Source organism: Antennarius striatus, chromosome 7 (genome assembly GCF_040054535.1).
Source record: "Antennarius striatus isolate MH-2024 chromosome 7, ASM4005453v1, whole genome shotgun sequence".
NCBI classification, from domain to species: domain Eukaryota; kingdom Metazoa; phylum Chordata; class Actinopteri; order Lophiiformes; family Antennariidae; genus Antennarius; species Antennarius striatus.
Window position 1 is genome coordinate 13,932,044 of NC_090782.1, and position 142,012 is coordinate 14,074,055.

General features: G+C 41.0%; 10 protein-coding genes and 1 long non-coding RNA gene across 21 annotated transcripts in view; 5 read left to right on the forward strand and 6 right to left on the reverse strand.

The window, feature by feature from the left end:
• The first annotated feature begins 10,740 nt into the window (after positions 1–10,740).
• On the forward strand, positions 10,741–74,554 carry LOC137599224 (pre-B-cell leukemia transcription factor 1). Of its 2 annotated transcripts, XM_068320024.1 has the most exons (9): positions 10,741–11,391; positions 12,296–12,369; positions 56,579–56,823; positions 58,689–58,879; positions 61,549–61,684; positions 65,524–65,683; positions 67,274–67,386; positions 69,379–69,468; positions 71,706–74,554. In XM_068320024.1, exons 1-9 carry the CDS (start codon positions 11,204–11,206, stop codon positions 71,796–71,798), a joined length of 1,290 nt encoding a protein of 429 aa, XP_068176125.1. In that variant the 5' UTR covers positions 10,741–11,203; the 3' UTR covers positions 71,799–74,554. The 2 variants fall into 2 exon arrangements, with proteins under 2 accessions (XP_068176125.1, XP_068176124.1); XM_068320023.1 differs by lacking the exon at positions 67,274–67,386.
• Positions 74,555–81,407: 6,853 nt separating this feature from the next.
• On the reverse strand, positions 81,408–85,672 carry med8 (mediator complex subunit 8). Of its 2 annotated transcripts, none has more exons than XM_068319421.1 (7): positions 85,598–85,672; positions 85,184–85,305; positions 84,753–84,897; positions 84,529–84,669; positions 84,328–84,415; positions 83,396–83,635; positions 81,408–81,897 (listed from the first exon to the last, which is right to left on the reverse strand). In XM_068319421.1, the coding sequence occupies exons 1-7, from the start codon at positions 85,601–85,603 to the stop codon at positions 81,827–81,829; spliced, it is 813 nt and encodes a 270-aa protein (XP_068175522.1). In that variant the 5' UTR covers positions 85,604–85,672; the 3' UTR covers positions 81,408–81,826. The 2 variants fall into 2 exon arrangements, with proteins under 2 accessions (XP_068175522.1, XP_068175521.1); XM_068319420.1 differs by having other exon boundaries at positions 83,375–83,635.
• Positions 85,673–88,094: 2,422 nt separating this feature from the next.
• Positions 88,095–90,703, reverse strand: LOC137599120 (uncharacterized). The gene is made up of 3 exons (XR_011036751.1): positions 89,723–90,703; positions 88,961–89,112; positions 88,095–88,618 (listed from the first exon to the last, which is right to left on the reverse strand). It is a non-coding gene; the product is annotated as an uncharacterized lncRNA (long non-coding RNA).
• A 751-nt stretch (positions 90,704–91,454) lies between these two features.
• aldh9a1a.1 (aldehyde dehydrogenase 9 family, member A1a, tandem duplicate 1) lies at positions 91,455–96,359 on the reverse strand. Its single transcript, XM_068319828.1, has 12 exons — positions 96,215–96,359; positions 95,907–96,065; positions 95,464–95,609; positions 95,051–95,180; positions 94,824–94,958; positions 94,523–94,719; positions 93,727–93,867; positions 93,447–93,635; positions 93,270–93,357; positions 93,028–93,169; positions 92,639–92,751; positions 91,455–91,943 (listed from the first exon to the last, which is right to left on the reverse strand). The coding sequence occupies exons 2-12, from the start codon at positions 96,046–96,048 to the stop codon at positions 91,849–91,851; spliced, it is 1,518 nt and encodes a 505-aa protein (XP_068175929.1). The 5' UTR covers positions 96,049–96,065; positions 96,215–96,359; the 3' UTR covers positions 91,455–91,848.
• A 1,204-nt stretch (positions 96,360–97,563) lies between these two features.
• tmco1 (transmembrane and coiled-coil domains 1) lies at positions 97,564–102,882 on the reverse strand. The gene is made up of 7 exons (XM_068319695.1): positions 102,699–102,882; positions 102,070–102,147; positions 101,930–101,989; positions 101,759–101,805; positions 101,471–101,538; positions 100,142–100,286; positions 97,564–97,980 (listed from the first exon to the last, which is right to left on the reverse strand). The coding sequence occupies exons 1-7, from the start codon at positions 102,766–102,768 to the stop codon at positions 97,882–97,884; spliced, it is 567 nt and encodes a 188-aa protein (XP_068175796.1). The 5' UTR covers positions 102,769–102,882; the 3' UTR covers positions 97,564–97,881.
• A 1,060-nt stretch (positions 102,883–103,942) lies between these two features.
• uck2a (uridine-cytidine kinase 2a) lies at positions 103,943–111,969 on the forward strand. Of its 3 annotated transcripts, none has more exons than XM_068319764.1 (7): positions 103,943–104,077; positions 106,091–106,250; positions 106,411–106,507; positions 108,988–109,130; positions 109,822–109,919; positions 110,018–110,066; positions 110,656–111,969. In XM_068319764.1, the coding sequence occupies exons 1-7, from the start codon at positions 103,973–103,975 to the stop codon at positions 110,790–110,792; spliced, it is 789 nt and encodes a 262-aa protein (XP_068175865.1). In that variant the 5' UTR covers positions 103,943–103,972; the 3' UTR covers positions 110,793–111,969. The 3 variants fall into 3 exon arrangements, with proteins under 3 accessions (XP_068175865.1, XP_068175866.1, XP_068175864.1); XM_068319765.1 differs by having other exon boundaries at positions 110,636–110,792; XM_068319763.1 differs by having other exon boundaries at positions 110,018–110,771.
• Positions 111,970–112,125: 156 nt separating this feature from the next.
• Positions 112,126–113,875, reverse strand: aatf (apoptosis antagonizing transcription factor). Its single transcript, XM_068319663.1, has one exon. It carries the CDS (start codon positions 113,819–113,821, stop codon positions 112,280–112,282), a length of 1,542 nt encoding a protein of 513 aa, XP_068175764.1. The 5' UTR covers positions 113,822–113,875; the 3' UTR covers positions 112,126–112,279.
• Positions 113,876–114,335: 460 nt separating this feature from the next.
• Positions 114,336–116,608, forward strand: magoh (mago homolog, exon junction complex subunit). Its single transcript, XM_068319877.1, has 5 exons — positions 114,336–114,520; positions 114,824–114,882; positions 115,221–115,331; positions 116,245–116,327; positions 116,403–116,608. Exons 1-5 carry the CDS (start codon positions 114,430–114,432, stop codon positions 116,500–116,502), a joined length of 444 nt encoding a protein of 147 aa, XP_068175978.1. The 5' UTR covers positions 114,336–114,429; the 3' UTR covers positions 116,503–116,608.
• An 88-nt stretch (positions 116,609–116,696) lies between these two features.
• cpt2 (carnitine palmitoyltransferase 2) lies at positions 116,697–120,874 on the reverse strand. 2 transcript variants are annotated; one of them, XM_068319631.1, is made up of 5 exons: positions 120,754–120,874; positions 120,037–120,117; positions 119,821–119,927; positions 118,440–119,741; positions 116,697–117,598 (listed from the first exon to the last, which is right to left on the reverse strand). In XM_068319631.1, the coding sequence occupies exons 4-5, from the start codon at positions 119,725–119,727 to the stop codon at positions 117,270–117,272; spliced, it is 1,617 nt and encodes a 538-aa protein (XP_068175732.1). In that variant the 5' UTR covers positions 119,728–119,741; positions 119,821–119,927; positions 120,037–120,117; positions 120,754–120,874; the 3' UTR covers positions 116,697–117,269. The 2 variants fall into 2 exon arrangements, with proteins under 2 accessions (XP_068175732.1, XP_068175731.1); XM_068319630.1 differs by having other exon boundaries at positions 120,406–120,847.
• Positions 120,875–125,106: 4,232 nt separating this feature from the next.
• scp2b (sterol carrier protein 2b) lies at positions 125,107–133,179 on the forward strand. 3 transcript variants are annotated; one of them, XM_068320293.1, is made up of 6 exons: positions 125,108–125,444; positions 126,310–126,471; positions 127,922–128,056; positions 129,655–129,784; positions 129,893–129,972; positions 132,553–133,179. In XM_068320293.1, the coding sequence occupies exons 3-6, from the start codon at positions 128,021–128,023 to the stop codon at positions 132,646–132,648; spliced, it is 342 nt and encodes a 113-aa protein (XP_068176394.1). In that variant the 5' UTR covers positions 125,108–125,444; positions 126,310–126,471; positions 127,922–128,020; the 3' UTR covers positions 132,649–133,179. The 3 variants fall into 3 exon arrangements, with proteins under 3 accessions (XP_068176393.1, XP_068176394.1, XP_068176392.1); XM_068320292.1 differs by lacking the exons at positions 126,310–126,471; positions 132,553–133,179 and adding an exon at positions 130,103–130,312 and having other exon boundaries at positions 125,107–125,444; positions 127,922–128,012; XM_068320291.1 differs by lacking the exon at positions 126,310–126,471 and having other exon boundaries at positions 125,109–125,444; positions 127,922–128,012.
• An 8,620-nt stretch (positions 133,180–141,799) lies between these two features.
• The window catches only part of podn (podocan), a 26,458-nt gene continuing 26,245 nt past the window's right edge, over positions 141,800–142,012 (forward strand). For all 4 annotated transcript variants that reach the window (XR_011036705.1, XM_068318937.1, XM_068318936.1 and 1 more), the window contains exon 1: positions 141,800–141,910. The gene's annotated coding sequence lies outside the window, so the exon portion shown is untranslated. The remainder of the gene's footprint in view (positions 141,911–142,012) is intronic.

The window sequence follows — 142,012 nt, forward strand, 5'->3', positions numbered from 1 at the left end:
TCATGCTCGACAAGCTTGCTGTAAAGTTATTTTTGCCATGTTGACGTGTCTCCATATGGCTGTACAGGTGTGAGGGGAGAACATGTGAGGAATCTATCACTACTGTACCTCAGTGGTGCTAGTTATTTTTGTTTGTCCCATCCTGTTTGGGGGGGGGGGGTCGCAGGGAGACCAGAAAATATGTGAGTGGAGGATCAATGGAAGAAATGTGCATGTGCTTGAAAAACGACAAACCACAAAACAAAACAAAAAAAACACACATACATATAATAAAATCTCTCACACACACACATGGAAACATCACAAACACACAGGATAAGCCCAAGTGGATTTGGTGCAAGCTGTTTTCACAGGCAGCAACCCACCCCCACCCCCTATTCCCCCCATCCCAGCCCTGTTCAGCAAAGCTGTCACAGCGGCAGCACTCATAATGAAGGGTAAAATATTTTATTCAGATTTATTAATTTGAAAATGAAGCATGCCTGTCGACAGAGGGACAGTTCTTCTCAATCTGTCAGCGCGGAGCCACTCGGCGCTGACACCAGGATTCATTTGTCTTGTCGGCTTTGACAGTCGGATTCTCCCAGTGCTCTACGGAGAGGGATCGCCCAGGGATTTTTTGAGCTGGATAAAACACATTCCGACAAGGAACAGCCTCTTTATTGATGCAAATTAGGCCGGAAAAATTCCAGCAACAGCTACTTGGCTCCAGAGCCCTGGTTTCTATTCTCTGTATTTTTTTTTTTTTTGAGTGGGGGGTGGGGGGTGTTAATAAAAGCAGCCTGAGAGTGTCGTGAGAATAGGGCCTGCAGGAGGACCTGTCACACTGCAGCTGTGACACACACATGGGACCTAGACCAAATTTTGGAGCCTCCTGCACTTTAAGGAGTCCTCTCCAGGTATAATACCTCACATTATAACAATGAGAATTTCTAACATTAGAACTTCACTTTTTAAAAAAAATATTTGACAACTAGAAGATTAAAATCCAAATTATGGCTCCACGTTTTTCATTCATTCACAGCATCAGTTGTGTTTAAGCTTTGTATTAAAAGCATCTGCACTCTGTCCTCTGCCCTCCTTTTAACTCTTCTTTGAATTCAGATTTATGTTTGTCTTTCTCTGCTGAGTCTATTTAGACCAGAGGCCAGGAGACTCACAAACTTTTGCTTGCCTGGATGAGTGCATGCGAGTTGTTTTTTTTATTTTGCCGAGAGTCCTTTGACATTTATCTCTCTTCACCTGCTCCGTGATGCTAATTCCTTGTGACAGCGTGTTTTCTCTCTCTCTCTTCCCTCTCTTTCTAGCCATCCTTTCTCACCCTTTCTTCCTCATCATTTTCACCTCCTGTCTTCTCCTTTCATTCTCCTCAAAGCTTGTCTTTTCTCTCCTCCAGACCTCGCTGCAGCTTCAGATACTGTATGTGCATCCTAACCCCAGCAACTCCTGATGCAGCACAGAGTGAATTGAACTCTGTGTGCAGTAGGATTCTTAAAAAGGAAACACTGCCAGTCAAATATGGCTGACAGGCGCAGCATGGGATGGGATAGTGAAGATGAAGATGCGTATGATGTGATTGCTTCCTTATAATGTTTAAAATCAGATGACCTCTCCAATCCATAAATTACTTAAATGGATGAGCTAGGAAAGGAGCGCGTGGAGACGCTGAAGCTCTGTCGTAGTGCTCAGATTAGTTAATTACTCAAGCAGACAGGAAGCACCACTTACTCAGAGTCCTCCCACTGTCAATACACAGCAACAGAGAAGGGCTCCTCTCCAGCCTTCTGCAGAGTGGGTTTGCTCTGGCTGGAAGATAGATGTAGCCCGTATGGAGCCAACACACACTGAAGCTCTTTCTGAGAGTCTCCATTGCGACTTGTGCTGCAGCAGACATCAGAGTGAAATGTCAGGGAGAGAGGTGGCCGTTTCAATTTGTTCCTACCCTGTGTATTGACCAGCTCTTATGGGAAAAGTCACCTTAATTGCAAAGGCTTCAATACTTGACCTCACCATCAGTTCATTAACCCAGCAATAAAAGGAGCCCTCATTCTGCCAGAACTGCCCCCCAACTGCCCATTTGAAAACCATCTCACTTCCAGAACCCCATTTTCCCCCAGAGTAAACGCTTGTGCTCGCCACCCACTTCATCAATTGCCTTCATAATTTTAAAAGCCTTTTTTATGTTGTTGTTTTTCTCTCATATAGTAAATGGAGCCATAATTTAATATTTTAATGCATGTTAATGTGTTGTTTAACCTTCTAGCAACAATCAGGCGTCTCTAAAAGGTTAACCTTGAACGTGAGCCAGTGCAGACAGCAGCACAATAACGCGTCAATCTTTGAAAAACATCTCTGTCTAATGGATTAGTGGTTGATTGCACAGCCCCATCTCGAGGTAGATGCCGTATATATTGGATAGGCATTAAAACGAGCATTTCTCAATTTTCTCGCTGCAGGCCCTCAGGGTCAATGGATCGCTGGGGCAAAAAAACGCTGAGTCAACACTTGCCTCTTAATTTATCTTGGGGTTTGATTATAGCTTCATTTAACTCTCAAGCAGCCCAACAGCACAAATATTAAGCAGGTTTGGTGTAAAAGACAGGATTCTTTGAAGAGATCTTTGCCATTTTTAGTAGTATTGTAGCTATGGTTATAGTCTAATGGAATGGGAAAACATGACAGACTGACAAGAGGCAAACAAGGCTGTAAGAAATGTGATAGGTACTTAAAAAAAGGAGATGAGTAATAAAAAGATCATGATGGGTACTACTGATGTATGATGGGTAACTGGACCGTCAGTACTGCATGTGAAAGCTTGATGTCCACATCAAATGTTTCCCATTTAAGGGTTTGTCAGAACACAGTTAGACACAACCTAACTGGGTTGATTCCACCTCCATTCAAAACCTGGGCTGAATCTGAATGTTTATATAGTCGGTCTGATTGTGTTTGGTGTTGGCAGATCAAGTCTTACGCCTTCTAATCTGCTCATCAAAGTCAGATCCGCCTTCATTTTCATCAAACATGTTTGATATTGAGGAATTAAAATCTGGACTTTCTAAGCTAGATCATTCTTAAATCTTAAAATTGAGGGAAAAAAAACTTATATAACCTGTTGTGGTTTATGTGATGGACTATTTGCTGTTGAGTGACATCTTAGCAACCCTTTTAAGTGCCTGATGATTGTTTCCAGAATGCTAAACCATCCCTTCAGCAGCCCAGAGCTAACCGTCCATCACTCACAATGCATTGCTTACATACAAAAAAATAAGGTCTGCAGTAATGTCAGCTCCGGGTGGTTTGTGAATGCAGATTTTTACAAGTCAAGTTGTGCAAGTTGGCTAACATGGATGTATTAAAAATACTAACCGGCGTACGAGTCCAGTGTCCACGGGGATGGAGAACAGCTCACAGCTCTTCTCATGAATAAATCCTTACCTGAAGCTAATGACTAACATTCATCTGCTGGCTAAACAAACAAAACATGTAAACAAGACAGGTTGGGAGTTGCTTATTCATCTTCTTTCTTCCCATCGCCAAACCTCTACGAGTCTCTGCACACATGGCAGACACCATCTCACCTCTCTTTAGCCAGAACCACGTCAGATAAATTACACTGTTCTGACCAGTACACCAGTACAGCCACCCCAAAATTTACACCAGTGTCTGCTGTATCCCGATGAAGTAGCAAACGACTAGATGCTCACATTTAAAACAAACACCACAAAATTAGGATTGCCAACGACAGCATAAAGGACTAGCATCACACCCTGAGTTTCGCTTGCCTCACACCCTAAGCCAGCTGGGATAGGCTCCAGCTCACCGTGACCTGCGACAGCGGATAAAGCGGTTCAGAAGATGGATGGATGGAACCAAAGCATAATCATGCCGGGGATGCAGCTCAGTGCCAGAGAGCATGCTTCACAGATATACCGCCCCGGGTTCAACTCATCTGAAGTCATACTGGGCACAAGTCAGTGTCAACTGGTCCCAAATCAGCATGAATACAGAGGATTGCAGCAGTAAGGGCATCCAGCATAATTAAAAAAAAACAAACAACCACAACAAATATGAACATTCATTTAAAATGGAAAAAGGATGACACTCTGTGGAAACTCCTGATGGGACAAACCAAATGGAAGTTTATCAACTGAAGAGTAATCACCAAATAGTAATCTCTTAGACTAGTGACTGAATGAATATGAACTATTAATCACATAATGTTGCTCAACCACTTAGCTTCTTATGGATTAATATCTTAATTTCTCTATATTAAACAGTTGAAGAACAGTGTTTTATAACACAGTAACTGTTAGCTAAAATAACTGTGTTTGTCACTAAACTAGTTTATCTGTCTCTGTCTTTACCCTTGTTATGTGAGATGCATGTGAGATGCCTGCGATACACTGCTGTGACAGTGGTTGAGCAATAGGCCTGTCTTGTTCTGGGCCCCTGCTGAAGCACTGTTCCTTTTGTTCTGTGATGTATTGATCCATTCAGACCTCCTCCAGAATGTACTCCACTGGTGCTCACTCTGCTCAAACGAGCCTATGCCACGGATGGCAGTGTAGTCTTCGCTCACACACAGCAGCTAAAGAGAACCTCCACACAGCCCAGCCTTCAGCAACTCCATTTTCTGCTCAGCTGCGATGAGTCTGTGAGTCGATCGAACCGTCGCATTTTATTTCCTAGCAAAGAATTAATGACGCTGCAGGGTTAAGAGTCACCTCTTGCTTCCCTTTTAATCAGTCCATGTTGTCCATCTAGCAGTATTACATGAATGAAAACAGAGCAGATGTGGAGCTCTTATGCTTTTATATCCCAGTCCAACCATATTATATTCAAACAAAGAGTTGTGTGTATGTATCTGCTCCATTAGTGCTGCCTCCACAGCACAGGATGAAAGGGGGGATTTATCTTCACAACCTCATCACATGGTGTGACCCAGCGCCCGGTGCAGAGAAGTCTGTCTCTGAGGTGCCATGGAAACCAGCCCACCTCTGGCTACTAGTCCTTATCCTCTCTTAAAGACGTCCTCTGTGCTGTTTCTGTGGAGAGTCAGTTTTAAACAGATTCTGTTCTGCAGGGTTTCACCTCTCCTAATGTGCCACAGAACTAACATTTCACATAAAATGTAATGTAGTGGGAATATCTGTGGACTTTTAACCAACTTTCCATCATTGTAATGTGGGTAGTATGTGCAAATTAACCATGTTCAAAATGTAACAAGGCAGTGCTGATCAAAAGTGTAAAAGGATTGTGTAGCTTCACTGCTTATTTGTCACCTGAAATATCAGGAATATGTGTTTATGGACTTTAGAGAACAGGAAGTCAATGCCATGTTATTTGTGAAAGCATAGGCTTGACTAACTGTAAAACAAATGCCGCGTTGATGAATAAGAACCCGGAATCATTCAACTGCAGTATGTTCACCTGAATTGCTTTGGATTGTGGGAGCAGGAAGGAGTAAACCCTGACAGAACCCAGACAAATAGGAGAACGCCGTTGGTGTGAGGCGACGCTGCCGGCCGTTCTGCTCCACTTATCATGCTTTTAACTGAATGAATCACATAATTGATTTATTTTTCTCTACTTTAGTGACCTATCTAATAATCAGACATTGATTTGTCTGTTTTTGTCTGTACTTCCAGGAAAGTTCAGGGAAGACTGACGTGACCCTTTGTCCCACACCGGGCTGTGGTATCCACCACTGCTGTAAAGAGTCTGCCTTTGTTACCTTTAATACTGCAGCCACACTTCCTAATATATCACTTATCATCTCTGCTGCAAAGCAAAGCATGTTACAGCATTTCCTGTTTTATCACTAGTGAGCAGCTGATCACACACCAACCTGGCAACACTGCAAACTCTGTGATTTGTTTTCCTTCCAATGTAGCCTGAAAATATCAGCTTATTTTGAGATTGTTAAATGCCCTACTAACCCTAACTTAGCAGATGTTGGGGAGTCGTGCGGATGTTGGTGTAACAGAGACCCCCCTCAGGTATTCTCATTATTCAACCACTGAGCAGATGGCACAGGAACTTACCACACTTACCATTATCCATCATACATATTCTGCTCCCAATTTACATAACCAGTGCGTCGTAGGAGCTCCTACGGGGAGACTACCTTGCTCCAGGATGGTACTGCAGCTCCACCTGAGGCTTGGGAAGACAGTTTAACATGTCACCGCCGCTACAACTCAAACTCCAATATGCTAATAGCTGTTCTGAAGAATTCTAATGGGTGTATATTTTGAATTGTGGAGGAAGGAAAAGCTGCAGCATGTTGATTTTTAAACAGGTTGATTCCAATCTAGAGATGTTTTGCTGTGAAACATCCCTAATAAGATTGTTCAGTAGTGGCCTTTATTGTGGCCTGCAGGGCTGAAATCAAGTCTGTCAGAATTTCAGGACTGATGCATTCACATGAGCTCACATTTGAAAAATATACTGCAAAATAGATGAGCCATTCAATCTCAGAGCAGGAAAACCATTTTGTCATTCAGAGACCCTGAAAACCCATTTTCTCCACTTTTTCTCAATCAGCTTCTTGCCATGACAAGTTCCTCGGCAGCTTGAAGTGCTATCTGCTCTACTTCCCTCACTGGATGTCACCAACTCTGTGCAGCTATAGGGTTTTAATGCGATTGTCATGATGTGGGGCTGTCCCTGTCTTCCATTGTGTTTGAAATGAAATGCTAAAAGAACATGAGTATGATAAGAGTGATCTTCTTCATAAATCCATGACTGTTAAGACAAAATCTCCATTTAATACAATGAAATACTTCCCAGGCACTTGTAAGGCAAATTAAACAACAGTAAAGACATCTGTTTGACCCAAACAGGAATAACAAATAAATCATTAAACAGTTATTCTCACAGATGGACAGGCCTGTACAATTTTTTATTCATTACACTGCTTACAGTCACAACCTATTGAGGTAATTTCTCGTATACTGGAATATTGATGAAATTGCAGACAAATTCTGAAGAGACATAATGCATTCTGGGATGTGCAAGCAGTCAGCTCAAGGTATACACTCAGACACACCTTCCAATGTGGTTTACTCGTGGCATTTCTCACATACTCAAATTCCACCTATGCAGCTGAAGTCAGACTTACTCAGTCTGGTATTGTCGATGGTAGGGTGAGTGTTAAACCAGCGCTCTGGTCCACGTAAAGTACCTGGCAAGGCAACATGGGACCAGTGACACCTGGACAGAAAATGTAAACCAGTTATTCTCATTTTATCTTCTCTTATATTACATCATATTTCATATTTGTTTTCTATAATACGTGATGCATTTCCTTCTGTCTTTGCCTTCAATGTCAAAACAGGACATTTTGCTGTTTTATATATCTCAGTACTCTATATCTATCCAAAATCAACCGTACAATTCCCAACCACTATTACAGTAGAAGAAGAAGAAAGAAGAAACAACCTTTAATGATCCCTTTGGGGAAATTATTACAGTAAGTTAGTATGTGATTCTGAGCATGGTCCATAAGTATTCAACTACTTCTAAGTTAGAGATGCTTGTTCTTCTCTTAAATGTTTAAAGATCTGTTGCAGACCTTAGGTGATAAGGAACGCTGTGGACCAGCGGTTTGCACCATTTGCACTGAAAAACAATTGAAGCAATACACATTTGAGCCAATGCCTCAATTCCTCCTCAGGTTTACAGCCAGGTACTTGCTAAGAAATTCAACAAAGCATTGAAGAACACATGAATGATGAAAACTGCCTGTATTCAATTATTTATATTTTTAGTAATGTTTTCATGAAGAAGAACATGTGGTAAAACATGTTTGTTAGGTTTGAATGATGAACAGCAAATGTTGAAGCATTTAACACTGAAGGTAAACAGACCCTGTGTGGTAAGATTGACAGGCACAAGTTATATGTTCAAAAAATACAGTAATCCCTCGAGCATTTTCCTTATGTTTTAATGCATTTTCTTCAAATATGATTATATATATATATATATATATATATATATATATATATATATATATATATATATATATATATATATATATATATATATATATATATATATATATAATTGAAGGCAAAGGCAAAGACAGAAGGATTATATATATATATATATATATATATTGTATATAGACACACACACACACACACACACACACACACACACACACACACACACACACACAAACACACACACACACACACACATTTTTATTTAAGGAAAATTAATGAACAAATAATCAACTTTTAACATAAATATTATCATGATTTCTGGTTATGTTGGGCCAGCAGAGAAGGCCTTGCTGGCCTTGACTGCCCACCACTGAAAAATATCTCCTTCTCCTTTCAGCTTTTTCCTTCAAGAGTCCCTGCAGCGAATCAGGTGCCTCCATCTAACCCTGTCTTCTGCATCCTCTTCTCTCACACCAACTACCTTCATGTCCTCTTTCACTACATCCATAAACCTCCTCTTTGGTCTTCCTCTAGGCCTCCTGCCTGGCAGTTCAAAACTCAACATCCTTCCACCAATATATTCACTATCTCTCCTCTGGACATGTCCAAACCATCTCAGTCTGGCCTCTCTGACTTTATCTCCAAAATCTCTAACATGTGCTGTTCCTCTGTACTCATTCCTGATCCTATCCTTCCTGGTCACTCCCAGAGAGAACCTCAGCATCTTCATCTCTGCTACCTCCAGCTCTGTCTCCTGTCTTTCCCTCAGTGACACTGTCTCTAGACCAAACAGCATCGCTGGTCTCACCACAGTTTTGTACACCTTTCCTTTCATTTTAGCTGAAACTCTTCTATCACACATCACACCTGACACTTTCCTCCACCCGTTCCATCCTGCCTGTACACGCTTCTTCACCTCTTTTCCACACTCTCCATTGCTCTGGACTGTTGACCCTAAGTACTTAAAATCCTCCACCTTCTTGATCTCTTCTCCCTCTAACCTCACTCTTCCACTTGGGTCCCTCTTATTCACACACATGTACTCTGTCTTACTGCAGCTAACCTTCATTCCTCTCCTTTCCAGGACAAACCTCCACCTCTCTAGCTTCTCCTCCAACTGTTCCCTGCTCTCACTGCAGATCACAATGTCATCTGCAAACATCATAGTCCATGGTCTAACCTCATCTGTCAGCCTATCCATCACCATAGCGAACAAGAAGGGGCTCAGAGCTGATCCCTGATGCAGTCCCACCTCCACCTTGAACTCCTCTGTCACACCTACAGCACACCTCACCACTGTCTTACAGTCCTCATACATGTCCTGCACCGCTCTAACATACTTCTCTGCCACTCCAGAGAAGTATGGAGTGGCAACCCGGAAACTAGTTAATTCAACTTACGTCGTTTTAAGACTTACGTTGCATCTCCTGGAACCAGTTGACGTAAGCTGTTCCCTACTCTCAGTCTTATACTCCTGGTGTTCCTCTTCTCTCTCTTCTTACGAACACACTTTCCTCCTCTCCTTCTTTGACCAACAGTAGTCCAATTTCCACCGGCGCCCTGTACGTGAACAGCACCAATGACGGTCGTTGTTACCCCGGGCCTTGACCGATCCGGTATGGAAGTCATAGATTTGATTCGCATGTTTGATTTGGCAAAAGTTTTACACAACTCTCCGTATTTATCTGGGCTCTGGGCTACATCCTTTTTAGACTTACGTTGCATCTCCTGGAACCAGTTGATCTAAGCTGTTTACCTGTATTAAGTTTGTTTTTCTGGATTTCTGATCAGAACACATGTTTAGATAAACATTGATTACAAAGGGTGTTTTTAATGATAAATTGATAAGGTAATGGTTAGCAGAAGCCTTTACATCTCATTTAACTCTGGCTTGATTTTCATATTAAAGCGCAGTTCCACTCAACATACACATACACTACCTAATACAATATCAAACATGTATACATCTAGGCTGATGATTTTCACAGCACTCCTCATCCTTAAGCTTTTTTCCAACAAGCATTTTAGCAACCCTCTTCCCTCCTCCTCTTTCCTATGAATGGCTGTCAGTGGTGGGGGGAGCAACCACAGAGGCAGCGGTGGGCCTAAAGGGCACTTTTCAGCCTGGCCAGACACACTTGGGCCTTGCTGCTTGGCTGCTCAACATGGGTCACCGCCTTACATTAGGAGGACCCTGCCAAAGTCATCCAAGTGGAGCCCTGCAACCTACCTGGAAATGACTGAACAAAGTAGATGTTCCTCTGCATACAGCAGCAAAGCAGCATGTCCGACTGGAAGGCTCTGTTACACCAAAATAACATGTATCAGTCAATGAGCCATAAATTTCCAAACACATCATCTGTCTGGTCATTATCTTTACTAAAACAGCCTGTAGTTCGGGATTATTTTTATTAGTACTCTCTTGGCACTGCGTGGAGATGGAATGGTCTCCCGTGGAGCCAGTGGGGCTCCTGCTGAGGTCAGACGGAGCGTCTAAAGCAGACCTCATGTGTCAGCCTCTATTATTTATTTGGAGTCCAGGCTCTATTCATCACCGTGTTGCCACTCCGTGCCGTCTCCCTGCTCGTCAGAGACAGCCTCATCTCCCAGCGTCTCTTCTGCAATCCCACCTTTACAGTCCAATGATCGACGTTTCACGAGAGGCACCTCAAGGTGGGGCTAAATGGTTTTATATTCCCCATCATGTCGCGTAGGCGGAGTCTTAACTCTCACGCTTCTCGCTATGCTGCCGCCTGCCCAGCCTGTACTGTACATGACAAAAGCAAAAGGATGCAGGGAGTGAAATAAATTCACACTTCTTGATTCTCGTTGTCACTTTTTTTTTGGTGATTTGGAAGGAAGGAGAGGTTTTTGATCATTGCGCAACATTATAAGGAAAGGTGTCCTAGTTCATGTTAGTAGTACCCAGCAGTGTCTCTTTTTACGCACAGCCTTCTCCCGCAGTTCAGATCAGATTTCACATTCAGCTCCGACCAGCTGAGAGAGACAGCCAGAGAGCAGGAGGACTCCTATCTCCGCTTTCTCCCCCGATAGGCTTTCCCTCTTTACGCGCCGTGTGCCACAAACCTCCTCCCCCCCCCCACTGCGAGGAAAGACGCGGAGCAAATATTAGAGCACCACCAGGATTTTTTTTTTTTCCTCCCTTGCTTTTTTTTTTTTCTTTTATGTATTTTTGCAGGATTTCATCAGCGAGAGCGCCTCACAGATTTAGATAAGAGACAGAACGAGAGATGGACGAGCAGCCGAGGTTGATGCACTCTCACACGGGGGTAGGCATGGCAGGGCACCCCGGCCTGCCGCAACATATGCAGGAAGGCACCGGAGGAACGGACGGCGACGGAAGAAAACAAGACATTGGAGACATTTTACAGCAAATTATGACCATCACGGATCAGAGTCTGGACGAAGCTCAAGCCAGGTAAATGTGCTCCGATTACAGCGGGAGGAGGAGGAGGCGGCAAAACTAGGCAGAGAAATTAAAAAGACGCGTAAAATGATAAAAGATACATAAAATATGATTAAGAATACAGTCCGTGTAAGAAGGTTTAGGTGTTCACTTAAAGGCATCACACTGACGGACAAAAATAGTGGAAAACAACAATGGCATGTCTGTGAATTACCAGCCTGCTCCCTGAGAAATAACTCGACAACTGCGCGCCTTAAGGAGAAAATAAAAGTGTATGAATGTGGTGTTTATTACTGTGACCTGCCAACGTGTCTCCCACTGACAGGCATTTTAAAGCACTTCACACTTTAATGTAGTCTAGTTATGGACACGAAGCCACACCTAAACAGCAAATGGTACATTTAATAAATAGAATTAAATAAAAAACGGTTCAGGCGCCAGTTTGTTTACAACGTGACGGGCGAATGGAACTTTATCACCGCGGATGCACAATTCAGGATTACATCCATCCGACATTATACACATTAAATCCACTGAAGGTGCTCAGAAAAGAAATGAATATATGACTTAATAATAACAGAACAATAGATGGAGCTGGAGTGAAAATTACTCCTCGTTTGATAAAAGGAAAGGATGTAGAAATGGTGCTGAGCACATGTGGACAATATTTTATTAATCCATTAAAATAGCTGTACTTATAATTATATATTGTTTTGTGTGTGCATATATATATATATATATATATATATATATATATATATATATATATATATATATATATATTAGTTTCTTGAACATGTATGTAAAACTGCAAATAAAATTGATAATAAGGAGCTTGTCTGCTCAATAATTCGAAGCAGAACATGCCATAGATGTAATTTCTGATGGTTTGCTTATGAAACCACTTCTGTTTCAGGAAACACGCTCTGAACTGTCACAGAATGAAGCCGGCTCTTTTCAATGTCTTGTGTGAAATCAAAGAAAAGACAGGTATGTTCACATTTATTCCAACCTTATAGGGAACCTAACGGTGCACGTCTGTCTCCACACTGCCTCACTAGAAATACTCAAACTCTTGTGAGTCTCCCTTTTTCATTAATGAAGCAAACAGGCGACCAAAGAGGCCCCGCTTTGCTATTTTATCACCTAGGGATAATTTGCACTCCACTCTCTGAATCACACCCTGATGCCGGATTTTCAGTCACAACACCATTCACCAAACAAATTTCACTGACATGTCAGACATGTGTTTCCTCCTGTAGAAGATTTCAACCGTTCTACAATGGGAACCTTGGACAATTACTTTGAGCAGTACTTATCAATTATTGTGTCAAAATATGAATGAGGTTTTTTGATGCTATTGTGGAATAATAGAGAGTGTTGAGCAAAATTGTCAGAAGCATGTTGATGTCTCCCCTTGTGAGTTAACTGTCAAGTGTGGTGAATACGTCTCTTTCTATTCTGTAGTGTGTCTCTCTATTAGAGCAGTTGTGAGGGAGCATGTCAGCTGAATAATTGCTAGGAGAGAAATAAGCTAACACGGGAGGCGTAAGTCATGTTTCCAAATCATTTTCCTCGTGACATTTTTGAAATTGGCACAGATGGAATTCGGCACACTTTCACACTGATAGCGTGCATCTCATCTTTTTTTTTTTTTTTTCCTCGTGTGCTGGAGGACTCACACTCAACGCTGTGGAGACACACATGGTAGTTTTGCTGTGAGAGGCAGCACTTTTTGTGTGTCACATTCATTAGTGTGTGAAATGAAATGGATTAGATGGAAGATGGACCATAGTTGCACTTGCTCGTATTTGACCTCAGTAGCGACGTGGAGTCTCCTGGTGGCTCTCGTGGATGATTTCGGTGAAGTTCAACCAAGCCGCCTTCCTCCAAGAGCGGGCAGTTCATCTTGAATCGGCCGCGGTCCCAGGAGAGCAGGGGGCCCATTTGAAGCTCGGCTTTTCTGTTGTCTTGGTAGGTTTTTGGAGAAGGGGGGGGGGGGGGTATGACACAGTTATGCATATCTTTGCACTCCCTGGCGCTTCTCGGAGTTCATCCAAAGTTCGGCTCTGTAGAGAGTACAAAGCAACATGGACCTCTTCCTGTCTGCACAGCCGTTCTCCTGTCCTTCAGCTGCAGACCTGTAAATATGAGCTGCAGCTCTGACATCAGTTTGTGGTTTTACTGGCTGTTTAAGTTAACAGCTATAAATGGAGTTTAAGATTTAAGTTATCTGTCACTTTAACACTGATTGGTTCGATTACATATCAGTTTAAATTTACAACAAACAAACATGGTGGATTAAATAAGCCTATTTACGTAATGAGCATCTCCATCCTCACCTTCGTTCCTCTGCAGTTCTGGCTTAAATAGAATGATGGCTTTTCTTTTTTTTTTCATCAAGTTTTTTGAAAAAGTTTGTTTTGTTTTCACTTTGGGAAAAAAGAAGAAGTTGCGATTATGTTTCACCTCCTCCGACACAAAAAATGAGCCTGATATCCAACTGTTAATGTTTTACTGGTTGGTGTTCAATTTCATTGGTGAAAGCATCCAGATTGTAATCTCATCAGGATTAAGATTGGGACAAAACCAGTTTTGAAGTGAACATTAATATTAATGGTCTCGTCTAAAAGAGGTGGAACTCATCTTGTTGTTTACTCTGATACTGTAGGTATGCTTTTAAATGAATTAAAAGTCTGTTAAATTGGGAGATGAGTTTTTTGACTCATTTGTTTGTATTTATAAATTTTCTTAATTTATGGTAATTGATTGTGAGTATTTCTTAATTTCTCTGAATTTCCACCACGTGACGTGAAATGTTTGAAAGTGAAAATGAAAGAAATATGGTTTTAATTTATTAATTTTTACAGATTATAGGTGCTAGATGTGTTGTTTTCATTTTTTGTTGCTGTTGTTCTTTGTTACCTTGGAAACAAAGTCAAAGCTACTTTCTGCCTCGTCCTGTTGATCCAGCGGTCCGTCTGTCTCGGCTGTTCGGCTCTAGCTGCAGTCGAGTCGATTAGCCGACTCGTATCCCAGTGAATCCACAGAGCCGCTGCTGCTGGTGTTGTTTTTCCATCGCTGGCTGTCCCCAGAGCAGCTGACAGCACCTGCAGGACACAATGCCAGTGTTGATCTAGCGCCTGAACTTGTGACCTGCTCTGTGTATTTTTACTGGGATGAAGTGAAGGCCAGCAGAAATATTGTGCAGGGTAAACAGGCACAATAGTTCAGCAACACCCGGGAGGAAAAGAGAAGGAAGGAACACTTCATTTAAACCAGCGCCTTGTTTTTTATTCTATTTCCGACAGACATCACTTTTGTCTTTTTACAGCTCAATTCCAGGAATATTCAGGTTGTTTTTACTTCAAAGAAAGACAGTTTTTCTTACAAAATGCATGATTCTCTCTCTTTCTTTCTGTGTGTGTGTGTGTGTGTGTGTGTGTGTGTGTGTGTGTGTGTGTGTGTGTGTGTGTGTGTGTGTGTGTGTGTGTGTGTGTGTGTGTGTGTGTGTGTGTGTGTAGCGATGCATACCTAAGGAGAGATGGAGCATGAAATATATAAAGCATATTAATAATACCACTCAATATGTCCAGGATGTGATGCAAAGGTAAGAACAGCGGGTTTTGTCTGTGTTAGCGTTCTTCCTAGCAACGGTGGTGAAAGTCTCTGTGAGACGCTCTCACAGAGACTTTCCAAATATATATCCAAACAGACTCGCCGCTATTGGCTCAGGAAACCTCAGGCTTCCATGAACTGGACTGAAGCTAACAGGCTGGTCAAGATTTCAGGCTTTTCATTTTCTTTATGTGATCCATCCATCCATGAAAAAAAAGGTGATATTTGAAAGGTGGGCTGTTTTCTCTATATGTCTGGGCTTTTTTTTTTTCTTTTTTTATGATTGATGAAAAGCTCTCTTTAGATAAGCAAATGGTTGACAAACTGATTTGGAAAATGAGCCGCCCTGACCTCTGTAAACACTTCACCAACATCATAAATCTCTAGCAGTGTCAAACAAAACCACTCCTTGACTGAGCTGCTCAGTAAATGTGCTGCTCTGACTTGCTGTGTAATTTTTTTCTCCTCAACCTCAACAAAAGGCCAGCTTTCTTGTGGCCTGTGTTTGTATAGTGTTAGGTTTCAAGCCTATGGGATCCTCCATTTATAAAAATGACTAGCCGAGTGATGTAATGTTATTTTTTGAAGGGTGAAAATGTGGTGTTTTACAGAGGCAGCCGAGTAGTGTTTGACAAGATTAAATGAGCCAGAGGTCTGATTATGGAAGGTGCATGGATGCTTACATTACATTGACTTGTCAGCCCATTCATATACTTGCTTTCTGCCTGTTTGTACTGAAGTCAGCCGCATGTCACTGTGATGGTGATCAGGTAGAATCAGATCAGATGTAATGCAATCTGGTGAAGTGCTGAAACAATTAGGATGTCACAATTAGAAAATGAATTGTATACGTGATTAATGGCTGAATTCAAACATTCTGGCTCCTCTGCTGAACTGCTTTTGTATTTGATGTCGTTCCAAACTGTTAGTTTGACTAAACGCTGTAACTCATTTTAATTATCGACTAATCAAATCATTTTTTGATGCATAAAACCTTAAAAGTCAGTGCGTGTGTTATCCCACAGTCAGCAGTGACAGATTGATAGAAGAAAGTCTCACATGACCAACTCATTTTTCTTTTTTAAACAACTTAATTTTCCGTCCAAAATAATATTTTTTTAATAAACTGTCTCTGTTGTTTCTACATTCTATGGACCAAGCAAATATTTAAATGCAGAATTTACCAACAGCTATATTGCTGCAACCGCTGTTGGTAAACAGCGATATTTACCAACGGTAATATTGCCAAAAAAAGCACAAAAGGAGGGCTGCAGCTATAATTTCCATTAACCACAGATTCATTGTTGATTAATTGATTGATTGTTTCTCTATACTGCATTACTGATCCAGCTGATCCAGATTGTTCCTATAGTGAGACAATCCAGAGCTAAAGGCCTTCATTTTAGATTTTCACGTTAGCTATCTTGAAAATAGTGTCACCGTTAAAAAATGCAGCCCACGGTGAGTGTTTTTGGTTTATTTCCCAGGTTGTGTGGAGTCGGAGTGTGCGTTGGTTTCTCTGAATGTAAATCCTGGTTGTAATTGAGCGTCACGGGGCTGCGTCTCCCCTCTCGTGTCCGTCCCTCGGTGGACACAGAGACGACTCTGATACGTGCAGCTTTTGTCTCCCTCCTTGATGCTGATACAGCAGCGTTGGGGATGGGGGGTGGGGGGCAGCCTCCCCACTACAGCTGTTTCCACCAGCCCTCTGCTTAATCCTGCATCGAGTAGGAGGAAGAGCTGGGGTCTAGTTCAGCTCAGAGGATGACGACCAGTGGAGAGAAGTGTTTTTGATTAAATAGCACGAGGCCCGTTTGGATGAATTTAATGGCGAATGGTGATCTCAGTATCTTCTGTGATTGACAGCATTGTAAATGGTGAGTTAATGCCATTACAGTACAGAACAATGTGGTTACATTATACATTATGCAAATTGTCAGTCGCCTAATTGATACATGTTAATCATATTAAGGAGCCTAATTATAGGAGTCTTACTGCAGTGCCTTTGGTAATTAAACCTGACTTCACATGTAAAAGGAAAGTGATCTATTTTTTTCCACATCGTCAGTCTAAAAACACGAGAACCGGCACGTTATGATTTTTACATTTCAAACTGAAATAATTTCCTGAACTAATGAATGTTTTTGGGTTTTTTTTTTCCTCCTTACTGAAGGCCATTGGGATGCAGTTTGTAGAAAAAAATTGCGTTGAGCCATGAGCCGCTCTGCCAGTGTGGAGATTACAGAATGAAGGCGAGATCCAAGCAGACTTGTAAAAGAGCAGCGGCCTCCATCTTTTACCTGAATGTCGACTCCTGTGCTCAACACGCTGCTTAAATATCACTCCCCTGCCATTCACCTTGTTCGAGGCGGTCTCTGCAATCTCACTCCCAGCAGGTTTGGGTCTGCCTTCTTTTACACCAGCTCCTTAATATGTTAGGAATTTAATCAAGTCTACAAATTTGTTATGCACGTTAAATTGAACATGCAATGGCACATTTGAATGTGGTTGCCATACCAACCCCCCAGGAGTTCACTTTCCATAATGTAGTGTTTGGAATCTCATTTCCTCCACTTTTCCCTGCTGCTACTTGCAGACGCCACCTCCAGGCTTCCTCTGTACGCTCACTATGAACTGACACAGCTTTCAAACACTGGAGGGAGAGAGAAAGAAAGGAGGGAAAGAGAGAGAGGCCTCTCTCCACGTAGTGGAAATGACACAAATTAATATACACTACTTAAACCAGACCAAGATTAATGGTTCCCTTTCGCTGCAGCTTAGTCCCACTGTCAGTTGCCGGGTGCTCGTTGGACAAAATCAACACTAATCAACATTTATTCCACTTTTGCCCTGGGCTCTCAGGAGTCTGGCAGGACTACGTGCTGCCCCCCCCCACCCCCACCCCACCCCCACCCCCTTCCTCGGAGCAATACACCCCTCCCTTCGTCCGTCTCGCTACGCTTTTCACCTCTCATCCAACTCCTCCATACATCACCCTCCTCACACCGCTCGGCTCCTCAGAGGAGAGTGCGCCCCCTCCTATCAGGCCACATTAGAGTCATGATAGATTTTCTCTTTTCATTTGCATCTGATATTTAACACAGCAAAGCAGTTGCTCTGTCACTTTACAGTAGAAGTGTGTTTGCATGTGTGTTTGTGTGTGTGTGTGTGTGTGTGTGTGTGTGTGTGTGTGTGTGTGTGTGTGTGTGTGTGGACAGGTTTTAGTTCACGTGTGGTTTTGAAGCAGCCGTAATCTTATCTGCACTCAGTCCCCACTGAATTATGAGAAACACGATACGCGTTCGCTGTTCTCTCCTGGAGTGAGTGTCAGGTTGTGTATTTATACAACACTTCATTTTCTGGAAAGGAGGATTTTAAAATATCCACTGCTGGGAAACTCTTGCTATAAGTTATCACGCAAGCGCGCACCGTGGATCGTAAATATTGCTTTGATTACTGTGACTGGCAGCAGTGGCATCCACAGATCTGCTGACTCCTCTCCACCGGCGGGCCTCCTCACAGAGAAACATTAAGCATCCAGCGAAGCCTCATTATTGGCTGAGCTAATGTGGGCTGCAATTCCACTGCTGCTACTCGTCTCTTTGTCATTCCATCGGCTGCAATAAAAACATCCTCACAGGGGTGATTATGAAGAAATATGCCTAATATTAAAGTGTGTCTGTATCCGGACTGTAAATGTACAGTAAATGTAGTTTACAATATTCTTATGGAAAAGTACAACTGCATTACTGTGAATATGTTAGAAAATATCAGAGTTTCCATTCTAATTATTACAAGGACTTGGGTGTGTGTGTTATGTACTATGGTGGATTCCCACAGCAGACACTAAATTGCTTTTTTAATCTTAGCTTTTAATATACAATTTTGTTGCTGGTTTACAAGGTTTAATTAATTCAAATGGAGACAATGAGTAGGTTGAATGTTTCAAAATAAAAATGCACATTTTCTGTTGGCTCACTATTATTATTTTACACACAGTTACTTGTTAGTTGTGAGATCTGCTAAAGGAAAAAAAAGTTCATTTCCCATCATTTTTATTATTTGAATTAGAGCGATGTGATATATCATTTCAGCACCAACACACTGTGTTCACATGGGAGGTTCTTTTACACTACTGCTCGACTGGAAAACTCTTTATCTTTGTAGCCTGTTTGCGCGTGTAGATTAAAGATATATTTAAAGAGTTTTTCCCATGTTGCCAGAATCATGTGAGAATCATGACTGATATTGATAGTTGTTTTACATCACAACATTTTTTTCTGTTTTGATGAATAATGAATACATTTAAATTCGATCAAAAACGATCATTAGTTGTCGTATACATCCCTTCTTTTCTGATAATTATAATAAGTATAATTTAGCATTGCTTGTTTTTCATTCATATGACTGTTGTCCGTCTGTTAAGGTAGCTGGTTGATCCTGGTCTATTTCTAGCATGCGTTGGGTGGGAGCCAGGAAAACACCCTGAACTAGAGACTGGTCCATCACAGCAGCTCAGATTTTATGTATGTTCAGTAATCTGAGTTGGAATCCCTCCTGCAACACTCTTGGATTTAGAGATTGCTTTTTTTTCCCTTGTGAAAATGAAATTGTGCAAACAGCTGATGCCTCATCTCCTACTTTGCCAAGATATGCAGCACAGTGTTGTCCATCTTGTAGCGCGACGCGGCCAGCGGCATTGTCACGGCACCAACTGGCCTCATTGAAGTGACAACGAGTGCTTTGTCAGCTTTGTGTCTCAGGTGCCAACCTGCGCTTCCCAAAATAAACTGTCATGCAATGTGGCAGGACAGAAAAATGTAGGCCCATGTTGGGGCCCCGCACCCCCCCTGAAAGGAAACAAATGTTACATAGCAGAAATGCACTGTAGTGTTGGAAGTGTTCCCAGCTCTAACACCAGCAACATGGTGGGGCACTTAAAGCATGGCATGTGTTCACCTGCGGCATCAGCAGGGGTCACAGCAGCGACGCTCACGGATGTAAAAGTTAGCAGTTCTGCACCGACGCAGCCTTTTTTTTTTTTTTTTTTTCAAGTGATTTTGTTTCACTGTGTTCAAGTTTGACAGGTCTTTGTTATTTGCAGACATCCTCCTCCAGAAATAGCTTATGCTTAATGTAGTTAGCTCCTCTTCCTGTTTTATGAATGGTCTGTCATTTTCTCTCAGCGATGGAACATTACACCAGTAGAGCAAACGGAGGATGTGCGCTTGGTTGAAGTCACTTTCAGGCTGATGTCAGGACGTTGGAAGGGGTGAGCATGTATAAAGTCACATGTAGATATTCCTTGGTGACCTTCAGACTGTAACACACCGGCCATAGCTGTTGGATTTGGCACTGAGCGTGCGATTCCTGTTAGATCTTAGCATGGCCTGTGCTCTCTATAGCTGCCATGACATTTTTATGACTAGTGGAGTGAAGTAAAGGTGGGAGTCACAAAGGCTTGAAATGGAAGTTCAGTCATCACCTCTGTAATGAGGAACCAGAAGCTAATCATGCAGACAAAGGGAAGGTTTCTGTGTCCTGACAGCGAGGGAGGTATAATGATGTTTCACCAGGCGCAGACTGTAGAGCTCCACAGGTTGTGATCTGAGCAGAGAATCCCAGGCCATTACTACTTTTAAAGGGTTACTGCTACATCCACGCAGGAATAACAACGGCTGTTCAAACTGTATGCTGCTGCTGTGCTGTGAATAATAGTAAAATGTAATCTAGCATCATTTCATTTTTTTGAGACACATCCAATCACGTGGATGAAAAACCAAGGAATTGCTTTTCTTTAATTCACCTGTAGCCATAAATTCAAACCAATGATGGTGCTCAGTGCAACGCCCACCTCTGCCAGGACCAAACAAAATCAGGAAATCAAAATAGACAAACTCTTGTGAACACATATTTAAATCTGTTGGATCTATTAAATTTACTTTGAATCTGCAGCACATTCTACACACAGATAATTCACATCCGCATTCAGACCAAAGACAAAAAAAACCTCCACTTGTGTCTATTTGCTCATATTTGTCATTTTAAACTTTGGATTTGTAAATTGTTACGTTTAAAGATATACAGTACCGTGAAGCAGTAATTTAGTATCTGCTACCTGCGTTAGCTGTTGATCAGTCTCAGATAGTAAATTGAAGCTGAAGCTAATACTGAAATTAGGGAAAAAAGAGGAACTGTTAGGATTATAGTTTTCCAATTTTGTTAATGCCATTTCGTCACTGGGAAAAATTGTTCACCAGCTTCTAGAGTCAGAGGGATCAGACATTTCAACTCTAACATTATGTCCATTTAGTGAAGGAGCTGCATCAGACGGTTACTAATAATATCAAATAATTATTTGTTGTTCCTGAAGCCAGAGCCGCTCTGTCATCACTGCTGATAGATTTGCACTCCTCCGTTCTCCGCTGTAAGAGATTGTGTTGATAAGTTAATATTCCGACAACAGAGATGAGATAAAGAGGTTTTAGGAGTTTGGAGGATAGCATAACCTTGATAAAACGCTCATCTCAGTGACATTGATTTTCACCATCCATCTTCATCTGATATGAAGTATGCAAATGGTGGCATCGACTGGGAGTGGAGTACAGTGCTGTTAAATGGGCCATTTCCAATGTTCTTTGTACTATGCTGACTTCCAAAAAATTTGCTGTCAGCCGGCTGGGTGCATGCTGAAGTCTTTCTGGAGACATTTATCTACCTTTATCTTATATTCTCCATTCTTTCTACCCACTCTTCCCTGGGTTTTTTTTCCCTTCCTTTCCCTTCTCCTTGCATGCCATACAAATTAGGTATCTACTGACAGTGTCAGAATGGCTACTCATTAAATATTAACAGCTTGTAGAGAATTTTACATTGCTACATTTCTCTTCATTTTTAACCATGTCAGCACAGCCCGTGGAACATTTATTAATGTGAGTTCAGGAAAGCTATTACCCTACCAGCTTATTTTATCATGTTTTAGATGATATCCATCAACCCTCTTTCCACAGGCACAGCATCTATTCTACCTGAATATCCTTCCTTTGCTGATGGAAGCTCGACAACAATCCAGTGTGTTTATTTGCACATTCTGGGAACCTGATCTCAGTATGCGGAATCCTGGATGTTACAAGGTGTTTATTGCCTTATTAAGCTGGTAATCTCTTTATGAGAAAGATAAGAGCAAATACTTTGTGTTAAACAACATATGGATGGCTGTAAAAATTCTTGCATGGAAGGTAAAACCTGAGCTGACGGAGGATTTGCTGTGAGGGAATTGGTTTCCCTGAATATAGATTAGAATCTATATATCTGAGATAAATATATTTTTTCCTCATTTCTCTTAAAAATGGCGGATTTTGCTTTTTAAATTTTTTTTTTTTTATCTCAATGATTCGCTGCTGCTCTCCAAACGCTTTCAGCTCAGTGGGTGGGGATGGCCTCTATCGTTCTGTTGCATGGCCCCTATAAGGATGGAGCTGTCAATCATCCGTAGGCATCCTGGGTCCTCAGAGGCGGCATCAGTTCTGAATGAGAGACTGGAACAATGACTTTTGTTGTCACACGTGTTTCTGTGGGCCATTTTGTGGACAGTGGTGTCCCCCTTTAATTAAATTCATTCTTTCATTGTGATAGAAGGCACACAGATGGTTGTCCAAAATAATTGAACAATGGAATCTCATGCAGAGGGAGGTCATTTAAACCCTGTCATTTGGGTTCATAGGGTTCATTTTCAGGTTGGTTCAATTTTGGTCTTCTTTAGTTTTCCCTTCACCACAAAGACTGATGGGTAGTCAGACAGCTTGGGCAAGGATGTCTGTTATTTTATTCAAGCCACTTCCTCCTAAGGCAAACCTGAACGTATACAAATGCAAAACATCACTAGTAATTTAGGATCACAAGAAATTATTGATACAATTATTATTCATTTGGTGGAAACTGCATTGATTCTCCAAATAAAAAAATTTACATACAAAATAATCATGAACCTTGATAATTTTGTGTTTCAACCTCAAACACCAAAATAACTCCATTCGTTCATTTCCACGACGATGAGATGATCTTTATTGCCTCCTCTGCAGCCGCTCATTGGTTCTGCTGGACCCTATCCCAGCTGCCTGCGATTGAAAGGCTGGTTACACTCCAGATGAGACGGCAGCTCAACGCAGGGACACATAAAAGACATACAGTAAAGTTCACACCGACGGACAATTGTGGTGTGACCATTTCATGCTAAGCTGCATGTTTCTGAAATTGGGAGGAATCTGAAGAACTCATAAAGAACCCACACAGACACGGGGAGAACAGGCAGACTGCACACAGAAAGAAATCAAAACCAAAGTAACTACAGACAGAATATCAGGATGTATGGAATCCTGTGTGTTGTGATTTGTTTCGTAGGGCCACCTTCTTTATAACGCTTAGTTGGTAAAAGTTGGTAGATCGTTGGAGGTTAATAGCATGATAAATTAATTTTAATGTGTTACTTTACTTTTATGTGTTTCTGACAGTTAAACCAAAACGTAATAGTCGTAGTGTCCACTTGACATTGTGGTATTTTACAGTCATAGTTTTATTGTCATGATTTTTTAAAAAAAAGTAACTGTAGGAACATTGTCGTGAAATATTTACCATCATATGCATAAAAAGTGAAAATGTTCTTGTCTTTTGATAGTGGAACAGTGGAATCTGCTTTTGCACTGATCACAACCCTTGACTCAATCACTACTTTCTATGCAGTTCAGGAAATTTGTGTGTATCACTAAACAAATAAATTAATAATTTTGCAGCATTTTTAAGTCAGACAAATCACTGATTTAATCCACCGGTTAAAAAGCTTTTTGAAAATCAACGGTATTATTTATTTTATTTTATTTTTTATTCATCATTACTTAGGAAAACAAATCTTGCATTTAAGCTGGGGTTTTTTTTGGGTATAAGGAATTATGAAATTGAAGTAGCGTGAACATGAATCTCACAATGAGTGACAAGTAAACAAGTAAATATATCTACCTAAAGATTTTATGAGGTGTAGGTGTGACATATTCCCTCTGTGGTTGCTTTGTTGCTGTTAAAAATAAATGGAGGAGAATTGGTTGATGAGGTGTATCCTCCTCTGTTATCATATGTAGCTGGGGCTTACTCTCCTCTCTGCTAATGATGACGTGTGGCACAGGTAGCTGTCAGCAAGCATGATTAATTAAAAGGGAAACTAGGCCAATTTGTCATATTGTTCTACTGTGGTCAGAGGCGAGCAGAGCCGCCGATACCTCCATGCTGTATCCAGACATGTATACCGCGTCGGCCTCTTATTTGTGAGACGACTGACCAGCTCAGGGGGAGTTTTTTATCTGTCTCAACACAAGCCTGATAACAATTAGGGGGCGTCTGCTTTGGGATGGGCCTCAAAAAGTAGAAGTGTGCCAAGATGGGGGAGCATAGCAGCACAGAACACTCTTGTGTGGAGTTTGAAGTCTTCAGAGAGGCGTGGAGCCTTTTTGCCATGGATGTAAAACTGAATCTGCGTTTGATTTTCTGTGTTTTTGTTTTTGGAGGTCCATCCATGCAACAGTAATTAGGATGGTTGAGAATCCGGTGGCTCCCAGCGCTGCTTTAAGTGCACACAGACTGATGCTTCTCAGCTGCCAGCTGTGGGTTTCACTGCAGGCCCAGCGAAGGCAGCTGAAGTCTTGTTTGTGTTGGACTACGGTGTTGCTCCCAGCATGCATTCTGGCCCCTGTCAGGGCCCCTGTCATTCGCGTCCCGGGCCCATCCCCGACAGCCAGACCAGACTCCCACGTCACAATGGCGGGCTCTTCTTGGGAGAGACAGGTGTCAGCAACCCGTCGTCCCTCCTCCTCCTCCTCCTCCTCATCCAGGCAGATGTCTGCTGCAACAGAGCCACATACTTCTAGCTGAGCAACATGGAGGGAAGGGTCATATTTGCCATCCGTCCACAGTCGCCATGTCGCCAGAGACCGGAGCTCCACCAGCGTGCCGGACACGGAGCATCCACCAGAGGAGACGCTCCCAGTCTAGGAGCAGGACAGACGGGGCTGCATCCTGACGGACTGACGCCCTGACTGACAGCTTCATTGTGTCCTTTGAGGAACGGCGATGAAAGACTCCAGAGAGGAGGCCTTACAAACACGGACCGTACTCAGTCATGCTTGTGAAGAATTACTTGTTCCTTTGTAAGCATTGTTGTTTCTTTGTGTGGTTCTTTTAGCTGACAACAGTCTTTCACTAATTGTACAAAAGGAGCCACAGTGGAATCTGCCATATTATATTTTGACTATGAAGCTTCAGCCTTGAGAGTTCCAGGAATTTCATGAGGAATTCTTGTTAGCTTGTTAGCTCCTTTTCCTGTTTGTTTCCACTAAAAATTGTCTAGATGTTATTTTGGATGAAAGTGAGCCAAACCGCAGTTTGAAAAACCATTTAAACACAATGACAGTACCAGAACATATCAGTGTTGTTTACTAAGCACTGGTAATAAGAGTCGAAGCTATAGATAAGATGCATTTCCTAAAGTCCCTTCACAGTCAGTCTCCCATAACCCCACCCACCCACCCACCCCCACGCGTGCACACACACACACACACACACACACACACAAACACACAAAAGGAATGTTTTCCTCTTATCTCTTATAATATTCAAATTATTTTAGTGTGAGTTTAACTGTTTGTTTTTTTTAATTGTGCATTTGGAAATTTCTTCTCACATATGTAATAGAATTAAATAGTGACCAAAAAAAGTGTTTGAAAGCGCTCAGCGTGAACGTGTCAATATAGAAATCATGACCTGGTTGTTCAAAATAATCCAGTCTTTGTTTCACATTGGATTTTTTTTTTTTAATATAAGATCCTCGTCATGAATTCACAGAATTCCGTCTGAATTCTTTGTCTATATGATATGAAGGCTCATATTTTGGACAGGATGGGTTTAATTTAAGGTTGTCCTCCTCCTACATTCATTCCTCAGATTATATCAAATAATGAGATGTTAGTTCTATTATTAAAGAATTCAAGTGTTTGTTGTCTTATTATATTAGAGAAGCTGCCACCATCTGTAGTAAATCTGTAGTAATTTATATCAGCCGTCTACTCAATTTTCAATTAATGTCAATTTTCATTGACATGAACATGATTGATTATTGATCCTGCCAATCAGTGGGTTGTCCAAATTGTTGGGAGCATGAATTTTTCCGAATTTTTCTTTTAAACTTTCTATACCCATTATAATATATCAAGTGATTCCTTTTACTTTTCTTTTCTCCTTCTTATTTTTTCATTTCCATGGTTACAAGCTAGGTTGGGGTCATTCTGGGATGGTATTTATCTCAGATCATGGTTTGTGGTGCCTAACTCAAAAACTGATGAATATCTTTTCACCAAATTCATTGCAAACACCTTTCACCTACCTGTTTTCAGAATTCTAGACTTTTTTTTAAATACTTTTTTATTAATTACAATTTTTTTTTTCCCAGATATGCAACAAGAACTGCCAACAGGAACAACTTTCGACCTGTCTATCATTAGTGAAGTGCACCCATAGTGGGACTATTCAATGCTTGTTTTTTATGTTTGTGACTAAACTAGTTTCATCCTCTCTATGAGAAGACAGTAACAAAGAGTGAAATAGATTTTTTGATGTAAATTGTCTATATTCTGCTGCTGTTCTACCTGCCACAGCATGACATTTTATATTTAAAAGCATTACATCAAACGGTCAAAGCCAAACAACTAATCTGCATCTCGTTCTGTGGCTAGCATCGCTGTTTTTTTCTCTGTGTTATTTTTGTAGTCATATACATTGATCTGTGGTGAAGCCAGACAAAGATTGCTGTGTACTTAATGTCTTTCAGCAGCCACATTAGGGGTGCAGTTTGTATGGGGGAGGTCGTGTGGGGGTGGGATGCTGTGACATTAATAATTTAATTGCAGTCGTGTATCTGAATACTACAGGAGTGCAAGTGATGGATATTTTAAATGATATGAGGAGTGAAGCCGGGGAAGATCAATGCAGGCATACACACATACACATACACACACACACACACACACACACACACATACTGTCAATGTGAATCTAAGGGCCTGCTGTAGATGATTGTGCGCCACACTAATATTGTTTTGGTCCATAAAGCGTCTGGTCTGATCTTCTGGGCTGAAGGTCTCTGGCCCAAATGACTCTGTCCCCTTTGCTGGTGCTGTCAGAACTGACAGTCCTCATGTTTATTTCATTTGGCGTCTGGGCTGTCTCGTTTCCCTATCCTCCAATGTCATTAACGCTCCTAGCCAGGACCCTGCAGTGGTGCGCCTAATGAATTCCTCTGCGGCTCCTCACTCCCCACCTAGTTACCCCAGCTCAAGGTGTCAAATTATAACAGCCTGGGAAAAGAGGAATCTGCTCTTGTTTGTATGTTTATTTCATTGCCTGTGAGCCTCTGTGTTTCATTACTGAAACTGTTCAGTGCAGGAATTTGTTTAAAGCGATTTTAAAAGTGTTACTTTTGCCCCTGATCATTAAGAACAAACAAACAATTTGAACCCTTAGCCTCTGAATTAGAAAATAATACAATGCCAAGCAAAAACGCCTCTCTGGTGTAGGCGGGAGTTTGATCCTGGACTACAAGAGCTGTTTTGATGTCGATGCACTGTTTTTAACACTGCCTTTGGTTCATGAGTAACACGTGTGACTTGATGAAGATTTGTTGCTTTTAACATTTGGGATCTCCTGGATAAATTGGGGGAATGATATTAACAGCAGCAAAGATGCCTGGGTGACTGCTAATTGTGATTATTTAGTTGTCAGTGTGATCAGCGTAACGAGGCCAGACGTGTTATTGCTGGGAGGCTGCTGTGGGAAAGCTGATTTCTCACATTCACCCCCAAATGAATGGAGCTGTTATGTTGAACATTTACAATCTGGGAGGTGCGTATCCTTGTATTAAAACATGTGTGGTGCTTTTTTGAGGGGGTCACACCAGTGTTAAGCGAGACCGTGTCCACCCGTTCCCCCCAGTGGAGACCCTTCAGAGGGGAGCTGCTGTTGCTGTTGATGCCTGACTGTCAGAGGAGCAGGCCTCCCTGTGTGGCTCTCTCTCTCTCTCTCTCTCTCTCTCTCTCTCTCTCTCTCTCTCTCTCTCTCTCTCTCTCTCTCTCTCTCTCTCTCACCGACAACACTGGAAGATGGAAAATGGTGTCAATCAATTCATCAGAGCAACACGGGTGGCTGTGCGGAGAGGAGAGCTGGGGGCGTGGTAATGGCAGTGTGCAGAGAAGGCGCAGTACATGATTATGGCTCCCTGCTGCATCTACTTCCCCTTCACCGCCGTAGCTGAGGCTGCAGTGCCGTAATGGACTGACTGTACAACGGTTGGGCCACGGCTAAAGGAGGTTCTTGCCGAGTTCACTTAGTACGGTTTCAGTCAGCTGTTGTGTTGGAGCGTCTGAAGGGCCTCCTTCCCAACATCTCCTCTCTTCACAGTCGCTGCCAGGTTGAAGACCACCATGGCAAAGCCATCGCTAGTTAGACTCAAAGAATTTGCCGTGTTAATTAAAGATGTATAAATATGCTTGAATGGGACACATCTTCACATTAGGAGAGATTTGCGGAATCTGCGCTGTAATATATTTTAATTAAGCATTAATTAAAAAATAATGGGGATTTTATTTTGCCTGGCAGACTGGGTTTGGACATGATTCTGGCATCTGCTGTGAGCTCATCAGCGGAATATTGAGCACCTCGGCTGCTCGTCGGCGGCACGGGGAGATTCTCAAGGTCTCAAAAAACAAAAGCGTGCCCTCTCGTCTTTAGAAAACAAACAAACAAACAAAAACAACAACAAAAAAAACCCAGACATCTACTGTGGGAGGGAGTGGCCAAAGTGTTGGCTTAATTAAATTTCTTTCCACCCCCCCTTCATCCTCACCCTCACCCATCCTCTTCTCTCTTTTTCAGCTGGCAGAGCAGCAGAGTGGCTCTGAGACACGGAACACTAGTTGTGCTGGCAATTATGTTAATGGGATGCTATTAGGCCATGATTCCGTATGAGCGATCGGGGAGAAGAAGAGCCCCGGCGGCAGAAAATGATAACGGAGCGTGCGCCTCGTTGATACCGCTCCAGCAGGATCATTTGCATAATGAACCCTCCCCACTAACGAGGGGTGTGGCCTCGACACCGAGCCACTTAGAAAGCTCAGGAGTCGCAGCGTGAGACGAGACGACACTGAAAGCACAATGTGACAAAATGATTCATGGACTTCACTAGTCGTTGTGAAAGCCATTTTGGCACGAATGTAACTGTGGCGTGCACATTCCCCAGTTGGTTCCTTTACAAACTCAGTTTACGGCTTCTGCTCGGTGACTTCTGCAAAGAGACATGACTATGCAATTTCTCCTATCTTGAAAATTGAATGAGGAAATCTTCATTTTGCTGACTTTTTTTCGTCCCATTTCGGTCACAAGTCTTGGATCTCTGTGGGTTTGGCAAACAGAACATTTTTGTTATTTCTGGCTGCCACATTGAAAACTCTTTTCCGGCTTCCATAAATAGTTGCCAAATCAAATATTCATTATTGTTCTGTTCATTTTTTAAATTCATCCTTTCTGTTCCGAGTCAACCTTTTGCATTCTGTGTGCAGCAACAAGCACACAGACATACACCCGTCCTGACACAGTGTAAACTTGTGGGCTGTATGATTCACCGAGCATTAAGAAGGAAACTACCTTGAGGCACCGAAGCCCTGTGGATTCCCTTAGCAGCTAAAATAAAATAAGCTGAGCAGGGAATGCTTCACTTCATTCACTCAGTTTCTACATTTCCTGTGTTTTTTTTCCCCCACCTTATTTATGCAGCAGAGGTGATGCTGTGGTGCTATTGATCCAGTCCTAACAATTTATTATTAATTTGGTTGCAGTGTCTTTATTTATGCATTGCTCCCCTCTCTTGATGTATTATTTGTGTCCACGCAGCATGTGTATGTTCCTAAGCCTGACGCCTTTAGATGAAGCCTCAGGATTTGATCAGAATGATCTTGAGGCCCATGGGAAGACATTAAACACCCAGAATGTCCCCAGGGCTGCTCTCTCCTCCTTCGTATCTCAACCTTTCATTCTCCCTTAATGAGAACTCCTCCTAATTATTTCAGTGGCTGGAGCGTGGGGACACAGCCGGAGTTAGATCTCCTGTGCTCGGACGTGACTGCTATGCTGATGAAGGCAGGGGATCAATAATTTAGGCTCTATCCTTAATGGCGGGTTGAGAAAGTGAAACAGAGTCAGAGATTACATTTTAAAGGCAGAGCCCGAGCTTCAGCCAGGCTGTCCGAGTTAACTAGGAGATGCAAGTACGTGCTCGCTGTAAACAGCTGACACATTTATGTTTACTGGAATTCTTATCGCTCTTCCTCTAAAGCTAAGTCTGTGGCTAAGTGCTTGTTTGCTTAGCTTTGTATATCCTGCATTCAATTATTGCAGTCTGCACAGTCACTCTGAAAATGTCTAGCTGGCCAAATGATTTGCATTTGAAGTACATGGGGATATAATTGATTTAGAGGCATGAATATTGATAGTATCTTATCAGCTTGGTGCCCATCCCTCAAACCGCTCTGCAGAGAATAATGGTCCTCTGAGCATTTTTCTGGTCATCTTGCTTTAGCGGATGCACACATAATCTTTAAGTGTACAGGGCCTTGGCTCCATGAAGCCCTTCCATCTCCCTCTGGGGAGGCATCCATGCATCTTTTAAGGACACTTCACATCAAGGCAGCCCAAGCGCAGTACCCTGCAGTCTCTTCCTCAATTATTGAAGCTTGGATTTTTGATGTTGCGCTTTAACTTAGGAAGAGGAGAGAAGAGGAGAGAAGGCAGCCACATGCAGAGGACAGTAGCCGAGCCAAGCCTCACATCTCGCTCCTGAAGGAAGAGAGAAACAGTGACAGTTTTGCAAGGCAATTTATTAGAGGTTCTTTTTTATTTTTCTAAAGGAAACTTGGAGGAGAACTGAAGCGTTCATATGGATTTCATAATGCAGACATTCCCTTTTCAAACAGGTTGCGGGTTGCATTACAGTTTTCCAGCACTGCGTACACTGCCACCAGAAAAAAAAGGGCTGCATCCAATTATAGCGCAGGACACATTTGCTCACAGTGTTTGCTTTGATTGATGTGTGGGGCCTGTGGTCAGAGTGCTAACCCAGTCCAAATGGCTCTGATTAAAATTTCCTGAGCGTCAGACGTGCTGGTTGCCATAGAAGTCTCATCATCACTTGTATTGTAAGAAAATGTTAGATCTTGGCTCAGCGCACAGACTCCAACTTGTCCTGGATCTGATGTTGTTGTTTATTTTTTCATTTAAGAGCCAAAGAAATCATGCAACTGTTCCATATAAACTCAACCCGTTGTCTCTGCAAATTTCTGCTGCCTTTAACTCTGATTAAATATTGATATCCATGTAAACACTCGTGCCATATTGAGTACTTTATTCAAAGTCACAGTCTCCCTCCGCCGCGTTGAATGACTGCTGCTGCTTGAGAAATAGGCCCATTGTTTCTGGGCTCACTGTTGATTTATGGTGACAAAATAAAGTGTTCTGACACCGAGATGAAATTAAGGCCCAAACGATTTCCAGCAAAGGTGTCGGCGAATTTGAATAAATCCTTCTGTGAGTTAACACGTGTGTAATCGGTTTGTGACACACAATGGAGCTGTCGCAGTTATTTTATATTGTCCTCCAAAGACATAAATATTTTCTGAAAAGATTAGCAGAACCTAATTGATAACTGATTTATACAGCATCTACAATCAATCAACTCCCTCTATAGCACAGTTTGCTACATGACAGACCGTTACGTCTTTGACTGTGATTTGCACAAGTGTGGGCCAAAGTGTCTCCACATTCCTGTCAGTAGCGATTTGGAGGATTTATGCATTCATTTGTGTAACACTCAAAGCTAAATATGCATGTGTTTAATTCTTTGATATAATACAAGAAATAAAACATTGAATTTTGACCTGTGGTTTTCTTGTTTGTCTATCAGAGTCATTGCGATGAACTGAGTCAGACAAGACGTCTTTTAGTTTGGGTGAAAGGTGGATCAGATTTGTAGAAATGTGTTGTTACACAACAATCCTTTATTGCCAGAAAACATTTGTAACTTCAATTTAACAGATGTACTGTAAGTATTTATGGGTAAAAGAACCCAATATGCAACATTGTTCCTCATGCCTACAATTTATGAAGAACTATTTTTCACAACAACCAAATCATTCATGTCATCACATTGCGTCCTTTCCCTTTAATTTTTTTTTAACAAGCATTAAACAGAGTTAAACAGATGTGCGTTTTCACATATGAGAAACATAATCATGCTTTTAGAACCACTTCATTAATGTAAACTTGTCTACCTTTTATTTTTTTATATATCATCAGTCAACCTCACGTGTCCTCACATGTAAAAAATTGACCGATTCCAGCTCTTAGATAAAATGTTGGTGCAAGAAGTATGGACCTCTTTAACATTAGCCTAACAGTGAGGAAAAACTTCAAATGAGAAGCACTGAGAGGAAGTTTTCAAGTATACGATGAGGAAAAGAGTAATTCCAGTTGTGTTCATTTGGTCACTTTTGATCACTAAGATCAGTGAAACTTGCAATCTTGACTTTATTTGATGGAGCTGACAGTGAATTGGCTGCAAGCAGCGATGAACTGTATGGTAGTAGTTAAAAAAAAAAAAGGAAAACTAGCCATTGGAAATGACAAGTGAAGTATAATGTTAATACGTGGAGGTTATAAACCACCGGGGCTGAGTGGTTCTACTTATATTCAGGTAGTCCTCAACATACAAACACGATTCCGAGAGGTTGTTCGTAAGATGAATTGAGGAGAAGAAGAAGAAGACTCTTCAATGAACTCTCTACCAGTTTTTTAAGCGTATCCAACATGGTGTTAACGATCCATTGTATGGTACTGTAGCAGTGACATGCCGTGAGGTTCACGGCGTTGAGGCACTGACGTTAAAGTCAGTTCTACGAACCAGACAGAGTGGGATTAAAAACTGGTTAAATTCATTATGAATGTACCACTCAGTTCTCACAGGGCAGTTTATTTCCTGATCTGAAGTTTGAAGCGGATATTTAAGCCCGACATTTGTCTTCTTTTGCTAAATAATAAAAGAAGTCCTAAATGATTTTTTTAATGTCAGGCTGCTATTTTACTGGCAAACATGACACATACAACTCGTACAACTGATCTGATTTAACGTTGGTGCGTAAAGACTGTGAACCTCACAGCACGTCACTGTACCATAGCATGTAGCATGTGACTTATCTCTAGAGCAAAGGAAGAGGAGGAGGAGTTATTGTTGGACAGAATCAGAGTTGTAATCAGAGAAATGGTCACCACTACCACTATCTTCACTAGCCTTTGCATTATCATCCATGATTAACAATAAAGTGTCCAACGTACGAAGCTTGACGCTCTAAGATGCTCACAGAGACAACAACATACAACAACAAGAGGGGGAGATGATTGTTGGAGATGTGTGAACCCACTGGTGCTGTGCGGTGAGGGTTGTGGCAGAAAGCGGAACTGCAGGACAATAGGCGCATATGGTGACGTACATTTGTTTGTATCTCCAAATGTTCGTAAGTCAAATGTTTGTAAGTCGAAAGTCCGTACGCTGAGGACTACCTGTATTTAGCTTCCTTAGCCAATTCTCCACCTTTCCACAATATCTTGTGTAAATACAGAAAAAACTTCCTTGATCAATCACTCACCTGTACCCAGCCGTTCTATTAAATTATGTAGAAATCAGATTAGCATAATCTTCAACGAAAGAAACTTAGTGATGAAGGAGCATTTGCGTAAATGCACAATATTTACAAATTCCATCCTGTGGAGAAGTGGTTATCATTTGTGTCTGTATTTATTTGAGACTTTCCTATGCTCCACCATCATGCTAACCGAGAGACAGTGTGAAGATTTTGTGAGTTGCAGCCTTGGATTACCTTGAGGCACAGGAGCCCACCACTACCTGCATCTTTCAACCAACACCGCAATAATTGCCAAAGACTGAGCTAATGCAACTGCAAGTAGAAACATTTTCCCCCTCTCTCCTGTTTTTTTCTTTGTGTCATTTCTCTGAATTATAGATCTGCTGCACGTAGAGTATCTTTTTTTGCTTGATATCTCAGGGTCAACTAAACGGCTGTGTGAAGCATAATGGAGTTTTTACAGTGAGGCTGCACTAGTGCATGCAGAATACCCTGAGCTGTGTGTGAAATGCCATGCTCTTGGGAAAGAGAGGAAGCTATCCATATATAAGAAATGAATGAGGTAATGTGCTGGGAAGTAATGGGTTTATGCAACATACTGGAACAGAGAAGCTCATTAGGAGACTGGAGCCCTAACCCCAGCGCTGCTTGCCTTCACTCCCTTTGTCAAAGCAGACTAGTGGAAGACAGGGAAAGCAGTGCTGGTGTGTGGGTGTGTGTGGGTTTGGGGATGGTTTAAATACTTGAAGTCTTTGCTCAGAAGTGCAGGTGAGTTACTTTATGTATCAAATGGCTTGTTTCCAAAATGCACACCAACCATGTCGCTTCTACTGGCAAAGAAGCACAATCAATAAGAAAGCACTCAGTATTAATACAACATAAGTGACCTATACTTCATGTTTAATGTGCAGACAAGTCAAAGGCATTAGAGATTTACATCTGAAACTTAAAAATGAGGGCTTATGAGGGCTCAGGATTGAGCCTCAATAAGTGACCAAAGTCTTATCAAGTTTTCCCTAATCTTAAATTAATTTGGTGATAAATTTATCAATCCCTCAATCCCTCATACCAGAACCAGCAGGGTTCTGGTATGAGGGATTGACTACTGCAGTTTTTCAGGGTAGGTACTGACATCAATTATAAATAATCAGGGAGATCCATACTTACAAGATCTGATTGGAACAAATCCGCACTAGAATAGAATTAGAATAAGCAGTTAAGCAACTATAAACAACAACCCATTTTGATTTTTTATATTTCTTTGTGCATTTCAAATTTCTGCTGCTTTAAACACAATAACAGTGGTTACTATAGTACGACTATAGTACTTTTTGTAGGACCATAGTAGTTTTAGATACATTAAGCAAAAAGAAAACGGATAACTAGAAAATTGTGTATCCGGAGTATAAAATGGTTAAATTTAGAAATTTAATGATGATATTCTTTCTCAACCATTGGTTCATTCAAAAATGTTTGTCCAATCATATTCAAGTTGTAATAGTGGACAGTATACGTCACCATTTCCTCCAAACACAATGTCGTTGTATTTAGGATGGTCAATGATTCTCCTTTCATAAAAGTGTCATTCATTCCATGACTGAGCTCGTAATCATATCCCCATTCAAAATAACCATTTTTAACCATAATCATTTTAATCTATTCCAATCTTGAAAAAAAACAACTCCTAAATTATGAGGAAAAACGTTTTTTTTCCAACCAGTAGACATGCAGTTCTTTCTTGTGCATTATTAATTTTATATACATTATATATATATGTATGTATATATATATATATGTGTGTGTGTGTATATATATATATATATACACTGTGTATATACATATTTATATATATATATATATATACACACAGTATATACATATATACATACACACACATACACACAGACAGACAGACAGACAGACAAGCAGATAGATAGATAGATAGATAGATAGATAGATAGATAGATAGATAGATAGATAGATAGATAGATAGATAGATAGATAGATAGATAGATAGATAGATAGATAGATAGATAGATAGATAGATAGATAGATACTGTAGAAACCTCGAACAAAAATATGGACAGAACAATGACTTGTATCTCTAAAAACAGCTTGTATCTCGTGGTACTACTGTCATTGGTATTACCACAGCTGCAACCTTAATTACTGTTGTGCACAATACTCCTTGGTGACCTCATATACTATATGTTGTATGGAAAAATATATTTTCCAGCAGCACCTAATATCACTTTATAGATTTATACTGCACTGTTAAAAAGCATGAAGTATTGGAACCAATGTCGACATTTGCAGTAGAAGTTATTCTCAACTGTGAGTCCTGTTTATTCCTCGTCTTTTAGAGATGTTCTCTTGTTTCTGATGATGTTTTTGTCATCCAGTGATTGTTGTGTCTTGTTGGTCGCTGCACACACGGACAGACAATCCGAGGATGGGCTTTGTGCCATCTACAGTGTTATCACACATCAGTGGACAGCACATCGGCTGGCTGAAGTGTGCTGTTTGCTCCTCTCAGTGATGGTGTCAGCATTATAGTCCAGTGAATAACATGCTTCGATCATGTTCGGTTTGTATGATTGAGACATAGTTGGGGGTTTGTCTCTCTCCACAGTGGCAGGATTGGCTTGGCAGGCAGACAGGCAGGCATCACCAGGTTTCTGGCCCGTGCAGAGGCTGAGTTTCCGGTCTATTTCCAGCGCTGCGTGCTCATTCTAGGTGACTGAGATGACTGTGTGTCATTAAAGGCCCGTCCTCTGCCTCTACTCGAGTGTGAAATGCTGCGCCTCAGAGATGCTGGTCCGCTTTTGTTTGTTCAACCAGTTGGTTGCAACCCAAAGAAATCCTGAGGTGAAGGTTAAGATGGATTTTAGAGGTCGAGAACACACTAAAGAATACTATATTTAGTTTTTTCCTTTTCTCAAACCAGCAACAGACTCAAGAGTAAATACTTCTAATAATCATAACTGGCTTTTGATTAATTGTGACTGCTTGAAAGCTAACATTGTAATAGTATAGCTTTCTCATTTACTGTCAGAAAAGACAAACAAGCCTACTGGGACACATCACCATAACAATAAAGTTAGCCAATTATCCCCTTGCTGACAGTTTCCAAAGCATTTATAGTTGATTCAAAGATATAAAACTTTATTGGATAAAAAGATAAGGGACAGAGCCCAGTATGGTTTTCCTGGCTCTGGTTTATACTATCTATATTATGAGTCCTTCATGACATTTAAAACTTTATTGGACAGGACTTAAAAATCTGTGGGCAGTATATAAAATGAGGAATTTATTGGATTTTGTGCCCTTTTGTATATGATGTGTGTGAAATATTGTATAGAGATACAGATGAGCTCAGCCTGAGAGTTTTAATGCTGTTGTTAATGATGTACAGTAAAGAGCTGGGAACATATGTTCAAATAAAATGATAATGATATGTCAATATTTAGCATAACAGATGTGACGTGGAATTTTATAATGCCAATAATTCCCTGCTGACCCTGTAACACTGTAGCAGCAGAATCATTAGCAGAATTAACCGTAAAATGTTTTGAATTTTACTCTGGGATCCCAGTTTCAGATGTGCAGAATTTGATTTTTATTTCCAGGGTCATCTTCTGATAATGCACCGAGATGAGGTGTACATTTCCTTCACTGAGAGTGATCCTTTCTGGACGTGGTTCGGGGAAGGCTATAAAAGCCTTATGCTAAGTCTGAGACTTCTTTTTTTTTTTGTTCCCGAGGCAGGTGCACATCCTCAGCCACGAGAGCAGAATTTAAAAGGAGCCAGGGAGGTAGGCTCTGCGGGGAAACCAAAGTAGGGAGTCAATAAGGCTTGAATCTTTTATGAAGGCAGAGGTATTCAGATCACAGCTCTGCCGACAGAGAGAGCAGCCTGCTGCTTATACGAGGAGACAGAGAGTAGTTGAGGGTCTAAATCTCTCCCTGATTTACCTCACTTCTCATGGCTGCTTGTTACAGTCAGTGCCTCACAGAGGAAGAGGAGGATGTTGTGAAGGAACAGTCTAGTTTTCTCACACTGTGATGGAACACAGAAACGGAGCTACAAACAGTACTAAGTCTATTTTTTACTGTGTTCTAGATATTGGATGTGAGCAAATAATCCTCTAATCAATTAAAAGTTGTTGAGACCATTAGTTAGCATCAGAAACACTGGTAAGACAGACAAGCAGAAATAGCTTGTAACCACAATGCTAGGCGAAATGGTATTGTTGCTACATGATCAATAGTTTGGAGAGTAAAATGATCCGTGTTAGTCTGTGAATTTGAGCCATAGCATTTAAATTTAAATGTGTTTCATAAAAATACTTTACTAATATGAACAACATTGTTTTCCTTCTTTAAGGCAAGTTGATTGGTAACTGTTTTATTTAGGAGCGTCCGTTAATATACGTCAAACTGATGATTCTGGTTTATTTCAGTGACGGCTGTGCTATGATTGTGTTCTCCACTGGTTATAAGAACCTGGGACATCACGGTATAATCTTTAACGTCTTTCAACAGATCATCACATTTTCCCCAACTCCCGATTTTCACATAGTTTATTTTATCCAACCAGCAGCCTCAAAAGAATTTCAGTTGAGCTTTCCTTGGCAAACCCTTTTAAGTGAGCAGCCTAAAAAGGGATTGTTTCATATTCATCCTGATTCATTTTCCATTCATCAATTTATTTATTAGGCTAATCTTAGCTGTTCAGAATAGCATTGTTCTCACAAAAGGAATTGTTCTGATTTGGGAATACAGCTGTAATTACATCATGGCTGATTGAGTAAAAAGTGTTCAGACAATCGCACAGGATATTAACAAGGCAACATGTCGCTCAGGTCATTTTAATGGCTTAACCTTAAGATGAACTAGGAGAAGTACACCCTGAACATCAGGAGTCACCCTTCATTGTAAAGAACTACTGCCACAGCTATGTTAAATGCAGCCGGTTAATTAGTATTACTGATAGAAATGATGCCAAATCTATAAAAAATAATATCCATTATCGTTTAAGAGCAGTAGAATTAAATTATAACTCCTAAAGAGAGCACTTAACATCCTTTCCCATAAATTTGACGAAAGGCTCCATTACTTCCTGCTTTGTCACAGCCTTTATGTGGAAATCTGCACCAATCAATAATTTTATATTAACACAGGATCAAATGACAGTGTGTAATGTGTTCACTGACTGCGGCAGCGCCATAGAGCGTTTTAGCGTCTTTCAGTTCAATGTTTTGCTTTAATGCCATACAACTTAACTGTCTTAATTCATTTTTAATTCCAATTCTATTGTCCTTCCTGGAGCATGTTGAACATTTAGCAGCCAAAGAAGCCTCTTTATCAGGAGACCAATAATAGTTTTTGTTGTTCTCTCCATAGTAGGCTGTTTGCTGTCTGTGTGCACAAATAAGGAACAAGCATGCACATGGTAGGGCCGTGTCATCATTGTTTTCAGCCAGAGTATTGTTTTGTCCTTGTAAATGACACAGATAGGGGAGCATGTTCTTGGGGAGATAGACGACCAAAGCTCAACAAAAGCAGGCAGACCATGGAAGTTCTTGTTTTGTACAGGTGTTGATTGGGCGCCACTCAGTAAAGCACATCTTCCTGGGACGGGCTGTGTGAACGGAACTCCAAAGGTGGGTTAGGATATACGGGAAGTGAAATTCTAACAAAACACATGGATAATGAAAACACACCCACAGCACAACTCTGTGGACTGAAGGAACACATGCAGAGAAAGGCTGGATTCAAATCCACAGCTTGATGATAGTACAGATGTACCTCCAGATAACCACGTATTGGCGGATGAAAACAACATCAGTTGAGACTGGCTCTTATTCTCATCGTGTGTTCTTATGACTTTTGGATTTCTTTTCATATTTTATCATTGTTTACATAATATACACAATTATACACAGGTAACTCAGTCATAGATTAAACTGGTATCTCAAGGTGCTACTGCACTCTGAATGTGTGGTTGTTCCACTGCCCTCAAGTGGTCAAAGCATCAGAAATGCTTTAGAGAGACTCCCAGCTTCATTAACTGGACCAGACATAAAGTATTCGTCTGCTTAATCTGTGAGCGTGAAAATAAATGTTTTCAACTCTACACAATTCCTGCTGACAGACGTGCTTTGTCCTTCATCTTCTCCGCCTGCTGTCCTCACTCCTCTCAGACATACACTGAGTGTATTTGAGTGTGTGCTGAAAGACGGAGCAGAGCGAGAGTGGCTCCTGTTTACAAAGACTGTGTCCAGGGATGTTTCAGTTTTTTATTGATTATGGGGACAGAGTGCATCAGAGATCTGATGTTTTGTCCGGCTCTGGCTGAAGAATAGTTGTGTTGAGGAGTAGAAATAACCCATCATTATCTCATTGAATTAATGCACACTTACTGCTGCCAGGATCTAATTAAGCATGCTGATGAAATTTACAAAGAGACCAAATGACATCGGATCAAAAGGGAAAATACTCATTTGAGTGGAAAAAAAAAAGCGTCCAGTGGGGCTTTAATACCTTCTTGGAGATCTAGTGTTGACGGCGCCCTGCTCGTTCGTGCTATCGCCTGAGCGCACAGAAAACAGCAGACGCACCGTTGCAGAAAGGTCGAGGTTGGTCTTTGTGAATGTTGGCCAGCCACACCGTGGCTGGGACATGTCCACAATAACAAAGCTTTTTTATGTCCTTTTTCTCACACATTGATGCTCCGTTGGCTCTCATTGCAATTAAAACCAAGTGTCCATCAGAGGCTATCTCTGCTTTGTGTGGCCCATATGTTTGGGTGCTGATAGAGCGTGGATTACTCTGTTTGGGACACAGATAACAGGCTGTTTATAACCTTGGCAGAGTCTGGGGCCTAATCTGGCAGGAGCATATTTCCCCTTGCTCCCCGATAAAGGCCTGTTAGCAGCTTTATCACACGGGCAGATAGAAGTCGAGCCAGAGCGAGACGAGCACAGCACTGAGTCCAATCTGGCACCACACACGGTTCTGCTGCTTTATTTTTAGAAGCCTTGTCACACCTCCAAATACAAAACACACACACACGCACACACACACACACACACACACACACACATACACACCAATTTTCACAAACACAAGCCTCACTCCTCCTACTGAGAAAGGGCAATTAATTTCTACATCTGCCTTCTTGGGCAACACAAGGAGCAGCAAATAAATGAAAAGAACATTGTCATCATTTATCATAGAGCATTTGGAGTATTATGTCCATACATTAGAGAGGAAACGAGAGCGGCGAGATGGAAGCCATTCAGTCTGTGTTTGGATGTAGGTTGTTCTATTCAGTGTAGAGTAAAGAGGTAATTATCCTGTGCTGGAAAACACAGTGTACCCACTCTCCTCCTGTGTTTGATGAGACATTCCTTTTGTGTGATCTACAGTATGGATGTGCATTTTAGTTAAAATAAAAGGAATGTTTGAAGCTGTTTTCCTCCCCATACTGTACCTCTGAGTCGTTCTGGGATATGTGCGAGTATACCCTGCTATTTTCTGTATCCCCATCTTGATGGCTCTGCGTGGGAACAATTAGAGAGAGCGCTCCTTTCACAGCCGGAGAAAATTGTCGTCCTCTGTAAATTGCTTTTGCCGCAGCTTAAAGAAGATCTCTCGTTACCCTCTCATTCAGTCTTTCTCGTGGCCCACGCTCCCCCTCTTTCAAGAAAATTGCTTTCTTGCAATCAACAGATTGCTTGCTGCACTTAGGGGTAAATACAGGTAGACTGCTGCATTAGCATAACATTATTCAGACAAGTGTCAACCTCTAGGCGGGTAGTGCTGCATCTAAGCTCAGTGTGAGGTGAAATGAAGTGCTACAGAGTTGGAGGAGCCACCAATGAGATTTTCAGAGAGGACCTAGAATAAGAAAAAGTAAGAAACAGATGATGTACATTTCTGCTCTTAAAGAAAAAAAAACAGGCATGGAGGAATTCAAGCGTGGCAATGTGACAGCGTGTACCGCTTCAAGGTGACTTCACGTGGACACTTTGCTTCCTTCCGGGCTGCTGGAGGAGTTAGATTATGGACTCTCTGGAGGTATGCAGCATGTAGGTCAGTCCAGTCTCATCATCCAGCTGCAAAACATGCAGGAGAGGCTATATGGAAAACAGCTCTATTGGTGCAGAGGTGACACATGGTGTGGTGACACCAGGCTGCAAACAGCGTTTGACGTTGGATTGGTCCCGCTACAGAAAAATGTTGGTACTATTTCGCTTGTGTTACTTAGTTCAAATTAATTTAACCTCACAAGCATGACTCTAATTAAGTTTCCTCAATGAAGCTTAGCAACACTCCCACTCCTCTGCATCTGCCTTGATACCCTATATGCTCTGGCATGGGTGGTGGAGACACCACCGTTCACCGCTGCAGACTATAGACTCCACCCGTTGGTCTCTTCTCTCTTGATTGACAACAGGGGTTCCCTCTGACCTACATTTGCATGTGCTCCTTGACCCACATAGGACCCAAGTAATGAGCCAGTATGGTTTTCATCCTGGGTACAGGGGGGTGTTAAGCAACGCTGCGTTCCCCGGGGGGCTTTGTGTCTCAAGCCATAGACCACCCAGATCCTTCTAGGTCATGTGATTATTTTTCACTGTGATTACCAATCAGCAACCTGTGTTAATATGCTGGATCACGGACCAAAGGCCAAATCATCAGGCAGATTTCAATCTCACTTGTCAGGCATGATGTCATCAATTCTCCTGAAGCATCATCCCAGATATGGTGATAAAGGCTAGGTCCATTCAGGTCCCCAGCCATGTGCAGCGACCATTTGTGTTTCCTTCCAAACACCAGGAACAGCAGCTTGTACACAAACAGAGAAAGATCCCCCAGGGATCCTGCTGTGGATTCCATGAGCGAGCGTGAAAGCCATTCGGTACTCTAAAAGACACGCAGCTTCTGTCGATGCAGCGGCGATCACAGTGAAACTTGTCTAATAAACACAGCCGTCACACTGGAAATATGTGCAGCTTCTTGATAAAGATGCTTTGTCAGAAAAGAAAAAGGAGATGTTCTCTGACACATTAAAGTGTATTCAGAGAACAAATCGCCCTTTTCTGTTGCGTTACAATGCTGTCAGATCGTATATGAGCTTTAACGATGGTTCACAGCGTTGTACTTGTTCCTGTAACATTCTTATTGAATACATCACACTCCTGGATATACACTCATCATGTACAGATGCTGTGAGGAGATTGAATTTTGCTCCGGCAGAAATATAAATTTAGATACACAGGAACAACTGTGGAACTTACTTCCTGGTTTCATTTCCTGTCTCTTCACTGTGGGATTTTCTCTTATCAGCAGCTCTGATATTATGTGAATAATCTCATTTTCCTGCAGCAGTCATAATGAAAAATTCCCATATTCCCGATTTGGATGAACGTCCTTGACACTGTAAGTGTTACACTTGTATAAGATAGGGAACATCCCTCGTGAATGAGACATATTCACCCGGAAATTGCCTTTCTTTTTATTCATTTTACTCTGGTTTTATTCCACCTCATTTCAGAAGGTATTATTCCCATCTACACTGAACAATCAGAAAAGGAACCTGTTCTAGTGCCCGCATTAGATGGCTTTTCATTTTCCTTAGGCCTGCAATCATAGTGACATAATGTTTGGTCGAGTCTCTGCAGGGCTCTTCTCTGTGTCCATCGCTGTGGATTCATCCTCTGCAGCTTCTCCGGTCCTGATATGCAGAATACCAAATCTTATTATTTCTCCAGCTAAATAACACTTCTCCCAGAGGCGTTGTGTGATGTTTTAATGAGATCCACGATTCCCGATGCTCATCGCTGTCTTCTCCTCTGCATTTCCTTAAACTGCCAAGTAAGAGCCCCATTAATAATTCAGCTCATTAAAGTGTGTAATTAATCTGGAGCTGTGTAACAGGGAGAGTCTTTGGCGCAGGGAGTAAAATCTCCAGGGGGGCACAAGAGAAACATTGGACTAAGAGAAACAGCACACCCGCTGTGATGGAACCAGTTCCCCGGCACACAACCAATCCTCCTGCATCATTTATCTGGCAGGAAAAAGCTACAGAGAGGCGCCGCCACTGCCGCTACACACAGACATCTTCAGGCTCCTCAACCAATCAACAATGGAGGGCTGTGTATGTGTGTGTGTGTGTGTGTGTGTGTGTGTGTGTGTGTGTGTGTGTGTGTGTGTGTGTGTGTGTGTGTGTGTGTGTGTGTGTGTGTGTGTGTGTGTGTGTGCGTGTGTGCGTGTGTGCGTGTGTGTGCGCGTCCTTGTGAACATGGGGAATCTGCTCCGGTGTCTGTTTACTGTAGATGTTGAAGGTCGGTTTCTGTGTTTATTGGAAGGCTGCTTTGGATTAATGCTCATTCAAATGTAGGTGACCAGGAATCACTCACTCGTTCACAGACCCAGTCTCGTAATTATGGTCGAGCAACATTTCCATTGCCATTTTCTTCAGGAAAATGAGCCGTGCACACATACAAAGAGAATATAGACATGGATTTGTGTATTACAGCACATTGAATAATAATAATAAACTGAGTTTATTCCTTACGACCAACTGCTTTGCTTTTTTTCTCAGCTCATCTCTGCAGAAATCTGTTGGGTTCCACACATGATCAGTTCAAAGTGATCACATTTACCCAACGGCAAGGAATCACTGACTGTCTTATATGAGACGTGTATATGAGTTTCACACTCAGTGATCCATGACCGGCAGTGACCTCTGAGGCTGGAAAATGAAGCCAACAAGGAAGCATCAGAAACTGCCCCTCTTCAAATGTGCTATTGCACTGACAAACAAGATGAGTTTTTCAGCCAAGGATGCCCCAAACCCCAATAGAAATTCAAAATAATGAGAATTATAGTTAAATAATCAGTTAAGTTAGCAGAATAAGTGAGTTTAATGTTGGACGCGCAGAATGACCATCAGTCGTCACCTCTCATGTCAACACCAAAGACATCTGCGTTGTTGAAGGAGATGATTATCTAGAAACACTATATAATGATAATAACATGGAAGCTCTGAAGTCATTCAGCACTTGCTGAAAATTGACTAAGGGGTTGTTGTGTAGAATTATTTCCATCACTACTTCATATACAGAAGTCCCTCAGATGTACATCTGTATTTTTATCTATAGATATTTATCACATTTGTGTTTGCATCTGTATCCGAACACATATTGATTTGTTTGAGAGCTGGATGATGAATTGGGGAGGACAAATTTGTCTCATAATAGCTTGTCACAGATATATCTGTATCGCAGTCCAGTAGCTGACGACGTTGGTGTTCAGAGATGCTAAAGATGCATTTGAGGCTATTTGAAGCTCCATTACATTCCTTGTCTATACCAGACAGCTCCCTCAGGTCATCTCTGTTAAAAAGAGTTTGAGTACTGGCTATAAATAAAAGAAAGATTCCACAAACATTTAGAAACTCTTTGACATTGTTTCCTGTTTTCCGAACATTCTTCTGATTTTACACGCCGCTTAACAGTAGCTCCAATGAAGCGGTTGGGATGAACGTCGTGCTGCTTGCTCGCCGGTGTTTCAGGTAGACCTCGGTACACACTCAGCATGCCTGCTGCTACTCCTGAGCCCTCAACTGCTCCAGATGTGGCTTAATTTACTGCGACTTGGCTAATCATGGTGATTAAGGATTAATTACTGTTAATCACGTTTACGTAACCTGGTTGGCAGTGGGGGAGCCGCTCTGTAGGAAATACCACATGAGTGTATGCAGGCAGTTAGACGGAAGGGGATGGAGCTCTTGAACCAGGTTTCTATGGGTTTATGATGCAGGTTTGGATCTGAACTCATCAGCCTTCTAATGGTCAGATAGAATAGTTTGCTAAAGGGATGTGTAGATTGGTGGAGTCCTGAACATATTTCCTGCTGACGAGGTGGACAGATTCAACACAGCAGTTGTCTCCTGGTCAGCCGAATCCAAACAGACGCTGCTGGCGGGGTGACTGTCCTGCTACAGGAGATAAGAATGTGAAGGAGCATAACTGCTGTGAGTTCCATTAACACAGACTGACAAGGGAATCACAGGGACATCAGGGGGTCCGGGATGAGGCGGACAACAACGCCGCTGCACTGTACTCATGTGGCCCCTCCCTGTCCATGCACAAGCTGAGGGTGGCAGCGTGGTCACCTTCCCTTCTTGGCCTGGTTTCACGCTGACATGCTCGTCTGCTCTCCTGAAGGAATGGCTTTAATAAGGTGGAGCAGATCAAGGCGACTGTTAATGACATGGCAGGCCCAGTCAACGCAGCGCCCCGGGCTATCAATGGCCCCAGCCTGGTGCATGCTGCTGGACGCTCACTATCTCATGGGACACACAGAAGACTTGTCTAGATGCTCTTTAGCTGCTCAACATCCTTTATGTGGGATGAGGAGCAGCAGATTAGACTCTACTGTGGAAGTTTTTTACCTTACTACATGGCATTAGTTTGCTTTTATTACACGCTATAAAGCAGATAACAGTAAACCTGGCGTACAGAGGTGAAACATAAAAGCATTCAACAAAAACAAACCTCCACCTTTCAAACCAGTGCAAACAGGAAATAGCTTCCATTTCAAGCTATAGCAAAGCTTCTCATAAATGTTCATCAGGTAATCTGTCTATAAAAAATATTCACATAAAATAGAATCACGCACAATAGAATATTAGTATCATACAAGAGGTAACACTACAGCTTAAAAGATTATTATTTTTGTTGTTGTTATTATTATTATTATTGTTATGATGATGATGATGATGATGAGGATTATTATTATTACATTTAAAATTGTAATACAGTACATTAGTTCTTAATATGCAGAAAAGACGTCCTATTTCATAATATTAACATCTGTGTCTTGGTCAAATTCATCCTCAGCTCCTGAAGGAGTTTTACCAACAACTAAATTATATTTTTAAAATAGCCAGTCATGGAGAAAAAGAGAACCAATGTGTTGTGATTCATGATTAATATATTTATATGACTAATATGTTTTGGATGTTTATTTTAGCTTGATTTTTCTCTTTAATTATGTGAGTCATCTGTGCTGCTTCAGTCGAATGTGTTCCTACAGAATACGTTCAGAATATGAAATTTGTTCCTGCATGTATATATAGACCAGTAAAAATAAACTATAGGAGAGCAATAACAGTGACACCAGCCCCACCAGCAGTGTGCCAGCACAGACATTGACAGATGCTACTGGGTCCAGCTCCAGACATGTCCACAACATGGCAGACACATGAATAATTTATCCAAATTCCAACTCTGAGCCTGACTGCAGAGCAACTATTCAATTTAGCACTGTGATATTATGAGAATTTCACTGTTTTGTGCTCTTAATCAGCAAAGAAAATGTTCAATGTTAATTCATTCCAGAATAAATGCAAAGGTAAATAAATGACAAAAACAATGTAGCGCAATTAAATATTTTCTATCTATTCATTCATATTTACTGATATTCAACTCAGGGTGAAGTTTCTTTCACATCCATCTTCATCGGTGGATAGAAGCTTGGAAAGACGCAGAACTGTGGTTTAGATTTCATGGAAAATAAAATGAATTTTGTCTATAAAGTGAGTGCCTTTGTGATCCTGGATGTTCTATTGACAGATGACTTTAAAATAATTGAAATGTCTGTACAACACAGGTTATCAGTGCATTGTCATATTCGTTTTTTTCATTGGACTTTTTTGTTGTTGTTTAGCAACCAATGTACAAATGAAGATACAAGTGTTTTACAAAGGATATTGTTTCCAACCCAGTTATCACATGGTTGGGATTTTAACCCTGAAATGAACCACCTCTGTGAATCTTTGCATTTAAACTGTTTATTAACTACAACAGCAAACCTCCATTAGAACAGTCTTGCATGTCTGCCTGCTGTTAGACTAAAAAAAAAACAACTTAATGTTTCTTGCAACACATTAAGTTATAAAATGGTTTTGCATTATATTTCCATATTTTATTTGAAATAGCAGTTACTATGTTAACAAAAGTAGGTGGATGGGGTGGGGGATGGCACAAGGACATTATATATTGGAGAGGATCTAGAGAGAAAGGAAGGGATTCCAGATTTTATTTTCACTTTCTTTAATCTTAGTGAAGTAGTAACAGTTTTTAAAATATTTGCTGTAATTTCTGGTGAAATTATGTATGAATTTTGTTGGAAAAAATAGATGTTTTGTGGGCAGTGCATATGTATTTGGTGGGAATGGTAATAATTGGAATCTACTGGTCTTATATGTTTGTTCAGGTCTGTATGGTAACAAAAAGCACTACAAACCACCGACCTCAGCAATGAGATGCTAGAATAAGACACATTCTGTCAGGCTATATTTGCCTTTTATTTAAGCTTGAAGAATTGATCCAATTCCTCATATATCATGACACTTAGGTGTACTCAAAGTTTATTAAGTCAGTCCACTGGACTTTTAAAAAATTGTCTTGAAGATGTTTCACCTTTCATCCAAAAGGCTTCTTCAGTTCTCGTGGTGGCTGGTGTTGTCTCAGCTTCTTAACCCTGTGGGGTGTGGTCAGTGCTATTCACATTCCAACAACCATTGACAAGACCTGTGTGGCTCCTCAACACTGGTTGTTGGGAATGCCAGGGGGTGTCCAAGGGGGGTCGTTATATATGAGTTTCAACGAGCCCTTGTATGCTAATGATGGTCATTAGCATGACCCACTTCACCCAGGTCAGGTAAATCTGCTGAGTTGTTCTTTCTGGGGCGTTTCAAAAGGACCTGATTGTAATTTGGCAAAAGATGATGTTGCAGATGACTGGTGAAAGAGGATGTCGCATACCCCCCAGGTGTACCACTGTCTCCACTCCACTGATCCACTGGACAAAGACTGTATTAGGACCAGTGGCCCTCAGGCCTCAATGGACCACATTCTAATCAGCTTCATTAGTGCTCTCTGTAGATGACAAGTGTGTTCGTGAGTGTGTGATCATCTCCCTCTTTCTCTTCTGAACTGCTGGTTACAAAACGGGGGGCCAGGAGGAGGATGAGGAGCAGCAAAGCATTTTAATGTGAAGGCTGTCAGCTCCTCTCTTCTTAGTTGCCACCCTCTGAAGAGCACAAGACCTTATCGCTTTAATTGACTCTTTATCTTTTTGTTAATTTCCCCTTTAGTGCACCAGCTTTCATTCTTCCTTTTGATATGTCATTTTACATTGGCTTTTGCATGACTTACAGTACTGGAAGTAGTTGTAAAAATTACCATGTTTCATAAAAAGACAGATTTCTATTTAGCGATACTGTTACGAAGCTCACTAGGCTTTTAATTGTCTTCATTGTCCATTAACCTCTGGGATATTGTCTGTTAACCTCTTGCCTTAAAATGAATTACATTACTTTGTGCCAACACTAAAAGCAGTAACATTATTTGATTCTTTATGCATCTCAGAGCTATTTTTGTTCATATGAAACAAGCAAAGTGTAAGTTGCTAACACTAGCAGGAGTTTAAAGACTCCATTCTTTCCAAAGGCAAACAGAGGGGACTTCAGGAGAGCAGGATCTACCAGTTTGATGCCTGTCTTCTTCCTCCTGGTGTATGTTGGTTCCCTTTCCATTCCAGTACACTTGCAACTGTATAATGAATTATGCCGATGTTGAATTAGCATGTAGCTGTCGCTTCGGCACTGGTGCCTGCCTTGTGACAGGACCACCGTAGCACAGGCTGGTGTCGAGAGAGGGGCTTCTACTGTGATTTATTAACTGTTGAAGCCACAATGAAGTGTGCCAACTGAAGCACCAACGCAAACAAATAGAGCCGGCTGTCACTGTAAAATCCATGCAGACAGGCCGACCGCAGCCTGACCAGCAATGGTTAATTAAATGAATGGATTTTTGGCTTTCATGGTAGGTTTTGAAGGATCAGCTGTTATTATTTTAGGCAGGATTATATCACTTGGTTATTTTGTACTCCAAGCAGAATATCAAGCAATCTTTTAATGTTGACTTTATTCTGTACAAAATATTAAGGTCATTAATCACGATTAATGTATTTTATTAACAGCTAATGCTAAGTTTGTAAATAAAACTACCACATCAGATGGTGCCGATGGTGTTGATAATGATCACACTGGAAGATATTTGATTGTTAATAGCAAAAAATGGCTTCAGTAATTGTGATATTATCACGTCGAGTTTTGACAAGAATTGAAAATTTACAGTTTCTGTTTGGTAAATACTTTTGAAATTCAAACAGTGACAATCCTATTGGCTTTTATTAGGGTTGTAGTTGTATGGAATTTTTATTTGCAGTGAAAAAGCATGGTACTGTATAATTGTTGGATGTTATCCACACCATACCTCCGAATGAAAAACAACAGCAGCCCAACAGTAGGAGCAGAAGTATAAAAGTCCTATGCTAGCCTACAACATTGATCATACATCCAAGGAGAAGATAATTAGACAATACCTGCACAGGTGAAGCTCCACTTCTCATCCATCTCATCTCATAGGTCATTGAAGTAAAGGCCTAATGACTCATAAGTGGAGAATAAACCTGTAATTCTTGAGTGAAGAAGAATCTTGTTCTTGTCCTTGAACCCGTGGTAATTACCCGTGGTAATTTCCACGGATAACAATAATAATACCACGTGTAACAATAATATCAGACTTTGTTTTAACTCTTTTTTGGCTTTTCCGTCACAAGAAAACAAACCACTCTGTCCGATGAAGCGGCTCCATGTGTGTAGGACGGATGAACGCGAAGACGATGGCTGCTTCAGCGTTACGGTCCGGCCATCTGGGTAGACACCGGCTTTGTGAGTTCGGTCCTGGTGAATAAAGCATCGGGGTTCCCCACACGACAACGTGAGGTCCGTCACAATCAAAGAATATAAACCGCTGTGTTTGACGAAACCAATATGGCTCCGTAAGTGAGAGACATGAACAAATGTGAAGACCGGAGCTAACTCGGCTAGCAGCCCAAACTTCCAGGTAGATGCCGGAAGCGTGACAGTGTGAGGTTTTCAAGTGAGCTTATTCAAATATATAGGTGGGGATTATATAATACAGGTATTTTGAATGATGGTCATATATTCTACTTACCAATGGGGATGCCGTCATCCTCCTTATGAGGATATGATGAAGGTAGTTAGACACAAGGAGTGACACTGTATGCCTGTGTGAGCTGACCTTATACGCTAAAATAAAAAAAGGTTCTGCTGACCCTAAACACGCCATAGAGCCTCCTTTAGCTTTCACCAGCAAATAAAGAAACACTCAATAAGTCAATGAGCTCATCATGATGTTACTGCAACTACTACTACATTAAATTTCTCTAACAAACCACCTGATTCTTCGCAAACGTGAAGTGCTTTTAGACCTGACCTGTAGTCTAGATGAGCTCAGTTGAACATTGGCTAATGTTGCTCAACAACGAGCAGCACAGCTGATTTTTTGTTATTCGTAGCCTTGGGCTTTCCAATCAAAGTGCCAAGCAGTTGTTTGGTCTGCCTGGACATGCTGTCACCTGACCGGTGTTGCGTGTCACTTGTGGCCGACTCTCCTGCTCGTGATGTTTTACCGCAGATCGCATTTCAGCATCTTGGTGTAGGTCGGAGGGCCTCCAAAGGTGACCATCGGTTTGAACCTAAGTACCCGATGGCTGTCAAAGGCCTTTATGTTCGACTGTCCATCTCGCTAACTGTGACAGAACAGCCCAACATCATTAATTAAACATCAGGCTTTCCCACAATCACCTGATCGCCCTGACAGGCTGCCATGCCAACAGTCCCAGTTGACATGCCTTCGAGATCTAGACGGGGATTACATACGGTAATGGTTTTTGACAGCCTGCCATTTGTCTCTGTTAATCTGATAGGATAAGATATCTGGACTACAGAGCATGGCACATTGCAACTCTTTGAGTCTGATATTGTTATGCCAAGATAAAACTGAATAATTTTGAAGATGCAAGCAGTGTCCCGGAAGAAATCTTAATCCCCTGACAAGATTTTGATAGAATCCCCAATATTGTCACTAACTCAGAACTATATTTTTAGACCTGGATTGTTTGTATTTGTTGTCAATTCTCTCAATAATCTTATTATTCAGCAATAACATTTTTCCAAAGAAGATACTTGTGATGCTAGCCTCAGGCTGTCAACCCACTTTTGTTTTGCAATGGTTCATTCCCCTTCAGAGACAAGACAGTTTATTCTTTGGTTCTTGCTCAACTGGGACTCACCCCAAAGTCAGAGCTGCTCTGAAATGATATATCTCTGCTGCTAGTGGTCCAATTAATATTTTAATACCCACACCCATCTTCATATGTGGCTGTAGGCCAATGTTCTCTTATGACTAATATATGGGCATCAGAGAATATTACACGTGTGCTTGCAGAAAATAAGCAATGAAGTCGGGAGAAGAAGTGAGTTTGTGGAAGCTGCTTTCCACCAAATAGGGGCGTAAATCATCTCCGAGCATGATATTCCAAGCTTATCCTAAAAGACCCCAGGCTTTTTCCTCTCAGCTGTATTACAATTAAATGAAAATTTCCAGACAAACAACCAGACAGTTAAACATCCAGCTCTCAAAAAGCCAATTGCCCTGGGCTTTTATTAAATATCGATTTGATTTGTAAAAGGCCAGATGCTGCAGGGTTCAATAAATGTCATGTTCCCCCATTACAGTTTACTTTTCTTGTCTTCTGACATTTTGTATCATGCACACAGAGAGCAGTGACCACTGCACACCCATCCTGACCTATCCCTTCTTCGAAGATGCATTTAACGATGCAAACATACATGTCTTTCGCAGTCCTCTGTTCTGTGTGTTATTAGTAAACACATCAAGTGTAAGAATTTCATGTTTTTATTCATATTAACACATGAAATGGAGTGAAGCAATAAAACCCGGTGCATTCCGCCTTTTGAGAATTGTATGTCAACAACAGCAGGGAGGAATAAGGCTTCATCTGACAACAAGCCATCTTTGAAACGCCTCCAAGAGGGAAATGGCATCCATTAGAGACATACAGAAAATGTGCATTGGCTGTGGGGGAGGGGGGTCTGAATCAAACAGAGACACATACACACAAATAATTGTTTATCCCTTGGAGAACCTTCATTCTTTGTCTGCGGGTGGCTAAGTAAGTTCACCAGCACTATTGGACAGGGAGTGCCCAGCAGACCCAAGGCTCAAAAAACATTAGGATGAATCAATTAAGCTGCCATTACCCAATAAAGTGTCCCTCACTGAGTCGTGTAATTATGACCCACAGCAAAGCCAATTTTATGGCGGCACATTATCCCTTTTTTTGTCTTTATTAATTTTATTTGTTCGAGATAATCCCTCTATGGTCTTAATTATGTGCTTTAGGTTCAAGGAGAAATAAATAAATATGTCATTTGCTTTCATCATTTCTGAATTTCACCAGCCTGTAGTTCTCTCCATGCAAGAAAACTCATGGGAAGATTGTTACCGTTTACTCATCGTTATGACGATCATGTAGATTAAAAATGAACACAGTCACATCCTTTCTGCAAAATCCACATTAACCCCACTCAGAGCAAGTTCCCATCAGATTGGATGTTAAGAGGCAGCAGGAAGAGCTGATATTATAGTCAGCAGCTACTTAGCTTGTTCCCAGCTCAGAGGACACTATGTAAGTGTGACAATGTGCTGTCAATGAGGGATGACAGTACACAGCCAACATGGCGTAATGCATTGTTCCTTCCTGGGTCCCTCTTGACAGATGCTCTCCAAGACAGCTGGATCAGCAGCAAGAATGGAGCTGGGATCTGAGCGCTGGATGTGATATGCATATGATTAGCGAGGACTGGGGAGGACTGGGGATCATGTTGGGCTGGTGTCAGTTTTTAGACACGTTTACCTGTTTACTTGGAGCATAATGCTTGACTTTACATAGTCCTGCTGAATGTAGTCATTTGCTTTCCATTTGTCCGTGACCTTTCAAATGTTTTTTTTCCTTGCTGCTTTTCAAGAGATCTCTGAAGAAATGACCTTCTCTGCAACAGCCACTCTTGTAAGACTGATGTTGGCGGTGCTTTAAGCCAAGTGAAATAAACACTTCATGAATGTTAAGCTGGAACTTGGCAGACGTGAATTGAATCGTTTCTGTGGACACAGGGAATTTTTATGTTCCGTTTTCATTTGACAGCCTAGACGTTTTATGAGTTCTGGAAGAAATCTAGCCTTGGCTTTTCGAGAAAAACATTTGAGAAGCACTCACTCCCTTGCTGGTGTACTTTGAATTGTGCTTTTACCCCATATGTTGAGCTATTTTCCCCTTTTCATTGAGTCACTGACTCAGGTGAGTTGTCTGATGCACTAGACAGAATCAGAAAATTCCTCAAATCCTCAGTCTTTTAGCTCATTTTCACTTCACCTTGAAACACTAAATGCAGCATTTTTATTGTGCACTTTTATCAAAATTGTCCATTTCCTTTATTCTTTCTCGAGTACTTACTGCTATGAGTTAATCGCCTACTGAAAAGAAAGAGCACCCTACATGGGATTTTGTGGTGTGCGTTCACTTTAACACCCACTTTAGTCAGGTATTTATGAGGTGGTAATGTTAGAGGAAAACTGCCTCACCATACAGGAGTCATGGAGCAGTGGGGGCCTCTACTGATGTACATTAACCAAAGCAGACAGGCGGGTGGCGAGTTTGTTGTGGAACAGGTTTGATCGGGTCATCGCACGGCTCTGGTGGCGTTGGTGCTGAAGTGAGAGGGGTGTGTAGCCATCTGAGTTTCCCCTGGAAGCCCATCCGGTGACTTACAGGAGCAATGATGGAGTCTGGGTAATGAGACAGAATGTTTGTACAGTCCTGCCATCCTAAGAGAATCACCCAACCATCCCACCCTCCACTCTCCTCCACTGACGCTCCTCCCTACCTCCTGCCGAGCCTCTGCTGTGAACCTCTGACCTCCTCCACTCGCCAATAGTTGTCATATTTGCATTTCCAGTTCACTTATATGCAGAGGGGGGTGAGTGGGGTAGCCCTTCCGCTAGTACAGCAGGCCTTATTCTCATCCTAGTGCCCCCCTGCTCGTGCCTACCAACCCGGACAGCAGTCTGGGGTTAATGCACCAAGCACTCCCATTGTCTCTGAATTAATGAAGTGCTCCTTGCCTGTCCCTTCTCATTCAATGACAATGAGACACATGACGAATGGTAGCATTTTAAATGGCTATCGACACACGAGGGGCGTAAAGTCACGGAGCCATAGCTCCTGTTAGTGCTGTGGCCCTCGGACCAAAATGCCAACTGCTGTAAATGCACTGTCGATGCCCACTCTGGGATCAATTTAAATCTTAGCTGCACCTCGCTCAGCTCAGGAGATGTTTTATATTGAAATGGATGATTCTCAGATGGAGGAGGAAGAGTAAGAGCCTGGGAATGTTGGCACTTCAGAAAATGGAAGATGAGACTTTTCATCTTTTGGTGAATGGCAAGGGAGACCTCTAGTGGAATCGGTGGGACCCATCCAGGTTACTGTTGTTGTAATATAATATACGTAGTAATATACTCCACATTCACATTGGTGTTTCAGTTCAGTTGAAATTAATCACACCATATATTGCGGTGATTTAAATCTAACCCACCTCACAGCTAATCCCTATTTCTTTTTCAATTTAGTGTCTGTAAACTCAGTGCCTGTAAAACCAGCCTACATAAAAGGAATATTTAACAACCATGAGTACCAAGTTTACCATTAGGTTTTTACTTCACTGTATTTACACTTTTATTTTATTAAAATTTGTGGACAAAAATTTTATTATTCCAGTGTATTTTTTCATTTAATCGTAAATCTATACAACAAGATGCAGAATGAAAAAACAAAGAATATGAATTTATTGTTGGCATGATCCAATCCTAAAACACTTAAGTCCAAGATTAGACACATTCTGTCTGTCATTATTAATGGTTTTGGTTAATAAATAAATTGCGTGTTTTATAATATGTGAGAACGTAGTTGAATATATCTATCTATCCCCAAAGATATGGCTTCAAATGAGATTTTTGTTCTAATTGCAAAGACATTCAATTAATAATGATTAAAACCATATTAAAAAATACATTTTTCCACAGGCCCCAATTAAGAAGCTGGATCTGTGAAATTGTGGATTTTGTTTTAACTTATACAGTAGAATTCCTTTATTTAAAATTCTGCTGATTATTTTCCTGTGGGTGAAATTACTGATTAATTATTGCAGCTCAAATAAATATGGTGGGGCAGATGACGACATTCACCACATGAACACGGGTCACTGATTTGGTTCGGTGCTGTGATGGAGGATTGAAAATAGATTTCCAAGGAGGAAACAAAAGACTAAACCAGCACCTATGACTTGAATTGAATGAGTCATTGTCCTCAGATCTGTGGTTGAAATCAGCCTTTCGGTCTAGCAGCTGGATTGGAGAAGTCCTTGTGATTCAAATATACAGCCAAAAAATGTCTCCTTTGTTGGTTAACGTCCGTTTCTGAAAATCGTTATTTCTGGAGGAATTTGTGATCTTGCGTTTCCTTGTAATGCCAGAAAATTCTCATTAAAAAGATCAGACTTGCCTCTAAAGTGTTCATCCATCTCCTTTATTGAGCCAGGTGATTTGTCTTGTGTGCCTCTCTGCTACAACACACTGCATCACTCACACTGAGATACTGGATAAGTGGCTGCAGTCGTGTAGTCAGCTGTCAGCTTGTTACGATGCATCACGCCACTGTAGGTGTGACCTTTATGACTGACCTCTGACTTTTCCCTGTCATTGCAGTGCTGAGTATTCGCGGCGCCCAGGAGGAGGAGCCTCCAGATCCTCAGCTCATGCGACTGGACAACATGCTGCTGGCAGAGGGTGTGTCCGGTCCGGAGAAAGGCGGCGGCTCAGCGGCAGCCGCCGCCGCCGCGGCAGCCTCTGGAGGAGCAGGAGTGGACAATTCAGCAGAACACTCAGACTACAGGGCCAAGCTGACCCAGATCAGACAGATCTACCATACGGAGCTGGAGAAGTATGAACAGGTGAGGACAGTAGATGGCATCAACAGCACCAGACGAGACATTCACAAGGACTGTCACAGGAAATGCTTCATCACAGCTCAAGAGGACGTGACTGGCTGGGACATTAGAACGTCTTTGCAGACTACTTTACCTTTTTTTATGTTTAGGGAAAGTGTCAGAAGAAATACTCAGTTCACGTTAAAGACTTATCACATTCATCCTGATAGTTTTATGGGGTTTTTTTGTTTATTTGTTTTTTCAAGGGCTATGCTCCATCCTTCTACCAAAATTCATAGAAATGTGTTCTGCAACACATTGTTCTCCAACATTATCCTGATGAGAAACCAACAAACGGGCACGGGGTGGGGCATAGACTGCACACAAAACCTTCGTGATGAGCTAAAGTAAGCAGCATGCAGCAGAATGATCAAATCCTGACTTTTTAAAATCCTGCCAATGGGACACAATCCAAAACGTCGGAGCCTCCATTTCCAATGATGCGTCTTTTTTATCAGACCCTTCGAAAAATGTTTTCAACTCTACAACAGTTTATAATACTTAATGGCAATTCACAGTTCAATGACAATTCATTCATTTTGTGTTTATGTCAGAAAAAAAATGATAGAAGTGACACCCATAAATTCATAGGTGGACAAAATATTTTTCACTACGTGGTCAGTCTAACCTTATTCAACAGTGAACTCACCTTGATTTGCTGTCTTTGGACTTCTTTATATGTTAACCATTAAAACCCAAGTCTGACGGCTTCTGTTAGTCATGACTTCCACAAGGAGAAAAACTATCATTCCAGCAAGAAAATATTCGGTATAGGTTTCGTAACGAACGTTTTTAACTACAAAATTTGCCTGTTGAAGTTTCTCATTTATGATGCCTTGCAATAGTTTTTGTCTTATTGACAAAAAATTAAGAATCAATTATTAACTTAGATATTCTGCCAGAAACATCCAGACGTCTCCGTTGTTTGCATCCCCTGGTTCGCAGATAGAAGATGCAACCTTCAGAACAGACTCACAATGGCTGCCTTCATGTTTCATTTGATCTTTTAAAACAGCCTGCTTGTGCAGGTTAGACTTAAATCAAATAGCAACCCTTACACTAAGACAACTGATTCACTGTGGCGACCCCTGAAGGGAAAAGCCGAAAGGAAAAGAAGAAGACACTTGGACATTCCCTCAGTGGAGTCACCCCAGAGTAGTCCAGCGTGTGCAACAAGCTACATGTGTCTATGTGTTTTCCAAGTGTAGTGTGTGTGTGTGTGTCTGTGTCTGTGTGTCTGTGTGTTTGTGGGAGGGAATCCTCTCATTGCCTCGATAACCGACAGTGGCTTCCCTTTCAGAGGAATGTGAGTAAAACAGATGAACACAGATAGACGAACACAGACAGAACCTGACATGGCTAAATCCAGAGAGAGATCGACAGGAGGAGAGGAAATAAAGGCGAGGCGACAGTCAGAGACACAGAGTCGGGGTGTAATATCGTGGCAGATTCACGCCTGGTGTCACACAGGGGGGGATGAACAAAACGTCATGACATGTTCATCTCTCAGGGTGGCTATGCTGTGAAAGTCTGGGAAGGAAACAGCTGTCATTGGTTCCTCTCAACACACTGCCATCACCACTCGTGTTAAATATGAAATATATCAGGGCATGTATTCCCCCTTGGCTCTGCCCCAGAACTCCTTAACGCAAAGAGGTGGATTCCACTTCTTTCATCTGCAAATGTTAATACGCTGTCTGCAGTGGTGAATTTGTTATCACCACTCTGATAACATTTTCAGCTCAGTTGTATTGACCTGAGAAAGATTGAATTTATCTGTTTTTTTTTATTTATTTTTTTTCATTCCTTTCTGGGTTTTCTCCTTGCAGGCATGTAACGAGTTCACCACCCACGTGATGAACCTGTTGCGGGAGCAATCTCGCACGCGGCCAATTTCACCCAAAGAGATCGAGCGCATGGTGAACATCATCCACCGCAAGTTCAGCTCCATCCAGATGCAGCTCAAGCAGAGCACCTGCGAGGCCGTCATGATCCTGCGCTCCCGCTTCCTCGATGCCAGGTGTGTGTCCTAGTGTACAGAATGTCCGTGTGCATCTCCGTCCTATAAACCCTAGGCACTGTGTTCCATGCTGCAAATAACCCGATTTAACAACACTGCAAATCATCATGTGCTTCCCTCTCAGCCTGATATCCATGTGAATAGCTGATGTAGGCGTGCTATAAACATGCTGTAGCGCATTTTGTTTGCTGCTTACCGTTAGTGCTGGGCTAGTTTACATCCACGGATGCCATTTGGACCAGCATACCCAGCAAAACTGGCCAATAAGAGTCTCCTGCGCGCTCCATAACACTAACTGTTTCCCTTTTTACTGTAATGGCTTGTTCATTTTGATGCAGGCTCTGGATTTGCATACATTTCTCCAAGGATAAATGTCGCTCAAACTCTGAGTTGGAGGCATAACATTTAAATGAGGCATGCACTCCCTTACAAAGCCCCCTATCTATTCTCTTGCAAATTATTGTGGTGGTGCGGTGGCGAGGGGAAGGGAGAGGAAGAGGAAAGCTCTCACTGGCTGAGAGGCACTGCCATGTTCGGCTCTGCTGATTAATCTACTGGCTGCTGGAGCCCATGCTGCGCACATTTACATATTCTCAAGCAGACTTTATGAGTCCGGGACGGATTTTAGCACAAATATCCTCACCGGTACACACATGCGTGGAGATTTTACAGGGTTCCCCTCAAGTTGAAAAATGTGGCACATGCAGATATGACCTGAAATGTGCAGGAAACAGATGGTCAGCCAATGCACAGGCATCAGTATATCATACTTTGAAAAGATAGACTATATCTCAGTATTTAGTGTTTAGAGCATGGTGGAATATTAAGATCACACTTGAATTATTTCTGTGATTACAGCAGAATTGAAGTTATTCTTTCTTTTTTGCAGATTTCTTTTATGACAAACTACTTTTTTTTAATACTATATCATCTTTAGTCCTTAATCAGATCACAGAAACCTCTTCACAGGTCTAAAATCATAGTGTGTTCCACAAGAACTACAGTATGTCTGTGTTGATTGCTGGAACACATGCTATAGGAAAGTCATCCACCATTTTTAATGATAAGACTGAAACATTTAGGTGTCTAAACATGAGTTTAAAAATAAGTGTAGTCAGGTCTTGTTCATGTTATCAACCAATCAATGGATGCCTTGCATCACTCCAGTAAATCATTTAGTGTGAATGCAGAAAGAAAACCGGTTATTTAGTTCACTTTTTATCATGTCTTGGTTCAGTCATCATTATCAACCATTCTTCACACTTCAAATCATTGCACATTAGCTTCCCAGGACCCACTGAAAACAGAAAAATTAGCACCCAGCTAATTTTTTTTTTGCCAGATTGTTCGTTCTGCAGTGAGAACATTCGATTGTTTGGTTAATATCCATTATTCCTAATGAATGCTCATTTTGGTTTTTACGTTCTTTAAATGAATAAATAAATACATTTCTCCAACATTCTACTAACATTATGACTAAAACTTGTATTGTTCCCAAATAGCCCAGAAAGTGCATGTATAAAGAGCATAAACACAAACCTTTCTATCATTCAACAAAAAAAGGCAAATGTCTATACATAACAAAGAGCTACCAGGGTCAATACAAGTCCTTTGTCCAAAGTCTGTTCACAAATGATCTAAATTGTTAATTATTGTTAGTTTTGGAGCTAATAATCAGAGCAAGAAAAATGTTGCATTCTTCTGAGCTATATTAGTCTTTGCAGTTGCCTGGCTGGTTATTCAGCCCCATCATTTCAGTAATTTTGTGTTTTCATCATTAATGAAAATGTATTTCTGACTCACTTCATTGCTCCTAGTGTGTTCCATTTGACAAATAATATTATTAGCCCTGTCCCTGTTTTCAGTGTTCATTCAATGACTATAAATGTTGGCTTGTCCACAACTAATAGTGAATTTTAAGCAGATCATAATAGCCCTCTTTGCTTTTATTGCTGCTGCTAAATCCCTTTTCAGTTGCTCATAAACGAAGCTGCAGTGAAGTGATTTTGGGCCCCAAAGCTAAATGGAAAGTTAGTGGCAGAGGTTTTCATAAAGCAAGCAATGTTCCTCCAAAGCAAAAACAGGGGGACTGACAGAAACCAGGTCATGTGAAGACCCAGATATGACCAAGATAAGTTGTTAAAAATAGAATATCACTCAGTTGTTCAGAAACTGAACATTAAGTGTTTGGAAAGGTCTCTTAAATGTCTAAATTTCTTCCTTCCTTCCTTCCTTCCTTCCTTCCTTCCTTCCTTCCTTCCTTCCTTGTTTCCTCCCTCCCTCCCTCCCTCCTCCCTGCCTGCCTTCCTTCCTTCCTTCCTTCCTTCCCTCCGGACCAATGGAATGAGTAGTTTGTATATAGATAGGTACAATCTTGATCTCATTTTTTACAAGATGCTGATCCTGTAATCATGAAATACTGGATATAAGCTTATATTTGAATGCAGTGTTTGTATCAGTTACAAAATCAGAGTAAAAAGAAATTTACGTCAATTATTACAATAATTATAAACACTTCTGGTGGGTTTTTTCCATTTGTCTGTCTATCTTGAAGCCCAAAAATCATTCTTTTTTCAACATCTCTGAATTTTTTGACTCTTTTTGGACTCAGTTGTTTCAGAAAATTTGGTTTTTACTTTTGTTTTAACTTTTGGCACTCTTTTTTGCAGACGGAAAAGACGGAACTTCAACAAGCAGGCAACAGAGATCCTGAATGAGTATTTCTATTCACACCTCAGTAACCCCTACCCCAGTGAGGAGGCCAAAGAGGAGCTGGCAAAGAAGTGTGCCATCACAGTTGCCCAGGTACAATGTCAGCTCACACCACGCCACCTGTAGGACTACTGCACGTAGAGAAGTGAGACAAACATGAATTCTAATCTGAAGCAGCTGTGATCTTGGCAAGTAACCTAAATTTCCCAGTTTGGTATAAATAAAGTATATCTGCCTGTATCTATCTAACCTAATAAGTTCTGTGACTGTTATGAGTGCAGACAGCTCCTCTAATCTTTTAGCTGTGTCTTTCATTCAAAAAACAAAGGACTCAAAGAATAAATATGCCATGTCATAATGTTTTGTCTTGTAATTCAAACCAGACAAAGATATTTTTGACCAATGACTGTTTCTATTGAAGTGCTGCAAGCTAAAGACAGCCTTACTGTCATAACACTTCATATAGTGAAGTTATTTTTATTAGAACACACCAATAAAACAAAAGTAAATTGGTAATATGGACACAATGCATTACGCAAACTGACAGTGTGACCTAGAGTGTGCTAGTAATTGTCATTCAGGGATCAATAAAATATATAAAATAAAAAAATTAATAAAAAATACAATCTGTAGTCTAATCACTCTGTAAAGAGTTGCTGAAGTATTTGGGTACCAATCAGTACTTTTAAGGTTACTGACGAAATTAAATCAGTGCTACTGGAAATCAATTCATGTGTAATTGATTAGTTCCATCTTTTGGCACATCTGAGTGAGAGTCATTTAGGTTACAGAGAAAAGGAGAAGTCCCTCTTCTCTCTTTATGAAGTGTGGATACATTTCTTAAAGCTCAGTGCAGTCAACACTAGTTCTATGACCTGTAGAGGAGAACACATCTATCCTGAGGTCAAAACACTAAATATATTTAAAAGTGTAGGAATGTGCCCTGTTGATAGCCTCAAACCAACAGTCGCCAATAACATTAGCAATACAGTCATAGTGAATTTTATTGTTTAATGTACCCTATATGTACAACATACAGCACAGATGAAATTACAATCCTCTCAGACCCACAGGCAGTAAAAAAACACGGGGAAAAAACCCTCTACATACCTCCACAATTATTCTGAGAGGTTGTTCATAAGCTGAATTTTTCATTATTTATTAAATTTCGTTACTACTCTAAATACGAAAGACTGACCAGAAACAGTTACAGTTAACCGACCCACTGTACGGTACTGTAGCAGGTAGCATGTGAGTTACCTTTAGAGCAGCGCTCTCCAACCTTTTTTTTTTTTTGTGCCACGGACTGGTTTCATCCAAGACAATATTTTCATGAACCGGCCTTCATTTACTCAATAATTATTAATGAAGCCAAGACAGCTGTGGTCTAATAATAAATCAATGCAGTGGTCTGATGTCAAATGCAAACATCAAAAGACAATAAACAACCCTTTGTTCATAAATTAATAATCAACATCTTGGTAAACTAAGTTATTTATTTTAGAATGAAAATCCTTTTTAATAAAAAATAATAATTTTTTTATTAAAAGAAAAAACTTTATCCAAGTGACTGCTCTGATGAGGTTTATTTTGAAATATAGCAACTTACAATCAGTGCATTCAACATAAGAGAAATACTGATCATTCCTATATAACAGGGTGAACAAGTCAATCAAATAATTATAATAATGAGAATTAGTGGGAGCCCTGATCTTGTTTCTCTGAAACGGGTCGGTCCCATCTTGGGGTAATGGGAGACAATGACACCCCAAGTGTGTTCTGGACGTCCGGTCTACTCCGTAGTTTGGTTTTGCTGGTGGTCACTGCAGATAATTCAGCTTCAAAAAGATAGACAGCAGGGTTTTCAATGCGTTTTAGGCAATTTCAGGATATTCTGATTTTATTTTAATCCAGAACAGGCAGAACACTCACTTTTGCTAGCTTGTGGGCTTAAGTTTTGGGGTAATAGCTGGTAACCCGTCACGTAACCGAGAATTGTCAAGTGACATGTGCATTCGTCTGTGTATCATTCCACACAGAAGTCACTTTTCAAAATAAAACATCTTTAGACTGATAATCAATAAAAAAAAGAAAAGAAAATTCCAAACGTTCTGTGTCGTCGGGTACCTAATGTCCCCCGGCCCGGTACCGGGACGCGACCCAGTGGTTGGGGACCGCTGCTGTAAAGGAGGGATTGATTGTCAGTTAGACTCAGAGTTGTCATCAGAGAAATGGTCACTGCTACCTCTATCTTCACTAGCCTTTTCTTTATCATCCATGACAAACAGTAAAGTATTCAAGGTACGAAGCCTGATGCTCCGAGATGCTCACAGAGACAACGACATTGTTCATAAGTCGAATGTTTGTATGTTCAGGACTACCTGTAGTTGTCAGTTGAGGTTAGCAGATCTGCAGACAGCTCTGCAGCTAATGTTCACAATTCTGCATCCAGCAGTACAGCTAACATTTCTGTCTGCAACCAGTGTTAAAGGTAACATTAATATGTCTACCTATATACCACCTGTACTAAAGCTAATATTAGAATGTCTGCAGCCAGTGCTGTGCTCATTCATGGACAGTTGAATCCGACATGTAAGACAAACTTTAAAAATAAAATAAGAGGTAACAAGTTCATCCACACTACGATGTGTTACAAATCCTCTACTATAGATAATGTTAGTTTTGACAGTTTATATCATTAATTTAGGCCAACATTCTTTCTTCATCTTAAGCTAGTTGTCCAGGTCGACCAATATGTGCAACGTAAAAGTTGCTAATCAGACCTCTTAAAAAGACTTCTTACTTTGACAACCTTTGCAAACACCTTTGACAATTTTCCATTTTACAATCAAAATAACATTTTTCGTACAAGTCAGAAGTGAAAACTACTACAGTTGAGTACTGATACTTGAAAGTCTTGTTCTTGAACTGGCATTAGTTCAAATTTGAACTGTTAAACACTACACTAATAAAATGTAATAAGTTAATTTCATTAAATTACTGTTTTTTCAATAAAAAGTCAGAAAACATGACAAAACCAAACACAGATTTATAAACTAAAGGCAGTTTAATTTAGTGTTAGAATAATGCTTCACCACAGTGTAAGATGGCAATTCCCCTTGCACCATTGCTTTTGAAAATTAGCCTGCAGTTTTTTGATGTACGTACAGTGCGATGATGATTTGCAATGAGTCTTGCAATAATTTGCCGACTCTTAAAAGATGTTTGTTGTCTTGCTGCTGACAAGCATAAACCATATGAAGGGATCTTGTTTTGGGGTTTTTTTCACTTTTGTATTCTATCGCTCAACATGTTTCAATTCTGTGAGAATTGATAATAAGGAAAGCATTGACAACACCAAGGTAAACAGCAGGCTGTGTTTTGAATCCATCATTTGGGAATGGATTGTTTTCACAATCGATTTCATTAATTTCTACCAAGTGATTCGAGGATGCATCAGGGCTTAGCTGCTCGGCGTCTGAATGATTTGTAGAGCTTCCGTTTCTTAGACATAATAAAGGAGAATGTTTACCTACTCTTTGTATTGAAAACTTTGCAGGATTGATTAGGTTTTCATTTTAATGTTGTTTATCATTAGCGCTGGGATTACCCTCCTGGCTTCATCTGGGAGTCCATTAGCAGTAATGGGTGTTAGCGGATGTTGACTGATTGGTGCTTGCGTGAGTTCTGATGATAGCTGCAGTCATGGTGACATAATGAGACCGTTATTGGCAATCATTCCACTCTGGCACTAATGCAGATTCACAGCACCAGTCTATGTAGCCCCTACCTCTGGCAGAAGCTTTCTGCAGTGCTGAACGTGCCATTAAGGCCATGCAAGCTAAAGACTACCCTGGGTTCTCTTATATGGAGAGGCACTCTCTGGCTGGATTTCATAGAACTAAAATATATTCTCCTTTTTGTCTGCTCAGGTTTCCAACTGGTTTGGGAATAAAAGAATCAGATACAAGAAAAACATTGGTAAGTTCCAAGAAGAAGCCAACATGTACGCTGCGAGAACTGCCGTGAATGCGGCTAATGCATCCTCACATGGAAGCCAAGCAAATTCACCCTCAACTCCAAACTCTGCAGGTGAGACAGGAAGTCCCTGGCTCTGCTCAGCTATTAGTCATGTACCTCCTCTCTGTGCATTACTACAAGTAACTATTTTAGTCTATCAGCTGGAGGCTATTATAATGCTGGTGCAAGTGTTGTTAGGAATGAAAAAGTTAGGACTAACCATTCCTGTACAAGGGATGTGTCTAATGCCTGGTAATGCACCAATAATTTATTGAGTAGGTCAAACTCTTCCCCTTGACAAATACAAATGCCATTAAAGCAAGGCTATGTCAGAGATTAGCCAACCTGAGCCCCATGCCAAGTCCCCTATGTTTACTGTCCTTTTGTCTTCATCTCAATTAACCATATTTTCCATGTATAACTATTTAACTCTGTATTTCATCGTATTCTGCTGTACTGACATTCAAAGGATAAGTCTTGTGATGTCTTTCCTTTTTCCAGTAAATGACACAAAAGGCTAAACCAACAAATAATTGGTTTTGCTAACATATATTTACTGGCATGTCTTATTCCTCTGATCTGTAAGAGCTTTCACTCTCATCCAGAAACATGTGAATGAGTCCATACCATAACACTGGATGCTAAATAATAAGAATATCATGATAAATATCATTAATAGAATAACACCTGCCTTATCCTTTCAAAATCTAATCTTTTATTTTTAGAAATCCATGTCATTGTACCAGTAGTTACAGCTACAAATGTTTAGCCAAGCATGGAATAAGTAAGTTAAAAGAAACAGATGGACACAACTGGCTTAATTCCCTAAAATTGGTTTTAAAAATATATGTACATAAGATGGCATCATGGTGGTCCAATGGGTAGCACTGTTGCCTCACAGGCAAGAAGCTTCCAGATTCGATTCCTTTCTGTGCGGATTTTCTCTGTTCTTCCCGTGTTTGCGTGGGTTCTTTCCGGGTTTTCCGATTTCCTCCCACCTCCAAAAACATGCAGCTTAGGTGAATTGTCTTACGCCAAATTGACAGCAGGTATGCGAGTGAGTGTGTGTGTTGGTTCCAGCAGAGCCGTAATCCACAAGGCAGATAAGCGGCTGTAGATTACATCTGCATATACAATAAGATGGACGGATGGATAGATGTACTTAAAATACTCCATAGCTAAACTATTTAAGTTTGTATCCTACTATAATAAGTATGCACCAAATAATTCCTAAATCACACATTTTTCATTTGAAGGTGCATATTGATATTTAATAGTTTGATAGCGCTAACAGCTTCTGCTGGGTCTAGTTTTAGAACTTTTAACATTTAACACTTATAGAGATTCTGACATGAAATTATCTTTATGATTTAATCTCAGGCAAGAAAGTTATTTCCTTGATTAGTTATAAGTGATCTTGTTAGAATGCAAACACTTTCGTACTTTGGTGGCTAAATATTCTATCTGGTGCTGACACATCTTGTGTTAGACTCCCGTGTCTATTATAGTCTCCTCTGTGTTCTCTTCACCTAACAGAACGTTTCTCGCCATTAGCTAACCCCTGCATGGTGCTCCTCCAGGGTGCTGCCTGGACCGGCCAGCTTGCTTAGCCTGCTTGCTCTCTGTCTGTCTGTGATTCGACTGCTCCCTCTCTCCTTTCAGGTTCTGCTGGTTCTTTTAACATGTCAAACTCCGGGGACTTGTTCATGAGCGTGCAGTCTCTCAATGGGGACTCGTACCAGGGGGCTCAGGTGGGAGCCAACGTGCAGTCACAGGTAGGGCCGTGAGCAGTGCAGCAGATAATACAGGGGCAGATATTTTGACTTGCCACGCACAGGTGTATCATTTATCAGTAATAAATATTATAGTTGAGTAGTAGTAGAAGTCCTGACTGTAAATTGCCTTGAATTATCACGTTATTATCAAAAGAATAGAGCTTGAACCTTTAGGTTAAGAAAACTACCTGTTATCAACACATCGGGGACAAACAACATTTTTTATAGCGACACCGATGTACAGTAGTGCCTTGAGATACAAGCTGCTCGACACGCACGTTATTTGTGTTACGAGCCCTCGCTCTGTCCAAATTTTTGTTTGACATACAAGCAAAATCCGACCCCATCGCTAGTTGGCGGATGGATACAACATCAGCTGAGACCGGATCTCATTGTTTCCCACGTGTTGGGGGATGGATACAACATCAGCTGAGACCGGATCTCTTTCTCTTTCACACAGTAAAGAAATAGCTTGTGTGTTCTTGTGACTTTTGTATTTCTTTTTCATACTTAATCATTGTTTGCGTAACTTATATAAAATTAATTATACATAGGTAAAGTCTGCATGTCTATTGGTTGATAAAAAATATGTATTTGTTTCATAATTTATTGGAATTTGGACTTTTTCTACAAGGCTGGAATGGATTAAAATGACTAGTTATTTTAAATGGAGAAATGTTTGACTTACGAGTTCAGTCACGGAACGGATTAAACTCACATCTCAAGTTACTACTCTATTGTGCCTGCAGATGTTATCATGCTAAATACAGTAATCCCTGCGAGAACTAAAGATAAGTGTTTCTTTAATACACAGAGGTGTGCTGCGTTCCGTGAGTCTGGGAACGCAGCACACTTCCGGAAGCACGAATAAGCAAGTTATTACTGTAGTTATTCAGGCCTGTCCTGTTTTGTAACTCCTCACTGTACATTTCAAGGAGGGAGTCTAATTGCCTGCCATAGGTTAGGCTGGGAGATGGAGGCTACACGCTTCCATTTGCTTGTGGGCTTCAATTTGTATCTACCTGTGTTGCCCAGCTCGCTATCCATTACACCATGGCTCTATCGCAGACTAATTTCTATCATGGCTCAGCCATGTGTTTAGATGCCTGTGCCAGTTAGTCTTTACTTGAACCTTAACCCAGAAATAAAGTCCATTAAAATATTAAATTCAGTTTTTTTAAAAGTCACAACTACCATTACAGAAACATTATATATGCCTGCTTGAGCAGGTTGTAAGACTTGAAGGAAGTGTTTTCTACTGAAAACCTGGTAATCTAGGAGGGAGATTTAAACAAGCTCTCTTATCATTTGGTTCATACTGTCCAAACTCAAACAATGTTTAACCATCAATATTCATTTCTCTCCTGTCATCTTTACCAAATGAAAATACAACAAAGATCATAACCAAAAAAGGTTGAGCTGAGCCCCATTGAGCTGCAAGGCTACTAGTATCATGGCTGACTTAGCTAAATGTGGGTAGGCTATAGATGCTGCCAGAGGTAACCACAATGAACAAAACACTTGGTAATAGTAGTAGTTAGTCTTATTTGGTGTCATGTTATCTCTTTGAGTCGTGGGCATATTTTAAGCCACCAATTTAATGCTATTTTCTAAATGTGTGACTCCTGTGTTGACAAGTCAAAATGAATAATGAATGAATAATGACCACACAGGCTTGTAGTGGCTCCGGAATAAAGTTTCTTCATAGTAGCGAGGGACGACGCTTCATCTCAATGTGTTCTTGTGAAAAGTCTTTACTGCACCAAGCCAAAGTTGTTGATCCTAAATTTTCTTTTTTGGTTTGATAGGATATGTTTTTCTCCAAGGATGTACTTGCAGCAGTGTTCTCTCTCTCTCCCTCTTTCTCCCTCTCCCCCTCTTCATCTTTCTCTGTCTTGTCGTCTTGCCCCCCCCACCCCACCCCCCATTTCTCTTGTGCCGCTCTCGTGTTTGCTCTGACCTTGCTTTGTTTGTTGCTTCTGAATGTTTCAGGTGGATACCCTTCGCCATGTTATCAGTCAGACAGGCGGATACAGTGAAGGACTCACAGCCAACCAGATGTACAGTCCGCAGGGCATCAGTGTAAGGATTCTTTTTTTTCTCTGTCTCCCTACCAATTATTTCTAAGCCACAGGGCTCAGAATGCCACTTAGTAGGAATTGTCTTTGCTCCATGGTCACCTAGTTGATTGCTTCTGTACACCCCGTGCCACGGGCAGCGCGCTGCATAGCGTACGGCAGCGAGGGCCGGGACACACACTTGCAGAGCCGTCTGAGGCTGTCATGTTTGATCAGGTCTGGCGTAGCACCTGCAACCACACACAGTCAGCCGAGAGCAAAGTGCGCAAACAGGTGACACCTTCTGCGCTGGACTTCAAATCCCTCAGACCACCTGACCTGTGATTAGCAGCTGGGGGGTGGGGGGGTGTAGAAGCACCCATTAAAGCCCCCTAGGAAGCAACAGCACTATCCTTCTAAAAATATAACCTCACGCCACTGGATATAACTTGTAATGTGCCACAGGGGGGTGTGTTCTCATCATTGTGGTTTAATTTTGTGGCAGACTTTGGGTGTAGATGGGGGCGCTGGTGGTGGGGGGAGGGTCGAGGGGTTCGTTCGCTGGCAGCTGCAAACAGTAGGGAAATTCGCAGCGACAAGCCGTGTCGCAAAGGGGAAAATCGATAAGACAGACACAAGGAGAGCAGAGTGTGGACTTGGGACAGCAATCCAAGCGCATTGCTCAGATCATGTTCCCGCCGCACTAATGGCCCTGACAGCGAGCCGCGCCGAGAGGACGAGGACGGCCACGTCCGCGGCTGCGTTCCTCTGCTGCCGTCGTTGTGCCTCAGTGACCATATGATAATCAGATGAAATGTCTCCCACTCTAAAAACATGTATGTGTATTCAAACGAGCTTTCTGGCTGCTCTGAAGGCATCCCGCCGCCAGCAGTGTTAAAGCAGAGCTGCCACTAACGTATTCTGGCCCTGTTCTTCTCAGTACTTTGACCTCACAGATACGGTTCTCCTTGGACGCCTGCTTGCTCTACCACATCTTACACTGCCACAATATGCTGTGTTATGCACTTTTATACCCAGTAAAGAAGCTCTGTAATGCATAATGTAAGAGCAGGATGTCTGTCTGCCAGCCTGTTTACTTGTGATTTATGTAGCTAAAGCTAGAGAGAGAGAGGATTCTGGCTCTTCACTCGTCCTCAGTTTTGTTTTCTACATTTTTCTAACTACTGTAGTCGTGTTTTTTGAACAATTTGATAATTCTATAAACCATAGAGGTGCTATATTTTTTTAAATTTTTTTGTAGTTGTTTTTAAAACTGAATACATATCTGAATAACAAGGTTCTCTAAGAAGGTATGCTTCCAATACCTCAGTCATCATTCTCCAAGCAGTCAGGAAATCATTTTTAGACGGATTCCTCAGAGACTTGTCATCAATTTTACTGTTATGTGAAATAATAATAATAATAATCATTTAAAATTAAATGTATGTGTACGTGTTTGTGTGCGTGTGTGTGTGTGTGTGTTCTTTTATTGTTGATTTTTTTAATTTCACTCTAAAAAGAGAAACAATTGTGAAATTCAAAAAAAGTTCATCATAGACATTCCTAAATATTCAAAAAATATGCTTGATCTTTTTATAGTCACCTACAGAAATAAGACTGAATCCAAACCAGGATCGACTCCTCCATGCTCAATGTTCATCCTTCCAAAGATTTTCATGAAAATCTGCCGATAGCTTTTTGAAACATATAAAAAAACATTTGACGACAGCGTTGAACTGCAGCCCAGTACCATATCCTCAGAAAACAATTTTCCAGACATGTGAAGACAGATTTTATGAATGAGGAGTGGAACAAATGATGAGAGGGTTGGAGGAAGCATCTCATCCGACACACTGAATGGATAATGACTGATAAGGGATGCTGTGGATGATTGCAGTCGTAGCTGCATGTCTGCACCATTCAACAGCCTGACCTCCACACTACTTCTCTAAATAACAGTTTTTAACATGAAGGGCTGTCTACGACCATTCCCTGTCTTTCTGATGGCTTTAAATTTACTTTAACTATCCTGAATGCTCTGAGGTTTGTTTCTACCCTCTGCAGTTCTTAGTGGATCATCAGAATAATTAGTGCTTAAGACACAATTTACATGCATTACTTTATTGTAAATGACAGGAGCAGACATTATTTCAAAATAAAATGCATGTGTATTCCACTGGTCGTACCTCGATGTGTTTGACGCAGCTCCTTGGAGTGATAAAGATGAACGTAACAAGCCTTTTCTCCCCTCGTTCTTCTCAGGCAAACGGTGGCTGGCAGGATGCTCCAACCCCCTCATCAGTGACTTCACCCACAGAAGGACCCGGAAGCGTCCACTCTGATACCTCCAACTGATCCTCCCCCCTTCTGACTCACCCATCCTCTGCTTTTCAGCTTCCCCTTCCACCACCATTTAGCCATCTCATCCAAAACATCAACACTTATTGGGACTGGATGTGACTTTCTGATGTGTGGGACTTTTCACCATTATGGACACGTATTTCTCTCTTCCTATGTGGACCACAGCAGCAGCATTAGCAGCCATAGGGGACTCATATCCTCACTTTACACTTTGTACAGTTTCCACTTGATGTCCATGTTTGCTTCTTTGTATTTCTATCATATTCCCACAGTAGGCACAATGTTAGCAACATAAAGGCCCACATCTGTAAAGTGAAACTCTTTCACACTACCTCTATTCAAAACAACAACAGACAAAACATTTCAGATGCTTCAGTTTTACAAATGCTTACAATTGATTGGAATTAGACTGCCCACCGCACCGTGCCCTGTCATTACATCAGTCTTTATTAATGCATTGACACATTTTGTTTGTCTCTAGTGCCAAAGTTCAACCCTGAAGGTGAATTTTGATAAAGTTAAAGTAAACATTTTAATGATATGTCCTTACATATTTCATTCACATTTATTATGTTGTAAGTCCATTCATACTCCTCTGGTAAAATGCACATTTTGAGGTTTCATTATATAATTCGTGTTCAGAACTTCTGCAGTTGACAAGGTCGTATTTTCTATTTTATTGCTAGAGTTGTAAATTTTCTGCTCTCATGCAGTTCAGTAATGCAAAGGATTCACGTTTTTTACACAAGCAATTAACAAAATGTGTGCAGCTTACAGAGGGAGCTGAAGTTCTGTCATGCATGTTGGCTGCATCCACAACTGTCAAAGAAAAACTGCCCAGAAACCCTAAATCGATGACAACATTTGCAGCAATTATGGCGCGTCAATATGTATTAAAGCACAATAGCACCTAATGATTGAAGTGAAAGGGTAACATCAGTAAATGTCGAGGAGAAGAGAAAAGAGGAAGTTTGAACATTTAACTGCAGTGGTCATATATGGAGAAAAGAAAGAGTACGTGATCAGACATCGTCAATGTGTAACAGTGAGGTCAATATAGCCAAATACTGCTGGTAACCAAAACAGAAATTGTAATTCTGAATTTTATGGTACCATGTTGTTAACACATTGCATGTCTTTTCTCAAAATTCACATTTCATCTATGGAATTATATTTGTGTCGTAATCCTGAGGATATACTGGGACATTCTGAGCTCAGATTTCTTCTTTACGTGATTAAGAATTCCCCTGCGTGTTGATAAGTCGTGGCACGATCAGGCAAAAAATATATCTCCGTCCACACTGAGAATATCCGTCTTTAGTGAGAATATTTCAGTAGTGCATTCCCTGTGTGTCTTAAAACGGCGCTGAGAACACCACATCCATTGTCACAAACAATCCTAAATGTGAAATTAAATTTATTGTATGTACAGTATAGTATGTGGTCTAACATATATACATGATTACAGTAGTCTTCATGAGATATCAGCATTTACATACTTTGATACCAAATAATGGCAGACTTTTTCCATTGGGATCAGCTTTATTGATGTTTCTTTTTCCTCTTCTAGTGGTTTTTATTATCTGCAGCACTAGTGAGCATCCCATCATGCACTAGTGCTCTGTATTCAAAGAAGCTGGAATACAGTAATGTTTCTGGAATTCAAAGTGGAAACTAATACCCTGATGGCACACAAATCCACATTATTTCTTGATATTTTATGTCTCTATTATGTTAATATCTATTTTGTGTTATATCATGTTGCTTTGCAGCACTATGTTTCTTATTTTACTGCTACCATTATATGTGAATTAGCCCAAGAATGCTCTATATACAGTGTGTAGATATACACTTTTAATCTTTTTTTTTTTTTTTTGCTTTTTTTTTTTTTTGCATTTTCTAATTTGGACTGTAGCCATTTTAATTCTAATCATGTTGAACAGAAGCTGAAGTCGATATTTTGTACTCACACCGCCCAAACATGGCTGCCTCCAAGCTGACTACTGTTCAAACGAAGGTGACGTGAAAAGTTTGTGTTATTATTGGCATCGTTTCGGGCCACAGGTATTTTTTAACAGTTGTCACTGTGTTGTATTTATTACACATGTATGAAATCATGGATGTTTCAGAGTGTGGAGGTCAGAATAACAGCAGACAAACTGGCTGTGATCGCCGGAGCGTCTCCTCCACTCCCCTGCTCAGTGTTCCCGTCTGGAGGCCGGGCGGCGTGGAGGCCCTGCCTCAGTCCCATCTGAGGTCATTGAACTGAACTGACAGCAGCGGCCATGCAAGGCAAATACAAGGATTGTTTTTGCATCCCTGAAAAAAAGGCTTAACTGTACTTTTCACATTGCCTGTCAAATATTATCGAAGCCTCATGTAATGACGCTTTTTAGTTTTTGAATATAAAAGGAAAAGAGACATGAAGAGAAAAATGAACAATTTGTAAAACATGAAATGTTTTATTTGTTGCATGTCTTTTTGTTCTTCAATAAAATAACGTACTGCAGTGTTTTGAATGTTAACTTCTTTTTTATAAGGATTTCAGAGTGAAAACGTGGAGCCTTTTTCTTGACAGGTTTTAACTTTTAAGATCTCTGCGTATGTAAAAACGTATCAAATGGAAGATTTGTCTTTTTAATTCCAATTCAAACCCTGTTTTCTGTGGCGCGACATAGCTGGAAGGTGTAGGTTTTATGGTCTCTTAATTTGTACTGGCAATGCGTATCCCAAATAAATAAATTCTTTTGTTGCATAAATTGCTTTTTTTTTTCCTTTTTTCCACGAAGCTTCGTCATGTCGTTCCTCCACAGCGGCTGAATTCCCACTCAAACGTGTGTGTGGTTTCTCCTGGGGCCTTCAGTAACAGGGTCAGGAATCACTGGAGGATACAAGTTTACACGTGGTAGACTTGTCAGACCAACACCTCTGGATAACATTCGTGCTTCACTTCCAACTATGCTCCAGCACAGGGGCGTTTTATCACCACTTGCACGGCGCCACAGCTCGTCCGAGCTGACGAAGGTGTGAAGGGGACATTTTCACAGTTTTCGAAGTGAGTGAAAGCTGTGCGCTCCCAGCTGACAAACACCCCCCCTCCCCCCACCTCACTTCTCCTCCCCAACCCAGCTCTCCCTCCTGGGCATGGTTAATGTGCGTTCCTTTGAAAGAGGCGGCATCCACACTTATCTCTCTCCTCCAGATAAACCAGACAGGATGTCTGATTCTGCTGCTCCGATTCATCCGTCTCACAGAGAAGAAAGCTGGAGGAGAGGGTTGAAACGTTAACTTGTGGATTAGGAAAAGGTTCCCAGGAGCATCCAAATTCACAGAGCGTGACAGCGACTGTGGGAGTGACATATGCAAACACGATCAAGTGTAATTACATGGAGAAGCCTCCTTGTTCCTATCAAAGGGCTTCTTTTACCACTGTTAGAAGAATGAAAGGCATAAGTTCTGGACATGTTTAATTTATTCATGAGCTCCTGCAAACCAAAAGCCATTGTGCGTCTGATTCACTCATTACATGGGTGAAAAGGTGTAAATCCCATTCTAAGTAAAATCATTGTGTGTTCCTTTGAATTCTCCTGATTCCTTTAACAAATCAACAGGATCATAATCAAAGCCGTGACCATGCTGGGTATGTTTTGGAGCGGACGCCGCCGATCGGTGATCATTTTAAACGTCAGGTGGATAAACCAGTCAGAAAACATCACAGCATCTCTTCTGGGATCTGTTTATTTATCAAATGCAATGATGAGATATAACTGAAAATTTTTACTTAATCTTTCTGTTAAAACGAAAAAATCCAACCTAAGTCACAGTAATAGAATAAATACAAGTAAACGTACGTAGTGTAGTTTAAAAAAGACATTAAATTTAAAGCTCTACACATGCAGTACATAACATATTTAACTCCTAGAATAATCAAAGTACCAGATACTGAATATGATCAATCAAGAAAATCTTCAAATACATCAGAGTATGTCAAAGCTCTTGATTTTAAATAGAAAACAAATCCTGGTTATTCAGACAGATCTGCTTCAAGTCAGTGAATTATTTTCTGGCCTTCAGCATGTTTGTCCACTAAGTGTCATCAAAATTCCACTGGGAACCTGTTGAGATACACTAGGCACAAACAGATAAACAACACGGGGCATCACATAAACAGCACTAAAAGTATCATTTATATTCAACCTCATTGGTTCAGAAACACTTGTAACAGATTCTTGAATTTTATCACGGCTGTACTTCTGAAGAAAACCTTGAAGACAATGTTTTTTTTGCATCAGATTAATTTGAAAGACAGAAAAACACAGGAACCAAGCAGCGTCTGGTTATCACCTAAGATTATTAAAAACCAAATTAAAACCATTCATTTATTGCACTGCAATAAAAAACATTTTAGTTGAGATCTTATTCTGCTTTAATTTATCCATTTAATTCTTTTAATTCGATTTAATTGTACATTTAATATGTGATTATTGCTCCTTCACTTGTATCATCACATTATAAACTACACAAGCCAATTTAAAATGTGTCTCACAAGCTTGCCTTACTGTGAAATTATGTGATAGTCACGTTTACTGTATTTTCCTGTCCTGTGACTGAAATGTACAATAGAAATTAGGTTGGCTTGTCTCTCCTGCAGACCCTCATTAGCATCAATGCTAATAAAAAAATAATAACATCTTAAAGTAGCCATATAGTTCACTTATTATGTCTTGATGAGATCGGCTGCTTAATAATGTTTTTGGCTACCACAAATGAACACCATTTCCCATAAGCCTTCACAGGCTAACCTTTACTCCATCACGACTGTTGGAGTTCATCTGAAATCTTAAATTCTGGGTGTCAGCAGCTGTATTGGTTTAAAAAAAAAAACAGAACGAATGTGTTTGTCATTTCATAACTCACTCTGGCTTTGTGCTGAAACAAGTATTTCTTTTAGACCTCACTGGTTTGATAGTGAGTCTTCTCATGGCCAGACTCTCATATCCATCATTCTCAACCAGAACACAATGCATGTAGCGCTGCAGCGGCACTCAGGGCTCACATTATATCAATGACAATAACAAGGCTCTAAAGAGGCCGGCTTCATGCATAACGCATAATGTGTATCCCTTATGTCAACGCCTGCCAGCATGACATGCACATTCACACACACACACACACACACACACACACACACACACACACACACACACACACACACACACACAAACAGGCATGCCTGAGGGAAAGGCCACTGATGCAGACGATCTGAGGTCTGAGGGGACGTTTCAATGGAGAGGTCTGATTTTAAGGAAACCCTCTGCATTAGTGGGATAAAACTGCTCCTCTTTCTCACTGAAGAACTCCAAACAAAAGGGATTTGCTGGACCATAGTCATGTAATTAGATAGTGTGTATGTGTTGCAGATTTCAGATTTGGACGCAGTTTAGTTTGGCAAAGTCGTGCTGCTGGAAAGCCTCTGTTTCCTTCTGCCTGTGCCACCCACAGATCTGTAATAAATTCCTCTCATCCAAACTTTCATAAAGCAGACATTTGGAAAAGATTTCACAGATCAGTGTGCGTCATCGCAGCCTTTCAAGTTGTTTCAGCCATGGAATATTTGAATTACAATCTGCAGTTTGTTTGAGTATTTGGGGTGTGGGAGTTTAAGACTGTTAACTGTTTCTTTATATTTGCCTAAAGCTTCCATAATGAGCAAGATTATAAAATAAAATTATGATTTTCAATTACAGAGGGGGGAAAAAAACCTTTAGAGCCTTGCCAGGAGATTCTCTTCTTAGAGAAATGAGAAAGTTATCTCTCCAAAACATGACTCCAAAAAGTGTTTTTCACTGATGACCAAGGACATTCAGATCCACTGCTGTCGGAATAATTATGGCACTCACGTCCACCAACAACAGTGAGATGGCTCGTGTCAGTTCTCTTTCAGCTGTGAGCTCATTTGTTTGGAGTTGGTGTCTGTGTTTTCATCTTCTTAAATGTTTTCCTGCGTTTGTGGACATAAAGTCTTTTGACACATTTGGTCACTGCAGTGAGACGCTTGAGAAGGAAATGCTGTCTTTTCATAAGATAGCAATGCTGATTATGTTGTCAAGATGGATTTAAGTCAGGTAGAAAAAACTGCCCAGTCTCCCTGCTCTGTAGACCCTTATGCTGTATATTGTAATTTAGTAGGCAGCTGTCATATTGAGTTTTGCCATTATCCAGTATGTACAGACTCAGACTGAATATACTGGATGTGATCAGTCAGTCTCTCTCTCTCTTTCTGTCTAGCTCTCTCTTTCCCTCTCTCTCTCTTTTTCTCTTTATCTCTCTAAATGTTTGACACTTGCACAAGTTGTAAAACCGCCATTATTTTAATGTTTCAAGTGAATATGAATCCTGAGATGAGCTCCAATCTAAAAGACACTCATTCATTTAATTTGGAAAGTATATCCAAACTATTGACTGGTGCAGTGTAAATAAAAAAACTACATGAGTCAATAACCAATAATTGATTAAAAATTCTTCTCCTTTAGTCTTGTCCCTTTAGGGGTCTCCGCAGCGTTTCATCCTTCTTCATATCAGCCGATCCTCTTCATCTTCCTCTCTAACAACAACAGCCCTCATGTCTTCCTCACTACATCCATCCACCTTCTCTTTGGTCTTCCTCTTGCTTCACGTTTTAATTACTGATATTTGTTTCAAGTTTGACGTACTGTATTAGCTGGATCTCCTGTGTTATGCCAGAAAGGAGATCCAGATTATCCAGATTATTCATTACATATTCACAACTGTGACATAACAAAAATTCTGCAGCTGTCCAACGCTTCCTGACGAAACCCCAGATCCAAATTAGATCTCGACCTATTCTTAAAATAAGTGCCAAAGTGCTGTAACATTGCTACCACATGATTCTGAATTTCAAAAGAAGATTTTCATAATCAAAAACTCTCATTATGAAGCTCAAACCATCACGAGAATTTCTTTCAACCACAATCACATAATAGGAAACTGAGCTGCAGTCAGTTCAGTATGCTGGATGCTCTCTGAGTGCTGCCTGGAATTAATATACTGGTACATGGTATAAAATTGTCTAAATTATATATATATAAAAAAGAAAGATTAATTCTTAATTTGGTCTGTGCTCGGTGTGTGTTTTAGTGTAGAACTATCCATACTCAAACTATCATCATATTTCTATGACAAGGAATACATTAATATTCTAATTGCATAAAGCAGAAGAGACAGAACTGTCATGAGACTCGGATGTGCCTCTGACAGCAGTGACGGTGTAGCGTTACTGTATGTGCTCTACTTTATTGCATATGTCATTGATATTTAAATGAGATGAATGAATGTCACCCGAACATGAAAAGAACTTGTGAAGCATGTCCTACAACGCTTTCACTTTTCACCCCGTCTTACTTCTCAGTCATAAATTCAATTTAACACACTTAACTCCTTGGTGTTTTTCCACTCATGGTGACCTTTTACCAGCAGCAGGCTGTGCATTTCCTGCTGAGGCCTTCAATAATATCCTATGTAGTCCTACCTAAATCAATATATTGATACCTCATAATACTATCAGTATGACAACACAGAATCCATACAGAATCACACTTACACATTACATCACCTTCATAAAGTATATAAGCTAGTTAAGCAAAGCTAAGATACACAGATACTCTAAATTTTAAGAGATTAGTCAACAAGTTTGTTCTGCACATTGTTGCCATGTCATACAGAACACCGGCAAACCGATTCATTGAAAATAAAAGTTAACAGATTATGTAACAAAAATAAAAATAACATGTTTGCACTCACCAACGTGAATTCCTTCATAGTTCCTTCTTATTTAGCATTAAAATCCATGCTCCTTTCTTTTCTCGAGAAGACTTCAATGGTTCTGTTGTACAGTTGGTCTGTGCATTTTATTCCCATCAATAAGTCCTTGTCTGTGGACATGGAGGCTAATGCTGAAAGCCGAGTCTGTCCTGTCATGCTTCTAGCAGAAGTTTAATATGCTTTAATGAAGAGAATGACCGGTCAGCGAGACTTTTCCTTTCAAAATCAGCCATGGCATACTTACATTACAGTTAGTTGTTTCAAATCTAGGAAGGTCAAACAGTAAGCCGTGGATCTTCTATTGGTGGAAAAGGCTGTATGTGGGGAATTTTTTTTCAATATGTCTGAAATATTAATTGTGCGTGATCTTGAAATCTATTCCAAATCTGGCAAAGAATGTTGTTGGTTGTCATGGTGTCGCTGGTCGTGTGTCCAAATGTCATTTTTCGCTGGCCCTCTCCGTGAGTTAGGAACATTCCAGGTATGAAGAGTGGACATTAAATATCAATAATGATAATAATGGATTAGATTTCTATAGTGCTTTTCTAGACACTCAAAGCGCTTCAAAGTGGTTCACTGAAAAAAATCACACTCATTCACACACCAGCAAGTCCCTCACTTGAGGGACAGAGGGTAAAGTGTCTTGCCCAAGGACACAACGGCAGATGACTAGGGGGAGCGGGATTAGATTCTTCCACTTTTGTGGGTCACAAGGGTTGCTGGAACCTCAGCAGACTACGGACAATGGGGGGGGGGGGTTAGTGCCCTTATCAGTAATGGTCATTCAGTTCTATACTTTATGTCGATTACTTGTCAGGAACATCCTCAGAGGATCATCTCATTCTTCACATTGTTTTAAAGCCACTGACAACAAATCATATGTGTTTGACACACCTTGATCAGTTATTTAAGGACACAATAGCTTACTTGTTTACTGACAAGCAATCCCCACATCTGGACTGTTTTAAGTTTGTTGAGAAAATAAACATGCTTAGACTTGAAACTGGCTGGAAATGCATATTTCTATAAATTACGCATATTATCAGCTTCAATTCTTTTTCATTTATCACAAGGCATTGCAGCACAACGGTGTGAAAACTAATATATTCAGTCAAGTGTAAGATCATTTAGTATAGTGAACTTAACAGAAACCAGAACATTTGCATTAATTTAAAATTAACAGCAGCGATGTGTTTTCTAACAGCTACATTAATTCTCTTAACTCAGGCTAGAAACTCCTGAGATTTGCAGGACGTTTCCTGTTATATCTTTGCTTATAATTTCGACCTCATCGGGGATGGAAGTGTGACCTTGTGCAGCTTTGAGCTGTCTCAGCAGAGCGTCTGCCTGTTTGGAGACAGAGGGTGTATGTAGGTCAGCATGGCCCGGCATGCTGTGACAGCAGCATGGTCACTGTGCTGTGCAGCCGGACAGGGATTGAAGCAGACAGAAAGTCGGCATAGAGAGGCCCCCCTCTCACGTCACCACTGATGCTTCCTCATTTGCCCTCTTAAACACTTTGACATTATCAGGCCACACAGAGCAACGTCCACCCTCATTATTCTCACCTTTGGTAGTGCCGCAAAATGGCAAAGAGAAAGAAAGCGGCAGAAACACAGATCAGGCACCAGATCGCAGTACATGTCCGACATGCTGGGATGCTCTTCTGACGGGCGTACCATCTATTTAGGAAAATAACACTAGAGAGGTTCAAATGCAACAGTTCTGATGATCAAAACAGAAAACAACACAGCTGACGAACTGAAAACTTTTATTTAAGATTGTGAAATTATCAAGAACCATTACAAAAACATTCCAATAAAATTAAACATAGCATTGACATTCTAGACATTATTTTTAACACATAATCCACCAAACTAATCCTTTTAACACGTTTAACTGACAAACGAAATGCCAAGTGTAAGTCCCAAAACTAATGACATACTGCCATCCAGTGGCTGACGCCCCTGGGTTCGCATGTTCAATATACACGGTAATGTGTCACCGATGGAGGCATTGCATCTGAGATCAAACTCAACAACACAAAGAATGTGTGAAGCAGCTGCAAAGAGCCCAGAGAAATGGAGGTTTGTCCAGTCCAAGGTAGGATGAATGTTAATGTGATTAAAGGTGAGTCTCTTGTAATTTGGCAGATCCTGGGTGAAGAAGAAAGGACGACCTCATCGGGTATAAGGGTGCATGGAACTAGATGCAGATTTGATGTTGGTCTTGATGCTGCTTGGTATTTTTCCTAAGGAAGAGAAATAGGGTGTGAAAATAACTAAATGCACATGAACACATAAATTATCTTTTCCAGCTGTAAACAGAAAGAAAGAAGTCACTAAAATTGTTTTACAACTCTGGCACACAACTTGTGTTTTGTTACCAGTAGATGGTTTAAAATCAGTAAAATGGTTTAAACATTTAAATCACAGAAGACGTTTGGGGCCTTCGTTTTCTATATCATTTAAAACTGCTGTTCATCACTGGACGACAAAAAGGACAAGATGGTTAGCTGAGAAAACAAGTTTCTTCAAGGAAATGTTTCTAGGTCTGAATTCTCCAGACACATCTCCTAAAGCACTGAAGGAAAAGTCCGGTTATTGAAAATGTTGAATAATGAAGAGTGCACTAGTCAGGAAGAGCAGCATTTTGTGTAGCAGGGTAACATTTATAAAATCTGTTATACTGACCTATTTAAACAGTTCCTGTGTAATTTGTTTATTGTAAACAGTTGATGAACATTTTGTCAATAAACCTAATATATAATGGTTGATAGCAACTTGGTTTCTAACTGTACACAACTACCAAGAGAAGAAGTGGCTAAAAATTGACAAGAGTTATAGTATTTAAAAAGTATTTAGGAATCCTTACATTAAGAAAAAGTCACATTTATTCTGTTTGAAGAATCAAGGAGTTTTATTGCATCTGTAGTCTTTGTTTTCAAACTATTTTCTCTCAAATTCATAACTTTCACAATGCAGGTAGTCCTCAACTTACAAACATTCGACTTATGAACATTCGGACATATGAACAAACGCTTCTTGCTGGATGTGCTGAAAAAATTGGTCAAGAGTTTCTTTAAGTGTTTTCTTCTCCTCGAGGATTAAATTATAAGAAGCGAAAGTTTAATATAGACTAATTCAAATTCAAAACTATCACTTGAATCACACGTGACACCTAACGATAGATATTGGAAATACATGTATGTACTTTACGTATGTTGTGTTTTTATTCTTATTTATTGTACAGTAACATGATATGTGTTTTTAATGGTTTTTCTAGTGATTTTGAATCCAGTGTTTGTGGTGAGCAGACATTAAGTTAAGTGAAATGACTTAAACTTGATTTTTTTGGGGGGGGTTTTGGAAACCCGATGTATAATCAAGAACAACTTCACTGGAAACGACCTGTTCTTGTTTTTTTTTTCACTATGCGTTGTTTTAAAGTCCTGTAATTGTTTCTGGTAAGTCTATGGAAATAGTAATTTTGTAATTTAGAATAGTACATAATGAAATTTAAATGATCTCAAATGGTGATTATAGATTGCAATTTAGTAAATAACAACAAACAATTCATCTTAGAACATCCTCTTGGAACTAATGGTCATAGGTTGAGGACTACCTGTATTTTATCTTACTGTAACCACCACCTAACACTTTTACATGAGCACAGAAGAAGAGTCAACAGATGAAAATAGAGAAAAAACACTCCAGTGAAATACTAACCCAGCTCTCCAGGTCTCCTACCTGGCTGCCCTTGCTGCTGTGGAGCCACAGGGCCTCCCAGACCTGTTTGCTGAGCTGAACCACCACCAATAGTGACCTGTTGTAATGTTGGCCCTCCACTCATAATGGAGCCTTGTCCAGGATGTCCAGAGGACACGGGACCTGGAGGCCTACATTTGGAAAGGCCCTTCCCAAATGCAACAGCTCCCACCAATGCATTAGTGTCAGCAGGGTTGAAAGATGGTTTGTTCTGTCGTATCGCTGAAAAAACATAGCCAAATATTTTTAACATAACTGAAGTTAGCATATCTATATTTTAAAATTAAGTACTTGGGGTCAACAGTCCAGAGCAATGGAGAGTGGAAAAAGAGGACAAAGCGTGTACAGGCAGGATGGAACGGGTGGAGAAAAGTGTCAGGTGTGAAGAGTTTCAGCTAAAATGAAAGGAAAGGTGTACAAAACTGTGGTGAGACCAGTGATGTTGTTTGGTCTAGAGACAGTGTCACTGAGGAAAAGACAGGAGACAGAGCTGGAGGTAGCAGAGATGAAGATGCTGAGGTTCTCTCTGGGAGTGACCAGGAAGGATAGGATCAGGAATGAGTACATCAGAGGGACAGCACATGTTAGAGGTTTTGGAGATAAAGTCAGAGAGGCCAGACTGAGATGGTTTGGACATGTCCAGAGGAGAGATAGTGAATATATTGGTAGAAGGATGCTGAGTTTTGAACTGCCAGGCAGGAGGCCTAGAGGAAGACCAAAGAGGAGGTTTATGGATGTAGTGAAAGAGGACATGAAGGTAGTTGGTGTGAGAGAAGAGGATGCAGAAGACAGGGTTAGATGGAGGCAACCGATTCCCTGTGGAGATCCCTGAAGGGAAAAGCCGAAAGGAAAAGAAGATCTATATTTAAAAATTAGTCTGTGAGGAGTCACCAGACAAACAAATAGCAGCATACCTGTGCTTTCTGCATCTCTGTCATCACGAGGGTTGTTGAGTTTCTCAAGCAGATTGGAACACAGTTTATTCAACGTCTGGATCTGTTTCTGTTGGGGGAAAAAAGCTAGGAGGGTTGAACAATGCAAACTAATCTACAGCTATATTCGTTAGAGTTCTACAGCTGAGTAACACAGCTCAGTCCATATGACGACTGACTGACCTGGGCCACCTCTGGACCAATTCGTGTCGCTTCTGCACTCAGCTGTTTCTCCTGCTCCTCTACCTCTGGATCGGGCTTCGTCCGCAAGTAGTCAGGTACAATCTCATGGCTGAACACTGGAACACGCTGTTCTGTCAGTTTCTTGGAGGAAATGAGTGTAAGAGGTCAGTGGAGCAGTCAAATTTCATTTAAAAAAAAGAAAAGAAAGTGGCTTTAAGGCTCACTGCTAAATCCTCATCGCGGTCCTGAGACAGAAGCAGAGGAATTATAACTTGGTTGCGAAAGGAAGGCGTCTTCTCATTCTTCAGAAGTTTGTTGATGGTGTTCAGCTGACCAGATAGAAGAGCAAAGTTGTCCAAAACTGAGGGCCTGAATGAATGAAACACGCCATCACTGAATTCATTCGAAAACTTCAACAGAATCATTCTGACACATGCAGATCCCATAAAAACGCTTCCTTAGACGTCTATATTTCATTCTAGTCGTTCATGATGTAATGACACCATTACTGTTTAACCTACAGGGACGTCACTTTAGTTAAACCTGACACGTCGTCAGCCGCAATGACACGACGTAAGCTGCCTGAAAACTGAGTGACTTAGTACTTCCAGCACAAACTGACATCCATCCCTGTTTTGTTTAGTGCTCCTTTTACCATGTTAATCGTTCGTATTCATTTTCCAGCTTATAAATGAAACTGTGCAGCGCGTTTTTGACGTGCGCCACCCGGGAGATGAGAGACTCCACCGACGCCTCCAGCTGCTTCTCTTCTCGTTGCTGAAAAAGAAAGGGGAAAAAGGCAATGATAAATATAAAAAAAAAAGTATAGCACACCATAATCCACAAACACAGTTCGTGGAAATTATTTGGGATGTTTAACAGATACGTTTTACCCGCCGGTTCCCTGTCAGCTAAATGTGACCAACCCCAGTTTTCTGTTGTTGAACTATTTCAGCAAGCTAATGCTATCTACACCTAACCTTGTAAAGATGGAAAAATGAAAGAAATAGAAAAGACAAAGTTGTCCGCCACGACCAGTCAATATTATAACAAGTAAATCGTGTATTACCTGCATTATTCAGCTACTGGATGATGATACAATCACCCTACTGGCGGAGTTGCCCGTAAAAACGCTCTAGAAACAATCACTTCCGGGTTACACCTTCAAAATAAAAGATCCTTTTCTACCGGTGGGCGGATCGATCCAAATATCGACGCTATCGATACCAAGTCGGCATCGGTATGGGAGCAATACTAGCCTGTTGAGATCGATTTTTTACTTTAAGTCCCCCTCCGTGTTTAGACGTCTCGTCACTTGGCTAAAAAATGATAATAAAGCATTTTCTATTTAATTATAAGCGCTGTCCTGATTACAGTATATCCTGGTTCTTAAGAATTTAACATTAAAAGGAAACATCATTGAAAAAAACACTTCAGGTCATGAAAAGTAATTGATATTTAGCAATTCATTGACGCATCCACCTTTTTTTATTGAAAAGTATCGGCATCTGCGATACTGGCCTGTATTTACTTAGTATCGGATGGATATCCAATATATTATGTATAATCACACACCACAACCTTATTCCTCTTTTGTCATTTGATGTTCGTTGGCAAAGCTTCTTTCCACTGCTTTCTAACAACAACAACAAAAAAGAACAGAAACAGCCCTGGAACACCCGAAACCTATCATTTCCTAGTAATTCCCTACCAGGTGTTAAATTGCTTGTCCTGACGCATCTAAAGTATTTGTGTAAAGTATCAAAATTCTTCTATGTTCTTCTGCATCTGAAGACAATGAAGAACTAGATGTTGATTAGACTTTTGATTTGATTATAATTTCCCTAAAGGCAGTGTGACTGCTCACACGCACTGTAGACACTGATATATTGTATGTGTCACCCACAACATAATCTATAACTTCATCATATCTATCTACCCACCCATCCACCCATCCACTCATCCATCTATCCATCCATCCATCTATCCATCCATCCATCCATCCGTCCATTCTTTTTCTCTTAGACGATCACAAGCATCAGTTTTTATATTGTATAGAAATACAATGAGCCAAATAAAAGGTGAGAGATAAAAGGTGTCTGATAAAAACGTGGAGTTGTGTAGAAAAATATCTGACCGTGTTCCAGGCATTTTGCAGCAAGGCTTATTTGAGGTTGGCACAAAAACAGTGAGATACAGAAAACTACTTACCTGCTGATGCAGATCTATGATGTATCAGTAGGTTTGGGGGCCCTATTATGAGAATCACACTTTTTCAGGTCTCTACATATACATAGTGGTCCTCCCTAACCCGACCAATTCCTAGAATCTGGTAAACAAACACTTCCTGTATCAATAGATATTTGGACTTTTAGGAAGTCGTGGCTCTGAACGACTAGATTCGACCACAAAGCGCTAGAATAGACATTCTTGACGTCAGACTTTGCACTCTGCTATTGGACAGCGTATTGGACGATATGGATTGGTGGACATGCTCAAGGGCGTGGACGATGTTGATTGATTGACACGCCCAAGGGCGTGGCCATCTCCAAAACGGAGTTCTTTGTGTCTGACGTGAGGCAGCAGTCTGTTGAAATGGCATCTGTGACAAGGAGACAAGGTAGTTGTTCAGTTGTTGATTGTACAAATCAACACCAGTGTTTATCTTTCATCCCATCCAATGAAGAACAGAACAGACCTTGGTTGCATTTCATTTTTAATGGCTCTCTGCAGCTACTTCGCCTGCACGTTTGTTTGTGTGTGAACCACTTCACTCCAGCCTGTTCTAGCAATGAGGGTCAGTCCAGACGGGGCTTTGCCTGAGACTGATCCTCATTCAAGGATCACTCCCAACCATAGGGACCAAGGACCTGCACCCCGGTTAAGGTACGTCTCACCACATTTATCTTTTTTTGCAGTTGTCTGTTAGCATGGGTGATCAATTGCTATTTGGCTAATTAGGTAGTGCTGCTTTGTTTCGTGTGTGCGCTCCAACGTGTGCGTGCTAAACCTACAGTATCTACTGTAGGTACAACGTGTGTGTGCTAAACCTACAGTATCTACTGTAGGTACAACGCACCAGAGTTGGGCCCACATTTTATCTTTTTTCTTTTTGTCGGTTAGCCTGAATGAAGTCATGCTATGTAGGGAGGTCTCCTTTGTTTCGCGTTTGAGTATTGTGTGTTTGCGTGCACTCCCACACCTGTGTGCATGCTGGCCTACAGTATGAAGTAAAGGTATGTACAAGTCATATTCCATACAATGTTTTAATAAAATTGGTTAAATACAATAATGTTCTAAATATTATTGTCTACAGGTGTTAGTGAATGCACATGTGTTGATAGTAGTTCAGTAAAAAAATAAGTGTTGTGTATTAGAATTTTCCAGCAAGACAGTAAGTGAAGACTTTAGTATAAAAAAATTTGAGACAGATTCATGTATGTCATATAATGTTTTGTCTCCTTATTTCGTTACATTTGGTGTACCCCTCTACAAGATCCACTTTCCAAAAGCTTTTGAAGGGACAATGCAGAGTCAAACCTCACAAGACAGAGCCAACATTCTGTTAGTGTTGCAATATTTTAATATTTCAAAAAAACATGTTTAGAAATTCTGTTGGTAATTGTTCGCACAAACCACAGTAAAAAGTAACCATACAAATAAATAAATTGGTAGCAAGTACCAGGATGTATTTTGAACACAATTTTTCTAAACAGAGAAATGAATCAAACAATATCAATAACAGTACAGATCTATATTTGTGTTTTATTGAACAGGTTTTGTAGCTGACATGTTGGACCTCATATGTGACAAAGTCTTGATGGACTCCATGCCATACACAAATGAGATGTTGTCCATTCCTCTCCCCGAGAATCTGTCTGCCCAGTGTGAGCATCCGGATAAGGAGGAGGTCATTGCCAGCTACATGACCAGGTTCAACTGAGACTCAGTCTAAATCCAGCGTAGAGGCCTTTGTCTTCAGGAAACTCCTGGCGTATGTGAAGGACCACACATGCTGGGATGACAACCCGGATTCTGCAGCCTAAGTAGCCCCAGCACCAGCCAACAAAGGTGCGATAGTCTGCACCATCTACAGAAAAAGGACACAAAATTTTTTATTTCAATGTTTTCAATCCCGAGTATTACAACTGTTGTTGATTTCCTGACAGGATGGCTCTGTGTTCTCATTATTGTTATTGGATGTATTGTTTTATGTAAATAAATGCTTGTATATGTCAACAGAAATGAATTGTGAATACCAAAAAATGTTCAACATGTCTATTAAGATAAAAATCAAGGTGTCGCAAATACAATATATTAGACTTTGTTGTACCTATATATGTCATGTTACTGCATTAATGAAGGAATGCCTAATGAGGCAAAATAAGACATAACTAGTTTTTATTCCGACATTTTTCAAAGAACGACTTACCGATGTATTGGTCTCAGACGTGAAGGGCCATACTCGGCCCTCAGTACGTGACCGGCCGTTTGTAGGGTGTACACGTTTAGGCACACAGGCTGGAACCCAGGATGTTGAGTCATGCACGGAACTTCATCAACCTCCTGCAGACGGCTCCTAACCTACAGTGGAAAACATAGTAAAGGTCATTTGAATTTACAATTGTAAAAGTAGCCGAATACCGTAGAGACATAACTGTGGTTTAGCTGTGAGCTTGCTACTTGTGTCTCCCAACAGCAGATGTTTTCTGCTTCTGTTGGCACACATTCAGTGTCCACAGGAACACCTGTACAACAGGTGAAGACACCTCAAAATAGAGTATATAAAGGCATCACTGCAATATGGTTACATCATTTCACCATTATTGGTGTGATGGTAGCAGGTGTTAGCTCCGTGTGTCTTGTCACAGAGAACTGCCTCAAATATTTAGCAGCTTGGTAACGGGTTTAATCAATGTGATGGAAAAATAAAGTAACTTAGCCGTGAGCAGAAGCTAGCATTAGCCACATGGTAATAACTATCAGAACCACTATCAGACTTTACTGTCACTTATAGGAAACACATCTGTACATATACAAAACACATAATAAGACATGTGACATTATTACTGTGTGATGAGAGGCGGGAGTAGAAGCTAAAGTAGCTACCGGACGATGCTAACGTCCTGTGATGACGTAGGTTACACAACAACACAACACAGAACAAACTAAAGTACCGTTCACACGTACTAACCATTCAGAAACGTCCTGCTGCAGCCGCACAGTCGGTGTTTCTTTAGGAGCCCCCGCTTCTGGGTCCGTCATAGATGTAAGCCGACACGATGGGTCCTCCAAACGCCATAATGCTAACAAACGTAACGCCGGTCAGTGTCCCGTTAGCCTAACGCTCTCCTTCAGAGGGGCGTGGCCCAGGTGAAGGAGGCGTGGACCAGCGGAGCTCATTAGCATACTGCAGCCGGAGGCCTGAAACGAAGCGTTTTGTGAGTAGCTCAGATGAGCGATTTTGAAAAGCTGATATTTAGGACCACAGATCACTTTAGGTCAAAATATTTGGAATACAGTCTAGTTGGATATCTGGTAGCTGAATGACATTAAGTTAAAAATACATAATATGGGACCTTTAAACCGTGCCAAAAATCACCAAAAGAAATGTTTATTATTTCTAACACGTGGTTTTAGCCTAAAGGGACCAGTTGGAAATTGAAAGGGGGAAAGAGATTCATCCTTGTCGATAGGTGGTTCTCATGCTGAGAGCTGGAGGTCTACCAGGGTTGATACTGAATGATCAGTGCTGTCGTCGTCCCTCAGACCAGAATGTACTGGATGAGAGGGACACTAGCTTCAGTTCCTGCCAAGTTAAACACCTGATAAAGTTTCACAAGCGTACAACGAGCCTGCTTCTGACTATTTGCCAAAAGCAGGAAATGGACTTCTTTGAGATTGTTGCTGTTTCCTGGTCTGTCAGCGAGCTTGTTTGGTGGAGCGATTTATATCCTGACAGAGGACATGAGAAGTGATGCAGTCAGCTGTTAGACTAGGAAAACATCCACCAGCTCACTGTTTCTTTGTTCCATCAAAAGCTGCAACTTTAAAGACATTTTGCAATGTTGTCAATGGCACATCTGTCACAGTTCACTAGAGCTACTCATTAAGCAAAAGTCTAATCAATAAAAAGTTTACAAAATATCATGACCTTTTCTCCTCACTCATTCTATGTGTCTTTAAAATAATGGCTATTCTGATGAAGCAAATCTTTCATCATAATGGACCTAACCCACCAGCTCCATCCTGTGCTCAGTTCAACCCATCCCTCCACACGGTGATCTTCCTTACAGTCTCATGATGAAGTCTTTAATTTCCTGACATCAACGACTGGCTCAGCAAATAACACCATATCCTGTGAAATAGACTTGCAGACATCAGATTTTGGCCATGGAAATATTTTACTTAGTTTATCTACTGACCTCTGAACACTCAAACATCTAACTCACTTTAGAACACACCGGACAAGCCAGAACCTTCAGATGGCGATAATACCCTTTCAAAGAGGCTCTAAGACATAAACAATAGAAAGCAGAGAGAATTGAGGGTTCAGCTCTGGATTATGCTCCTAGTGGCGTCTAGCAACAAGGAACATGAAGTTTGTACTTCTCATTGCAACAGCAAAATCTGCCGCCTCCATCAACTGTGGACATGGCACAAGGATGAGTGTCGTGCAGCTGACAGCTGGAGAATGGACAAAGTCCACTATTTCAGCAAATTAACTGACTGTAAAAGATTAATTGATAAGACATGATAAATTGAAGAGCAGAGGATTGATAAAATCTTTAGGTCACAATGGACAAGATGTCTCTATCTTCACCATTTAATTACCATAAACAAAAAGTACACTACACTACTGGAATAGGATGTCACACAATGGCATACATTGCAGAAATTACAGTAAATATGACACAAGTCCAGTATTTAGTGTGTTCTGCCCATCAGTTGCTTTTATTCAGAAAGGAAAAGCTTTTTCAGAGAAGACATTAGAAATCCAGTGGTATAAAAATCTGATATCAAATCCTGGTGAAGGCTCTTGGGTATATATCCCTCCTCCCACTGCCAAACACAAACACACACACAACCTTTATTAAACGAACAGAAAGACTGCTGTGACTTGTTTATACTGAAGTAGCTTGCCGTGAAAAGAAAGGAGAGAACTGAACAGAAGATCAGCAGACATATGACTATGTGTGTGTGTCTGGTGCTCAGCACTTGACGAGAGGACGAGGACAATGCTGGCTATAGAGAACACTCCTGTAGAACACTCTGTAGAATCCTCACAAGTCTGGAACAGGCCGTAGAACACTCGTGATTCTAGAAGAGGCTGTCGACATCGGACATTTCCACAACCACTGTCTTGAGCTGGGTGTAGTACTCGATGGTGACCTGACCGTTCTCTCTGCCGAAGCCTGTAGGAACACAGTAGAGATCAGCTCTACTCAATCGCTACACTCACTTCAATGTTATTACCATTAATTCATAGTGAAATTAATGGTACTTATTAGCATTTTAAACTTAAAGAAAATAAAACAGATCAACCGCTTCTGAACACTTCTGCAATTTCCTATCACAGGATCCCAACATGAAATAAGATTTTTTACCACTTAAAATTCCACAAATATCAAACGGCAAATTTCCAATACAGTACATGAGATACATGTACATAAAGCACTGGCAAAAAATATCCAAATGTGCTGCAGTACCAGAAACATATGCGACAAATTCCAAGGAAATTGAAATTGAAAAATTGAAAAGATTCTTATTTTGTGTATTAGGGGAAAAAAACCACATTATCATTAGAGATCTGATGTGGAAAACAAACATGACCCAGTCTGTTGTCATGGAAAAAGAAAAGCTAATAAAAAAAAAAAAAAAAAAAATCCCATAATATCAAGCTTTATTAAAAAATATTCAATTGTTATGTTCTGGAAATGAACCTGGGTGTACAGATGGAACCCATCCCTTCATCATTTTTGGATCTCTCTTTTTCTATACTTCTTCTTCAGATGTTGAGAATTTTTTCTCTCAAGGTCCAGAACTGTTTTGTGGTAGAAAATGATTGTGTTAAATTTTTTGCAGAAACTGTTCTCCTAAATCATCGTACCAGAATTCTTGTATCCTCCAAAGGGAACTTCCACAGGGCTGACATTGTAGTTGTTAATGAAGCAAGTTCCTGCCTCCAGATTAGCAGCCACACGATGGGCTCGAGAAATGTCCCTGCAGATGAAAGGATTTCATGTTGAAGCACAAAAAAATAAAATAAATTGTGAATGGTCTGAATCGAAATCACTCAGGGATAAAGAGACTTCTTATGCCCTTGAGTCCATTATTGCATAATGAGCTCCTCTCTGTAATCACTCCAGTTTATCAGCCGCTTTGTGGAAATTAATTGTATACATTGTGCAATCAAAGAAATAAAAGTTGTGTAAACGTTATGGTTACAACAGACTGCTGGAATTTGATGAGTCCACACAATTTGTGTCCTCTACTGACCTGGTGAAGACTCCAGAGGCCAGACCATAGGTGCTGTCATTGGCCCTCTTTATCACTTCCTCCTCGGTGTCAAAAGGCAGCACGGCCATTACTGGGCCAAAAATCTCTTCCTTGATGCAAGTCATGTCGTCTCTGCAGTTATCTGCGCCAGGAGATTAACACATGGTGTAAAAAAAAAACCTGAACATTTGTGATGAAATGAGTAATTCATTACACAAACTGAAGGCACATTGGAAGCTTACCAAGAACACAGGGTGACATGAAGAAACCGTCTTTTAGTTTGGGGTCACTGGGAACAAGAGGCTCTCCTCCACAAAGTACTTTAGCTCCCTGGAAACAGGAAACATTGCTGTGAGTACATCCCGTGACTGCTTTAGGGTCTAGTGAACACTATAACAAACAAACTGATTGTTACACACCGCTTTCTTGGCCTGGCTGACATATCCCAGCACCTTCTCCAGCTGTGGTTTGCTGATGAGTGCTCCCATCCGGGTGCTCTCCAGCAAAGGGTCACCCACATGGATCGCCTTAGTCCTCTTAACCACTTCCTCTAGGAACTGGGGCAAAATCTCTCTTTGCACATAGACTCTGGTGCCATTGCAGCAAACCTAGACAACACCAGGAGAGCCTGTCAAGCACCGGATCAGGATCAGCTTTGACACTATATGACACGATGCACATCTAGGACAACTGTGTCACCTGTCCCTGTGTGAGGAAGTTAGCCATGAGCGCTCCCTTCACTGCATTCTCCATCTCGCAGTCTTTGAAGATGAGGAGGGGAGATTTCCCTCCAAGCTCCAGAGTCACCGGCTTCACTCCCTTGGAAGACATTTCCATGATCTGAGCAAAAGAAGAACACTTTAAAGAATGACCAACATTTCTCTTTTTCCTACTTTCAATCCACTAGTTTCCATTGATTAGCAAAGATAGAGAGGCATTCAGAGGGTTGCCAATCTCCACCAAGTCATAACATGTACCATCACCATGGCTACACTAAAGGAAGAGGAAACAAACCATAGATTCTCACTCTTATCTGGATTTACTTTACCCATGTTCATGACATGGAGAAAACCTACAGTATCAGGAATGGACGGAGAAACAGCCTTCTAGTTTAAGACTTTGTATGATCATCACTCCACAAAGTGAAACACTCGTAGGAACACGAAGGATAACATTTTGAACCTGACTGGGACGTCGGGCAGCGATGCACTGAAAACTGTTCTACTTCAGTGTTTGAGGATTCTGCATCCTGTAGAAGAGACCTTAAATGTTTTCTTCTGGTAACTAAAATTAAGATTAATTTATTGATCTCCATAGGGAAATTATTTAGCGCACTCTAGATCGCATTTGTTAGTTCAAACGCATGCATATTAGCACAAGGGGCCTGCAGGCATGCAGTGGAGCTCTACCGCTGTGCCACTGACGCCCCAGATATCACTGCCAGTGATTAGGCTGCTGACTTGTTAAAACGACTGCATCACACTCGTCTTTGTACCTTTTTGCCAGTGGGGACGCTGCCAGTGAAAGAGACTTTGGCCACCATTGGATGATGGCAAAGCAAAGTGCCAGTTTCAGCTGCACCCTGAACCACACAGAAGAGCCCGTCGGGAACCCCCGCCTCTTTGTAAATCTCAGCAAGGATGACGGCGGTCACAGGGGTCATGGGAGAGGGCTTAAACACCATGGCATTACCTACACACGGTCACATGACGACATGACCGGTTATGGTGTTTGTAGGATTTTTTAATAGGTTGCTTGAATTCAGTTTTATTAAATACACACTATCACAAACCTACCACACGCCAAGGCAGGAGCAGACTTCATGGTTGCAATCTGAAAGGGGAAATTCCATGCACCGATTCCTGCACACACGCCGAGGGGCTCCCTCCTGGTGTAGGCGAAAGCTCCACCAGGCAGCTGGATATGCTGACCTACAATGAATGAAATACAAATCACAGTAAAAAAAAACAAACCCCAACCCAAACTGATACATTTGAGCAAAAATGTAAGTGTGTGCACTCACCTGAAAGTGTACCAGCCAGGCCAGCATAGTACTCAATACACTGCCAGGCTATATCAATATCTGCCACTGCTTCAGTGATGGATTTCCCATTATTGATCACTTCTAGCTTGGCAATGTTCTCCTTTCTTTCCTGTTTGTATTGAAATAACAAGGGAAAAAAAAAAAAGATTTCCAGTTGGAAAACTTAGACCGTTTCAAATCTAACTTAGTGTCAGCGAGTCCAAGCATATACTGTCTATTTTAGAGCGACAAATTGAGGTTAATTATTATCTGTCGTTAACTGTCGGTCTTTTAGGGTCTTTTAATGAACGACTAAAGTGCTTCCAAGGGTCAGCTCTAGTTGTTTGGACGACGCCGACGCTGGTTTCCAGCTATGCAGCATCTGGTCGTGACAAACAGCGTCTCCGTCTCACCCTGATGATCCGGGCGGCCTCCAGCAGCACCCGGGCCCTCTCCATGCCTGACAACTTGCTCCATTTCAGGTAGGCATTGTGGGCGCTCTTCACCGCTTCATCCACCTCCTCAGCACCACATGGCACCATCTGACACAAGACACGACCTGCAAATGTAAGAGAAACCGGTTTCAGATCAGCACTACTGCAGGACATGAGTGACAAAGTATACCATTAGTCAACAAAGTAACACCATGATGTAGGCTAACAATGTGTGTTCATCAATGTTGCTTGTCAAACACACTTCTCTACTATTACTACTGCAGTCCTATAGTCAGAAGAACTCTTTTGTGTTCATTGGTGTACTTGTTGTGTAGCGTGCAGACCTTCAAACAGAGCTCATTACCCCACAACAGCTAGATTTGCAACTATTTCCGAACTCCATTTACTAAATGATCATTTACCAGTCGCTGGTTCGTAAACGGGCTCAAGGTTCTTCTCCTGCCGGGGTTTGACTCTCTTCCCCCCCCAGTAGTTGAGGTCGTCCGTGACCACCACGGCCCCCGTGGAGGCTCCGGGCATGCAGTTGAGGATGGACTGGGACATTCTGAGACGGAGAGGCCCTGTAGGAACACACAGTCAGTCCAATGGCTCTCAGGACGCCTTCAGGGCCGGTTGTTCTTTCCGGTATTCCGTGCTAACCTCTGCAGGAGAGACGCTAGCAAACGTGTGAAGGTTTACCGTCAATAAATGAGGACACGACACAACTTACCGAGAGCGCTTCAGCAGACGGTGTGCAAGGAGACGCTGAGCTGCCGAGGATATAAACGCGGAGAGACGCCCCTCCCATTCCCCTCAACGCGTTAATACCACGCCATTGAGGCGACAGCGAATGGGACTTGAACGCCTCCCACTCGAGAAGACGGGCCAACTCTGTTAAAGACCATTCATCAGAAAACGCCCATAGAAAGGAAACACGTATGAATAACTTCTTATCTTTCTTACAATCTGCATTGCAACTATGACGACCACCAGAAGGATGGATTGTTTGAGGTTACCCACCAAAACCAGGAAAAAGAACACAAACATCTGAGAGGGACACTGAAAACTCGTGGATGTCCTGACTGGACCTTTGTGAGGACTTACACAAGATCCAACTGCCCTCATGTCTTCCTCACTACATCCATCCATCTTCTCTTTCGTCTTCCTCTTGCCTGGTAGCTCCATCCTCATCACCTTTTACCAAAATACTCACCATCTCTCCTCTTGACGTGTCCAATCCATCAAAGTCTGCTTTCTGTTTCCAGAACATCTCATGTTGGCTGTTCCTCTAATGAACTCATTTCTGACCCAATCCAACCTAGTCACTCCTAGAGAGAACCTCAACATCTTCATTTCCTCCATCTTCAGCTCCACTTCGTGTCTTTTTTTCAGCGACCCCATGCCACACATTCAGAAGACCCACCTGGTGTATGCAGTTAAATGCACCGAGGAGTGCTCAGGTGTCCTACACAGGGGAAACCAAACACCCACTCAACAAGAACATGGCTCAGAAGAGTCAACTCTTCAGGACAGGACTCAGCAGTCTTCTACCACTTCAAGGAAGAGGGACACACAATTCATGATACAAATGTACAGATTTTGGACAGGGAGGACAGATGGCTTGAGAAAAAGAGTGAAAGAATCCATCTCTGAATGGGGGAAGGGGGGTCTGTGACATCATCTATCACCTATTTACGATCAGATCCTTTGAATCTCCCCAGACCAACTACTCAGCAGGTAGACTCATGTGAAGTGGCTAATACTAATGGACACCAATAGCATACAAGGGTTTAGGGACGTCTTTGAAATTCATAATTCAATCACCCCCACTGACACTTCCTCAAACTCCAAACCACCGTTGAGCTAGGTGGGTCTTTGCAACGGTGACCACACCTCACAGAGTTTAGAAACTGAGACGAGCCCAATCAGCACAGAACTGAAGAACTCTTGATGAGAGGTGAAAAATCTTCAAGGAACTTTCTAAAGTCTACATACAGTCTTTTTATGTGATTGTTTCATCATCATTATCAAAGTAAGACAAACATTTAGATCAATATATAAACATTGATCATACATAAGTGTAATCATAAAATTTTATTAATAAAAAAATTGGGCACACATGCATTAACACTGACAAATGGATCAGATAGTACTGTGTCAATTAATAATTAAAATGCCCTGCTGATGTATGGCATATGATGAGGATATAAAGATGTGTTAATCCTTTTTAATGAACATAATTACAAATGTCTTTCTCTAATTTGTGTTCAACATGGTGAAAGTTAAATAAACAACACACAGATGTGACGTCCATCAGGCAGCAACAGAACACGCTGGAGCAGTTGGAGGTACGAACAGGAACGTCACAGTGCTCCGACAGTAGAATTCGTCTGATGTTCAGGAAAACTTGGCTGCCTGGGGAGGAGGTCCGAGGAAACCCCCAGCTTGTTTGGTAGCAGCTCTGGAGGGAGCGAGGCCGAGCATCTTTTGAATGTTCTGGTGGAAAGACACAAAACAAAATATTCCAAGTTCTATCTAAGACCAACCACTTCGTTGTTTTGGTTTTTTCATATTTACTGTCATAAATTCACTTTACAGGCTGCACTTAATTCTTCCTGATTCAGGAAAACTTGGGGTGTGGTAAATTCTTTTTCCGGTGGGATTCTGATATCTTGATGAAATAGGTTGGTCTAGCTGGTGTACGTGCAATAGAAGTAAAGTTGTGTACACAATATGTGGAAAATCAGATTGGAATAATTGCAGAGTAAATACTTAGTGTAATTCCGCGGCAGAAGACAAAAAAAAAAGAAAAAAAAACTGGCTCACGAGGCAAACAAACCACATTTTTTTGGAACCCATGGTTCTGAGTAAACAGTGAGGGTGTGACCTGAGGCCTGTACCATAAAGCTTCATTAACCTAGCCGGGCTTCCTCCTACTTATCTGGCTTCACTTAACGAGACATCCGCCTTCCAGATTTTCGGTACCATAAAGCCGGCTATCAACTCACTAATTCGAGACATCCGCCTTCCAGATTTTCGGTACCATAAAGCCGGCTATCAACTCACTAATTCGAGACATCCGCCTTCCAGATTTTCGGTACCATAAAGCCGGCTATCAACTCACTAATTCAATTCAGGCTTGTCCACTCTAGATCTGTGCACGCTCACATAAAAAGGGCGGAGACTGCTGCATGCGACCAATCACTAGGGGTGGGCGGATCGATACAAATATTGATACTATCGATACTAAGCAAGTACTTGGATCGGATCGATACTATTGTCCTGTGATCGATACTTTGCTCCTCCACCAATTTCCTCAAAGCTCCACTTCTCTGTGCAAATAGCGCACCCCCCTCTCTCTCTCGCCCAGCGCCCCCTGCTACTCTCTAGGCACACCTTCAGCCCCTCCCCCTACCTGCTCCTGGCCTGCTGCATCCTCCGGACAGAGACAATGTACTCTGGCAGAGGCTTTTCAACCAAAAAATCAACAAGACCCACGTAATCTGTTTTTCACAATGTAATTGGGTATCAATTTTAGGAGAATGGTTCAATGTTTATATGTTCACCCAGTTGAAAAAAATCTTGTTTTACTAAGGGCTACAGCTATCCATTGCCCAAGGAATCGATTAATGTATTGATTAATTCTATTACTAATCAGATAAAAATACAAGGTTCACAATATGTTATTGATATTGTTATTTACTGTATGTGACTGTTTTCCTATTTGGTCTGCATTGTAATGACATAAATTAAAGTTATATAGTAAATGAGAAGAAACACCATTTCCATTAGTGTAATATTTATTACCCCAAAAATGAGTCTCTCGTAATCTCTAACTTATTGTGAACCATGTACATTAAAGTGCTAAACAAACTTTAATTCCTGAAATAACATTGCATTGCTGCTTTTTTTTGGTTTGACTCTCTTGACTTTTGTTCTGAAACAGTTGTTCTAGTAGAAGTATTTTATTTTTTTATACTGTTAAGGTTCGCATTGTAGTTATTTATAAAAAAAATGAAACATTTTTATTGCCTAAAATATTTGTGCTGTGTTTATCACAATTATAATAAACTAACTTGGGGGGGGGGTCAGTTATTCAATGATCAGGACATTTCCAAACAAAAAGTATCGGTATCCAATCGGTATCGGATCGATACCAAAATTCCCACTATTGTCCACCCCTACTGTGCACCAAGATCCACCGGGTTCTCATAAAACAGACAGGCCATTTTCCAAGAGAACTGATTTGTCAGTAGATGGGGCTTTTATACCTGCTGAGTTCTTATCCTGAACTTATCCTGCACCGGAGCAGGTTAGGTGTTCAGTATAGGTTACCACGACAATGTAGCCCAAACGAAAGTAAGCCACCTTTATGGTACCGAAAAGCCAGGGTTAAACCCGAAGTTATCTCGCTAAGTCGTAATCCAGCTTTATGGTACAGGCCTCAGATCATGTGCCATTGTGTCAGTGATTTCAGAATGATGCACAAACAATATGATGCAGTAGAAGACTGCTGCTAATGGAGAATGTTGATAAGTCATGTTCAAATCCGTTCCATTGTGAAAAGACGTCCTTCAAAAGGGATTTCACTGGATCTGATCTGAGTTGTCCTAATATCAGGTATTAAACCTGCACGCTGGTGAAGTGAAGAGGTTACCTGTCGAATGGACATGGTACAGAGGATGTACAGGAAGATAAAGGAGCAGTCTGTGTAATCCTCGCCCAGCAGGTTGCGGTGTGACAGTCCTTGGATGTAGGACAGCGGCACGAAGGGCAATTTGGCCACCACTCGTCCATCAAAGCTGAACATAGAAAGAGAAAATAAAGAAATGACAAAGCAGCACAAAAGTTCCTTGTTCTCCACCAATTCAGGGTGAGACAAATGGTTTCACCCCACAGATGAATAAACATCAATCAACGGGCACTGGAGTGTGACATTTAACAAAATGAGTGAATGTTCTCATACCTCTAGACAGGAAATTTTATTATTATCAGTTCAACGCCCAAATAAAAAGTGTGATACTCAGAAGTGATTAGATCTTCTGTCCCTCCATTTACAACACACAATTAAACCTATATTTAAACTCTTCACCATCAAGCAATATAAAATCATATATGTGAGCCACAGGAGGGAGGATGAGGCTAGAAAAGAGCTCCTCCCTTGGTGTTAGGCCCTTTCTTTCCAGTCAATCTGACTTGTGGCGGGGGCTTCTAGAGGCGTGGAGTGAAATTTCTCCAGATTATCTCAACAAATTAACAGCTAGAATGCCAAAGGTCTGCAATGCTGTAATTGTTGCAAATGGAGGATTCTTTGATGAAAGAAAAGTTTGAAGGAAAAATTTTCAATACAAATCATAGTCTTGACTACATTTACTATTCATTTTTCAACCCATGATGGTAAATAAAAGAGTGAATTTTCATGGAAAACACAAAATTGTCTGGGTGGCCTCAAACTTTTGAATGGTAGTACAGTGTGCCCTCGTGCATTCACGCATCAGCGCTCGAGAATTCCATCTCAATCGCGGATTTTTGGTAGGCAGTCACATGATACCATACGCGCATTTTATTGGCTGATGGCATCCAGAACTGCGCTACGTTTCATGTGTCTCATATGACTTATGTGAGAAACAAAAGTGCTTTAAACAGTCTATCAGAGTGTGGGAAAAGGTAATACAGATAGAAGGTGGTTTAATATCAGTGTGGGGAGGGTTCATAAACGTTTAAATTATCGTAAATAATTAGAATAATAGTTTGTCGCTGTGTCGTGGAATTCATTAATTGCGTTTGGTTCTGGGAACGCCTTAACCGCGAGTAAGGAGGGCGCACAAAGTTACTTTTCCCTTTAAATTTAGTGCAGCTTACATTCAGATGTGCTTCATAGTGCGGAATTTACAATACGTTACTTATTTGCAACACATGAACTTATCTCCTTTAATGAATCAGTCTGACCTTTAAATGAAATAATAAAAATGTTCCATGAACTTACATAGAGTTGAACATGCCCATCAAAGCTGTAAAGCAGAAACCAATGGCAAACATGGATTTCATTCGGACCTAAAAACACACAATAGATTAAAAACGTAAAAAATTACACTTCATTTAACCAGAGTTTGGAAATACTAACACTTTCAAATATAAATGTATTTCCGTGTTGATGATTTAAAGGGTAGATATAGTTTTTAACATGTCATTTCTTGTGGATACATGTTGATAGATTAATCTCTCAGTTTATCCCCTGAAATCATTCATACATTGACAACCAGTGGACTCTCACCATGGACAAGTCTCTGTTGTTATTCTTCAGCTTCTCTTCTTGTCTTTCTAGAACGGAACAAAAACCGAACAGATCACAGGCCTGATCCATAGACCAAAAGAAATTCAAGCTTTATTCATTCGGTCAACTTGTTTTCCGCTTAAATAGAGCTTCTAACCACTTCGTACTTACCGATTTTTTTCTTCTGTTGTCGTCCTGCTGATTCTGTGATCGTCTCCTTTTTCTTCTCAACTTATGTAAAACCAAAGCACAGTCAATGCATTTTACAATCAATAATCATTCAGTACAAAAAAGAAACAGGAGTCACTTACGTTTTTTGCTTTGCTTTTCAACTTCAGCCTTTAGTCTCTTATATTTCTCAGTCCGATACACTAAAACCCAGGTAATCCCTGTGGACAGCACAGGAAAGAGAAGTTGGTTTCCTTGCGAACATTCCAAAGTTTACTACATTGTTTAAATTTTCTGACATAATGGTTCATAATGTTGAATTTACAGAAATACACTTTTGACAATAGAGTGGACGGTGATTTATTATTTGCTATGTATTTTTTCTCAACGTATTGATCCACAACAACACAACATCTGAAATCAGATTTTTATTTGTATTTACTGATGGCCTAAATGCAGAAGGCGAGTCTCCAAAAGCGGCCCTAGTAACTCATACGTCACAAAAAAGTTTGACGTCAAACTCTTACTGTGAAATTTTGACCGGAAGCTTTGTTCATTACTTTGCATTAAAAATTGATTGTCTAACACCACCGCCGAGCTTATCAAACGTTACATGTTTACACACATAACAGTAAATAGCAAAATAACAGTAAAAACTTTCTGTGTCTTTTTTGTAGTAAAACTCAGAAGAGATAAAATATAACATTTGTGTGATTACTGAAATGCCCTTATGATAACCAACCGGTTGCTGTTTCAGAAAGCTTTCACTCACCTTCGGCTAACAGAGCCGTACAAACAGAGATGAACACAATCAGAATCGTGTCAGCAAACATTGTACTCATGATGAATTTGTCCAATTTACCCGAAAGATAAGTACAATAAAACTACTACTACAGATTAGATCCTGACAGACGAGCCCTCTTAAGCTTAATACCGATTTGTCAGCATTACGCATACAAAATACTTCCGGTTCACATTGCTCCCCCACCCGGAAGTGAATGTAAAAAAACGTTCTGGTACAACAGCAACTCCATTGCGTCTGCTTTATCCTGCCTCTGATTGGCTTAGAATAACGACGGCATCTGAAGTACATTACTGTACATGCTGCATACATTTACCACGGGACATTGAACATTAAAGTTAAATTTAAAAAAAAAAACTTTAAACGACCGCTCCATTTGAATGACATGTAAATTTGTGTAAAAATGTACACTTTTTTGTGAGGTATTGGGTTAAGATTTTTAAGAAAAAATATTTTTAATTTAATATTCTGATTCTAAAATTAGTGGCACACTATTTAGTTGAATATCATGCATACTGTATGTATGTGTGTACAGACCCTGAACACACAAACACACACAGGGGGTCTGTGCACATGCAGGGGAGGTAGAGAGGCGGACAGCTCCTTTGTGGTGCGCCCACTATTGCTATACTACATGGGCCTTTTGTTTTTTCTGCTAGTCGGCAATCAGAAAAAAATTTATTTGTCATTCCTTCATCCTCAATACCCTCTTATTCCTGTGTCACAGGTGGGGAACCCGAGAGCCCAGGGGAAAGGGGGGAGGGGGGTGGCATGCAGAGCGGCATTAGCGCCGGGAGTCGCCTTGCTATGCGGCGACTGCGCCTCCGTACCGCACACACTTCATTATGCGTTATTTTGCGTTTGCGTTATTTTACGTTTCGTTTTTAATATTAAACAGCATAGTTTGAATGAATTGTAACACAAATATTCTACCAGTGTCCGATTTAATTTAACCACATGAATAATTCCAAAATAAAAACAATATTTTAACGTGTACATAGGCATATTTCAAACGTGATAAGTGAGAGAGAGAAAATGAAAGCAGGTGGAGAGAAAGATGTGACTCTTCAATTAGGAGATAGAGATAATAAATTCATACAGTCAGAGTAGATGGATCACATATTTACTGATCTAATTTACCCTAGGATTTCATCACCAACAATCGGAGCATCATCATCATCAAGTGGGAGGAGTGCACGCACGCACCCCCGCGTCTGAGGGCCGCAGCGCGCCGCAGATGAAGCATGCCGGGGAGCAGCGAGACGAAGCCTTGGGGCCAAGCCGAAAATGAGAACCATAACCGGGAGCCTTTCTTCATTGGTGTGGCTGGAGGGACAGCCAGCGGAAAGGTTGGCATTTCTATCTGAGCTGGATATTGTCTCTGTGTTTACAAAGTGTTTGTTCATCAAACTCGTTGTAAACAGACTCAAATAGAATAGATGACTATTAGATGACTATAATCGGTGCACATTTCCCCTCTGAGGAATCTGGCTGCTGGATAATCAATCCTGCTGACTGTTAGTTGATCAGCAGTGATCGTGTTGCGCCACTCTAAACTGTGTGCCAAATTGTCACATCAAGATGATTGAAGTAATGTTATTTCATATTAGAGTTAATGACTCCCATTTGTCGCAATTATGCTCGCAGTATTAACTATTAAGAGGACATGAGAGCGGAGAAATTAAATCCCAGTTAATTAGCGTCAGCTTTGCTTCTTGACAGAGACCAGCTGACATACTTGCACACCTCCAAAGCTCGTTTGTAAGACCATCCTTTGACCAGGCAATAAAATATATAGCTGGTGCTGTATGCTGTCCATATATTTATTAACGTCAGAGATTCAGTATTCAAAAGTTTTTTTGTAAATTTAGGTGTGGTTCTTTTACATTTGCATTGAGTCTCATTTGATTTCCCCAGTCAGGGACCTTGTATCCCACTCAGTTGAGTGTACCTGTGCCAATTGATCAAAGTTTTATCCAACATATATTGGTCTTGAAATTAATGTCAGGTCACTGGATTTAAAACAAATACGATTTCCATTTATAACGGCAGCAAACTGCATACTTAAACACCAATCACCTAATCATGCTTACCTGTACGTTTTTTTTTTAATCCCATTATAACTCCTTGACAAGAAGTGTAATTTAAAGAAAAGCTCCAGTCTGAAATACTTAAATAAGCAAAAGAATCATGATTCTGGATCCCCGTTTTTCAGATTCACAAAGGAAATCTTATGAGGTATATTCTTGTAAAAGGGTAAATACTTGCACTAACTTTCAGTAAGCGTCATCTGAACCTGTTAACAAACAAACAAAGGGATTCAGGTGGAAGCATTACATTATCCTGTGGGGCTTTGTATGGCCCTCGTGTAGGTCTTCATGTTATTCTAATTTTTTCTTGATGACCCTGATGTCACCACCGTCTCTGCTTGTGTCTCTAAAGTTCTTTGATTTTCATTAAATTCAATTTCAGACTGGTTCTGCTATTAGGCTACAGCGAGATATTTTGAACACTGTGGTCTAAAACTGGAACCTGATCAAACATTTCACTTCATATTATCAATGTGACAGATATTTTCCAGGTGTTTACACCAACACAACTTACATTGTCGTTCAGCAGAAAGTCGTTGTTGGGTTTGACTTCCTGTGGCCCCTTCTTCCCACTGGAATAACTGCTGACAGAAGCACCTGATGTTCAACTGTAAGCGTGACAGTCTGAACATGATCCATCTGCCAAGTTCAGATATCAAATGAATGATTCAGCGTTTAATTTACTCTTGAATTGACTGTTTTTGTGTCACTAAATACAACAGGGCTTCAGGAATGCACAGCCATATTTGGTAGTGTTGAGACATACAGTAGGAAAACAAAATCCTGTAATTTGCAAAACAAACTTCCTTAAAAAAACAGAGGTTCAGGATTATCCCAAAGGCAGGCCTGCATAAAAATGAACAACCACTTTTATAGAGAGAATTATGACACCTAAAAAGGAGCTGTGATCTATGCTGAATGAAGTCAACTGGACTTGGAAGAAGAGCTTGGAGATGTTTCAAGTCTCATCAAAGAAAAAAAGACTGTTCGTCTGAATTGAAGGAGCGTCTTTGACGAGAGGCAAAACTTCTTCAAGCTTTTCTTCCAAGTCCAGCTGACTTCATTCACACAGAGATCCACAGTGACCTGGATGACTGTGAGTGTTCACAGACAATGAGTGGTGAGCTTTTGTTGATTCCTTAAGGACAAATGAAAGTTTTGTCAATCTTAATGTCCAGACAACAATATGTGGTTCACAAATAGAAGGAAATTAGTTCTTATTTTTGTTATTTATTATTGCTATCCTGTTACTGATATTATTTCGGTGTGTAGTCATCGGTGTGTGGCAAGATCATGGAGCTGCTAGGGCAGAACAAGATCGACCACCACCAGCGCCAAGTTGCCATCCTCAGCCAGGACTGCTTCTACAGGGTCCTTAGCCCAGAGCAGAAGGCCAAGGCCCTCAAGGGCCAGTTCAACTTCGATCACCCAGGTATGTCAAAAACAGTTGAAGGTCTCCTGCTGGCAACTTCTGGATTTGTTGTTAGTCCAGCAGTAGAGCTGGCTGTGATTTTGGTGTGAGGGTCACATGATGGACTGTTATCTTTTAGAGACATGATTTTAACTTTTTTGTGCTCTTCCTGTGTGCTCAGATGCCTTTGACAGTGATCTGATAATGACAACGCTGTGGGACATCAAGGAAGGAAAAACAGTGCACGTCCCTGTGTATGACTTTGTTTTGCATTCCAGGTGACGGTCATATCAAGTTCATACACAGATGTTGTTGAAGTAATTGCATGTTTCGGTTGGTGTTCAGTAACAGACGTCTTCAGTCAGACTGTGACAGCAACCATGTGCTTTGTTGTGAAAGGGACAGTGCTTGTCCAACATCTCCACCTGCTGTTTATACAAATATTAATGACTTTTTATTGAGGTAAAAGACAATACAGGTAATCCTCAACCTTCAAACACAATTGGTTCTGAGAGGCTGTTCGTAAGTTGAATTGTTTGTAAGTCATTATCTCTTAAAACAGTCTGTAATGTAGTTTTCAAACAGTCTTCAATCTATAATTACCATTTGAGGTCATTTAAATGTCATTACTTCTCTACATACTAAAGTACTATTTCCTAACACTTATCAGAAACAATTAAAGGACATTTAAAAAAAAAACCTCTCCTTTTCCTTTTGGCTTTTCTCTTCAGGAGTCGCCACAGCGAATCAATTACAGGACATTAAAAAACCACATAATGACATAAAATACTGTAGTGCCGTAATGTAACTTTTAACATCTCTACCTCTACTGAACGAATTTGATCCTCGGGGGCGTAGAGGTTAAGCCAAGCTTTAATCCATTGAGGTATTCCACCACACTTGTAATCACTTGTAAACCTGGTAATCAAAAGTCCAACATGCCACTTTGTGTTTGATTGCTCTTTTATTTCCATTAGGTTTCTCAATTAACTCACCAATAGTTGACATCAAATAGAAAAATTTAGAGGTGAGAGGTCAGCGTTCACGTCAGTTAACGCTTTCAGGCGGAAACCTAACCAGGCCAACATTGGTTCCTACATCTTTGTCTCCTAGAGCAGGACAAGATCAATAATTAAAATAATATGAACAGGCATTTTGTAACAGAGTTTTCTTACAGGGAGTCTATAGTCTACCTTGCTGGCTCTAACTTTCAACCTAACCTGAATTGTTTTCAGTCTCCATGTTGGTGAACGTCTCCATGAACATAAGTACATTGTGGTTTTGTTTCCCGCTCAGAAGTTCAGAGATGTGGAAAAAAGGACAAAACGCTGCAGATGGTGCCAACAGGAAAGATGAAAAGACCACATGAAGTCTGATATCAGAGCAAACTGTTCACATAGTCTGATATTTACCAAGCCATTTTGACATGACATGACATTTAAATCTATGGGCATTATGTTATCCTGCTCAGTGGGATTATGGCAGAGAGGGGAACTATAGTAGTTGAGCATGGCGGTGTTTTTTTTTTTTTTCATATCTACGAATGTTCGGAAGTTGGATGTTCATATCTTGAGGACTTCCTGTATTTATTTGGACACCATCGTGTGTAATCAATCACAACAGGCCATTTTACAATGACATGGACTTGTCATAGAGTGGAGGTCGCACAAGTATCACGTTTGCAAGGAGTTCCCCAAGAAATGTTCAAAAGACGAGTTTGAACTTGTCTTGATATTGTATACTGCAAGTATATTGACTGTTATATGACACAATAGTCATTGATTTATAAGCCCTTTAAAGATTATACAGTAGCTATAAAATCTGTGATCAAAACTCCATAGCAAATTTTCTAGTTTTGTCTTCATGTGTAGCTCATGAATGAAGATATTTCAATAGTGACACACTGTCATTGTAGATTAAAATTGGAGCAGATTATATTTTGAAAGACAAAAAGGGCCATTTCCTCCGGGATTATTAAAGTATCTAAAAAAAAAAAAAAGCAATTTCCTCCGGGATTATTAAAGTATCTATCTATTATTTTCTTGTTGCGATATAGCCTACCTTTGCTCTCTTTACTACAGTGCAGCCTACCTTTGCTCTATGGTTCTGTTTGTGCGTGCTGACCTGGCCAGCTATGACTGGAATGTAAAGGGAACAGTTCACACCAGAGGATAATTGTCTCATTCCTTTCTGATATCACTTCTTATTTCTTAGTCTATGTAAAGATTTATACTTGAAATTGAATGTATTAAAGCCTCCAGATGCCCTGACATCACACATTCATTTGGAAACTTTATGTGATACCCTTAATAAAGCTGAAATCTTCACTGTATCCTCAAAGCTAAAAACAGTGCTTTTATTTTGTTAGAGATCAGTAAGAATTCATGAGCGTTGCATGCCGTCCTCTCACTGGGTGTATGCTAATGCATTTAGCTTCGTGCTGACAGTAAAAATGTTAGATTCTTTAAGTGCGAGTGACATTCAAATAAACGTGAGTCATTTGATTTTTGTTTCATGTTGAATACGAATCCCCGTTTTCTCCGGTTGTTAATAAGAATGCTACAATCCTGTTTTGCTATATAGCTCCATGAATATTTTGTGAACTGACAAACTTCACCTGATTTTCCATCAACATGGAGGTTATTCAATGTTTGGCTGAACTGTTCTTTGAGGTACTTGTGGCCACAGTGGTTTCTGATCACTGGATGCTACACAGACCCACTCTCAGTGTTTCTTTATTGAATGTGTTTTGCGGCAGGAAGGAAGAGACTGTGACTGTCTACCCAGCTGATGTGGTTCTCTTTGAGGGAATCCTGATGTTCTATTCTCAAGAGGTTCGAGACTTTTTCCAGATGAAGCTGTTTGTGGATACTGATGCAGACACACGACTGTCCCGAAGAGGTGAGTTGCACAAGCATGACTGGGTAAATATCAAAAGACATCTTGAAATGACGTATCTGACCGTCACATTCATATCATCAGTCTTGTCAGTAAGAGAAAACTATGATACAACTCATAGTACAGTATTCAAACCAAAATGGTTCCACTGGTGGTGAATGTATGTGTGACACTTAAGATTAAATCAACTTTATTAATCCCCAAAGGGAAATTATTTGTATAGTCATGTTTTAGTCTATGTTAATCACATGTATAGCATACATGTGTACAGGCCCATGACACACACACATATGCACACGGGGCCTGTAAGCATGTAAATGGTGTTTCCCCTAATGAACAACTTATAAAAGGGACGGCGCCTTGCTCAAGAGGAGGCTCTCCTGTGTTTGTCTTCTTTTACCATGTTGCTGTGCTCAAGTGTCTGATTTTACTATTTTTAGCTTAATCACATGAACATTGCCTGAATTAAAAATGACATCATGCTTTGTTACACACACTGTTTAGCTTTCTTACTGATAATATAACAACATTGATAAGGGGAGAATAAGCAGCAATGGAGAAAATGGAACCTGCATTAAAATGTTACCCTTTCAAATGGGGTCAAGCACCAGGAGACCTCCTGGCCACCAAAAAGGAAAGGAACACAAGAACAAAGACGTGAGCTCACTGATATTCCTCCTAACTTTTCCCACAGTGCTGCGTGACATAAGTGAGCGTGGACGGGGCTTGGAAAGTGTTCTTACACAGTACATGACTTTTGTCAAACCTGCATTTGAGGAGTTTTGTCTGCCTGTAAGCTTTATTCCCCAACACTTGACTACATTTGAATGATTGTCTCTCAGTGTCGGCCCATGATCCAACCTTTTTCCCCCCCCTTTTTAATACTGTAGACAAAGAAGTATGCTGATGTGATTATACCAAGGGGAGCTGACAACCTTGGTGAGTGTCTGCTGTCCAGACCAAATATTGAGTATACAGCTGGGTTTGCTGATTTGAAAAGGTGCTTGAAAAAAATCAGCTCACCAAAAGTATTAGTATTATTGATATTTTTCATAGTTCCACAACTGAGGGTGGGGTTTGTTCCAGGTAAGCTAAACAGCCATGCCTGTGCTAAAGGTTTGAGTTTTCTTGGCTGACATGATGTTTTGTGATAGATGGATAGACAGACACTGAGGGTGTTTTTCCTCATTCAGGTTTAGAAACAAAATACAACATTGTCATATATAACAAGCTATCATTTCATTTGTATGAAAATATACTTCAAAACATTTTTACCTTCTGAGTCACATTTGATGAGGAAGAGGAATTTTCAACAACTGTCTTTGTTAGGATTTGGAATAATAGTAAATATCTTTATTTTGCAGCAGATTAAATATTTTTTACGTCAAGATTTTTTTAAAAACCAGATTACTGTATTTTTAACAGTGTATGTAATGATTGATAATGGAATGATTCTAAGCTTAGTGGTCAAATTTGATATGCAAACTGATGCTAACCCAATCTCTCAGTCTGTCTCTCTCCTTTACAGTTGCCATAAATCTCATAGTTCAGCACATCCAGGATATTCTTAATGGTGGTGTGACCAAATGGATGAATAATTGCGTTAAAGGCCGTGGACCATCAAAGAAGCTAGCAAACCTGGAATCCAGCATTCGACCTCACTGAGCCGGGCTCTAGCCTGAGAGGTCGGAGGCAGGTTCACCTGTAATATGCCAGGAAACCTAAAGGCCTTCTTTGTATATTCTGCTGTATGAGGAATAGGAAGGGAAACCTTTCTGGTTCAAATCAGTTGTATTGCGTTATATTTTTCTTTGTTATGCATTGAATAATATTGAAGGGTCAGAAATAAAGGACCTCTTGTACTTTCAAGGCTTATTGCCTTTTACAGCGCTGAAATGTAGAGAATAGAATGGAGCTATGTCCCAAGGTTTCTGCATACACAACCACCTAAATGAATGCAGAGTAGCTCTTTTATAGCAAGGCCTCATGTTGCACTGCTTGACCTCATAGCCTTCATTCAGTCTGTAAAGCATACACCACCTTACATATTCATTTGAATTAATGCTTTAAGGGGTTTAGGTTCCTGATCTTTGTGATGTTGCACCAAGCTACTCTTTGTTTTGTGTAAATCTAACTACTAAATGATAAAAATGAAACAACCTACCTCAAAGTAGGAATTTCCTGGATATTCCTTTGATTTCAATGACACCAACCCAGTAAGATGCAATAGTAGAAAGAGGAATAAGTTAGTTTGGAATGGAATTAACACAAAGTGTCTATTTTATTTTTTTATGCATGTGTGCAAGTTGAATTCAACATGACTAAATAAACATGCTGGGAATGTTGTTAAATGCAATGAACTATAAAATGGCTGAGGTACAAGCTACTCTACGTAAATGTGTTCTGTAATTGAGTTTCATTCCTGTACATTTTTTTTACGATAAAGTTCTCAGGTACTGGATTGTTGCCTTGGTTTTTACCATCGCTGTTAACCTGAACACTGATGGGGAAAAAGATCTTTTGAAGCATCCTCCACACAGTACAAAAGAAACAGGACCCAGTAGGAACAGCTCACAACTTAGTAGGGCTGCACCCCAGAACAAAAAATTGCTTCATGTATACACTGACATTACAAAGTAACATCTGAACATCAAAGGGCGCTTTCTATTGATTCAGAAAAATCTCAATAAAATTCTCTCTCCCTCTATATACAGTGGACTGTAGTTCAATACACTTACCACACTCCCCTCCTTTAACAACAGATGGTTCAACCCTCTGCTTCAAAAAATGAAACGTTTCTCAGTAACTGTTTGAAATGGGCCTGTGTGTCAGATGTGCTCAAGTTATTTGATTTCTATTGGTGATTAAATGAATTAATAATATAATGGTTTTGTATCAAGCAGCAAAAGAAGTGAAGTGTGACGTGTATCTGTCGAAACAATTTATCATACAGGTGTGATTGTGAGAACAGGCGATGACAAAGAGACGTGGAGATGCTTATGATACCTGTTTAATCATGAATGTGTGTAATCAGTCATACACACTGCAATTTTAAACCTCTAAATCCTACCAGCAGCCACCTGCTCTGGAGAAGCTTCTTCTAAAAAGCAGATGATCGATCAGGTTTCTATCATCCGTCCCTCCTTCACTCATCACTGCTGTTCTGTGGCATTCTGGCCAAACGGACCTCGATAAAGCTCACTGCGTGCCTCGTCGCCCATTGAGCTGTGGTCTACAGGAGCCATGAAGTTCACCAGCTTACTGTGGATGTGGAATCGGACCTTGCGCCCCTTACTGGCTTTGGTATCCACTTTCCTTTTGATCTTGCTTCGAAGCTTCTGGATGGCCAACCACTGCCTGCCCATCGCCACCTGGTCATTTGGGTCCGTTGAACTGGTCTTTCGCTCGATTAGCTCTCTGAGCAACTGGTGGTAGAAATCGTCATCATCAAATATATCTTCATCCAGGTCCTTCAGATGTGTGTTTGCTTTCAGCTTCTGCTGCTCCTCCCATCCTCCTCTGCATACGGGCTCAGAGACAACAGCAGGTGCCTCTTTCTTCCCCAGGACTCTGTACTCAGACCGTCGGGTCCGAGTGCGACGGACCAGCCTCTCGTGGTCCATCAGCACCTGCTCCACCTGGGTCACTATGCTTCTGTCAAACGCCCCAAAGCCTTTGCTGCCTTTGCCAAGAGTCAGTCTGGTTTTGTCGTGCCACTTCTGCAGAGTGGAGTTACGGTATGGCTGGAATGCAGCAAACCGCTTGGCCATCATATCGGGGTACTCCACCATCTCAAGTTTTCGTTTAGGTGCTCCATGCTCCTGGACTGACTCCTCTTCTTCCTCATCACCCTGCGCCTTCCCCACAGTGATGCCCCTTGTTTCAGGATTCTGGAGCAGCAGCTGGTCATGCAGTTCCAACAGCGACCTCTGGAGAGCTTTCAAAGCTTTGTGAGCGTTCTTCAGCTCCCCTGCAAACTCAACTCCGCCCCTCCTCTTGAACTCTGGGAGGATCTGTGGAGGTGGAAACTGGTTTGCCGTTACCAGAGCTTTCTGGATTTTAATTCGACCCTCTAGTAGCTGGTCCCACAGGAACAGCTGGTTCTTCACAGCCTTCCCCTTCTCAACCTCCTCATCTACTTGTGCTTTAGAAAATGTAAGGACATCATCATCATCATCTTCTTCTTCTTCTTCTGACTCCTCACTACTGTTATAATCATCCCCACTCATTCCCAGGTCGTTCATTCCATCTGCCAGTTTGTGAAAATCAACTCCCTGAGGAAAGGTGGTGTCAACACTCTTTGTCTCAGACGCCAGCTCAGCATCTAGCTGGACATCACTATCCAACTCCTCTTCATCTGACTCTTCATCTCCCACTGAATCACTTGCTTCACTTTTGTCCCCCTCCTCCTCGTCGTCGTCATCATCATCATCATCATCAGATCCTTCAGTTTCCATAAACAACCGCTGACGAGAGACTCTCTTCCCCGAGTAACGTTTGTCTGTCTCTGTAGGCAAGGACGTGTTTTGATTCCGGAGAACGCTGGTGACAAACCCAGCTTCATCGTCTTCTTCATCGAACTCGTCTATCACTCTGGCTTTCGTGGCCTCGTCTTCATCACCGTCCTCCGGATCCTCAAATTTGGGCAGAGGATTCAGCAAATCTTCGAGCTCCCGTGAAAAAGAACTTGCCATTGCATCCGTTTATACCGACCACATGTGTGGACAACAGACAGCACTAACCGGCGCGTAATGATGACGTCCAGAAAGCGACATTTATTTAAGAAATCCCTGTTTGTTGTCTTCAAGGGGTTTCCAGGCTCGCGTACAAATCCTGCCTCCAGGAAATACGTATAGGAAAAGACAAATCAATCGTCATTACTACTTACAAGTTAATTAATATTTAATTCATATTTTAGTTGCAAAGTGGCAAATGTATTGTGAATTTGATATTTTCCCAAAAGATAGGAATTATTACTTGACCTGGGTGTTGTTTAGAAATAACACCCTACTTTTGGGAAACATAAGACAATTTCAGATTATGAACCAAATTTCAAACAAAAATTCTAATTGACAGAATACAACAACTATTAATTATGGACTATTAAAATGACAAATAGTTTTAGAAATACGACGTTTACTTTTTCAGGATGCACTTGAAAGACAACGATCAGGGCAAAATTTCCAAAATACAAGAGCTCATGTACGCATGCGTAAGTGGGTCAAGCTTCTCCAGGCTGCCTTTGCTAGCTAAGTTTTGTTCCGCAGACTAAAGCAAAGAAAGTACTTATTGGAGACTAAAGATGTCAACGAGCGACTTTTATTTGAGATACTATGTTGGCCACAAGGGAAAGTTTGGACATGAGTTTCTAGAATTTGAATTCAGACCTGACGGTGAGTGGAATTGGGCGGCAATACAAACGTGTTAGCCTTCCAGCGTCTGAGCTAAAGTTGCTAGCCATCCGGCGCTAGGCCGCATTGGATTTTTAACGAATGGCTACCGCCAATTGTTATTTGTACGTTTAAAAATCAAACTTAATAAAACGCTGCTAATAATGTGTTCTTGTAAAGTTGATGTTTTAATGTATGTGGGTTTAAACTGCACATGTTCACTAGTTGAAAATGAAAGCATTCGAACAACGTTGTTCATTTCGAAGTTCTACTGGACCAGTACATCAGGTTGCTATTTTCTTGCAGGTAAACTGAGGTACGCGAACAACAGTAACTACAAGAATGACGTCATGATCAGGAAGGAGGTAATTACACATAAGTTATTGTCAAACCGACTCATTGACAAACAATGCCGTTTGGGATTAATTGATTGGTTCAATAATGGTACAATTCATGTTTAAAAATGTGTCCAGTGTTTGGGCGTGAATGATATCACCGGTAACTTTATGTGTAAGGATGAATGTGGTGGTCAGCTACTTGGGGTTTGTGGTCATTGTCGTTTTAAAAGAAGTATTTTTTGTTCACAGTATACACAAATAATAATATCAAACATATTTAGATAGTATTCTCATAGTGGATGTGACACCGTGCTAAACTTCCTGAAAGATTAACCTGGTCCGTCTCTGTTCTGTGCACTAATCAGGCTTACGTACACAAAAGTGTGATGGAGGAGCTGAAGAGGATCATTGATGACAGTGAGATCACTAAGGAAGATGATGCACTGTGGCCACCACCAGACCGGGTTGGCAGACAGGTTTGTGGCTCTATTCACAGTGACACTACTGTTGTCTCTCCAGTTCTGTAATATAATGTATTTTGTTATGAGTTCTGAATGCTTCGTTTGTATAGCAACAAATACATCTAAGGAACTTGAAAAAACAAACAATACCTTGTGTTCTTGTTTTTCGTCTGATTCTGTTAAGATGTCGTAGTCATACATTTAATTGCAACTTAAAAATTAGAATATAATGGAAAAGTTCAATATTTTTGTTTCGTTTTATTAAATTATGGCATACAGCTCCACAAGGAGGGTAATCCACTGCAGGCCATAGCTGAAAGGGTCGCTCTTCAAAGAGTGCTGCATCACAGCATGTTCAGGGGAAGTTGACTGGAAGGTCAAAGTAGGTAGGAAAAGGTGAACAAAGAACAGATATGGATAAGAAGACATGGCCAATTGCTCACTGGTCCAAAGCCCTCTTTTTGGATTAAAGTAGACTTGTCTTTTCATTTAGAAATCAACATCTCAGAGTCTGGAGGTATAATTCAGAGACTTGGAATCCAGCTGCTTGAAATCCACTGGGAAGGGTCCACAGTCGGTGATGGGTCCATGGCATTTGCTGGTGTTGGCCCATTGTATTTTTCAAATCCATGCTTCTGTCTGCTGACCAGACAGAAGCATGGATTCCAGCAGGATTTTGTATTTGCCAAAACTAGCGATTGGCTAACTACCCGGACCTGAACCCTGTAGAGAATTTGTGGGGTACAATCAAAAGGAATGTCAAGCTGCACTTATTCAGTAATTAATGCAATGGAGCACTGACCTTGTATTGAGGGAATGACTAAATGTACTTTTCAGATGTTCATATGATTTTTTTTTATTCAAATATGGTCAAGAAACAATCTTGAAGTTGTAAGAATAAATTTTCTGCTTTTGCACTGTCTCACAGGAGTTGGAGATTGTCATCGGAGACGAGCACATTTCATTCACAACTTCCAAAATAGGCTCCTTGATTGACGTCAACCAGTCAAGGTATATATTTTTTCAGAGGTTGTTAAGGCAGAGGCTGTATATTTGTCATTTATAGCCAAGTGTTATATGTTACAGGGACCCCGAAGGTCTTCGTGTGTTCTACTACCTGGTGCAAGATCTCAAGTGTCTTGTCTTCAGTCTCATCGGTCTGCACTTCAAGATCAAGCCCATTTAAATGTGGAATGTTTGTTTTAATTGCTTTAGCTCATTTTCTGTTGTTCTGCATTTGTAAGTTGGCTTATGTTCGAACTTTTTTATTTTAAATAAAAGGTCAGAGACTACCTGAAGATGTACTGAAACTCAAAAAACAACCATAAGTTTTACATGGGAGCATGTTACTACTCAAACAGAAAGCATATGTAACCAAGGTGTTTTATTTCAAAAGACATGCAACCACAGCACAAAATAACCAGAAATCAGTTCAGTTCTCATTTTTAAATTCACAAAATCAGACTCCATGCTCTGGTCTATAAGGTCTATGTTTGAAAAGCACCACTGCATAAATTTATAACCATTTCATGTCACTGCAACACGTCCGCCCACAACTACACACACAGCTAACACTGAGCTACGGTGCAGAAGGCTGACTGCTCTCTGCATGGACAGAGGAGTAAACTGTCAAAGCCCTGATAAGACCGATGTCCTTGAAAAGGAGTGGATTGAGTGAATTGAAAGCAATATTCACTTTTAAATTTTCAAACTAAAGTTGTCTTATGTGCATCATCAAACTTGCCAAACTGCTCCAACCAGAACAGGTGAGGTTCTGTTCCATAACAGACTGATAAAGGGCTGATTTTTAGTTAGGGAAATATAAGCACAGTTGAAAACTCACTTGGCTTTATGCAGACAAACTGAGGTGAAAATGATCAATCTCAACCTCCCCAATCTATAAAATTACTGTAGTGTTCATGAACCTTTTTGGTGATGACTGACACTCGTTTCTTAACTGAGAGACTTTCCTTCCAGGACAGTGAAAATGTCTTCTAAAGACTTGTGGACACACTGCAGGAATTCATGAACATTTCGCGTTGGGTAGCTGGAGACGTTGCAGCCGATCCAGTCATCGTGGACACCATAGCCGATGCCAAACCCATCGGGCACCACCGGCGCAAAGCCTCCGAGGTTCACCGATGGACTGCTAAGGGTACTGGTGGACAGGATGTTGTGATTGATGGCAGCATAAGCTGGGTCTGCATACAGGCCATGCAGGGCGTGCCCCTTTGAATTGGCCAGGTATCGCAGGGCAAACAGGTGACGGTCAAAACCTTGTCCTGGTGACAGAAAAAAAAAAGGAGTTAGTCAGGGAGAAGAAGGCTCTCCCTGACTCACATGATGTACACGTTGACTACATGCATAGAATCGCCTCTGCCTTTCTCAGCAGAATTATGCTAATATAGTTTATATACATATTATAAATGCATTATTTTAGCTGCTGAAGTGTGCCCTTTCAGTTTTTACATGAATCCAGTGGCAAAAGCACACGCATGTTCACACCTCTGCATAACTCAAGGTCATGCAGAGGGTTGTAATAATTATTACAGCGTTGCAATAATGTTGTTAGCACAAAGACATTTCCAAATTAACCAATTTGAAAATTAAGCCGTAAATGTAGTCAATGATTAGACTGAATTTTGATAGAGTTGGAGGGTTTTATGTCTCAGGAAACGAAGTCAGAGTTCAACTGTAGTTTGTTCAATCCCTGTTGTAAATGTGACACAAAAATGAAAACATGCTTCTTCTTTCCCGATAACACATTAACAAAAAAGCTGATAAAACTGGGAAGCGGCATTTTATGGTAAAACAACTGCACACAAACACGGAAAATAGAACAGCTGTGTATTATCTTCACCATGCCCTGTGATGCACCTGTCTAGTGTTTCCTGGTCCATGTGTTTTTTAGAAAGAGCTAACTGCAAAGATTTCCTGGATCCCCCCTAAATTGACTCACCTCTTCCATATCTCAACATTTCACCGAAATCTATAAAGAAATTTTTGACGTTCTTTTGAACTAACAAGGTGAAGAAAACATTACCTCCTTCGTGGTTGTGAATACAACTGGCATTACAAGTCCTTATCTTTTTACACAAACGACTAACTAACACTAATACACACCCATAGCTGCCTCTTTGGTGAGCTGGCCGTGGTACTTGGAGCAGTCATTTAGCATGGCCTTTAGCTGCTCCACACTGTGTTGGCCTGGCTGGCACACAAAGGCATGTGAACATTTCTTAGTGTGAATGGTGGCAGGCCGGATGGTTTCTGTTCGGCCGTGTCTAAAGGCTGCAGTGCTGCAAGACTCGTACGTGGCCACCGTCTGTCCGTACTGCCTCAGGAAGCCCATCTGAAAAGCCAGCTGGGCAATGGCATCTGGACTCAGCTTGCTCTTCTTCAGTTGCTCTTTCCCACCTTTCTTGAACTCCATGGCATCAATGGTGAGTTTGGACACAGCTGAATCAAAGTTCTCCTTGGCCTTTTTGATGCCATTCTCCAGCTCACTGTCCAGGTTGAACTGCAGCCTGCGGACCGCAGAGGCTGAATCCACGACAGCAACAGAGCCTGGGTGTACCAACGGCTGCTCTATTGTGTCTTTGAAGATCTCATTCTGTAAGCGAAGCACAGCAACACCATCGCCCCAGGAATGTTCAAAATTGATGGCTGCCTGGCCGTCTTTGGTCAGTATGAGACTAAAGGACTTGTCAAACCAACGGTTGTAGGCATCACCGTGCAGCATGTTGTGAGAGATGTGAATGTGATCCCTCATGCTTTCATCATCCAAAGACAGACAGAACACAGCGCTGTCGACGGTCTCCAAAGCCTCTGCGTTGCCCAAAGCGATCAGCTTGTCCCTCAGGCCGGCCCACACGTCCCTGTTCTCACTGGTCAGGACCCCAAGTGGAAAGGTGGGCGCAGGCATTGGGTCTGACAGAATGTACTTCAAGTGAGACTGGATCTCTGAGGGCTTCACTAAATTGCCATCCTTGTCTAAAATGTCAAATACATACATGTGTCCTTTCCTCATCACTAGGAGATGTTTCCCTTTTGTATCAGTGAAGAGTTCATCTCGGCCAAGCTTTGGAATCCGAGTTGAGTTGAAGAGGCGAAAGTACTGGGACATGTCCAGGGGGTAAGCGTTCACCATGTATGCTCCGTACCACGACAGTGAGGACGGGACCCAGCGGATGAACTTTTTGAAGCGGTCTGTGTCACTCTTTGCTGGATTCAGGTGAAAAACTTCAGGCTCCAGCAGCTCAGCCCGTAGCGTTTTCATGAAGCGCACTGCTGAACACACCATATTTGTCGCCCGCAACAGTTGGTCATTGTATTCACTCTTAGGGTCAGAATTGAAGGACATAAAGGGGTTGAAGTTCAACACCACAGGGTCGCGTGCAGAGAGATACATTTCAAACCATGGTCCTGGAAAAAAAAAGTTTTCATTATTTTATCTGCGTAAAAGCATTTGAGAAGAATTTCAGGTTGTTTGATGGACACTCACCTGAGATGTAGCTTGTGTGCTTAGTGTTTTTATCCTGAGCTACCAGCTCCTCGTTCAGCTGTTTCCCAACACCATTCTGGAAATCCTGAGCAAGTTTCTCTGTTGATCTAAAAAATACGCAAAAATATTGCTGCAGGTTAGCTTTAAATAGTCTTTAAAAGAGATAAGTCAATAGTGAAATTAAAAGGTTTATTTCCATTTGAAATTTATAATTACCTGAACTGGTCATCATCTAACAGAGGCCTCTGGGCAGCTAAATACCTCTTGATTGTATCCTCTATATTTGGTATGGGTAGCCTGAGCGATTAAAACAAGAGAAATGTGTGAGAAAACCTGTCTGAGCAGTGGAGTGCCAGGTTTCTGCCCTCTACTGGTCACTGGAGTAAATTCAATTTTGCACTTTCACCTACATGTGTCTAAAAGCTTATCATCTCACCTTTGCCATACATTTATTTGCTACATCCATCTGACATTTCAAATGAACAATAAAGTGATGATATATATATATAAACCCTTGGATGCATCCTTTTTTTTTGCGTCACGCTTCAAAATGTGTGTAAGTCATTCACCCTTCCGAGCCCTCACCTGGGTAAACTCTTCTGGTAGTGCATCGTTGGAACAACACTTCGGTGTAAATACTCGCCTGACGACACTTTCCTGCTGCTGTAGTTTCGTGTGTCGATGCCCAGAGCAGCAGGTCTGAAGTGAACGAGGTTGCTACATCTCCTCAAAGGAATTACACTGTGTATTGAACGCAGGCTGGCCATTGCTCGAGCAAGTACACCAAAAACCAAAACGGATGAAGCTGCTGACCACCACAGCTAATGAAGACGATCTGGAGCTAGCATTAGCAGCTAGCCTGAGCTAATAACTGTCTGGTGTGTCCAGGTGTGTTTCTGCAAACAGAAATCGCACCTCGTTTATAAAACTCACAATCAGACAGGTGTAAACCAACACAGCTACTTGACCACGGAAGTGTAGCCGGTGCAACTGGTCACGTGACACACACGAGCCTTCTTCTGGTCTTCCGTATCTTAAGGTCTGCTGGGATCCTTGTCGTCACGTCGCCTCCGTTCACGTCATCACGCTCATGCCCCTCCTCTTCTTCCTCTTCCTCTTGGCTTGTCCCGTTACGGCTCGCCTCAGAATGAGTCGTGTATTTTCTTTAAAAAGTAGATCCTTCAGGAGTTTGGATGTGGAGACTGAAATATAAAAATAATTTGCCCCATCTTATCTTTTAGATATTAAGAGTCATAAGAATCAATAAGAATTTATTGATATATCAGGAGCTGGGTTCATTGCCAGATCCGTCGTTATCAAGACCTGATCTTTGGCTTGCAGGATTATGGAGGTCTCAAGGTAGACTTGAACTTTACATGTCTCCAGTGAGATGAACTATAATTTAGTCTTAGAACCAGCAGATGGCGGTGTTTCCTTGGTTAGTATCTGCCCTTCTATGGTTATCAGCCAGTCATGCGGTCTGAACCACATCAGACATGGTACATGGTTTTTTTTACCCGAGTTCAGTCACTGGGTTTCACCTTTCTGACAGTCCACTGGTTCCTTCAGACTGATAAGATATTCCCATGTTTATCATCATATACTGTGTATGAAGTACTTAACGATTTGTGGGTCTGAAAACCGGCTATTTTCTGACTTATCCACGTCGAAGACGCGTTGATGCTTGACAGTTGAATTTTTGTTCGTCTGTTTCTGTCTTTATGAGTCATAAGGTTCATTCATTCGTTCGTTCGTTCGTTCATTCATTCATTCATTCATTCATTCATTCATTCATTCATTCATTCATTCATTCATTCATTCATTCATTCATTCATTCATTCATTCATTCATTCATTCATTAACGTTAGCTAAGGGAAAGTAACACGTATTAATCCATTCACCTGCAGAACGGGAATGGAGTGTGTTGATGTCGGCAGTGCAAGTTGTATTTGGTTAACGTTATAATCAGGTGTGGAACAGTTTTGGACTGAACCGGAAAAGCTCGGTTCGTAGAAATTTTCATTTTCCGTCTTCCCAAAATTCAGTTTAAGCAATGATTGGTAACAGTAATCCAGCATGACTTATGTTTTGCAACCTAATGTTACAGAGCTGGAGGGATCCACATACAGTACAGTGAGCACCACTGAAGCCCACAGTGAACCTGATGTAGGGGTTTTTAAGGTAAAACATTTTGTTCATTTCAGTGTAATCTATGAAAAAGCAACATGAAAACACCCAATGCATAAGTTTTCTTTTCACAAACAGTCGTACAAGTTACAGTTTAATATACTGCCACATAATGTTAGTCTCCCTGAGTTCATTACAGTCAGTAATGTTAATCTCATTTAGAAAATAAATAGGAACACCAGGGTTGGAAATTGACTTTTGTCTACCAGTCACCCCTTTGTTTTACCAGACATTGTATCCTGGCAGTGTGCTCTAACCTCTAACTACTACTACAACTTTAATCTGGTGTACGAGGAGTAATCAGCATGCACACTGGAATTCACTCAAAGGTAACTCGGGGATTGTCGTAGAGTACTTGTTCAGTAAACTATCATGACCACTGGACAAGATATTATTTTGACTTGCCAGCACTGACCGTCAATGGACCCCTCTCAAGCCAGGGATATGCTCAGTGGTGTAGTATACACCAGTTTATGGAGCATACCCTCCTCTTTTTATATCAGTTAACAGTTTACCACCCATCAGCAAAAAGCCATTGAAATCATACCTGCTTTCTCCTTAGTGATCTACCCAATAGTATACCCACCAACGCAGACACCACTACACCACTGGACATGCTGGAAAAGTATGAAACAAATGTTCAACACGTCTAAGTCCAGTTTTGTCCATTTCCTATCAAAATCCTTTTACGAAGATTTTTTAGATAACATATTTCTTTCAATTATTAGTAATTAGTTTTGCATATTGCAATAACTAGTCTTTTTGATAAGAGCTTGTTTTAAAATACATCAACTGTAATACGAGCCAACTCCCTGTCTTCACCCAGTCACAATAATGTAAAGTTATTGGGTTGTTAACGTACAGTCTTGTGGCAAGTGCAATTTCCTCCGGGATTATTAAAGTATCTATCTATCTATCTTAGAAATACAAACTACCTTTTTAACTGTTATGTCTCTACATCCTTTAGTCATTGCATGGCAGAGCTATTTTCTATTTCATCTTGCCTAAGTGTCTGGGCTGCACAAATGAAATGATAATGAAAAATAATAAACAGCATAGTTTTTGTTGCAGCTTTGCCCACAGAAGGTCAAATGATGGGGCTTGTGCTATATGACCTGATTGATTCTGCTGGCTTGTAGAGCAGCTGTGAGCACAGTTTTTTCATGAAGTTTTGTTATTTTCTTATTTTAGATGCCTTGTTGGAGTCAACCCAACCAGTGGCAGCCTCAGAATGCGTCGGGATCCCCCCAGAGGGGCTGGAGGAGGTGTCTGGGGAGAGGGAAGTATGGGCATCCCTGCTGAGAATGTTGCCCCCGCGACCCGGGTGATGATGGATGGATGGATGGTAATTAAAGCTGTGTTTCCTGACAATCGTCATGGACAATGAGAGATTACTAACAAGACTGGGGAGCTAGGCTAACGTAATCTAATGAAACATGGGATGTTAGTGGAGAGGTAAGACTAAACATGGAGGTGTTTTTCTTGTGTTCATGAAGTATATTGAACTGCTGGCTAGTGGGCCCCATCCTTGCATCACCTCCGTCCACTAACCCTACATGAGGATGAGGAGGTTGAATGGAAGCTAGGACACTAAAAACTGTACACACCAGCATATATATTTTTATTTTCCTATTACGATTTCTTTTTAGCTCTACATTCTTAAATTGTCCTTACCCTGACCTTAACTGTGTTTTTTTTGTTTTTTCTGGAGCAGTACAACTGTAACTAAAACCAGTTCAGCCTAGATTATTTTGCATGCAGGGTTTCGGTCAATTGAACATGGTGACAGTGAATATCTATTGGGCTGTAAATAAAGGCTGGGGCTTTTTGTGAATGAGCGGTGTAGTCGGTTTGGATACACACAGCTCTCAGATCACGTAAAAGAGCTAAAGCTGCTTTCATTCATCAAAAAACAAACAACAGTTCTGATTTAGTGGCATCTTGGGGCGGCAGTGGCTCAGCGGTAGAGCAGATGTCTTGAAGAAGGATCGCCCGGCCATCGGTGGATCGATTCCTGCTCCCGCCATGACATCCCTTGGAGTGTGAGCTGACAGTGGGAGGTGTCAGCTCACCTCCCAGCCACTGCCGAGGCGCCCTTGAGCAAGGCGCCGTCCCCACCACAAGCTGCTTATTGGGGCACGACCTCCGAGCGCGACCCGTCACTCTTCGTCCCTGGACTAACTGCATGATTACAGGCCCCTAGTGTGCTGTGTGTTTCAGGGGCCTTGTTCACAACACTGTGTGTGATGTGCTGTAAACTAACAGAAATGCATGTACTAAAAGAGTGTAAAGAGAATTTCCCCTCTGGGGATCAATAAAGTCTGAATTATTGTTATTATTATCTTCATCTGCTATGAAACTGGTTACGTATTCCCTATGACGCTGAGGATACGTTGTACTCAGACACACACACACACATGCAAATGTACAAAAAACACCTGACTGAATTGGAGCCAAGTAAATCCAATATGCCTGCAGTCTGAACGCGGCCTTAATCCTGGGATCATTGGGGCACTCAAACTCCCCCACCAAGGTGACAGTTCTAGGGGGAGAATTACCCTGTAGTTGTTATCAGGGTCCAAGCATAAGCATTAAGCTGCACTGTTTGTTCCGCAAGCAATTGTTATTATTTCAAAAGGTGCAAATCATTAGTTCGAAGATGTTCATCTTAAATAAACAAATCATTGGCTACTGTATAATGTAAGTGGAATGTGTTTGGATAGTGTTAGGTAAAAGGACTTTTATCCCGAAGTCTACCATGGGCAGTTGTGCGTGTTCAAAACCGGAAGGAAGAACAAGAAACAAATCGTCTCGTTTATCAAATATGTATTTTTGCCCTAACACAATATTTCTAAACAGATCTGGGTTCTCTGTCCCTAACACAGAATCTTGTGTTGTATGAACCGTGACAGGAGGCAGGAACAACACATTCCAGAGAATCTCAGATATTTATCATGCACATCACTAGGCTCCGCCTTAAGGATGGGCCACTATACATTAGCTCGTATACATCGTGTTGTTCTCCGAGTGGTCAACTCATGGACACCGTGTCGTTCTCTGATTGGTTGGTTCTCCTTCCGGTCTTCATGTAAACAAAGAGTCGAACAAGTGACACAACTGACGTCCGCCGCCAAGCGGTGGACGTCCATTACACAATATATGTAGCTATATCATTATTAGGTGAAATACAAAGTAAATACAAAACCTGAGGATATATTTAATTATATTTTCCTTCAATAGGTAACATAGACTTGGAGTTCTAACGCGTTGGCTCTCTTGTCTGTTATCGATGATTTGGGTCTGATTAACCAAGAAGAAGGAGGAAAGCAGGAAGTGTAATCAGCCAACACCAGAAAACACCGCTCAGTCCCGCTAGGCTAACTCTGACGACTGGACTCTTAACGCTTCAGAAACATGCGTGACAGACAGACACCGCGGTAAGAGTTCGGACAGTTACGGTGAATTCTAGATGTTGCACTGAATGTCGGGATTCTGAATAAACCACCGAGGTCACAGTTTGGTTAACGTTTAACCACGTTAGCTACGGAATGTAAAACAGCTAACCTTTATGTTGTCGTGTGTAAATGTTCTTAACTATAGCTCATCGCTGCAGTGCTTTAAGTAGCTAGGTGACGCTAACAGCAGCTAACAACAGGAGAGCTACAATACAGTTAGCACACCGCGATGTCGCTTCCGCAAAGCTGACGTGTGTAACGTTCTCGAAAATGTACCTCAATCCTCAACACCTTCAAATTAATGTCGGTGCTAGCTGATCAGACCGCTAACACATCATTAAACTGATTTCAGCTGGATATGGATCAGTGAGACAGTCATTGAAGATGGGAAGGCTTCAGACTTTTTCACACTGGAGGCATTTTTTAAAGCTGTGAGGTGTCATAGACGTGTCATTGTGCTCTGTCACCGGAGCTCAGTATTAGATGGTATTCACATGGACAGTGTATGACGCTGTTTGCTTATTGACACACACTGAGCTTTATTTGAGAGAAACATGTAAACCAAGTAGAGTGCACTCGAAAATACTACAATTTCAGTCACAACGTGTATGTACGTCAAAATCTAGCCGTCCTCTTAAACCCACTAACTAGACATCAGCCCTGTCTTGTAGTTTGCATCATGCACACACTCATAGATGCCAGCTCTGCATGTTTCCATCAAAATCCATGTGCCACCCCTTAAATAAAACAATATCCCAAGTATAAAGAAACTCCTGGCTCTAACCTGTCATCCAGTTCTGCTCTAATATTTACTTGACAGATCACAATTGATCTTGTCCTGTTTTAGCCCAAGAATCTTCCTCCAGCCAAGTTTCATGGATATCTCATCCTCATCCGCTTATCCAGTCTGATCGCAGGGGAAGCACCTTCAACGGGGAACCCCAAACTTCCCTTACCCTGACCACATCGACCAGTATTGACTGGGGGATCCCAAGGCGTTACCAAGCCAGTGAGTGTCCCCCGCCTCACGCCTTATGGCGCCGAGATAGGCTCCTGCTCCCCGTTGAAGCCACCTGCACTGATGTGCTTGCCTGTAGAACCATTATGTTATACTGTACCAATCCTTCCCCAACATCTATAAAAATGGAAATAAAATTAATGGAATCATCAAAGAGAAGAATTATATCATTTCACATTTTATTAAACAATTCCCCCCTTCCATACACACACAACACCAAATAGAGCCATACAGGCCCAACCAACTCGTTTAGGGGTTCCAGTTGGTCCCCAGTTAAAGGACACACTGGTGGACAACTGGTTGAGAACCACTGCTTTACAACAAACTGAATCTCTGCCTTCAACAACTCAATGTTTACAGGAAGGACATATCCCAGTACCACAATATTTGTCTCCCCCAGACTGTCTGTCTCCCCCCACCTGTCTGTCTGTCTGCCCCCCCCCCCCAATCTGTATGTCTCTCCCTGCCCCCAGTCTCTGTGGCCCTGTGTCCGCCAGTCTCTGTCAGTCTGTAGTACTGTAAAATTACGTGACAAGAGGTCTCTAGGTGTGACTTTTGTCAGTTTTTCTTCGGCGAACACAATAAGCATTTGAAAATGTACTTTTTCTTGTCTGAGTCTGCGTTGTCCTTTTTCACTTCTTCAAACTCGAACATATCTTTAAGATGAGGCCATGGGTTTTCTTCCTCCGCCTCATAAAACTCCGGCTCATCATGTTCATCAGATTCAATGGAGGCTTCTTCAGCAGTCGCCATTGCTACCGCGGTCTTGTTTTGAACTGATTGGGTAGGGGATGACGTATTTCCGCTTTTACGTAAATGCCAGTTGAGAACGTGTACTGTGACAGGTTTCCTTCTTTGACGAACACTGCGTGTGGCCAATTGCATTTTAAGGGGGGGGGGCAAAAAACAACAACAGGCAAACTAAAAGTAATGAGTATTCATGAGCCTTCTCAGAAATCAACTCAAGTAAGAGTAAAAATCTTTGTCTTGGAAATGTATTCGAGTAAGAGTAATAAGTATGAAAGAATTCTAGTATTTGAATAAAGTAAAAATCCTCAGAATCTGTACTTAAGTACAGTACTTAAGTAAATTTACTCCGTTACTGTCCACCCCTGCTCAACTGACTCCACGCGATGGAGCAGTGTTTCTCATCCTGTCTCTAAGAGAGACACCAGCTACCTGCCTGAGAAAACCCATTATAGCCGCTTGTACCCACGATCTTGTTCTTTCATGGAAATGTGTTTCCATGAAACATATGTTTCATGGAAATATGCTAATTTAATTTTTTGTATAATACCACTGACAAACCAACCAAGCAGAATTTAGTGACATGGTGGTGTTTATTCTGTTACTGTTCCGATTGTGTTTCTGTGCTGTGCTTTTATTCCATTCTTCTACTGCTAATGATATTGTGTCATTCTCTTTCCTTCATCATATTAAGGATTCGAGCCATTGACACCAGTGCAAGCGATGGACTGGAGGGCTTTAAGGCACATGCTGTCTTTCAGGAGATTAGCAAGAAGCTCCAGGAGGTGATTACATGACTTCCAAACGGAGAAAATATCATGAAATAACTGTAAGCCCATGTTGACTCAATCAGACAAATGGTTTCCTCAAACCTTGGTGGCTTTAAGCAGTTACCTTTGTGTGACCTCAATCGTACCAGAATCATCTTAAGCTGGCCAGCAGGGCTGTCTATGTGATGAATGAGATTTGTCATTAATGATAAAATGGCATATTGAGGGGACTGATTAGAGAAGCAGATTTCAGATTTTGATGCAAAGCTTATCGTTATTAGTAGGAGTCTCTTGTCCCACTTTGTTTTCCCTGTATTGTTTCTGTAGTTTGTGTTATTGCCTTCCCTCTTCTATATTCAGCCATACTGTTCTCTCCATAAACATGTGTATGATATCCTAAGAATAAGTTTATACAGTCCGAGGAATACCTTAAAACCTTTTGCCTTCATAGTCTCAGATTTAAACCGTCACATTTTCTTGTCAGCAAAAATAGCATTTACTTTCATTGTTCCATATTAGTGTGACAGTAACATCTGTCTCTGTTTGAACATCACTGTAGACAGCATCCAGTAAATTTCACATTTTGCACTATTAAAACTCCTCACCCACAATGCAGGTAGCTATAATTTGAGTTGCATTTCTTTAAATAAGAGACCCAGAAAGTATCACTCACACTTATTTTAAAATCTGAAACAATTCTTGAATGCGTTGCCTTCCTCATAAATTATTTTAGAAGCATACTCATAAAACTGTTGCTCTTTTGTATAATTAAGGCTCGTTCATCCAGTTTGTTCCACGTTGTAATGTTTTAATAAGCGTTTCTGTGCTTAAAGGTTCAATTATCCTATTTTTATCTGTCTGCCTGTCTGTCTATGTTACCTCCTAATTTTTGTGCATTGAGCTCAATGCCTAAAACTTGCTTGTTTCATTGGGAAGCTAAATAGTTAGCTTTTCAGTCACATGGCTAATCATTATTGTGTGTTTCTTTTTTGTTTTGAGACATAAACATTTAAGATCTGCATTATGATGTTTATGACAGAACAAATAGCAAATCCATTAGGGCACTTAGTGGAGAACTCCCTTCCGCCAAGGACCAACAATCCTATACATCTTTGTTTAGACTCAAGAAGAGCAAAGAAAGAGTTAACTGGACTTGCTTAAGGTTGGTTGAACCAACTTAAGTCCAGTTGATTCTTATTTTACCCTTGATTTACCTCAACACGAATGATTGAGAACTTACACAGACCTCTCTGTTTAGACTGGCTGACTCGTTCACTACCCCTCCACAAAGTTATGTCGAGATGCTCTAAATACAGCAGTTTTCCTTCACCTCTGCTAAAAACAAACCAGCTAACAGACTGTTTACAATTGGATATTTATAGACAGTTGGTAATCAGGGATTAAGGTTAATAAATCTGTTAAGTAATCATATTAAAAAGTCATTGGTAATCAGGGATTAAGGTTCATAAATCTGTTAAGTAATCTTATTAAAAAGTCACTCCTGACTAATGACTTCAAATAATCCCACAATTTAATAAATTTATGCCAAAAATAGGTTTTACGCAATATTAGATGTATAGATATTTACCATGCTGAAAAGCTCTGGACATACTGCTGTGTGTGTTTACTATGTGTAAAATCTTTGTCTGCCAAACAGGAAGGGGAGCAGTTTGTGAAAAAGATTGGGGGAGTATTTGCCTTCAAAGTAAAGGATGGCCCAAATGGACAGGAGGCAACATGGGTTGTGGATGTGAAGAATGGCAAAGGCTGCGTTCACAATGATGCAGGTAAAGAAACGTCACAGTTTAGAAACCATATTAGAACTCTTCGTTGTCCTGTGTGACCCTGGAGTATGATTAGATGTGTAGTTCAGTTCTTATATCTCTGTCTTGCAGCTAAAAAAGCAGATTGCACCATTTCCATGTCGGACACAGACTTATTAGCCATGATGACGGGAAAGATGAATCCACAGACTGTGAGTATTCAGGTGACAACGTAGCAGTCATGTCACAGAGACTTAAAGACAGTTCACCTCTATCAGCATCAGACATTCTCAAAATTTTTCGTTCAAATATAAATTTTCCTATATTCTCCATGCTGTCTAGACCTGTCAGGTGTGTCATACGCTGTTGGAACCCTGGACACACACAAGTTCAATTCAGCTCAGTCCTACATACAGTGTTGATTTTTGACAACGTTGGGTGCGCTTGGTTTATAATGCCAATACATTTGTTTTGATATGTTTGGTATGAAGTCTGATATTATTGTTTTATTGTGGAATTTCCAAGGGTTCCCGCCAGTGTTTTATTTAATTAAACTATTGAAAACTGAATGAGGTTGTGGTCTATTTGTTTTTGCATTTCTGGTATTTACTTATATAGAATTAATTTTACCTCAAGAAAGTTGTGTTTCAAGAAAAAATCGTGCATCCTAACATGATGTTTATGCATCCCAAAAGTAATAACAGACTATACAGTAGAAGCGTACCTAAGGATTGAGTTTTGCCAATGGTACAATATAAAAACTAAACTGTTAATTTTAATGATTTTATTAATAATGACGTCATAACTGTTTGAGTAAAAAGGAAAAAAAAGAGTAAAATTGTGTATTAGTTTTCTCAAAATGTTAGTCTGTTAGTCATTTAAAAACAGTTTTAGAAATAAAGAAAGATTTAATACAGTTTTTCAATTCATTTTTGCTTTTCACTCAATAGTTTTCTTTGCCTTTAATTGATATATTCTCCTGTGGACACTGCACCAAGCTGACAGAGCCTTCTCCACACAAATAGATAAATATATACTTTATTGATCCTGGAGGAAATTCAGTAGCATTTCAGTAATATATCAGTAACATCCATCTCTTTTTCTTCATTAACTTTTTATTGTTTTTTATTCAAGAAACCACTCATTGTCACTTGTTTTTCTCCAACTGGTGTTAATCAATCAACCTTTATTTGTATAGCGCTTAAGCACATCAGCAGACATTTCAAAGCGCTTCAAAAGACAGTAATGCAACAAGATGCTTATGCTTGCTCTAGAGCAGTGATCCCCAACCCCCGGGCTGCGGACCGGGGCATTACGGAAGTAATGTAAATTATTTTTTCTTTCTGTCCGGCCCGTGACCAAATGACCCACGGGCCGGACAGACAAATGCATGAGTCTGTGCCGCTTGACAGGTCTCGGTCACGTGACAGGTTATCAGCCATTTTACCCTTAAATTAAGCGCCCACAACCGCGCCAGTGTTGTAGGTTAAAGTCAAGGCAGATTATAATGAGATCGCCCAAAAAGTATTGAAAACCCTGCATCCATTTCCAACCTCCTGTCTTTGTGAAGCGGGATTTTCTGCAGTGACCGTAAAGAAAACCAAATTGCGGAGTAGACCGGAACACACTTCAGGTGTCATTGTCTCCCGCTACCCCTAGATCAGCGGTCCCCAACCACAAATTTTCATTATTGTAATTATTGTTTGACTTGTTCACCCTTTAATTGGAATGATCAATATTTCTCCTACGTTGAATGCACTGATTGTAAGTCGCTATATTTCAAAATAAACCTCATTAGTGCAGTCACTTAAATCCAGTTTTTAATATAATTATTTCTTAGTTATTTCATTTACAGAGATACTGATTTTCAATTTATGAAAAAAAGTTTGTTTATTGTCTGTTGATGTCTGCATTTTACATAATACCACTGTGGAGGATTTATTATTAGACTACAGCTGTCCTGGCATCATTAACAATTATCGAGCAAATGAAACTGCTCCGTGAAAATACTGTCTTAGATGAAACCGGTCCGTGGCCCAAAAAGGCTGGGGACCGCTGCTGTAGAGGGTCTAACTAACTCCTTGGTCTCACTATAGCGTGTAAAATGAGCAGACGTCGTGTTGCATTTGACTTAAATAAGGCAGAATCACGCAGGTGAGTCTCGTGACGAGAAACTTGCGCAAGATCAAAACATTATGGCGATTTCCGGGTTCGAAATTTAAGTGGAGAAATGAAAAAATTGAATATTTTTGTTGACTGGAAGTGCATTTAAAGTTTGCGTCCCAGGGACGCATGTAGTCTGACGATCGTGCTTCCCTGTCAAAAAATGTGAGTCTTAAAATGTAAGGACTCACCAAATGAGTACACTGCTTATATATAGATGTTATTGTAAAAAAACTTAGTTTTGTTTGCTTGGACTGAGCTATTAATGTTTTTATAATATTGACTCTGACTAGACACCCACCTCATTTGAAAACATCAGACTGGAGTGACTCATTCTCTCCAAGTAGATTAAGTCATCTGGTGAACAGTATTTTTTCATGATGCGTGATATGTTACAAAAAATATCAGAATGTGTCACTGTACATTTATTCTCTTTCCACTTTTAACCACAATCTTTCATTTCTCTCGATACTGTGTCTTTGTTCTCTACAGTTTTCTTACACTTTATAAGCCCTTGTCATCACTGCCCACTTTTTCCAGGGTAGAGTTAGTCTATCACAGTAACTCTTAAAACCTTACTCCATATTCAGAACTGCTGGATGATGTTTTCCACTCTTTTTGTTTCACAGGCTTTTTTCCAGGGCAAGTTGAAGATCACAGGGAACATGGGACTGGCCATGAAGCTTCAAAGCTTGCAGCTGCAGCCGGGAAAAGCCAAGCTGTAGACAAGCCAGAGCTGGCTGCAGATACACCTCTGGACACTGAATTGAGTTAGCCATAGAGAGTTCAAGGTCTGTGACCCTTCTCATCAGTGGACTGAGTCTATTATCAACCAACCAGTGTATCAGTATGGAGCCATGCCAATATATTTGGAGAATAAGAAATAACGCACTGACAACAAAGTCTCTAATTAGTTCCCCAAATAATGTCAGTACACTGAAGTAGAGACAGGTGCTCCTACCAGTAGAGTTTCCAGTAACTATTCAATGCCTGCTGCTAATGAAATCTTTCTCTGAGTGTAATGTGTCTGGAAATGTTTTTAGTTTAGCAGATTGACGACATTTTCCACAATCATGGACAGAGCAGTCTAAGTGCCTCCTTGTCTCTGACTAGCTCTTAGGTTTTTGGCCAAACATGCAGAAAAGTTTTTTCAGTGTGCGCCAAATGGTTTTATCGGAAGGGTTTGTCATTTTCTGAAATGCTATCATAACTGTTTGAAGATTTCTGCTAAATAAATTTGTCTTTGTTGCAACGTCCATTGAGTTGTCTTGGTGCTCGTCTGGTTTTGTTTTACAAATGTTCTAGAATAATTCCCCAGACGTTTGCATTTTTTTGTATCACTTTCAAAGCGTAAGCAAAAAAAAAAGGCAAAACAAGTGTGGACATAACAACACGCTAGTCCTGTTTTTCTTCTTGGCTTTTATGATGAAATGTTTCTGGTGAGTTTATGGGTGTTTGAAAGAAATGTTGGCCAGATGTCCGAGCATAAGCTTGACTGTTTATTCAGTGTGAAGGTTAGACTCATATGATCACACTCCTCCTGACTCAACAAGATATTGATACAGAAATGACTTCACTGGTGGTACCAAGTGGCTGGTCTGTATTTAGGCTTTACTGGTGTGCCCTAGCACAGTAATCGCCTTCTGCCTAGATACAGCGGTTTTCAAATGTCACTGGGAGGCTGCCTGGGCGTATGATTCCCCACTTGGAGAGTACCTTGGTTTTTTCCTTCACTGCGGGGACGTGATTCCAGACTGCCACGCTGTAGATTTTTCCTTTGTAAATGAAGAAGCATAGCTAAAAAAATCAGTTAACTAATCTGAGCCAAATTCCACTGCAGCATCGGCTTGGCTCTTGTAGGTTTCTGGATTTTATAGTGGAGTAGGCTTATTTTGTCACTAATAATGGCCTTTGGATGTTTGCTATTGTGCTTCACATCTAAAAGCTACTTAAAGCATTCTTCAAAGGATGAAGATTTCATGAATGCTTGAACTTTAATGTAAATAAATACAATCAAAATTAAAAAAATCATGGCATGAAAGGTAAAAGAAATGTTAAAGTTGTAGATATCTGCCTCTCCAGCCTCACCCAGTCTGTGTGTCCGTTCAGGGGTGCTGACCTTCAAAGGACTGGTCCACAAAATCTTGTTACCTGCACTAAGTCCCTCTTACGAGATGGTCTGGTATGGTGAGAGGTGCTGTAGCTGCTTCGTAATGACTTTACCAACTGGAGTTGATCAACACTAAACCAGAATATTATGGGAATGAAAAGTGGAGATTTTAAGCCTGCTTGTATTTTAACATGTTATAAATTCTTGTGACCTGAAACCCAGTATGTCCTTAGATGGGGTGTGCACTGCTGTCCATAAATTCACGCTTTGGTTTCTGGGGAAACAAAATGTGACCATCACCAGCAAGCAATAAGTCTTGGTAGAAGGTAGGCTGTGAAGGATCCACCCAATGGATTCACTCAATGGACTCGTTATGTCTGCTCTTCCAGCATCACCCAGTCTGTGTCGATTCCTGTGTGCTGTCCACAAAATCTTGTTGTAGTAAATCTCCCTTACGAGATGATCTGATCTGTGGAGAAGCGCTGTAGCTGCCATGTAGTGACTTCAACTGAAGTAATCACTGTGAAGGAGGCAGTTCCTGATCTGACACACAGCTGACAGCACAGCAACCTGCCGAGTGCTTAGCACTTGGTCTACCAGAATTCTGAAACTACCATAGCAGTCATTTTGACGATTTGGACAGGATTTGTATATGATTTGGATTATCATTGAAAATATCTAAGAATAAATTGGTGGAATAGGTAAAAACACATCAGGACACTAAACAAAAACTATATGATAATGATTGTTTTATTTATTTAATTGATAACATAGCTTCTCTGCAATTACACATCCAAACTCGAACTGAAATAAAATCAAATGTATCCTGCTTCAAAATAGGTCGATGTCATCATTACACCTTAACAATGAAATTAACTATTAACTATTATCAACATTCTAAAATGCTGTGATGGCTGCCAGCCAGCTCAAGACGAAGCCAAGTTATTTTCGTTAGGACTCACAAAAACTCAACACAGGTAAGCTGTACCTTCCATGTGCAGCTCTCACTATCCTGTGACAGTAATATTCAGATCTCTTTTGTGTTTGGAAATTTTAATGATCATACAATGTTAGAATAAAGACACACATTTAGGAAAAGTCAGTGTCCTATTGGTACATAGGTTTTTTTAAAACCAACTTATTACATGGCCAATTTTGAAAGCAGTCAAAATGACTGCATTGGTAGTTGTTAAAAGGACTCTTATTCAGTCAATTTGACTATTTAGAAAGCCACAACATTTGCAGTAAACCCAAACACACCTTCTGTTGTGGTGAGATTGGGTTGCTTCTGCTTACTGTAAAACCATGTCTTGGTAAGTGTTTGAAGCCTGACCTGTAAAAATGTAAAAGGGATCAAAAATAATAAAATAATAGATAATATAATACATAATAATAGATATGTGTGTTAATTTGTGTGGAGTAACCCATTCACCCGTGTCATTGACTGCTGTAAAAGGTCTGACATTCCTACAAGAACAAAACTAAATTCAACTGTGCTTGGCACGATGTCTAAGAATAATGTTGAGGTCTCAATCTTTGGTGGTCTGGTTTCCTGTTTCAAGCTGTTTGTAAAAATCTAGTCCAGAGGGCAAAGTGCAAATTGTGGGTGGGATCAGTCATTTGCTGTTGCTGCTCCCCCTGGAACAAATTACCCCCTGACATTGGCTCTAATTCAAGGCTCGAAACCCATTTATTTAAGATGGATTTTATTTCATTGTAACTTTTTTTGTTTTTAAATGTATGTTTCGTTCACTGATATTCTGTGTTTTTATTCATAACCAACTAATCGGAATCACTTCTAATACCCAGAACCACCATGGCATCTTCCTTTCCTTATATGATTAAATATTTTTCTGCGTGTTATTTTTTTATATTAATTAAAATCAACTTGGCTACCTTTTGGATGTTACAAAGGACTATACAAAAAAATGTTACTACAGCCTTCCTAAAGAGACTGCAACATCAGAGGAGCACTGTTTTGTGTCAAGTAGCATTAATGCTCTACTATACTCTCATGTGCTCGTATTACAACATTAAAAATGTCTGCCATAATGTCTTTGCTTGTTCAGTTGTCATCGCAACATTGACCCTCAAAACTTGTTTGCAACTTGCATGTATTGTGTAACTCAGCAGTGACTTAGTTCGTTTACAGGTCATTACTGCCCTGGAAAATGAATAATTGACATGATGTTGTACAATTCTGAAAGACCCAGGGTTTGTGTAGAACAGGCAACCTTAGAACTGGATAGCTTAGAGCAGCAGTAACCACCAAATAAATATGTAATAAATGTGACACTTAGCAGACTTGGCGGAACAGTTACGGTCAAGGGAGCAGCAGCTGAAACTTTTTATTGGACACAAACAGACTCTGGTCAGAACCTGAATTCTTGTTTCATGGTCTACTTTTATTGAGAGAGCAGCACTGAGTGGAAATCACCATGAAAATCTGAGTTTCTTAAAATGCAGACATCTGTGTGGAAAAAGAGAAGACAATAGCCAAGATATAACAGACAAAATAAACTCACTCCACATAAGGGCCTTGGAATTACAAAGATCTTCAACAACGAAGAATAGGTTATCTTATACAGTATATTTATAATGAATCCTACGAGAAACTTAGAGGCAGGTTGAGAAGCAGAAAAATAATTTTACTTTATTATGAACAAAATTCACCCATGCTTTTTATATGAAGTCATCGTCGAATCTCATTAATCGTCTATGAAATAGAAAATCCTCTCCAAGGAACCATCACCTTATCGTGGTAGAGAGGTTTGTATGCCGTAAGGATCCTGGGAGCTATGTTGTTGGGAGTCCTGGTAGGGTCACCCAAGGCAAGCAGGTCTAAGGTGAAGGGCCAGACAAAGAATGGTTCAGAAGACCCCATCAAAGTACGAGAAGGGAAACAAGTGACCCTGCCCGGAGGATGCCCGGGGCCCACGTCTGGAGCTAGGTCTGGACGGAGGGCCTGTCAGAGAGTGCCTGATGGCCGGGTCTGCCACAGGGTCCGGCCGGGCTCAGCCCGAAGAGGCAACGTGGACTCTTCCCACCCCTGTGGACCTACCACCCGCAGGGCAGACCAATGGGGTCGGGTGCGCTGCCATATGGGTGGCAGTGACGACAGGGTGTCATGACAGACCAGACCCGGTTGGCAGAAGCTGGCTTTGGGGACGTGGAATGTCACCTCACTGGTGGGGAAGGAGCCGGAGCTTGTGTTGGAAGTGGAGCGTTACCAGTTGGATCTGGTGGGGCTTACCTCCACGCATAGCCTCGGTTCTGGATCCAAACTCCTGGATAGGGGTTGGACCTTGTTTTACTCTGGAGTTGCGTGAGGCGTGAGGCGCAGGGCGGGTGTGGGGATACTCACAAGCCCCCAGCTGAGTGCCGCTGTGTTGGAGTTTACCCTGGTGGATGAGAGGTTCGCTTCCTTACGCCTTAAGGCTGTGGGAGGGAAAACTGACTGTTATTTGTGCGTACACACCAAATATCAGTTCAGAGTATTCGGCCTTCTTGGGGTTCCTAAATGGGGTCCTTGATGGGATCCCTGCAGGGGACTCCATTGTTCTCCTGGGGAACTTCAATGCACACGTCGGCAATGATGGAGAAACTTGGAGGGGCGTGATTGGGAGGAATGGCCTCCCAGATCTAAACCCAAGCGGTGTTATGTTGTTGGACATCTGTGCTAGTCACAGATTGTTCATAACTAACACCATGTTCAGACACAACGATGCTCATAAGTGTACCTGGTACCAGAGCACCCTACGTCGGAGGTCAATGATTGATCTTGTGATCGTGTCATCTGACCTTCGACCGTGTGTTTTGGACACTCGGGGGGAGAGATGGGCAGAGCTGTCAACTGATCACCACCTCGTGGTGAGTTGGGTCCGTTGGCGGAGGAAACCTTTGGATAGACCTGATAAGCCCGAACGAGTAGTTCGGGTGAACTGGGAACGTTTGGAGGAGGACACTGTCCACGAGGCCTTCAATTCACACCTCCGAAGGAGCTTCTCATGCATCCTTGTGGAGGCTGGGGGCATTGAACCTGAATGGTCCATGTTCAAAGCTTCCATTGATGAAGCTGCAGCTGAGAGCTGTGGTCTCAAGGTCTTGGGTGCCTCAAGGGGCGGTAACCCTCGAACACCATGATGGACCCCGGTGGTCAGGGACACCATCCAACTGAAGAAGGAGGCCTTCAGGGGCATGTTGTCCCTGGGGAGAGGGAGGGAGGGAGAGATGGTGCCCATTTTTAAGAACAAGGGAGATGTGTAGAGTTGTGGCAACTACAGAGGAATAAAGCTGATGAACCATACAATTAAGTTATGGGAAAGAGTAGTTGAAGCTAGACTAAGGGCAGAGCATTTGTGAGCAGCAGTATGGTTTCATGCCAGTTTTTGTTTTGAGGATGTTGATAGAGAAGTACAGAGAAGGCCAGAGGGAGCTGCAATGTGTTTTTGTGAATCTGGTGAAGCTTATGACAGGGTGCCCAGAGGGTCTGTGTTGTCATGTGGACGCTGTAACCGAAACTTTTTCTATCCAGGGGTCATCTCCCTGCGAAGAAAACTGCTGTGAGTTAGTGCGTGTGACCCGTGTCTACATGTACACACAGAATAGACGGAGTTAAAGCCGTCTATTTTCTGATGTATAACAGCTCCACGTTAAAGACGCGTTGATAAACATGCTTGACAATTGGATATTTTTTCGTCCGTTTCTTTCTTTATGAGTCATAAAGTTTATATATTTATTCATTCATTCATTCATTCATCATTCATTCATGTTCCTCGCCGATTGTATACGTGTGGAAGCATTTAGAGTTAGTCAAAAGTACAGGTAATTTCCCTACATGAATTATTAATAGATTATTTGATTCTTTTATTTTTATACACACACACCCACACACACACACACACACACACACACACACACACACCACACACACACACACACACACACACACACACACACACACACACACACACACACACACACACACACACACAGTGTGCTGCATCACTAAAATATACATGTCTTCCATGCTTCCTTATTTTGCTGACAGTTTTGGGGTGGCAGTGGCTCAGCGGTAGAGCAGATGTTTTATGAACAGACCTCGCCCAGACATCGGCAGTTCAAATCCTGCTCCCGCCAGACATCATTATCAGAGTGTGTGAGCTGAATGTGGGAGATATCAGCTCTGCTCCCAGCCACTGCTGAGGTGCCCTGGAGCAAAGTGCCATCCCCCCTACAAGCTGCTTATTTGGGGTGCACCCTGAAGTCCCGACCAGTCACTTTGCCTCCCCCTATACTAATTTGCATGCCTACAGACCCCTAGTGTGTCGTGTGTTTGTCCAGGGGCCTGTATAGAATATACAGATATATGCATTTCTAACATCTGTCTGTATGGTGTGAGTGTAAAAGATAATTTCCCATTTCAGGATCAATAAAGTGAGTTTAAGTTTATTCACAGACTTTCTGCAAATTGCCACACACTTCAAACTCATGCCATCTGATATTTTAGCATCCAGTAGATGTCATACTACAGCAAATGAAGCCCCATGAAGCTTCAAACCGCAGTGAACCGGATGGCATGAAAAGCTTCATTGGGGCTTCATCTGCCCATCACTAACTATACATGGACTTCCCAGTTAACATAATTTTAGTGTTATAAATGTTCCAACAATTTTCATGTGTTTGAGCAGAGAGTCCAAACAGCAGGAATGACTTCAGAAACATAAAAACCTGCAGCCTGTTGTCACATAAATACTGTAGAAGAGTCACAGCTTGGAGAAACCTGTCTGAGCTTCACCCTGACAGCAGAATCATGTAGCAGTGACTGGAGCCGCGCTAGGGGGGAAACAGTCAAAAATATGCATGGCAGGGACTGTGTTCTCTCCAGTTTCAGCAATTCAAGGGTACACATCGAAGTCTGTCTCTCTCTCAGCCTGAAAACAACCCATCAGAATTCATGCGGTTATCCAATAATATGTCCAAACCACAAGAGACCCAGTATCTTCAACCCAGAAGATACTGTCGTCATTCTTGTGTGCACACAGTGGCTGCAGTTCCAACAGGAATGGCTTTAAGAGGGAGATTTATTTTGTAATTGAAACATTAATTACTCAATATGAAGTCAACGTGAACTGAATAGAAAGACTTTCTAACACACATCTAATATCAGATGTATTGTAAAGTTAGAATATTGTTTAGAAGGTCTTTATTATATCAGAGGTACGTAATGATAAATTCAAGTTGCTAGAAATATTATAGTTAAGTATAAGCTGCTAGAAAGTTAATAACAAAATTATATGGAATTTGTGGGAATAAGGGAACATTTCAGCTGTGGCATCACTTGGACCTATACTTTTCCTACTTTTCAGTTTTTTATCTGCAAACACAATATAAAATGTTGAATAAATTTGGTTCCACTTCACGATTGTGTCTCACATGTTGTTGATTCTTGAAAAATATTTTCAGTTTGTTATCTTTAAGTTTAAGCCTGAAATGTAGCAAAAAATGTCAAAAAGTTCTTGGGGGGGGCAATATTTTCGCAAGGCACTGTATATGCAGTTCTTACTGTTATTGATAATGAACCTGCCAAGATGTTATCGCCTTAAAACTTTAAATACACAGATATTAAATAGGGAAACTTAATCTATAAGCAGTTCTTAACCTTAGCTAAGGATGAATGTATTATGCTCATCTATTAGCTTTCTCATGTTACAGTATTCCTTGTTCAACAATTGCTATTCAGTGCCATTGGGGACAGGTAAATTTTCTTTACTGCTTTTATTCCCTTTTATTGTTAAAGTTTCTTAAATAACAAACTGAAAAAGGTCTCTGTTGCCACCACAATTTTAAATAATTGTGGTCCAAGCCAAAAACAAATTTAAAAAAAAAAAAAAGTACAGTAGTACCTCGAGATACAAGTTGCTTGAAATACAAGTCTTTTGAGATACAAGCCATCACTCTGTCCATATTTTTGTTCGACAAGCTAAAATCCGAGATAAAAAACATGCTTCAGGACACACCGCGAGTTGGTCAATAGGTACACGAATCCATTCGTATTGCCATGCCTTCAAATTGTCTGTGAAGCCTGACTGGTACAGTTCCATCGGTCCAGTTCCTGATAGGTTACCTTAACAGACAAGTCCTTAGGCTGCTGTTGAAGACCTTACCGGTGATCTTCACTGGTTTCGCCGCGGTTTATTACACAGATATAGTTTATAATCAAAAACGGGTCATAATCTTACCGTGCAGATTTCATTGAACATAAAAAACACCTATTTTTGGGCTTATTGTGCATTTGAATCTGAAGTTCTGTTAGGTGTGTTAATGTTAGCAGATGTTCACACTCTGTGTCTGGCAGGAAGTGGGCTTGTTGAAGAGTCCTAATCCAGAAACACAAGAGACATTAGATCATTATCCTGTTGGCCTTTCTTGGCAAGCTACTCTTCCACTTTATTATGTATGACTGGAGTATTTAGGGAAACTCATTTTATGCAAATGCACGTTGTCTCAGGACATGTTGCATTTTTCGACAATGATAACGTATTTTATCAGCGATCTCCTGCACATCAGTGGCTCAAGTTTGTGGAATCCAACAAACTTTGTCAAACTTTAAAGACCCACCACATTTAGAGGAAAAAATATTTAATCTTGGGAATAAATGTGAGAAAAACCAAAAGAATTTGTTTTTTTGGCTCTGGTTCAGGTCAGAGCTCTCTCGCTTACTCACTCCCTTCCCTTCACTCTCTCCTGTTCCCCTTCCTTTCTCACTGTTTTCACATCTGGAGGGTATCTGGTGTGGTTGTGTGACTGCTCGCCTGCTATGGGACAGCCTGCTTTAAAATTGGACTTCAGACTTTCAGCAAAGATCGGTTGAAGAGGTAAAGTAGTGGAGCAGAACAATGCTTTTGTAGACTTTCCTGTTGCATGTTTACAGGTGGTTGTGCTACTATTCAGAGCTTAAACTGAGCTTTAAATGTCAG

What these genes read in the sequence shown, in the direction of transcription:
- scp2b (XM_068320291.1), top strand. Translation starts at nt 125,422, where the DNA reads ATGCGTGACAGACAGACACCGCG. An exon ending in CGTGACAGACAGACACCGCG is followed by an intron (nt 125,445 to 127,921) that starts GTAAGAGTTCGG and finishes CATCATATTAAG; the next exon opens with GATTCGAGCCATTGACACCA. An exon ending in GAAAGATGAATCCACAGACT is followed by an intron (nt 129,973 to 132,552) that starts GTGAGTATTCAG and finishes TTTGTTTCACAG; the next exon opens with GCTTTTTTCCAGGGCAAGTT.
- LOC137599224 (XM_068320024.1), top strand. Translation starts at nt 11,204, where the DNA reads ATGGACGAGCAGCCGAGGTTGATGCACTCTCACACGGGGGTAGGCATG. An exon ending in TGAAATCAAAGAAAAGACAG is followed by an intron (nt 12,370 to 56,578) that starts GTATGTTCACAT and finishes CTGTCATTGCAG; the next exon opens with TGCTGAGTATTCGCGGCGCC. An exon ending in GAGCCAACGTGCAGTCACAG is followed by an intron (nt 67,387 to 69,378) that starts GTAGGGCCGTGA and finishes TGAATGTTTCAG; the next exon opens with GTGGATACCCTTCGCCATGT.
- uck2a (XM_068319763.1), top strand. Translation starts at nt 103,973, where the DNA reads ATGCCGGGGAGCAGCGAGACGAAGCCTTGGGGCCAAGCCGAAAATGAG. An exon ending in GAGGGACAGCCAGCGGAAAG is followed by an intron (nt 104,078 to 106,090) that starts GTTGGCATTTCT and finishes TTCGGTGTGTAG; the next exon opens with TCATCGGTGTGTGGCAAGAT. An exon ending in TTGAGGAGTTTTGTCTGCCT is followed by an intron (nt 109,920 to 110,017) that starts GTAAGCTTTATT and finishes TTAATACTGTAG; the next exon opens with ACAAAGAAGTATGCTGATGT.
- aldh9a1a.1 (XM_068319828.1), bottom strand. Translation starts at nt 96,048, where the DNA reads ATGTCCCAGTCCATCCTCAACTGCATGCCCGGAGCCTCCACGGGGGCC. An exon ending in AGGCCGCCCGGATCATCAGG is followed by an intron (nt 95,181 to 95,463) that starts GTGAGACGGAGA and finishes CAATACAAACAG; the next exon opens with GAAAGAAAGGAGAACATTGC. An exon ending in GCGTCCCCACTGGCAAAAAG is followed by an intron (nt 93,868 to 94,522) that starts GTACAAAGACGA and finishes TCTTTTGCTCAG; the next exon opens with ATCATGGAAATGTCTTCCAA.
- cpt2 (XM_068319630.1), bottom strand. Translation starts at nt 120,587, where the DNA reads ATGGCCAGCCTGCGTTCAATACACAGTGTAATTCCTTTGAGGAGATGT. An exon ending in TACCAGAAGAGTTTACCCAG is followed by an intron (nt 120,118 to 120,405) that starts GTGAGGGCTCGG and finishes TTAATCGCTCAG; the next exon opens with GCTACCCATACCAAATATAG. An exon ending in CACCAAAGAGGCAGCTATGG is followed by an intron (nt 117,599 to 118,439) that starts GTGTGTATTAGT and finishes TTCTGTCACCAG; the next exon opens with GACAAGGTTTTGACCGTCAC.
- med8 (XM_068319420.1), bottom strand. An exon ending in GAATACGAACGATTAACATG is followed by an intron (nt 84,898 to 85,183) that starts GTAAAAGGAGCA and finishes TCATTCATTCAG; the next exon opens with GCCCTCAGTTTTGGACAACT. An exon ending in CAGAGATGCAGAAAGCACAG is followed by an intron (nt 83,636 to 84,327) that starts GTATGCTGCTAT and finishes ATGTTTTTTCAG; the next exon opens with CGATACGACAGAACAAACCA.
- aatf (XM_068319663.1), bottom strand. Translation starts at nt 113,821, where the DNA reads ATGGCAAGTTCTTTTTCACGGGAGCTCGAAGATTTGCTGAATCCTCTG.
- tmco1 (XM_068319695.1), bottom strand. Translation starts at nt 102,768, where the DNA reads ATGAGTACAATGTTTGCTGACACGATTCTGATTGTGTTCATCTCTGTT. An exon ending in TACGGCTCTGTTAGCCGAAG is followed by an intron (nt 102,148 to 102,698) that starts GTGAGTGAAAGC and finishes TGCTGTCCACAG; the next exon opens with GGATTACCTGGGTTTTAGTG. An exon ending in GTACCATGTCCATTCGACAG is followed by an intron (nt 97,981 to 100,141) that starts GTAACCTCTTCA and finishes TCTTTCCACCAG; the next exon opens with AACATTCAAAAGATGCTCGG.
- magoh (XM_068319877.1), top strand. Translation starts at nt 114,430, where the DNA reads ATGTCAACGAGCGACTTTTATTTGAGATACTATGTTGGCCACAAGGGA. An exon ending in ATTTGAATTCAGACCTGACG is followed by an intron (nt 114,521 to 114,823) that starts GTGAGTGGAATT and finishes ATTTTCTTGCAG; the next exon opens with GTAAACTGAGGTACGCGAAC. An exon ending in CAGACCGGGTTGGCAGACAG is followed by an intron (nt 115,332 to 116,244) that starts GTTTGTGGCTCT and finishes ACTGTCTCACAG; the next exon opens with GAGTTGGAGATTGTCATCGG.